We start from the raw sequence: 127,622 nt of genomic DNA on the forward strand, positions 1-127,622 counted from the left end.
TATTTCTCCATGGAGGAGTGGGAGTATTTAGAAGGACACAAGGATCTCTACAAGGACGTCATGATGGACAATCAGCCGCCCCTCACATCACCGGGTAAGAGGAGACTTTATTGTAAAGGAGAGAGCAGTACGGAGGGTCCACATAGATCCCTCATCATCTGATAAACACATAGAAACAATGTATTCAGTCCCGTGTGTTAGATGGAGCACCTCCCTAATGTATCAAACAGCCAGGAAATATAGAGAATAGCCTATGGGACGTTTAAGGTACAAACATAAGATTTTTCAGCCCACTGGACAATAATCTAAGTGCCAACAGACACAATATGGGGATAAGTAAACACCCCTGTTAACCCTTTACATAGATACAAATTTATTTACAAACCTGAAAGATTCTAAAGTTGAAGTAAAGTAGAAGAGCCATATGTGAGGGATGATTAGCAGTCTATGGAGGAGGATAGAAAAACGGGGACATTTATAGAGGAGGACACTCCTACAGAGATCAGAACAGGTGGGTCAATAACATCTGAATACATTCCTCCACCCATACTGCTAACTGAGCAGAAAGTGATGAGGGAGGAATCAATAACCCAATGATGGTCGTCTTCAGGATCAATCCAGTCTTCTTCTTGGTTGTCCCCCCCCCCCCCCCCCATACTCACTCTCTGACCTCTGGTGGGGCTCAGCCCTGCTGTTATTCATGACTAAATCATGGACTAAATAAGGAAGTGCAGGACTTCTTGTGTTGGGAAGATGGCAATGAATGATAGAGGGGGTGGGGACACTCGTCCTATAATCCCCTCATCACTGTCACTCCTATAAAATACAGTTCTCGTAGTTTCCTCACTCTCTGACTAAGGTCCATGAATAAAGAAATTAACTGGTAGGTGATCAGAGGACCCATTTACTAGCTACCTTGAGGGAGAAATTGTAAAACAAAGCTGCCTGATGTGGGCGGAGTCCTGGTTTAGGGGAACCAATCTGCTCATGTCTAGTAATAATCTTTGTATTTCTATTTTAGTAGATGGACGGGAGATGAGGAAAACCTCAGAGGATTGTCTCACTTTGTCTCCAAACTGTAAAGTAGAAGATGAGGACATCACACAGTATAGTCCAGGAGAAAACCCGACTACCTCAAATGTCCATCTGGCACCACACAGTGTAGATGGACCATCGTATTCCTCTTATCCTGAGGAACCTCAGACTGTGCGGGACGGTGCCGGACCATCGTATTCCTCTTATCCTGAGGAACCTCAGACTGTGAGGGACGGTGCCGGACCATCGTATTCCTCTTATCCTGAGGAACCTCAGACTGTGAGGGACGGTGCCGGACCATCGTATTCCTCTTATCCTGAGGAACCTCAGACTGTGCGGGACGGTGCCGGACCATCGTATTCCTCTTATCCTGAGGGACCTCAGACTGTGAGAGATTGTGCCAGACCATCGTATTCCTCTTATCCTGAGGAACCTCAGACTGTGAGGGACAGTGCCGGACCATCGTATTCCTCTTATCCTGAAGAACCTCAGACTGTGAGGGACGGTGCCGGACCATCGTATTCCTCTTATCCTGAGGAACCTCAGACTGTGAGGGACGGTGCCGGACCATCGTATTCATCTAATCCTGAGGAACCTCAGACTGTGAGGGACGGGGCCAATTTTTGTGTGCATAAAAGATCTCACACACGTGAGAAGCCGTATTCCTGCTCTGAATGTGGGAAGTGTTTCATTTTTCAATCAAAACTTAATGTGCATAAAAGATCTCACACAGGAGAGAAACCATATTCCTGCTCTGAGTGCGGGAAGTTTTTCAGATTTCAATCCAGTCTTTATGAACATAAAAGATCTCACACAGGTGAAAAGCCTCATTCCTGTCCTGAGTGCGGGAAACTTTTCAATTTTAAATCCAGACTTATTGTGCATATAAGATCTCACACAGGTGAGAAGCCGTATTCCTGTTCTGAGTGTGGGAAATTGTTTTTAACAAAGTCCCATCTTTCCACACATCAGAGCTCTCACAGGGTTCAGACTGTGAGGGACGGTGCCGTCCTTCCAACAGATAAAAGGTTTTCCTGTAATGAGTGCGGGAAGTGTTTCAATTTTAAATCCAGTCTTCATGTGCATAAAAGAGCTCACACAGGTGAGAAGCCGTATTCCTGCTCTGAGTGTGAGAAAGTTTTTTTAACAAAGTCCCAGCTTTCCACACATCAAAGGTCTCACACGGGGGGGAAGCCCTATTCCTGTTCTGGCTGCGGGAAATGTTTTTCATTGAAGTTCAATCTTTATAGACATCAGAGATCTCACACAGGGGAGAAGCCGTATTCCTGTCCTGAGTGCGGGAAAAGTTTTTCAAGCAAGTCACATCTTTGCAGACATCAGAGTTTGCACACAGGGGAGAAGCCGTATTCCTGTCCTGATTGCGGGAAATGTTTTGTACAAAAAACACAGCTTGTCAGACATCAAGGTTCTCACACGGGGGAAAAGCCGTATTCTTGTTCTGAGTGCGGGAAATGTTTTTCACAGAAGTCACATCTTTGCAGACATCAGAGATCTCACATGGGGGATAAGCCGTATTCCTGTTCTGAGTGCGGGAAATGTTTTGTACAAAAAACACAGCTTGTCAGACATCAAAGTTCTCACATGGGAGAAAAGCCATATTCTTGTTCTGAGTGCGGGAAATGTTTTTCACAGAAGGTCACTCTTTACAAACATCAGAGATTGCACACAGGGGAGAAGCCACTTTCCTGTCCCGAGTGAGGGAATTGTTCCTCACTGAAGTCCTGTCTTCCTGTACATCAGGGGTCCCACACAACCCTTGAGGTGTAACGCTGTACCCAAAAAAAATGTATATCATTTTTTTTTCACACAAATAAAGCTTTCTTTTGGTGGTATTTGATCACCATTGGGGTTTGTTATAATTTTCTAAATAAACTAAAAAAGACCTAAAATCTAATAAAAAAAAAAAAAAAATCAGCGACTTATAGTACGACTGTGAAAGTGTGGCGGGAAATCTGATACTAACTAACACTGAGAGAAACTGACATTGACATCACCAGTAACACTAATAAAGTGATCAGGGATAATACTATACACTGTCACTGTACTAATGACATTGGCTAAGAAGAAAACCTTTATTTTTCTGCAATCGAGGTACATTATTGGTACATAGGGGGGCTGGAATTTAGAAAAAGTGAACAAAAGGTGAACTCAGCCTTTAACCACTTGCCCACTGGGCACTTATACCCTCTTCCAGACCAATTTTCAGTTTTCAGGGCTCTCACATTTTGAATTACTCAGTCATGCAGCACTGTACCCATATAAAAATGTTGTCAATTTTTTCACACAAATAGAGCTTTCTTTTTGTGGTATTAAATCATCACTGGGTTTTTTTTTTTAATTTTCTGCACTGTGAATGAAAAAAGACTGAAAATTTAGTAAAAAAATATGGATTTTTCTTCGTTTCTGTTATAACATTTTGCAAATTAGTCATTTTTGGGCCAAAATTTATAATGCTTAATTTCTTTGGTAAAAATAACCCAAATCAGTGTATATTATTTGGTCTTTGTGAAAGTTGTAGAGTCTACAAGCTATGGTGCCAATCATTGAAAATTGATCAATCCTGATGTACAGACGGCTTATATCATTTCTTGAGGCCCTGAAATGTCAGGACAGTACAAATACCCCCAAATGACCCCTTTTTGTAAAGAAGACAGTCCAAAGTATTTAGTAAGAGGCATAGTGAATTTTTTGCAAGTTGCAATTTTTTTTTCCCACAATGCTTTGGAAAATGAGGAAATATATATTTTTTTCCCACAAAATTGTCATATTTACAAGATTTTTCTCTCACACAGCATAGGCATACTTGTAATTACACACCAAAACACATTCTGCTACTCCTCCTGAGTATGGTGATACCACATGTGTGAGATCCACAGCCTGTCCACATACAGAGAGGCCCAACATCCAAGTATCACCTTCAGGTGTTCTAGGAGCATCAATTACACATGACGACCTATCACACTTTTGAAGGCTTTGAAGCACCAGGACAATGGAAATGCCCAAAAAATGTGCCCATTTTGGAAAGCAAACAGCCCAAGGTATATTCTATGAGGCATAATGAGTGTTTTGAACATGTCATTTTTTTCCACAAGTTTTGGAAAATGTGGAAAGAAAATGAAAACACATTTTTTTTTACACATATGACAGATTTTTTTTTACACACATGACAGATGTTGATCACTGGGACAGATGTACGCAGATGAAGATGTTGATTACTGGGGCAAATGTTGACCACTGGGACAGACGTGCGCAGATGTTGATCACTGGGACAGATGTTAATCACTGGTACAGATGTGCGCAAATAACAGATGTTGATCACTTAGACAGATGTATGCAGATGACAGATGTTGATCACTGGGACAGATGTGCGCAGATGACATACGTTGATCACTGGACCAGATGTTGCTCACTGGGACAGATGTGCGCAGGCAACAGATGTTAACTGGGACAGATGTGCGCAGGCGACATATTGATCACTGGGACAGATGTCGATCACTGGGACAGATGTGTTTTACTGTGTGACTTTGTGAGGACACTGTGTGGGGACACTTGCTGTGTGATCAGTGAGTGTAAAGTGCTCACTGATCCCCTTTGGCAACACAGACCAGCTCTCCTTTGCCTCACTGAAAGGCTCCGTGTGAGGAGAAGCAGAGCTGATCAACTGACAGCCGACTCTGTTTACATCACACGATGGCTGTGATTGGACACAGCCATGATGTGATCAGAAGGGACAATCACAGAGCCCAGAGACGCGCGCACGGCCTTGTTCTGGGTATGTCCACTCAGAACGGCAAAGCACCCACCCGGCCGTTTCTGTACAGTGGACGGGTGGGAAGAAATTAAAGATGGGAAGTATGTATCAGCTCAATGAATAGACCTCCTAGCAATGTTATTACCAGGCTGCAGCTAGGGGGAGCTCTAATGTTTAGAGTGTGATCACAGGAGAGTGATTCCATCTAGCTCACATTATCCCTTTCACTGCCAGAGCTGTTTTTGAATTATTTATACACACATGTTAACATTTTGGGCCTGAAGATTATATATTTTGCCAGCAGAGGCTGTGGAGAACAAAATGGGGGTAGTTCCAACTTTTGATGTCAGATGATATTAGCTCAACGGTTTATCGACAGTAAATATCAGCAGGAAATATAGTAAAGTTAATTTTAGGGCACACAAACGTAATATATTACCCAATTTTTCAGGTAAAATAAAAAACATGAGATTTTACCGAGTAAATACCCAACATGTCAAGCCTTAAAGTGGTTGTAAACCCACGCAAAAAAAAACCCTGCAAGACAAAGGCATAATGAGCTAGTATGCATAGCATACTAGCTCATTATGAATTACTTACCTTAGATTGAAGCCCCCCGCAGTGGTCCTTGTACCGCGCTCCGGCCGGCGACATTACTTCCAGGTATCTCAGGCTCCAGCACTGTGATTGGTCAGAGCCGCGAGGACGTCACTCCCGCGCATGCGCGTGGGAGCCACTGGTAACAATACAATAACTGAAGCGTGCCGTTGCTTCAGTGCGCATGTGCCGATGATGTTGGCACATGCAGATACAGGGGATATCTCCTAAACTGTGCAGGTTTAGGAGATATGCTGGGTTGCTACAGGTAAGCCTTATTATAGGCCACTTTAATATTGTGTGTGCCAGTGCAATGAAGAAGAGCTTCAGTACCCAAATATTGCCCATGGATTGCGCTTCAAAAGCCTTTACAAGTCATCAGTTTAGAGTTAACTGTGAATAATGTGCCTAGAATTATTGCTTTGACTATGGGGTGCAATCAGTATTTTTGTATGTAGGTGCCTGCGATGTGTGCATTATGTTCTTATGTGGGTACTGAAAAATGTGTGTTGGTTTAGCAGGCTTTGTTAGGTCTGGATTGTCGTCTTCATTCTTCAATAGCTCATTAGGTAGATTAGCTATTTTGGCAATTCTCTCGACGAATCTCCTGTAGTAGGAACGGAATCCCAGGAACGTCCTAAGCTTAGTCACATTGGTAGATCTCGGCCAGGAAGTGACGGCTTCCAGCTTCTGGGGGTCAGTGGCCACTCCTTCAGCAGAGACGACATGGCCAAGGTTGTTAATCGAAAGTTGGCAAAAATGACATTTCTCCAGGAACAGCTTAAACCCATCGTCATGGAGTCTCTTTAGGACCTTCTTCAGATGCTCTTCATGTTCTTCTAGGGTCTTTCCAAAAATGATAATATCGTCTAGATACACCAACCCCTGAATCAGGTTCATGCCCCCCACTGTCTTTTCCATCAGTCTCTGAAATGTGGCTGGAGCCCCAGACAGACCTTGGGGCATCCTGTTGAATTTGAAAAACGCCACTGGGGTAATGAAATCTATCTTCACCCGATCTTCAGGGTGCATGGGAATTTGATAGTAACCACTTCGCCCCTGACAAGCTCTGCAGGGCATCTTCTATCCTTGGGGTGGCATATTGGTCGAGGATGGTCCTTCGGTTTAGCATCCGATAGTCAAAGCACAACCTCAGGGAACCATTCTTCCACACCACCACTATTGGGGAAGCATATGGACTCTCGGATGACACCTGCCCTCTTTCTTTCTGCAAGATGTTCACACAGATCTTTCAAGTCCCCTAAGGGAATCCGTCGGACTCTTTCCCTGAATTGCTTGTCTTCCTGAAGCGGATTCGGTGTTGGGCACCTTTTGCACATCCCACATCGAACTCACTCTTGGAGAATGTATTCTGCCATCTCAGGAACTGAATCTTGGCTCTTCCTTTTCAGGTGAGCGGGGGGTGTTCTTCGGGTAGAACTCCTCAGTAGGGATTACATCCTTCACTCCTTCCCACCAAATTGGACAGTGAGACAGGGGTGGCTGGATTCACTTGCCCCAGCAACATTCAAGCCGGCATCCTCACTGCTGAAGCTGTTATGTTGCGGACACTAACTGGGACCCTCCCATGACTTCGCTGCAAATCTCTGGTCAATATCGCTTCTGAGATTATCTCCACCCCGAGTCTTCTCTCTGGCGGTCAGCTTCAAGAACAATAAAAGGGCCTGGTTGCTTCCAATTGAGCTTGACTGATGCTCTTAAACACGCTACTTCACTAGGTTGTAGTACCTTCTCACACCAGCCCAGATGCCATATCTTCCCCACTCCTTCAGCTGGGGCTTTCTGCTCTCGCACCAGGTGCTGGTATGCTTGTCTCAGCATTGGATGCATACCCGTGGTTGGAGTATCAGGCTCCAAGACAAGAGGGGTCAGAAACCTTCTGACAAGATCAGTGTTGGTTCCTAAGATCAGGGTGTTTCTAATGTTTCTATTTTTCCAGCCACGGAGGGGTTGAAGGTTAGCTTAACTGGTAGATAGCTTAAAATTCTGGGTCCCAATGCCCCATATCTCTGACTCCTTCAACTTATGCAAGGGCAAGTGTTTGAGGTGCTTGTTGTAGAAGTCTCGGTAGAGAAGGGTCTCTTGTGCCCCAGTGTCCAGAAAGGGCCTTTGTGTAGATTCCTTCCACTTGGATAGGCACACCGGGAGAAGGTCCCATGAGCTTGGCAGGGAACTTGCACGAAGTGGTAGAATTAGCCTGTCCTGTGGCCTGTATCTGTGCCCCTTCTTGATAGGCTTTGTTTGTGTCTCTGTTGAGCCCCAGAGGACTGTATGCACCAAGTCTCCGTGACTGGGCACTTGAGGTCTATGAGGGCGGGTTATCTTGTTGTTCCAAAACAGCAGGGGGGGGGGCCCTCTGAGACAGTTTAGGCTTCTGCTGTGGCTTCCTTACCTCTCTGCCTTTCGAGCTATCTGCTGTAGGTTGGAATCTTCCTTCACCAGGGCCCTCTGTGGTTTCCTGTTGGCTTCTCGGAACTCGTGGCATATTTTAGTGGACTTGTGCAGACACATCGGTAATGACCCACTCCTTCGCAGTTTAAACAGACTACTTGGCTCATAGTTATCTCTGCAGGAACGACTGTAGGGTTTGAAGTCTGCTTAGGTTCTGAGGCACCCTTGGCAGGCAGTGTGGTGATTTTAGCTGCCAGGAGGTTCATTATTTCCATCATTTGAGACATCTGTGACTTCAGCATGGTTATTTCCAAATTGGCCTTGGTTACCCCCACTGACCCGACATCGACCAGAAATGCTCATACTAGCCTGGCTACAACATCTTTGCCCTCAAACATTGCTTCTTCTTCCCTCACTACCTTAATGAGCTCAGGATACTTTAATGACATGGCATCGGCTAAAGTCTTCAGCTGAATCCAGACTGGATCAGAGCATGGAGCACATCTCAAGATCTGCAGCATTCTAGCTTGATCTATGGCAGAAGGATGAATATTGTTGGTGGCGAGAGTCACCACTCAGTCCACACTGTGATATCTCAGCTAATCAAGCAGAGAGGGGGGTGAGACCAGCCCCCCAAGCAGAGAGGAGGGCTGGTCGAGTGTTCCCTCTCCCTGCTTCCTGGGCCTCCTCATGACTCTCCCCTTGGCTGCCTCATGTGACTCCAATGGTCTCTTGCACACACGTCACCCTGCGCCCTTTCTCCCTAGGCATCTCAGGGGCTGCAGCCCATGGCCCATATTCTACAATGGGGCCACTCATCTTTGGGACTACATGTCTCATGGTGCTCCTCTCCATTGGTCCCTTTCTCCCTGCCAATGAGGAAGCAGAGAAAAGGAGCAGAGCGGTTGGCTGTCCTTGCTCCACTGCCCACGCCTAGGGAGGAGAGCCTACGCCCAGGGAGGAGAGAGAGGGGGAGAAAATCCCCCACAGCTGCTACTGTGTCAGTGTTTCCCTGTCAGCGTCGCTGCCTGTGTGTACTCTCCTGAGAGAGCGGTGGCTGGCTGACAGGGGAGAGTGAGGGGGCGGGAATGGCACTGCTTTATTCATTACCCGAAACCCTAGAAACCTTTGGAGGAACTATATTAGCAAATGTATTGGGATGCCTGCCTTTACACACACATGAACTTTATGGCATTTCAGTTTTAGTCCATAGGGTTCAATATGGAGTTGGCCCACCTTTGGCAGCTATAACAGCTTCAACTCTTCTGGGAAGGCTGTCCACAAGGTTTAGTTCCTCCACCCCAAATTTGCTCATCCATGTCTTTATGGACCTTGCTTTGTGCACTGGTTCATGTTGGAACAGGAAGGAGCCAATAAATGCAGGCTTCCCAATACATTTGGTAATATAGTGTATTTCTATTCCCCTTGGTGGGAGTTAAGATGATCCCATCTACAAAGATATACAATACATACACACACAGCACAAGGGCGTCTTCAGACTACAAGATGTTTCTCAGGGCTGCAGTTCCTCTGAGATCCACAAGATGGTGATCTCACTACTACCCAGACTGGAAGACTCTATGGAAGACAGTAAGTGAGGTCAGTCAAAGACAGGAAGTGATGTCAGGTACAGACAGGAAGTTCCGGGTGAGGAAGTAGAAGTAGAGAGGAGACATTGCTGGAAGTGGCAGCAGAGGAGGTATTAAGATAATAATCAGCAGAGGGCCATAAATGAGTACCTGTGTGAATATGGCCCCAGGACTTGCTCAGGGGAGCTTGGCTTCTTTTCGCCATGCCAGTGGCTACTGATAAAAGGTGCATGCACTGTCTTGTCACCATTTGAGGAGGCCACAAGGATGATAAGCAGTGACAATGCATGCATCAGTGACACTGTCCCTCTAGTCTTCCTGCTGGAGCACATGCTTTGTGGAATCATGGACAGGGCACTTGAGGCAGAACAGCGGGAGGAAGAGGAGAACTTCCTTTCCTCTCAAGGCCTCCTTTATGCAGATATAATTTCCACGTGGCCGCCAAACACACAGGAAGAAGAGGAGGAGGATTGGGTCAGCGGTGATGTCAAAAACATGCAGCAGTCTTCAAGGAATTATTTTCAGTCCCCAGAAACCCAAGGAGTACGTGGCTGGGAGGAGGTAGTTCCTGACAATGTCATCCTTAGTGACCCAGAGGACTCAGAGTTTCATGCCTCAGCAAACTTATGCTGCATGGGCTGCCTGATTCTTCAAAGCCTGCAAAAGGACCCTAGGATTTGTGGTATCAAAGAGAGGAATTATTAAGGCAACCCTTCTTGATCCACGTTACAAGGGTAAAGTTGCAGAGCTCATCCTGCCTTTGCAGAGGGAGCAGAGGATGAAACATCTTCAGGAGGCCTTGAAGAAAAGTTTGTGTAACGCCTTTCCAGACCCTGTGAGGTTACCATTTCCTTGTGCTGGACAACGTGTTACTAAGGCTTTGTTCGGTCAGAGGAAGAGTGGTGGAGAAGGTGACCAGCTGACCGATGCCCGATGCCTTTAAACAATTTTTTTAGTCATCGGTGCCCAGGGCTCAAGTAACCATTGGCAGCATCTGCATTATATTGTGCAAGAATATTTAGGGGCAAAAGCAGACTTGGAGTTCTTTCCAACTGAGCACCCAGTAGGTTATTGGGTCTTGAGAATGGACCACTGGCCAGAACTTGCTCAATATGCAATCGAGCTACTGGCCTGTCCTGCATCCAGCGTGCTTTCTAAACGGACATTCAGTGCTGCTGGAGGGTTTGTAGTGGATCAAAGAGTGCGCCTGTCCACAGACTCCATTGATAGACTCACATTTATAAAAATGAATCAGCTGAATTTGCTATGGATCTGGGATCCCTATGCTGCCTATCCTATTCCTGAATCTTGATAATTCTAGCTTTCAACAATATTTTTGGTTTAGTGCAACACCAACACCCAAGGTCCAATTTTTCTGCCCCTGTTTAACAGGGGCATGTAATTACAATTTTTAAAATAATTTTTAACAGCAGGGCCCGTTCCCGCACCCAACAAGAGTAACTGTGAGGGGTTACAGTGTTCTGGCACCACCAACACCCAAGGCCCAATTTTTCTGCTCCTGTTTAACAGGGGCATGTAATTACAATTTTTAAAATAATATTTAACAGCAGGGCCTGTTTCTGCGCCCATCAAGAGTTACTGTGAGGGGTTACAGTGTTCTGGCACCACCAACACAAAAGGCCCAATTTATAGTGCAGACCATATACTATATATATTGCAGTTCAGAGTATATAGTGCAGTCAGTGTAGTAAATATAATATAGTGCAGAGTATATAATATAGTTTATTGAAGTGGTTAAGGGGAACCCTATGACAGAATTAATAAAAATTCCCCCCCCAATCCATACCAGGCCCTTTGGGTCTGACAGATTTTAAGGGGAACTACACGCCAAAATTAAAAAAAAAAATTGGCGTGGGGCCCCCAGATCCTTATCCGAGCAAGCAGCCTGGCAGGCCAGGAAAGGAGGGGGGGAGAGCGAGCGCCCCCCCCCCCCTCCTGAACTGTACAAGGCCACTTGCCCTCAACATGAGGAGGGTGCTTTGGGGTCCTCCCCAAAGCACCTTGTCCCCAAGTTGATGGGGATAAGGGCCTCTTCCCGACAACCCTGGCCATTGGTTGTTGGGGTCTGCAGGTAGGGGGGCTTATCGGAATCTGGAAGCCCCCTTTAACAAGGGGGCCCCCAGATCCACCCCCCTATGTGAATGGGTATTGGGTACATTGTACCTATATCCATTCACCAAAAAAAAGTGTCAAAAAGTAAAAACCACAATACACAGTTTTTGACAATTCCTTTATTAAAAAAAAAAAGTGTCCCGCGGTGTCCATCCATCTTCAATCACGCCACCCGATGAACCCAAAAAAATAGAAAAAGAAAAAAGCTTTGCCTCGATGGGAGGCCTCCCGACGACTGCTGTCTCTTGGCCGTGACAGCTGTTATATAGGCTAGGGCGGGGAAGACGTAACCGAGTGACCCCGCCCCCTTCTGATGTCATGTGACGTCAGAGGGTGCAGGGTCATCTGTTACGTTAGTGGGTGGCTCCGCCCTTGCCCATATAAGAGCTGTCAAAGGGAAAAGACAGCAGTCGTCGGGAGGCCTGCTATTGAGGCAGAGGTTTTTTTTTCTAATTTTCGGGTCCATCGGGCGGCGTGATTGAAGATGGATGTATATCGCGGGACGCGTTTTTTTTTTCTTTTTTAATAAAGGACAACTGTCTAATGTGGTTTTAACTTTTTTGATACTTTTTTGGTGAATTAGAAGGGGTACAATGTACCTCGATACCGATTCACATAGGGGGGGCCGGGATCTGGGGGCCACCTTGTTAAAGGGGGCTTCCAGATTCCGATAAGCCCCCACCCGCAGACCCCGACAACCACCGGGCAAGGGTTGTCGGGAAGAGGCCCTTGTACCCATCAACATGGGGACAAGGTGCTCTGGGGGGGACTCCAAAGCACCCTCCCCATATTGTGGTTATGGGTTTAAGGGGGGGGGGGCGAGTCTTCCAGGTTGCATGCTCGGATAAGGGTCTGATATGGATTTTGGGGGTGATGCCACGCCAATTTAAAAAAAAAAAATTGGCATGGAGTTCCCCTTAAATGCAAAACCATACCCAAACCCAAAGGGCCTGTTATGGACTGGGGGGACGGGGACGGGGGGTACCCCCCAACCCACCCCTGATTTTTTTCCTTGAGTTTTTAACTATATTGTCAGGAGCCGGCAATACATTACAGCCGCAAGCAATTTTAAATGACATTTTTTCCTTTAGAAATTTAATTTTGCTGCGGCACTGTAATACACATCACACAGATGCGCCTCATTACAGGCAGACTAAGGGGACTGACCAGGCACGATATTTAAAGGAACATTTCATTTTTATTGTTTCACTTTAAGCATTATTAAAATCACTCCTCCTGAAAAAACGTCATGCATTGATACATGTCCCCTGGGGCAGGACCCAGGTCCCCATACACTTTTTATGGCTATAACTTGCATATAAGCCTTTAAAATTAGCACTTTTGAATTTTCATGTTCGTGTCCCATAGACTTTAATAGGGTTCACATGTTCGCACACATTTTTTGCCTGTTTGCATGTTCTGGTGTGAAATAAACTGGGTGGTGTTCGGCCCATCCCTACTGGCTCTCACATCCCTAATCTACATACTAGGAAGTCATGAAGTTTTCTATGAACACAGCAGGGGCTAAGGTAAGGCCTTGTTCTAATAATCAAAGAAAGCTTTTATTTTTCTGCAACCGAGGAACATTAATGGTATATTGGTACATAGGGGGTCTGGAATTTAGAAGAAGTAAATAAAAGGTGAACTCAGCCTTTTAAGATGGGAAGTATGTAGCAGCTCAATGAATAGACCTCCTAGCAATGTTATTACCAGGCCGCAGCTAGGGGGAGCTCTAATGTTTAGAGTGTGATCACAGGCGAGTGATCCCATCTAGCTCACATTATCCTTTTCACTGCCAGAGCTGTTTTTGTTATATTTTTGCATACATGTTAAGATTTTGGGCCTGAAGATTAATTAAAACCTCCAAACATATATTTTCTGCCAGCAGAGGCCCTGGAGAACAAAATGGGGATAGTTCCAATTTTTTATGTCAGATGATATTAATGGTTTATCAACAGTAAATATCAACAAGAAATACACTAAAGTTACTTTTAGGGCACACAAATGCAATATATTACCCAATATTTCAGGTAAAATATAAGACACAAGGTTGTGTCGAGTAAATAGATACCCAACATGTCACGCCTTAATATTGTGTGTGCCGGTGCAATGAAGACGAACTTCGGTACCAAATATTGCCCATAGGTGGCGCTTCAAAAGCCTTTACAGGTCATCAGTTTAGAGTTACCTGGGAATAATGGGCCTAGAATTATTGCTCTGACTGTGGCATGCATGGCGATATGTAACGTGTATCGCGCAATCAGTATTTTCCTATGTAGGTGCCTGCGAGGTGTGTATTATGTTCCTATGTGTGCGTACGTGGGTACTGAAAGATTGGGGGGTGGGGGGTTGGGTAGGTGTGCTCGGGAGTAAATTTAGTATCTTCATTGCACAGTACAGGACACAGGCAATATGTTTCTACACCATGGGTTATATGTAAGTACCTTCAGGTGATTGGACACTGGCAAGCTTTTGAGAAACCGTCTGCCTGGGGTGCCTCCCCTATAACTCTCCCCCATTTAGTGAGTCCTCAGTTGATGGACCTCTTCTTCTTCATGGAGAAATCAACTTCACTGATTTTTAATTTTATTTCAATCCTTCAATGAACATCTCACTGTCCTCTAACACATATATAGAAGCAGTGTATCCGGATTAGTGCAAACTCTGTAAAACCTTGGGAGTCGTACCCAGACCCTACTCTGTGAAGATGGCCTGTGATGTTGCTTTGGACACTGAATTCTGTGTGGGGCGCTCATATTGGCACACGCTGAAACTCGTTGAGGTAGCTGCAGGGTGTTCTACAGTTCCAGGGAGGTGGTGCATCGCTATAGAACCCGGTCCCTGAAGACCACTTCATGGGTTAGCCCACTGTGATGAGGGAAGATTGGACTTTATATACAATCCACCATCATGGACAGGTAAGACAGAGTCACCCTGTACCTTTGACTGTTCCTGTAGCAATGGGGGTGTCTTTGGAATGTATTTCCTTTTCAGATTTGGTACTAAAATTTAACTACTCAGAGCTCAGTCTCAGGTGGATGGACATCACACCACTGGTCACACACTTTAATGCCACTTTCAACAAAAGCCCATATAAGGTACTCAGGTGCTTCCTTCTACCTTTTCGTCACTAGGCTTTTATGAAGGACAGTCTACACCTGGGTTACTGTGTTCTTCCTCCAGACATGCTTTCCCTCTCCTTCACCCTACTCCATGAGTACCCCACAGAGGAATACCCTCACTTGGTGGAGACCAGGAGAAAGGGAGACAATTTTTAATCACAGGAGAATATTCAGTCGGCCGAAGGTCATTTCAATAGTCAGACTCAGAGTGATGATGTGTCCTTTGCACTGGAGCAGGACCACCAACGTCCATACCAGATCCTCAATCAAAACATGAAGGGGGAAAAGATTGCACCCTCCCCCGCCCCCCAAACCAAACCGGGCCACATGCCCTCATTCCCCATGACATCAATAGTTCCAATGGACACTGAGGTGGCTTCCTTAGGAACCAATGACAGCGGGATGCTGGCATAGACAGAAGCAGTAGAAATATTAGTTCTATGCAGCCCCCTGATGTCTAGGCAGGGTTTCTCCTAAATTTACCTGCCAGGTGTATTTGCCTTGGTCAATTGAGTTCACCCTAAGTCTTGAATTGCTGCACTTCTCTCTTCTGCCGCTAGGTGGACGGGTATATATTAACATTGGATAGGACAAGGGCAAAGCAAGGACAGGTTAGGAATATATGGGCTGTCTCAGCCAATGGGCAGGGGTCTTCTTAAATCCCTTGGCCTGCTGGGAGAACCTATATATTTGGGTACAGTCAGGAGATCGATGTTCTGTGCCACCTGGACGGCTGTCTGGGTAGACGTTTTTTGTGCTGCCCGGGCTGCTAGGCCTAATTTTGGTTCTATACCGGGGACATCTGGCTGCTAGGCTGTTTGAGGGCCTATCCAAAAGCAAGAGAGCAGCGTAGGATTGGGATTGCGGCTTGCAGTCCAACCAGAAGTGATGGTTCTGCTGGCCAGAGAACCTGTCATGGTCAGAGGTAGAGGGCTAGCTGTCGCCACTAAGGGACCATCCACCTTAATACCAGGGACCACAGTGAGTAGCTGAAGCAAGTACCAGAGCAGTATTCTCACCGACTGGGGACGGTGAAGAATTGGGAAACTTCAGCAAATGCCAAGCTAGGGACCCAGCCAGTGGGGTGACGCTTGAGGAGTATCTGGAGTGCCAAGCCAGGGAACCAGTCAGTGGGGTGACGCTAGAGGAGTATCTGGAGTGCCAAGCCAGGGACCCAACAGGGAAGCGGGGGTGACACTTGAGGAAGATACTAAAGTAAGAAGATTGGAAGAGCTCACAAGATTCAGTGGCAGTGAATCAGCAAGTCTAGTGACAGAGATTGGGAGCTCAGTGGGCTGAATTTACAAGAAGTGATTGTATAGAAAGTAAAGAAGGTTGTTACAACTTGTTAGGAACTGCTCTAAGACTGTTGCCATAGGAGACAGCGCTCCTACACATGCAGATGTGGTGTCTTGCTGGATGCCTTTCCCTGAATGGCTGTCTACCTGTAGAAGTCTCTGAGTCTGCCAATTAACATTGCAACTACCCAAGGGTGTCCTGGCCCCAACCCTCTCTCCCAAAGTTCTGTTCAAGAGAAAATAAACCTCTTTGCATTCAAGAAGTGTCTGGCGCCCATGAATCTATCTTGCATTACACCCACTATGCCTTGCAACCCACTCTACACAGAAGGATGTCAGCTGTCCCTGACTCTGGGAGTTCTCATTAGGCTAAAGGAGGCCTGGGATCTCACTACATCTATATATGATTTTTGGCTCCCATTGAACAGGGGTCCAAACAGGCTAACGTTCTGGCATTCATCCAAATATCCACAGTTTGGTCCGAAACTAGGTTTAGACTGAGCTATCTGCTCATCCCTAGATGCCAGTTGTTACTGAGAGACAGAAAGTGTTCATTACCTGAAACCCTAGAAACCTGTGCTGGAACCCTGGCTGAGAAAGTCTGGACTAGGCAGTAATATATTTCTCCCTTGGTGGGGGGAAGAGATAGAGATCTACAAGGCCGTGTTCACACTACTAGACGTTTCTTGGGGCTGCAGTTCCTCTGAGCTCCACAAGGTTGTGATCTCACTTCTAGCCAGATAGGAAGTCTCTATGAAAGTCAGGAAGTGATGTCAGTACAGACAGGAAGTGATGTCAGAAAAAGGAAATTCCAGGTGAGAGGTGAGTCAGGAGGAAGTAGAGAGGAGACATTGCTGGAAGTGGCAGTAGAGGAGGTAATAAGATCTTATTTTCTATTTACACACAGTAACCCCCCGTCATGTTCCGTCCTCTTCCTCCATAGTCACTGTGACGTCTTTTATCTCCAGCAGATGATGATACACACATATATAGTGTGGAAACCTAGATTAACCCCTTCAGGATCAGAACATTTCCCCACTTACCGGGCCGGAACATTCTCTTCATTATGGAGATAAATTCTAGTAATATGTTCCTCTAAACAAACAACACTGACAATAAATAGACAAGACAATGACCATCCTGACCATACATGGCCTACAAAGGACAATTATTACACTACACAGGCAGACAATGGGCAATCATTACAATATGCAGCCAACACAATGATGGAGTGCAGGCATAGTTGCCAACATTTAAAAAAAAATATGTGGGACACTTTTTTGGCTGTAGGCGGAGACGTACAATAATTAAGGGGGGGGGGGCATTCGTTTGTAGGCGTGGCTTAGGGGAAATTTATAAGTGCGGCGTGTGAAGCGCGCCGCGACGAAAAATGGGCGTGGCTTGCGTGAAAAGTGGACGTGGCTTATGTGAAAGTGGGCGTGGCTTATGTGAAATCGGCCGTGGCTTAAATGGGCGTGGCTCAAGAGGGTGTGGTTAGAGTCTGAGATGAATGAGGGAAAGGGGGACAAGGAAAGGGGGAGAGGGAAATGACGGGACAGCAGCCCCAGATCCTACACAATAAAAATATGTGTATTCTAGAAAGTTTAACAATCAGCAGATAAAGATACTCTAAACACCTGGTGTTAACGCTTCAATCATCCCGGCCCCATGGTTGTTATGGTGTCAGGATGATTGAAGCGCATTATTTCTATTATTACATTGTAATTGTAATATAAAATTAAATCATTCAACTCACCATAATGCCGAATCAGTGGGATCCCTGAGCGTGTCACTAGCCAACGTCGCCTGCCACCAGCAGAGTCTGTCCTTGCATCAGGTGCCCCTGGCAGAGTCTGTCCTTACATCAGGTGCCCCCGGCAGAGTCTGTCCTTGCATCAGGTGCCACCAGCAGAGTCTGTCCTTGCATCAGGTGCCCCCGCCAGAGTCTGTATAGACCCCCTCAGTGCAGATCTCCTCCATCAGTGCAGACCCCCTCCATCAGTGCAGACCCCCCCTCTATTAGTGCAGACCCCCCCTCAGTGCAAAGCCCCCCTCAGTGCAGACCCCCTCTATTAGTGCAGCCCCCCCTATTAGTGCAAAGCCCCCCTCAGTGCAGCCCCCCTCTATTAGTGCAGCCCCCCTCTATTAGTGCAGCCCCCCCTCTATTAGTGCAGACCCCCCTCATTGCAGCCCCCCTCTATTAGTGCAGCCCCCCTCTATTAGTGCAGACCCCCCCCCCAGTGCAGACCCCCCTCTATTAGTGCAGACCCCCCCTCAGTGCAGCCCCCCTCTATTAGTGCAGCCCCCTCTATTAGTGCAGACCCCCCTCTATTAGTGCAGACCCCCCTCTATTAGTGCAGACCCCCCTCTGTTAGTGCAGACCCCCCTCTGTTAGTGCAGCCCCCCCTCTATTAGTGCAGCCCCCCTCATTGCAGCCCCCCCTCAGTTAGTGCAGCCTCCCCCCTCAATGCAGCCCGGCCCCCGCTCAGTGCAGGAGCGGCCGGTGTTCTGCCAAGAAAGTTCCCCTCGGCAATGGAGGACCCCCTTACTGTGCAGGCGCAGCGCTTGCGCAGTACGGGGCTGGGGAACTTTCAGCAAGACACGGCGACGGCGCCGTGTCTTCTGCTCGCTTCAGTGGAGAGGGGAGGGGCCGTGCAGCTAAAGAAGCCGCTTCATTGGCTGCACGGATCGAGCCCCCTTCCTCTCTCCACTCAACACTAGGGGAAGATAGAGCGGCGGCGCCGGCCGCCATTTTGCTGGAGCCCGCTGCTCCAAAAACAAAAAAAACAACATTCCCGATTTTCCTTATGGAAAATCCCGATTCGGGACAGCCGCCAATCGGGACGAGGGTCCCAAAATCGGGATTGTCCCGGAAAAATCGGGACTGTTGGCAACTATGAGTGCAGGGGTCAGGACAGAGGCGTAACTAGAACCTTCAGGGCTAGGGTGACCACGTGTCCCGGATTGCCCGGGATTGTCCCTGAATTCATATTTGTGTCCCGGGCACCTTCATTCTGGGACAATACAGTGTCCCGGAATGAAATAAGGACACACAGCTACACTAATAAACGGCATGGACGGGGGCGGATCTGCTTGGCTCGGGCTGGGGCCAAGTCGGCTCAGCTTGGGCAGGTCCACTCTGCTCCGACGGGGAGCATGTCTGCTCCGCTCAGACAAGCTACACAAGCCGCCTCCCCCATCCCAGTCATTTCTATGGAGGGCTCCGTGTGCCGCGCTGCATGCTGGGAAGTGTCCATCCCACAGTCCCCCTGTCCATCCCACAGTCCCCCTGTCCATCCCACAGTCCCCCTGTCCATCCCTCTGTCCCCCTGTCCATCCCTCTGTCCATCCCACAGTCCCCCTGTCCATCCCTCTGTCCCCCTGTCCATCCCACAGTCCCCACTGTCCATCCCTCTGTCCCCCTGTCCATCCCCCTGTCCATCCCACTGTCCCCCTGTCCATCCCTCTGTCCCCCTGTCCATCCCTCTGTCCCCCTGTCCATCCCTCTGTCCCCCTGTCCATCCCTCTGTCCCCCTGTCCATCCCACTGTCCATCCCACTGTCCCCCTGTCCATCCCTCTGTCCCCCTGTCCATCCCTCTGTCCATTCCACAGTCCCCCTGTCCATCCCTCTGTCCCCCTGTCCATTCCACAGTCCCCCTGTCCATCCCTCTATCCCCCTGTCCATTCCACAGTCCCCCTCTCCATCCCTCTGTCCATACCACTCCGTCCCCCTGTCCATCCCACAGTCCCCCTGTCCATCCCACAGTCCCCCTGTCCATCCCACAGTCCCCCTGTCCATCCCTCAGTCCCCCTGTCCATCCCTCAGTCCCCCTGTCCATCCCACAGTCCCCCTGTCCATCCCTCTGTCCCCCTGTCCATCCCTCTGTCCCCCTGTCCATCCCTCTGTCCCCCTGTCCATCCCTCTGTCCATCCCATAGTCCCCCTGTCCATCCCACAGTCCCCCTGTCCATCCCTCTGTCCCCCTGTCCATCCCTCTGTCCCCCTGTCCATCCCTCTGTCCCCCTGTCCATCCCACAGTCCCCCTGTCCATCCCTCTGTCCCCCTGTCCATCCCTCTGTCCCCCTGTCCATCCCTCTGTCCCCCTGTCCATCCCTCTGTCCCCCTGTCCATCCCACTGTCCATCCCACTGTCCCCCTGTCCATCCCTCTGTCCATTCCACAGTCCCCCTGTCCATCCCTCTGTCCCCCTGTCCATCCCTCTGTCCCCCTGTCCATTCCACAGTCCCCCTGTCCATCCCTCTATCACCCTGTCCATTCCACAGTCCCCCTCTCCATCCCTCTGTCCATCCCTCTGTCCCCCTGTCCAAACCACTCCGTCCCCCTGTCCATCCCACAGTCCCCCTGTCCATCCCACAGTCCCCCTGTCCATCCCACAGTCCCCCTGTCCATCCCTCAGTCCCCCTGTCCATCCCTCAGTCCCCCTGTCCATCCCTCAGTCCCCCTGTCCATCCCACAGTCCCCCTGTCCGTCCCACTGTCCATCCCATTGTTCTCCTGTGCATCCCACTGTCCTTCTGACTACTCTGCGCCCCCCCCCCCCTCCACCCCACTGCCTCCCCATGTGCATCCCGCTGGTGTGGGGTTCTTTGGGGTGCTGTGGTTAGGGTGGTCCACTTTGGGGTGCCTTAGATATGATGGACTGATTTGGAGTGTTGAGATAGAATGGGCCACTTTGGTGTGGTGTTGATAGTGTGGGTTGCTATAGGTAGGATGGGCTACTTTAAACTGTCAGTGGAAGGGTGCAGTGGATAGAAAGGATTGTGGTAAGGTAGGGTGGGTTTTAAATTTAGGCCCCTTCCACGGTTAACACAATGTGGCTACACCCTCTGTTCGCTACACCCCCTTTAAGCCAATATTTAGCGCAATTTAAGACATGTCCACTGTTCACCACGATCTTTTTTCATACGCCCCTGCCCCAAAAATCAGCAAATAAAATGTCAAAAATCACCTTTTTTTTGGGGGGGGGTCCCTGAATGGCAGTTTAGAAATGTGGTCACCCTATTCAGGGCCCCGGTGCAAGAAACAATGATGCCCCCCCCCCCCTTCCGTCCGAGCTCCAGGCTTCCAATTTTGGGAGGGTATCCATGGACATCCTCCCAAAACCGTGCTTCGCGGATGCCCCCTGGGACGTGCATTCAGCGCAATCACAGTGGCCCTTTACCATGTGATGTCAGCTGATCACATGTAAACAGACTTGCCGGTTATCAGCAGCCCTTTCCTCCTACGCTGTGTCTGTGTGAGGAAAGGACTGCCATTAACTGTCAAGAATGTCAGTAAATTGCTTACACTGATAATCAGTGCCCCAATCATCAGTGCCATGTATCAGTACCCATCAATGCCGCCTATCAGTGCTCATCAATGCCGCCTATCAGTGTTACCTATCAGTGCTCATTAATGCTGCCTATTAGTGCCCATCAAATCTGCCTATCAGCACCACTATCAGTGCTCATTATTGCAGCGTCCATCTATGCCACCTATCGGTACTCTTCGATACTGCCCATCAGTGCCCATCAATACTGCCTTAGTTCTGCCTATCAGTGTTCCTCAGTGCCCATCTGTGCAGCCTATGAGTTCTGCCTATCAGTGCTCATCAATGCCTCCTATCAGTGCAGCCTATCAGTGCCCCCTTTCAGTGCTCATCAGTGCCTCCTATCAGTGCCCCCTATCAGTGCCTCCCTTCAGTGCTCATCAGTAAATCCCATTGGTGCCTCCCATCAGTGCCCCTATCAATGCTCATCAGTAAATCCTATCAGGGCCTCCCATCGGTGTCCCCTATCAGGGCCTCCCATCGGTGTCCCCTATCAGCGCCTCCCATCGGTGTCCCCTATCAGCGCCTCCCATCGGTGTCCCCTATCAGCGCCTCCCATCGGTGTCCCCTATCAGTGCCTCCCCTTCAGTGCTCATCAGTAAATCTTATCAGTGCCCCCTATCGGTGCCCATCAGAGTCCTCTATCAGAGTTCTCTGTCTTCTCAGGACAGCACAGCTCTGAGCTGAGAGCGTGTCTCTCCAGTGGCATCACTAGGGTTGGTGTCACCCGGTGAGGAAAAAATTAGTGTCACCCCCCTCCACCAACTATAGCCCCCCTCAGTACAGACCCCCCTCCACTAACTGCAGACCCCCCTCTCAGTATAGACCCCCCACTAAGTACAGACCCCCCTCTCTCAGTATAGATCCTCCTCACTAAGTACAGACCCCATCCATCAGTATAGCCCCCCTCATTGCAGACCCCTCATCTATCAGTATAGCCCCCCTCTATCAGCATAGACTCCCATCTATCAGTGTAGACCCCCTTAGTGCAGACCCCCATCTATCAGTATAGACCCCCATCTATCAGTATAGGCCCCCCTCTATCACTATAGACCCCAGTGTAGACCCCCCTCCATCAGTGCAGACCTCCCCTCCCTCATTGCAGACCCCCCTCCATCAGGTCACATCCCCCCCTCAGTACAGACCCCCTCCATCAGTGCAGGCCCCCCAGTGCAGGCCCCCCTCAGTGCAGACTCCCCATCAATGCAGACCCCACTCAGTGCAGACCCCCCTCCCTCAATCAATGCAGCCCCCCCTCAGTGCAGACCCCCACCTCATCAATGCAGACCACCCTCAGTGCAGACCCAACCCCCCCTCAGTGCAGACCACCGTCCCTCCATCAGTGCAGACCCCCCTCCCATAGTGTTCCCCCCAGCACATGTCTATTTGAATACAAACTTTACAGACCTCAGAACAGCGCAGGATAGGCACACCGGCATGTGTCCCTCAGACTCCTCCCCCCAGAGAGGGGGAGGCGGCTTCGGTCCGCTCCGCTGTACGCCTGTGTGTCTCATCTAACAGCAGCAGAGACACCGGCATTGTTTGTTTTATTTCCCTCTTCGTGTGTCCTCTCTCGCATGGCATGACAGAGGACACACAGCTGATCTCCCCCCTCCCCTCTCTGTGCTCCGCGGGCAGTCAAGTGTGAAGCTAAGGAGCTCACATTTCCCGCGGAGCACACAAGGAAGGGGGGAGATCAGCTGTGTGTCCTCTGTCATGCCATGCGAGAGAGGACACAGGAAGAGGGAAATAAAACAAACAATGCCGGTGTCTCTGTGCTGTTAGATGAGAGACACGCTCAGCCTCAGAGTGCTGTGAAGAGCAACCCCGCTGGGCCCCCCCCCACAGTGGCGGAATGCCGGGCCCCGTCGCAAGTGCGACTGTTGCGACCCCAGTAATTCCGCCACTGGGTCAGGAGTATGGAGGAAAATACTGAGGGTTCTGAGGGAAGTAGAGGAGCTGAGGGGTCTGTAAGGAGCAATGGATAGATGATGGATTTTAAGGGCCCCTTAATGGGTAGTGAGGAGCTTTGCAGTCAGAGTTCTGGCAATTATCATGATTAGCTGGCAAAACAAACAAGGAGGTTCCCCTTCCCGGACATCATGATGACCCTACATTGACTTACAGCACTGCCCTAGAGCAAAACACGAAGACAGAAAAAAGGATCGTATCATTCCTTATCTGCAGATCTAAAACTAATCAAATCCAGTTCAGAAATAAAACAAACCAAACAGAGAATAGACAATTTATGATCCAGCAGGTCAAGAGGGTCCAGAGACCTTGAAAATGTAACAACATTGAACAGCCCAAATTAAATGTGTTCTCATGGGGGGCAGTATTCCTTAAATGTACAACAATCCTCCTATTACCCCCCCCTCACATCCACATCCACATCCTATTATGTGTGACCAATACCACCCAAATAATTTTTTCTTTCATTTCCCAAAGTTATCCGTCTACAAGGAGAGCTGTATAGATCAATTGATGGCACCAATGAGGATGGAGGAGGACCGGAGTCACATGACTGAGAAAATACTAAACCTCACCTTGGAGATCATCTACCTGCTGACCGGAGAGGTGAGGAGGATTCTGGGAGGTCACATGACATCACTCTTATCTCTATTAATAAAACACAGACCTGACCGGAGAGGTGAGGAGGATTCTGGGAGGTCACATGACATCACTCTTATCTCTATTAATAAAACACAGACCTGACCGGAGAGGTGAGGAGGATTCTGGGAGGTCACATGACATCACTCTTATCTCTATTAATAAAACACAGACCTGACCGGAGAGGTGAGGAGGATTCTGGGAGGTCACATGACATCACTCTTATCTCTAATAATAAAACACAGACCTGACCGGAGAGGTGAGGAGGATTCTGGGATTCTAACATGATATTCCTATTGGTTCCCCAATACAGAGATTTCCTCTTGTGAAGTCAGGTGATCATATGACCATCACAGTGCCTCCATGTGACTCCCTAAAACCTGAGAGACACAACATGGAGAAGATTCTAGAAGTCACCAAGAAGATGATGGAGCTGCTGACAGGAGAGGTGAGGAGGATTCTGGGAATTCTGGGACATTATCCATTAACAGACAAGGGATGTGTCTGGATGGTGACTGTATCATTGTGTGTGTCAGGTTCCTATAAGGTGTCAGGATGTCACTGTCTATTTCTCCATGGAGGAGTGGGAGTATTTAGAAGGACACAAGGATCTCTACAAGGACGTCATGATGGACAACCAGCCGCCCCTCACATCACCGGGTAAGAGGAGACTTTATTGTAAAGGAGAGAGCAGTACGGAGGGTCCACCTAGATCCCCCATCATCTGATAAACACATAGAAACAATGTATTCAGTCATAACTGCTAGAAAACTACTTAGAAACCCCAAAACATATATTTTTTTAAGCTGAAGCCCTAGAGAATAAATGGTGGTTGTTGCCATTGTTTGTGTCACACAGTATTTGCGCAGTGGTTTTTCAAACTTTATTTGAAAAACTGTGTGGTCGCTGCGTGTTTCAGCTCCACACATCACCCTGCTTGGCCAGGCATTCACTTCAGACACACTTTGCCAGTCAATGAACAGTCCTTTAGCTTTTTTTTTTTTTTTGGGGGGGATTAAACTTGATAAATTGAACAATCGTTTTGAATCTATATTGACAGTCTCCTAAGCTCCACACTCCTCCAGCACACTACTTGAGATCACTTTGCTTTCTCTACTACACAATCCAAGGTTCCGGTAACCATTAGCACATGGTTAGGCCTCACTCTGAATAAGTCCGACCAGTTGAATAATAGCCATTCGCTGGCAGGGGACTGCAGTCCCCTTTGGTGTAGCAACCAATAGCGATAAAAAAGGACATTTGTGCTAACTGAAACTTGGTGGACTGCTGATCCCAGAAAGTCCAATGCAAATCCTGCCAACCCTCCTGGCTGCAGCAAATCGACTTCAACAACACCACAGTCTCTTCCTCTGGCTTCAGATCCAATCCTGGCATGTCCCTCCCAGAGCTTCTCACTGTGCTTCTCACCGACCCGGCATGGAACCCTCCTGAATGACTTTCTTGGCAGTGCTCCCCGCTGTCTTCATCCCGCTCCTGTTCCAGGACACCTCTCAATGACTGTATAAAGAGAGGCTCCCTCCCAGCTCCTGTGCTCCAGGCCCGAGGTCAATCCCCCCCAGAAAGGGGGTTCCCTTAAGGGCCACCACAGCCTAACACTCCATCATTCAGCTCTTCCACCCAACAACCCCTCCCACAACAGGCTGACCATGAGTGTATATATAGGAGGCCTGCCCCCTGCCAATCCTAGTTGGGGATTGGTCAGGGCTCCCAGATACACTCCATGTCACTCCAATCCTCTGCCCTGCCTCTTTTCCAGAACCCTCTGGAAACAAAGGAGGCACCAGAGAGATAAAGTACATGTCAGTCATCTGCTGCTACACTAAACCACTCCCCAGCCCCCAGATCAAAACAAAAAGGGCTAAAAAATTTACCTGCACTGGCTGTAAAAACACGAACAACTACCTCTAGCAACCTACCTAAAGGTAGAGGGTGCTACAAGTGCACACAATGATAATAATGTGATAACATCCTCAAACAGAAAGTGATAATGAGGGAGGAGTCAATAACCCAATGATGGTGGTCTTCAGGATCAGTCCAATCTTCATCTTGGTTGTTCTCCCCCCATCCTCACTCTCTGACCTCTGGTGGGGCTCAGCCCCGCTGTTATTCATGACTAAATCATGGCCTAAATAAGGAAGTGCAGGACTTCTTGTGTTGGGAAGATGGCAATGAGTGATAGAGGGGGTGGGGACACTTGTCCTATAATCCCCTCATCACTGTCACTCCTATAAAAGACAGTTCTCGTTGTTTCCTCACTCTCTGACTAAGGTCCATGAATAAAGAAATGATCTGGTAGGAGATCAGAGGACCCATTTACTAGTTATCTTGAGGGGGGGAATTGTAAGATCCTCAGAGACAAAGCTGCCTGATGTGGGCGGAGTCCTGGTTTAGGGGAACCAATCTGCTCATGTCTAGTAATAATCTTTGTATTTCTATTTTAGTAGATGGACGGGAGATGAGGAAAACCTCAGAGGATTGTCTCACTTTGTCTCCAGACTGTAAAGTAGAAGATGAGGACATCACACAGTATAGTCCAGGAGAAAACCCGACTACCTCAAATGTCCATCCGGCACCACACAGTGTAGATGGACCATCGTATTCCTCTTATCCTGAGGAACCTCAGACTGTGAGGGACGGTGCCGGACCATCGTATTCCTCTTATCCTGAGGAACCTCAGACCGTGAGGGACGGTGCCGGACCATCGTATTCCTCTTATCCTGAGGAACCTCAGACTGTGCGGGACGGTGCCGGACCATCATATTCCTCTTATCCTGAGGAACCTCAGACTGTGAGGGACGGTGCCGTCCTTCCAACAGATAAGAGGTTTTCCTGTCCTGAGTGCGGGAAGTGTTTCCGCTCCAAAGCCAGTCTTAATGCGCATAAAAGCTCTCACACAGATGAGAAGCCGTATTCATGTTCTGGATGTGGGAAATGTTTTGTACACAAATCACACCTTGTCAGACATCAAAGTTCTCACACTGGGGAAAAGCCTTATTCTTGTTCTGAGTGCGGGAAATGTTTTTCACGGAAGTCACATCTTTGCAGACATCAGAGATTGCACACGGGTGAGAAGCCGTATTTGTGTCCTGAGTGCGGGAAATGTTTTTCACGGAAGTCACATCTTTTCAGACATCAGAGATTGCACACGGGTGAGAAGGCATATTCCTTTCCTGAGTGTGGGGAACGTTTTTCTAGGGAGTCACAATTTTACAGTCATCAGAGATCGCACACAGGGGAAAAGCCACTTTCCTGTCCTGAGTGCGGGAAATGTTTTCCACAGAAGTCCCAACTTTACATTCATCAGAGATCGCACACAGGGGAGAAGCCGTATTCCTGTCCTGAGTGCGGGAAATGTTTTCCACAGAAGTCCCAACTTTACATTCATCAGAGATCGCACACAGGGGAGAAGCCGTATTCCTGTCCTGAGTGCGGGAAGTGTTTTTCCTATAGGTCCAGTCTTTACAATCATCAGAGATTTCACACGGGGGAGAAGCCGTATTCCTGTCCTGAGTGCGGGAAATGTTTTTCAATGAAGAGTCATCTTAATATACATCAGAGATTGCACACAGGGGAGAAGCCGTATTCCTGTCCTGAGTGTGGGAAATGTTTTTCAGACAAGTCCTCTCATAACAGACATCAAAGATCTCACACGGGAGAGAAGACACTTTCCTGTATTGAGTGCGGGAAACATTTTTCAAGGAATTCACATCTTTCCAGACATCAGAAATTGCACTCAGGGAAAAAGCCGTATCCTTGCCTTGAGTGCGGGAAATGCTTTTCAGAGAAGTTCCATCTTTCCAGACATCAGAGGTCTCACACGGGGAGAAGCCATGTTCCTGTCCTGAGTGAGGGAATTGTTCCTCACTGAAGTCCTGTCTTCCTGTACATCAGGGGTCCCACACAACCCTCGAGGTGTATTAGTGTGGAAAATATCTTGTATATGAATGCTGCTGGACATGTGGAGAAGAAGCACAGCCTGATATACACCTCAGATATACTCCATGGCTGATCTTCATCATGTAAGAAACAGTTGATAAGGAGATCAGAGATCACCAAAGACATGGATGAAGTGTTGTACCGTGTTGGCCATTGATAGCAGGAGAAAAATAAAAATGGAGTCATTACCTCTCATTGGCTGAGTACATTTTGTGGTGTAAACTCTTGCAAGAGGTCTGTTTTCTCACGTCATCTTCCGGGACGAAACACGTTAACCCCGCCACTTAAAAGGCAGTCCTCTAGGCCTTTTAGAATAAAAATGGAGTCATTACCTCTCATTGGCTGATTACATTTTGTGGTGGAAGATTTCACAAACACTTACAGGTCCGTTTAACCATTTAATCTCTGGAAGGTTTTTACCCCCTCTTCATGACCAGCCCATATTTTGCTATTCAGCACTGTGCTTATTCGACTGGTAATTGCGCGGTCATGCAACGCTGTACCCCATGTATATCATTTTCCCCTCACAAATAAAGCTTTCTTTTGGTGGTATTTGATCATCCTTGGGGTTTGTTATATTTTGCCATGTAAAGGAAATAATGCCTAAAAAAAAAAAAAATGGTCTGCTTTCTGTTATAAAACGTAATTTTTAACGTATTTAATAAAAAAATGTAAAAAAATCTAATTTCTTCATAAACTTTGACAAAATGTATTCTGCTACATGTCTTTGATAATATACTCATATTGGGATTTTCTTTTAATTGGTTTGTGTGAAAGTTATACCGTCTACAATAAAAAGTATATATACTGGAATTTTTATTTATTTATTTTTATACTAGTAATGGCGGTGATCAGCGAGTTATAGTGAGACTGTGATAGTGCGGCGGCCAATCTGACACTAACTGACACTAAGGAGTGATCAGGGATAATACTATACACTGTCACTGTACTAATGACACTGGCTGGGAAGGGGTTAACATCTAGGGGCGATCCAAAGGTTAACTGTGAGCCTAACAAGTGGTAATGTGTGCTGCTTTTTACTAAAGATCTCTTTGTTTCATATCCCTGATTTGCAGGGATAAGACACAGAGAGATTGTTCCCTCTGTATAGAGCTCTGTGCTGGTCCCAGCCATTAATCATTGGCCGGGACCTGCTGACAGACTCCCTCAGGTGTGCGCCCTACACCCAGAAACAGGCAGGAATGTACCAGTACATACAAGTATCTCACAGAAGTGAGTACACCCCTCACATGTTTGTAAATCTTTTCTTCTATCTTTTCATGTGACAACACTGAAGAAATGACACTTGTCTACAATGTAAAGTAGTGAGTGTACAGCTTGTATAACAGTGTAAATTTTCTGTCCCCTCAAAATAACTCAACACACAGCCATTAATGTCTAAACCGCTGGCAACAAAAGTCAGTACACCCCTAAGTAAAAATCTCCAAATTGGGCCCAATTAGCCATTTTCCCTCCCCGGTGTCATGTGACTCGTTAGTGTTACAAGGTCTCAGGTGTGAATGGGGAGCAGGTGTGTTAAATTTGGTGTTATCGCTCTCTCATACTAGTCACTGGAAGTACAACATGGCACCTCATGGCAAAGAACTCTCTGAGGATCTGAAAAAAAAGAATTGTTGCTCTACATAAAGATGGCCTAGGCTATAAGAAGATTGCCAAGACCCTGAAACTGAGCTGCAGCACGGTGGCCAAGACCATACAGCGGTATAACAGGACAGGTTCCACTCAGAACAGGCCTCACCATGGTCCACCAAAGAAGTTGAGGTCACGTGCTCAGCGTCATATCCAGAGGTTGTCTTTGGGAAATAGATGTATGAGTGCTGCCAGCATTGCTGCAGAGGTTGTAGGGGTGGGGGGTCAGCCTGTCAATGCTCAGACCATACGCCGCACACTGCATCAAATTGGTCTGCATGGCTATTGTCCCAGAAGGAAGCCTCTTCTAAAGATGATGCACAAGAAAGCCCGTAAACAGTTTGCTGAAGACAAGCAGACTAAAGACATGGATTACTGGAACCATGTCCTGTGGTCTGATGAGACCAAGATAAACTTATTTGGTTCCGATGGTGACAAGCGTGTGTGGGGGCAACCAGGTGAGGAATACAAAGACAAGTGTGTCTTGCCTACAGTCAAGCATGGTGGTGGGAGTGTCATGGTCTGGGCCTGCATGAGTGCTGCCGGCACTGGGGGGCTACAGATCATTGAGGGAACCAACATGTACTGTGACATACTGAAGCAAAGCATGATCCCCTCCCTTCAGAGACTGGACCGCAGGGCAGTATTCCAACATAGCGACCCCAAACACACCTCCAAGATGACCACTGCCTTGCTAAAGAAGCTGAGGGTAAGGGTGATGGACTGGCCAAGCATGTCTCCAGACCTAAACCCTATTGATCATCTGTTGGACATCCTCAAATGGAAGGTGGAGGAGCGCAAGGTCTCTAACATCCACCAGCTCCGCGATGTCGTCATGAAGGAGTGGAAGAGGACTCCAGTGACAACCTGTGAAGCTCTTGTGAACTCCATGCCCAAGAGGGTTAAGGCGGTGCTGGAAAATAATGGTGGCCACACAAAATATTGACACTTTGGGCCCAATTTGGAGATTTTCACTTAGGGGTGTACTCACTTTTGTTGCCAGCGGTTTAGACATTAATGGCTGTGTGTTGAGTTATTTTGAGGGGACAGCAAATTTACACTGTTATACAAGCTGCACACTCACTACTTTACATTGTAGACAAGTGTCATTTCTTCAGTGTTGTCACATGAAAAGTTAGAAGAAAAGATTTACAAAAATGTGAGGGGTGTACTTACTTTTGTGAGATACTGTAGGTTTGTGGGTACGGGCCGCTCGTCTGCAGTACAAAGCCGGCAGGTGGACGACAAGTGGTTAAAAAAAAATGTGACACGCATTTGCTGAGCCGTGATGAATGTATATTTCTTTGAGATTTACTAAAACTATGGAAAAGGAGAGCCCACCTACCTATCCAATCAGACAGGCCCTTGCACTACATCAGAGGTGTGCAACCCATGGCCCGTGGGCCACATGCGGCCCCAGAGAGTTTAGCATCCGGCCCAGACCCGTCTGGAGGGATGCTGGGGGTGCCGTGCAAACATAGCAGCTGTGGCAGCTTACATTGACAAGCCAGGGAAATGCACGTGTGGAGTGATGCCGGGGATGCTGTGCAAACCTAGTTGATGGGTGCAAGGTGTGTGTGCTAATGAGGACAGCTGGTAAACTCCTTCCTGTGTCTTGCTGGCTCTCACATCCCAAATCTACATACCAGGAAGTCATGACGTTTTCTATGAACACAGCAGGGGCTAAGGTAAGGCCTTGTTCTAATAATCTAAGAAAGCTTTTATTTTTCTGCAACCGAGGTACATTAATGGTATATTGGTACATAGGGGGGCTGGAATTTAGAGAAGTCAACAAAGAGTAAACTCAGCCTTTAAAGATGGGAAGTATATAGCAGCTCAATAAATAGACCTCCTAGCAATGTTATTACCAGGCTGCAGCTAGGGGGAGCTCTAATGTATATAGTGTGATCACAGGAGAGTGATCCCATCTAGCTCACATTATCCCTTTCACTGCCAGAGCTGTTTTTGCATTATTTTGGCACACATGTTAACATTTTGGGCCTGAAGATTAGATAAAACCATGAAACATATATTTTCTGCAAGCAGAGGCACTGGGGAACAAAATGGGGGTAGTTCCAAGTTTTAATGTGAGATGATATTAGCTGAACGGTTTATCCACAGTAAATATCACCAAGAAATACACTAAAGTTTATTTTAGGGCACACAAACACAATATATTACACAATTTTCAGGTAGAATATAAAACACGAGGTTGTGCCGAGTAAATAGATACCCAACATGTCAAGCATTAATATTGTGTGTGCCAATGCAATGAAGACGAACTTCAATGCCCAAATATTGCCCATAGGTGGCGCTTCAAAAGTCTTTGCAGGATAACAGTTTAGAGTTACCCATGAATAATGGGCCTAGAATTATTGCTCTGAATGTGGGGTGCATGGCGATATGTAACGTGTGAAGTGTAACCAATTTTTTTCCCATGTAGGTATGTATGTGCCTACAAGGGTGCAGAAATTTTTTTTAGGAGGGAGGGTTGGGTAGGTGTGCCCGGGAGTAACTTTAGTATCTTCATTGTACAGTACAGGACTCAGGCAATAAATTTCTAATCCAAGAGTTATAGGTAAGTACCTTTATGTGATTGAACACTGGCAAGCTTTTAAGGACACGTCTGCTTGGGGCGCCTCCCCTATAACCCTCCCCCACTCAGTGAGTCCTCAGTTGATGGACCTCTTCTTCTTCACAGATAAATCAGCTTCCCTTATTTTTTATATTTTATGTGAATCCTTCAATGAACATCTCACTGTCCTCTAACACTTATACAGAAGCAGTGTATCCGGATTGGTGCAACCTCTGTAAAACCTCAGAGTCGTACCCAGACCCTGCTCTGTGAAGATGGCCTGTGATGATGCTTTGGGCACTGGATTCTGCGTGGGGCGCTTACATTGGCACGCTCTGAAACTCGTTGAGGTAGCTGCAGGGTGTTCTACAGGTCCAGGGTGGTGGTCCAGGGCTATAGAACCCAGCCCCTGAAGATCCCTTCAGGGGTTTGCCCACTGTTATTGGGGGAAGATAGGACTTTATATCCAGTCCACCATCATGGACAGGTAAGACAGAGTTACCCTATACCTTAGACTGTTATTGTATCAACGGGGATGTCTTTGAAATGTATTCCCTTTTCAAATTTGGTGCTAAAATTCAACTACTCAGGTGGATGGTCAGGTGTTACATCACACCACTGGTCACATACTTTAATGCCACTTCCAACTAGAGCCCAAATAAGGTACTCAGGTGCTTCCTTCTACCTTTTTGCCTCTAGGATTCATTGAAGGATGGTCTACACCTGGGTTACTGTGTTCTTCCTCCAGTCATGCTTTCCCTCTTCTTCACCCTACTCCATGGGTACCCCACAGAGGAATCCTCCCACTTGGGGGAGACCAGGAGAAAGAGAGACAATTTTAAATCACAAGAGTACATTCAGTCGGCCGAAGGTGATTTCAACACTCAGATTCAGAGGGATGATGTGTCCCTTCCACCACCAATGTCCATACCAGACCCTCAATCAAAACATGAAGGGGGAAAAGCATGCTCCCTCCCCCCGAACCATACCAGGCCACATGCCCTCATTCCCCATGACATCAATGGTTCCTAGAGAAACCGAGGCGGCTACCTTAGGAAGCAAATAACAGCGGGGTGCTGGCATAGACAGAAGCAATAGAAATATTAGTTCTATATATGAACAGAGGTCCAAACGGGCTAACGTTCTGGCATTGATCCAAACATCCGAATAGCTACAGTTTGGTCCAAAACTAGGTTCAGACTGAGCTATCGGCTCATCCCCAGATGCCAGTTGCTACTGAGAGACAGAAAGTGTTCATTACTTGAAACCCTAGAAACCTTTTCAGGAACCTTGGCTGAAAAAGTCTGGACTAAGGAGTAATATATTTCTCCCATGGTGGTGGAGGAGATAGAGATCTACAAGGCCGTGTTCACACTACTAGACATTTCTTGGGGCTGCAGTTCCTCTGAGCTCCACAAGGTGCTGATCTCACTTCTAACCAGACAGGAAGTCTCTATGAAAGTCAGGAAGTGATGTCAGCTACAGACAGGAAGTGATGTCAGATATAAATAGGAAGTTCCAGGTGAGAGGTGAATCGGGAGGAGCTAGAGAGGAGACGTTGCTGGAAGTGACAGCAGACGAGGTAATAAGATCTTATTTTCTATTTACACCCAGTAACCCCCCGTCATGTTCCGTCCTCTTCCTCCATAGTCACTGTGACGTCTTTTATCTCCAGCAGATGATGATACTCACATATATAGTGTGGAAACCTAGATTAACCTCTTCAGGGGCAGAACATTCCCCCACTTACCAGGCCGGAACATTCTCTTCATTTTGGAGATAAATTCTAGTAATATGTTCCTCTAAACAAACACCACTATCAATAAATAGAAAAGACAATGATCACCCTGACCATACATGTCCTACAAAGTGCAATTATTACACTACATGGGCAGCCAATAGGTAGTCATTACAATTTGCAGCCAACACAATGATGGAGTGCAGGGGTCAGGAGTATGGAGCATAGAGCTCCTTACATTGCTGGTCAGGAGCAAGAGAACATTCCCTGGCCTGCCATGAAGGATATGTTCCATCATAGGTGTCCAGAGGGAGGAAAATACTGAGGGTTCTGAGGGAAGTAGAGCAGCTGAGGGGAGTAATGAAGAGGTGATGGACTTTAAGGGCCCCTTAGTGGGGAGCCATGCAGTCAGAGTTCTGGCAATTATTAGCCAGCAAAACAAACAAGGAGGTTCCCCTTTCTGGACATCGTGATGACCCTACATTGACCTCACAGCACTGCCTCAGAGCAAAACAGGAAGACAGAAGAAGGATCATATTTATCATTCTTTATCTGCAGATCTAAAACGGATCAAAACCAGTTCAGAAATAAAACAAACCTAATAGAGAAAAAACTATTTATGATCCAACAGGTCAAGAGAGTCCCGGGACCTTGAACATTGAACAGTCCAAATGAAATGTGTTCCCATGGGGGGCAGTAGTACTTAAATGTACAGCAACCCTCCTATTACCCCCCCCCCTCACATCCACATCCTAATATTGTGTGACCAATACCATCCAAATAATTCTTACTTTCATTTCCCAAAGTTATCTGTCTACAAGGAGACCTGTATAGATCACATGACGGCACCAATGAGGATGGAGGAGGACCGGAGTCACATGACTGAGAAGATCCTAAACCTCACCCTGGAGATCATCTACCTGCTGACTGGAGAGGTGAGGAGGATTCTGGGAGGTCACATGACATCACTCTTATCTCTATTAATAAAACACAGACCTGACCGGAGAGGTGAGGAGGATTCTGGGAGGTCACATGACATCACTCTTATCTCTATTAATAAAACACAGACCTGACCGGAGAGGTGAGGAGGATTCTGGGAGGTCACATGACATCACTCTTATCTCTATTAATAAAACACAGACCTGACCGGAGAGGTGAGGAGGATTCTGGAAGGTCACATGACATCACTCTTATCTCTATTAATAAAACACAGACCTGACCGTAGAGGTGAGGAGGATTCTGGGAGGTCACATGACATCACTCTTATCTCTATAAATAAAACACAGACCTGACCGGAGAGGTGAGGAGGATTCTGGGAGGTCACATGACATCACTCTTATCTCTATTAATAAAACACAGACCTGACCGGAGAGGTGAGGAGGATTCTGGGAGGTCACATGACATCACTCTTATCTCTATTAATAAAACACAGACCTGACCGGAGAGGTGAGGAGGATTCTGGGATTCTAACATGATATTCCTATTGGTTCCTCAATACAGAGATTTCCTCTTGTGAAGTCAGGTGATCATATGACCATCACAGTGCCTCCATGTGACTCCATAAAACCTGAGAGACACAACATGCAGAAGATTCTAGAAGTCACCAAGAAGATGATGGAGCTGCTGACAGGAGAGGTGAGGAGGATTCTGGGAATTCTGGGACATTATCCAGTAACAGACAAGGGATGTGTCTGGATGGTGACTGTATCATTGTGTGTGTCAGGTTCCTATAAGGTGTCAGGATGTCACTGTCTATTTCTCCATGGAGGACTTGGAGTATTTAGAAGGACACAAGGATCTCTACAAGGACGTCATGGTGGAGAATCATCAGACTTTGAGTTTTGTGAGGCGTGCAAGCAAGGAATTTCCCTGGAATAAGACGATATTGAACCTCACCCTGGAGATCCTCAGCCTGCTGACTGGAGAGGTGAGTGTAATGAAGGCGTTAAATCTGATCCATGGGTAACATTGACTGGTGGGTCAATGAGTCTTACTAGTAAAACATTAGAGACTCTATTATATGTAGCGCTCACCCCCGGAGGGGCCACTGAGAAGAAGGTCTCCCTTAATAGTACGGAGGTCGCCAGTCACTCACAGTCTCATGCACGCAGACAATAATGGCTTCATCTAGGAGATGCGATTTTAGAATTATTGCTGAAAAAAACTGAAACAGGAGACAGGTTTAGGGTCACAAAATACTCCATAACGAGAGTAGCTATCAACTGAGGGATGAATGTTGCGATGGAACCACTTGGCACCACGATTAGGTGCTTCCTTCTGCCAAATAGTGCCCCCTGCCCTCCAAACCGTTCCGAGGAGACCGAGAGCTAATACAAGCCCTTTTTACCCCAAGCATCGTACACAGACAAGATGTGAGGTAAAGTCCAAAGGAATGACTCTTTATTGAAACTCAGACACATACTTTATACCCCACAGGAGGATATTCCCCTCCTGATCATATTATCCTAACAATACAAACTGTAAACAGGAATATAATTAACACAGCTAAGGAACAACCAACATATACTATAAACACTAAGCTAATTAAACAACTAGCCACCTAGGTGACTCAGTGCCCACCCAGAAAATGTAATTAAACAAAGATCCCACTTCAGGTCAGACTGGCCGGCACCGAGCTCACAAAGTACGTTACACATTATCATAAGTATAAACACAACATCTCACAATAGTGTCATAGCAAGTTAAAGTGTTCACAAGATTAATATCATCTACAAGAGCTGATCAGACAGAAACAATAGAACAATGGGAAAGAGCTACTTAAGAATAAACACATAACAAACAGTGATCTCATCCCACCTCAGACTATCCGGCACCAGTATTCAAGAAGACCCAGGGCTGGCCAAATCTCATTAACCAGCTTTCTTTTCACATACATCTGTTCATTGAGTTTCAAGTTGGCAGAGGCCATCATGGCTTCCTTGACTGTTAAATGTAGTAATGTCCTTTTGCGTTATATAACAGAACATCTTCCTAAATGCTTGTAGCTCCCTCAAATGCCAGGGCCCATAGGTAGTGGGTAGAAGGCTTGCCCCTAGTCCTCTTCAAAAGCCTCTGTCCTGGTTGGGTCTGTCACATTTCTCCCCCATCAAAAGTGAACTAACAAGGTCCCAGGCCTCCACCTGGTCTGGACTTGTATTAGGCAGAGTCAACCCACATAGTTGGTCCACATGATCTCGTTTCTGGGCTGCAGAGAAAAGGTTGTCATTAGTAGGTGTGGGACAGAGGTCGTCGACTGTCTGCCATCACTTCAGCTAGGTGGTCTTTACCATTCCGGGGCTCGTCTGCCCTGGTTCCCGGGAGCCATGAAGACACATGAGGTGGTAAGCAGAGGCCAGCGGCACTCTGCCCTGTTGCCAGCGCTTCAGCTGGGAGTAGGAGCTTCATTATGTCAGCTAGTCGCTGGGGAGAGGGGCCACCTACCCCAGCTCCCTGGAACTCTGCAGTTGTTGCCGATGCTGGGCAGAGGATGGTAGCACTCTGCCCTGATGCCAGCGCTTTTGCTGTGGACCCCACATCATTTGCTGCGGCTAACTCCCAGACTGTGTATCTGCCACTGGGGAGCTGTTTGCTCCATCTCCTGTACTCCTGCTGTGGAGTGAGGACAGCTTCTTTCACTCCTGAGTCCCTACACTGCCGTTGGGGAGGGAGTATGACCACCTCCTCTCCCTTCTCCCCCTGGATCCTGACCTGCTGGGAAGGAACTGCCACCTTCTCACCCTGATCCTCTGGAACTGCCACGGGTGTGAGGCAGAGGTCTTGGGCCCTCTGTCCAGTTGCCAACGCTTTAGCTGGAGAAGTTTGTTGTAACTCCACAGATGTTGCTACTGGGAAAACCCATGTCCCAATCAGTGGCGCGGAACAAAAGCCGGCTGCCTCTTCTCTCAGGCAGGCTGAAGTTGGTGTTGGGCAGAGCTCAGTGTTGTTCTGCCCTGATGCCAGCTCTTCCGCTGGGAAGTAAACTAAAAAAGTAGGTGGCCTTGCACAAATTCTCCAGGGTCACAGAATGTTTCAGGCAGAGGTCAGCAGCTAGGTTGTTCCTACTCAGCAAAAAAAATCTATTAAATCCCCGGTCTCTGGAATTGCTGAAAATATAGGGCACGGGCTGGCGGCACTTGGGCCCAGTACCAGCACTTCGGCAGGTGACTCATAATCCATAACGTCCTCCGATGAAAAGTCATTTAAATCCAAGCTTTCTGTGGCTGGGGAGTGAGGACAGCTTCCTCTCCTCTCTGATCCCTAAACTGCAGCTGGGGAGATGAGCCGGCTGCTCCATCTCCCGTACCCTCATCCGGCTGTTGGTCAGACACATTCCTCTATTCAATCTCGTTCTGTGCAGAAACAGGTTTGTCAAGGTGAGTCAACACTTGGTGCATCCACCTCCTCTTCCATAGCTGCGGGTGGTGGTGGGCAAAGCACACTTAGTCTGTCCCATTGCTGACACTTCAGCCAGAATTTCAGAGCTGTTGGCTGTTACTTCCTGATAGTCCCAGGCAAAGGGAGCCCAGACTTGCTGCTGATCAGACAGACAGAAAAAAACAGAACAAAGTTGAAAGACCTACTTAACAATAAACACATAACAAACAGTGATCTCAACCCACCTCAGACTATCCGGCACCAGTATTCGAGAAGACCCAGGGCTGTCCAAATCTCATTAACCTGCTTTCTTTTCACATACAACTGTTCCCTCAGTTTCAAGTTGGCAGTGACCATCATGGCTTCCCTGACTGTTAAATGTAGTAATGTCCTTTTGCATTATATAACAGAACATCTTCCTAAATGCTTGTAGCTCCCCCAAATGCCAGGGCCCATAGGTAGTGGGTAGAAGGCTTGCCCCTAGTCCTCTCCGAAAGCCTCTGTCCTGGTTGGGTCTGTCACAAACGTCACACTAAACCCTTATAGCTGCAGTCACACATGAAAGTCCAAAATCAGGTCCTAATCACAATATCCCAGGAGCTCCTCCTTCCTCCGGGAGGTCCTTAATGAGGGAGATAAAGATCCTTCTCTTCAAAAGGACTTCAGAACAGCGACTTCCAGCAAATAAATCCTTTATAAGTCTTCCCCGGGCCCTCAGCCCAGCTCTTGTTGAGGCCCAGACTGTAGCAAAAGTCCTCTTTTGACGATCCTCTCCAGGCCCTCAGCCCAGCTCTTTCTGAGGCCCGGACCGCAGTTTCTTGTTTCAGTATCAATCTCTCATTGACAGCAGATCCAGGAGATCTGAAACCCTCCCTGGAGAGGAAATAAACCACTGGCAAGGTCTGTCAAAGCTTTATTGCCTCCCCAGCCACCTTCTGGGTACATCCTTCCAGGGATTGGCATGATAAATATTCATACAGGTCATTTGAATCTCCCTGCCCTATACTCTGGAAACTTCTGGTGGGGGAAATAAAACATTCAGCTCAGGAAACCCTGACCAGACAAAAGCAATAGATCACTGATCCACTCAGCACAGTGAAGCCAAAAACAAAATTTAGCCTGATAGCCTAACTAGAGGAGGGCACTACATCCACCCCCTCCCTCCCCTCCAAAAATATGAACATGTCTTCATAGGTCAGGTAACCACAAAATCAAAAATAAATCTTGCTTCCAAGGGCGGAGTATCCTGTTACAATAGTTGGTCAGGGGAGAGTGAAGAAAGACCACTCAGCACAATGAGGCCAAAAACAAGAATAGTCTGATGGCCTAACTATAGGAGGGCACTACATATATTACTTCTAGAAGGAGCTATAAATCTGACCACATTGTAATCATATCATTGGTTTAGGATGTCTGTCCTTTGATGAATTGGGCACATTCTGGCCAATCCCTGAAGAATAAATATAGAACAGGAAGCTTAAGTATTAGTGCCAGGAAGCTAGCTGTTAGGTTATTTGGACAGGGTATAATCCCCAATCCTCACTAAATTTAATAGGTACGATGCCCGGCGGGTGTGGAGAGGCGACTCTTTGTACATCTTGCTGCATGTATGCGTTCCTTGATCATCCGATCAAGGGCGAATACTGCTGTGCAAAATATAAGCACATTGTTTCCCTGGAAGCCCAGGTTCTGAATCTGGGGAAGCAACTGTCAGCACTGAGAAGTCCCTCCATACTAAAGGAGAGCCAGGAACGTACACGGCAGGGGCCGGCAGGGGCCAGCACAGAGGCGGGTGGAGACAAAGAGGTGCTGGCACTAGTAAAGAGTAGATGGGTGACAGTCAGGAGGGGTAGAGGGGGAAGTGCCAAGGAGGCCGATCCAGGACTGGAGCATCCCAATAAGTACGCTCCATTGAGTGTCATTGGTGAAACCAGTCAGGGACCAGCACTGCTGGAGATGAGGGACTCTCCTAGCTGCCGGGGGAAGAACTCCTCCAGTGAGAGTGGGGGGGCAGCGAAGGGAAAGGAAAGATGGATTCTGGTGGTAGGGGACTCAATTCTTAGAAGGACAGAGAGGGCAATCTGTAACCAAGACCTGAAGCGCCGAACAGTATGCTGTCTACCGGGCGCTCGGGTTCGGCACATCACGGATCTGGTGGACAGATTACTGGGAGGGGCTGGGGAAGACCCGGCTGTCATGGTGCACGTTGGCACCAATCACAAAGTCAGAGGCAGATGGAGTGTCCTAAAGAACGATTTCAGGGACTTAGGAGCTAAATTGAGGAAAAGGACCTCCAAGGTAGTATTCTCAGGAATACTACCGGTACATCGAGCCACACCAGAAAGGCAGAGGGAGATTAGGGAAGTAAACAAGTGGCTGAAGAGCTGGTGTAGTAAGGAGGGGGTTGGGTTCTTGGAGGACTGGGCCGACTTCTCAGTCGATAACTGGTACTATAGAAGGGACGGACTGCACCTAAGTGAGGAGGGTGCAGATCTGCTGGGAATGAAGATGGCCAAAAAGTTAGAGGGGTTTTTAAACTAGGCGACGGAGGGGGAGGGTCCAGAGGCAGAGATAGCCAGTGCGGAAGATATTCAAGAGGGTAGTATTGGGGGCATTAGTGGTAGGTTGACCAAAGCACAAAAACACAAGATAAGTATAGTAGCAAGTCCTAGTTGCAATCTCGAAACACCCAATACGAGGACAAAATGCGACCGGTCTAAACTATGTGACATGTTCACCAATGCCAGGAGCATGGCGGACAAGATGGGTGAACTAGAGATACTGTTGTACGAGGAGGATTTGGATTTTGTGGGAATTTCAGAGACCTGGTTCAACAGCTCCCATGATTGGCTGGCAAACATTCAAGGGTATACCCTTTACCGCAAGGATAGAGAGGGTAAAAAAGGGGGAGGAGTATGCCTATATATCAAGAATAATGTACAAGTGATTGTGAGAGATGACATCACTGAGGGAGCTAGGGAGGAGGTGGAAGCCTTATGGGTAGAGCTCCAAAGGGATGAAGCTAAGGGGAAAATAATACTGGGAGTATGCTATAGGCCCCCTAACCTGAGGGAGGAAATGGAGATGGATCTCCTATCACAATTTGGATTAGCAGCAAGGATGGGAAGTGTTATCATAATGGGGGATTTTAATTATCCAGACATAGACTGGGTGGAGGGAACCGCACATTCATTTAAGGCTCGCCAGTTCCTTAATGTCTTGCAGGACAATTTTATGGGTCAGATGGTAGACGCACCAACTAGAAATAAAACATTACTGGATCTACTGATTACCAACAATACAGACCTGATCACGGATGTGGAAATACGAGGCAATTTAGGTAACAGCGATCACAGGTCAATTAGTTTCAGTATAAATCACACAAATAGGAAACATAAAGGGAATACAAAGACACTGAATTTCAAAAGAGCCAACTTCCCTAAACTACAAACCTTGCTAAAAGGCATAAATTGGGATAAAATATTAGGAACAAAGAATACGGAGGAGAGATGGGTTTGCTTTAAGAATATATTAAATAAGGGCATTAGCCAATGAATCCCATTGGGTAATAAATTTAAAAGGGCGAACAAAAGTCCCGGATGGCTTAATTCCAATGTAAAAATGCATATAAAAGCAAAGGAGAAGGCCTTCAAAAAATACAAGGTTGAGGGATCATCATCAGCATTCAGACTTTATAAAGAATGCAACAAGAAATGTAAGGGTGCAATAAGGACGGCTAAGATAGAACATGAAAGACATATAGCGAAGGAGAGCAAAAAAAATCCCAAGAAATTCTTTAAGTATGTACACAGTAAAAAAGGGAGGACTGACCATATTGGCCCCATAAAGAATGAGGAAGGACATCTGGTTACAAAGGATGGGGAGATGGCGAAGGTATTGAATTTATTCTTCTCCTCAGTCTTCACAAGTGAATCGGGGGGCTTCAGTAACCAAAACTGCAGTGTTTATCCTCATGACACGTCACAGGAAGCACCTCCATGGTTAACAGAGGACGGAATTAAAATTAGACTTGAGAAACTTAACATTAATAAATCACCGGGACCTGATGGCTTGCATCCGAGGGTACTTAGGGAACTCAGTCAGGTGATTGCCAGACCGTTGTTCCTAATTTTTACAGACAGTCTACTGACTGGAATGGTACCAGCTGATTGGAAAAAAGCCAATGTAGCACCGATATTTAAAAAGGGCCCAAAATACATCCCTGGGAATTACAGACCAGTTAGCCTAACATCAATAGTATGTAAACTCTTGGAGGGGATGATAAGTGACTATATACAAGATTTTAGTAATGAGAACGGTATCATTAGCAGTAATCAGCATGGATTCATGAAGAATCGTTCTTGCCAAACCAATCTATTAACCTTCTATGAGGGGGTGAGTTGCCATCTAGATAAAGGAAGGCCTGTAGACGTGGTGTATCTGGATTTTGCAAAAGCATTTGACACAGTTCCCCATAAACATTTACTGTACAAAATAAGGTCAGTTGGCATGGACCATAGGGTGAGTACATGGATTGAAAACTGGCTACAAGGGCGTGTTCAGAGGGTGGTGATAAATGGGGAGTACTCAGAATGGTCAGGGGTGGGTAGTGGGGTTCCCCAGGGTTCTGTGCTGGGACCAATCCTATTTAATTTGTTCATAAATGACCTGGAGGATGGGATAAACAGTTCAATCTCTGTATTTGCAGACGATACTAAACTAAGCAGGGCAATAACTTCTCCGCAGGATGTGGAAACCTTGCAAAAAGATCTGAACAAATGAATGGGGTGGGCGACTACATGGCAAATGAGGTTCAATGTAGAAAAATGTAAAATAATGCATTTGGGTGGCAAAAATATGAATACAATCTATACACTGGGGGGAGAACCTCTGGGGGAATCTAGGATGGAAAAGGACCTGGGGGTCCTAGTAGATGATAGGCTCAGCAATGGCATGCAATGCCAAGCTGCTGCTAACAAAGCAAACAGAATATTGGCATTAAAAGGGGGATCAACTCCAGAGATAAAATGATAATTATCCCGCTCTACAAGACTCTGGTCCGGCCGCACCTGGAGTATGCTGTCCAGTTCTGGGCACCAGTCCTCAGGAAGGATGTGCTGGAACTTGAGAGGGTCCAGAGAAGGGCAACAAAGCTAATAAAGGGTCTGAAGGATCTTAGTTATGAGGAAAGGTTGTGAGCACTGAACTTATTCTCTCTGGAGAAGAGACGCTTGAGAGGGGATATGATTTCAATATACAAATACTGTACTGGTGACCCTACAATAGAAATAAAGCTTTTTCTCAGATGAGATTTTAACAAGACTCGTGGCCACTCATTAAAAAAAGAAGAAAAAAGGTTTAACCTTAAACTACGTAGAGGGTTCTTTACTGTAAGAGTGGCAAGGATGTGGAATTCCCTTCCACAGGCGGTGGTCTCAGCGGGGGGCATCAATAGTTTCAAGAAACTATTAGATAAGCACCTAAATGAACGCAACATACAGGGATATACAATGCAATACTGACACATAATCACACACATAGGTTGGACTTGTGTCTCTTTTCAACCTCGCCTATGTAACTATGTAACTGACCATAGAGGTGAGGGATGATGGGAGAGTGATATTTATCTTTCCATAACACAGAACTGTACAGTAGTAATGAAGAAATCTACTGAAAATGACACAAGAAGGATATCTCATAATATGACCACAAGATCCTCGAGAATCCAGAATCTCATCACCATCCCCCCACCTCCATCCCCGATCCCTACAAGACACAACACACAGAAGGTTCTAGAAGTCACCAAGAAGATGATGGAGCTGCTGACAGGAGAGGTGAGCGGTGCCGGGAATTCTGGGACATTATCCAGTAACAGACAAGGGATGTGTCTGGATGGTGACTGTATCATTGTGTGTGTCAGGTTCCTATAAGGTGTCAGGATGTCACTGTCTATTTCTCCATGGAGGAGTGGGAGTATTTAGAAGGACACAAGGATCTCTACAAGGACGTCATGATGGACAATCAGCCGCCCCTCACATCACCGGGTAAGAGGAAACTTTATTGTAAAGGAGAGAGCAGTACGGAGGCTCCACCTAGATCCCCCATCATCTGATAAATGCACAGAAACAATGTATTCAGTCATGGGTGTTATCTAAATTAGGTGGAGCATATCCCTAAAGTATCAAACAGCCAGGAAATATAGAGAATACCATATGGGACTTTTAAGGTACAAACCTAAGATTCTTCAGCCCACAGGACAATAATCTAGGTGTCGACAGACTAGGAGTAAACAATATGGGGGGGGGGGGGGGGGGTCGGTGAATGCCCCATTTAACCCTTTACATAGATACAAATTTATTCAAAGTGGAAACCTGAGAGATTCTAAAGTTGAAGTGCAGCAGAAAAAGAAGAGACGTATGTGAGGGATGATCAGCAGTCTATGGAGGAGGATGGAATAACGGGGACATTTATAGAGGAGGACACTCCTACAGAGATCAGCACAGGTGGGTCATTAACACTAAATACATTCCTCCACCCATACTGCTCAATGAGCAGAAAGTGATAATGAGGGAGGAGTCAATAACCCAATGATGGTGGTCTTCAGGATCAGTCCAGTCTTCATCTTGGTTGTTCTCCCCCCATCCTCACTCTCTGACCTCTGGTGGGGCTCAGCCCCGCTGTTATTCATGACTAAATCATGGACTAGATAAGGAAGTGCAGGACTTCTTGTGTTTGGAAGATGGCAATGAGTGATAGAGGGGGTGGGGACACTCGTCCTATAATCCCCTCATCACTGTCACTCCTATAAAAGACAGTTCTCGTTGTTTCCTCACTCTCTGACTAAGGTCCATGAATAAAGAAATGAACTGGTAGGAGATCAGAGGACCCATTTACTAGTTACCTTGAGGGTGGAATTGTAAGATCCTCAGAGACAAAGCTGCCTGATGTGGGCGGAGTCCTGGTTTAGGGGAACCAATCTGCTCATGTCTAGTAATAATCTTTGTATTTCTATTTTAGTAGATGGACGGGAGATGAGGAAAACCTCAGAGGATTGTCTCACTTTGTCTCCAGACATTGAAGTAGAAGATGAGGACATCACACGGTATAGTCCAGAAGAAAACCCGACTACCTCAAATGTCCATCCGGCACCACACAGTGTAGATGGACCATCGTATTCCTCTTATCCTGAGGAACCTCAGACTGTGAGGGACGGTGCCGGACCATCGTATTCCTCTTATCCTGAGGAACCTCAGACTGTGAGGGACGGTGCCGCACCATCGTATTCCTCTTATCCTGAGGAACCTCAGACTGTGAGGGACGGTGCCGCACCATCGTATTCCTCTTATCCTGAGGAACCTCAGACTGTGAGGGACGGTGCCGGACCATCGTATTCCTCTTATCCTGAGGAACCTCAGACTGTGAGGGACGGTGCCGCACCATCGTATTCCTCTTATCCTGAGGAACCTCAGACTGTGAGGGATGGTGCCGTCCTTTCAACAGATAAGAAGTTTCCCTGTACTGAATGCAGGAAGTGTTTCCCTTTTAAATCTCAACCTAATGTGCATAAAAGATCTCACACAGGGGAGAAACCATATTCCAGTCCTGTGTGTGGGAAAGTATGTTTAACGAAGTCCCCGCTTTCCACACATCTGAAATCTCACAAGGTTCAGACTGTAAGGGACGGTGCCATTGTTCCAACAGTTCCATCAAAGTCACATCTTTCCACACAGAGGTCTCACACAGGTGAGAAGCCATATTCCTGTTCTGAGTGTGGAAATTGTTTTTCACAGTTGTCCATACTTTACGGTCATCAGAGGTCTCACACGGGGGTGAAGCCATATACCTGTTCTGAGAGCGGGAAATGTTCTGTACGAAAACAAAACCTTGTTAAACATCAAATGTTTCACACGGGGGAAAAGCCGTATTCTTGTTCTGAGTGCGAGAAAAGTTTTTCAGATAAATCACATTTTTGCAGACATCAGAGATCGCACACGGGGGAGAAGCCGTATTCTTGTCCTGAGTGCGGGAAATGTTTTTCAAGGAAGTCACATCTTCTCAGACATCAGAGATCGCACACGGGGGAGAAGCCGTATTCTTGTCCTGAGTGCGGGAAATGTTTTTCACAAAAGTCCAATCTTTTCAGGCACCAGAGATCGCACATGGGGGAAAAGCAATATTCCTGTCTTGAGTGTGGGAAATGTTTTTCAGTGAAGTCACATCTTTGCAGACATCAGAGATTGCACACAGGGGAGAAGCCGTATCCCTGTCCTGAGTGCGGGAAATGTTTTTCAAGGAAATCACATCTTCTCAGACATCAGAGATTGCACACAGGGGAGAAGCCGTATTCCTGTCCTGAGTGCGGGAAAAGTTTTTCAAGTAAGTCACATGTTTGCAGACATCAGAGATTGCACACAGGGGAGAAGCGGTATTCCTGTCCTGAGTGCGGGAAATGTTTTTCACAAAAGTTCAATCTTTATAGTCATCAGAGATCTCACATGGGGCATAAGCCTTATTCCTGTTCTGAGTGCGGGAAATGTTTTGTTCAAAAATCACAACTTGTCAGACACCAAAGTTCTCACACGGGGGAAAAGCCATATTCTTGTTCTGAGTGCGGGAAATGTTTTTCAAGGAAGTCACATCTTTACAGACATCGGAGATTGCATACGGGGGAGAAGCCGTATTCCTGTTCTGAGTGCGGGAAATGTTTTGTACAAAAATCACAGCTTGTCACACATCAAAGTTCTCACACGGGGGAAAAGCCTTATTCTTGTTCTGAGTGTGGGAAATGTTTTCCATATAAGTCCCACCTTAACAGACATCAGAGATCTCACACGGGGGAGAAGCCGTATTCCTGTCCTGAGTGAGGGAATTGTTCCTCACTGAAGTCCTGTCTTCCTGTACATCAGGGGGTCCCACACAACCCTTGAGGTGTATTAGTGAGTGCGGGAAATGTCTTGTATGTGAATGTTGCTGGACATGTGGGGAAGAAGCACACCCTGATATACACCTCAGATATACTCCATGGCTGATCTTCATCATGTAAGAAACAGTTGATAAGGAGATCAGAGATCACCAAAGACATGGATGAAGTGTTGTACCGTGTCGGCCATTGATAGCAGGAGAAAAATTAAAATGGAGTCATTACCTCTCATTGGCTGAGTACATTTTGTGGTGTAAACTCTTGCAAGAGGTCTGTTTTCTCAAGTCGTCTTCCAGGACGAAACACGTTAACCCCGCCACTTAAAAGGTGGTCCTTTAGGCCTTTTAGAATAAAAATTGAGTCATTACCTCTCATTGGCTGAGTACATTTTGTGGTGGAAGATTTCACAAACACTTACAGGTCTCTTTAACCGCTTCATCTCTGGAAGGTTTTACCCCCCCTTCATGATCGGGCCATTTTTTGCTGTTAAGCACTGCATTACTTTAACTGGTAATTGTGCGGTCATACAACGCTGTACAGAAATGAAATGTATACCTTTTCTTCACACAAATAAAGCTTTCTTCCGGTGGTATTTGATCACATTGGGGTTTTTTATATTTTTTCTTTATAAACGAAAAAAAAACTAAAATCTAAAAAAAAAAAAAAGAAATACTGTATTTTCTGCTTTCTGTTATAAAACATATCTAATAAAAAAAAGTTGAAAATCGAATTTCTTCATAAACTTTGACAAAATGTATTCTGCTATATGTCTTTAGTAAAAAAAAAAAAAAAAAAATCTCAATATGTGTATAACAATTGGTTTGTGTGAAAGTTATATCGTCCACAATAAAAAGTATATATACTGGAATTTTTAATTATTTATTGTTGTACTGGTAATGGCGGTGATCAGCGACTTATAATGGGACTGTTATAGTGCGACGGGAAATCTGATGCTAACAGACACTGGGGAGTAACTGACACTGACATCACCAGTGACACTAATAAAGTGATCAGGTATAATACTGTACACTGTCACTGTACTAATGACACTGGCTGGGAAGAGGTTAACATCTCGGGGTGATCAAAGGGTTAACTGTGTGCCTTGCAAGTGTTAATGTGTGCTGCTTTTTGCTAAAGATCTTCTTTGTTTCTTATCCCTGCTTTGCAGGGATAAGAAACAGAGAGATTGTTCCCTCTGTGCTGATTGTCAACACAGGGCTCTGGGCTGTGATTGGACACAGCCGATCAGCAGGTCCCAGCCATGAATCATTGGCCGGGTCCAGACTCCCGCATGTGTGCGCCCTACACCCGGAAACAGGCAGTGATACGTCGAATTGCATGTACAGGCCGCTCGTCTGAAGTACAATGCTGGTAGGCAGTCTGTAAGTGGTTAAAAAAACAAATGGGACACGCATTCGCTGAGCCGCGATGAATGTTGGACGTATTTCCCTTAGATATACCAAAACTATGGAATAGGGACGAGCTCGGTGTTCGAGACGAACGTAAGTTCCACTCGAACATTGGGCGTTCGCCCTTACGCCGAATAGCGAACATTATGGGAAGTTTGAGCACCGTGGAACGCCCCATAATGCACTGCGAGATCGCAGTGCATTAGTGTCTGATGATTGGCCAAAGCATGCACCTGACCTGCATGCTTTGGCCAATCACACCACGCTCTGCAGAGAAAGCCATAATAAACATAATATATATGCTCTGCATTTAGCTTAGACTATATATTCCGTGTATACTCTATATTCAGGCGGTGTAACAGTGTCTTGCAAAAGTATTCACCCCCTTGGCATTTTTCATGTTTTGTTGCCTCACAACCTGGAATTAACATGGATTGTTTGAGGATTTGCATCATTTAATTTATAGAACATGCCCACAGCTTTGAAGATTTTTTTTTTTTTTTTTTTTACTGTGAAGCAAACAACAAATAGGACAAAATAACAGAAAAAGTAAATGTGCATAACTATTCACCCCACGAAAGTCAATACTCTGTAGAGCCACCTTTTACGGCTATCACAGCTCCAAGTCTCTGTGGATAAGTCTCTATGAGCTTCCCACATCTTACCACTGGGATTTTCGCCCGTTCCTCCTTGCAAAACTGCTCCAGCTCCTTCAAGTTGGATGGTTTGTGCTTGTGAACAGCAATCTTTAAGTCTGACCACAGATTTTCTATTGGTTTGAGGTCTGGGCTTTGACTAGGCCATTCCAACACATTTACATGTTTCCCCTTAAACCACTCAAGTATTGCTAGCAGTGTGTTTGGGGTCATTGTCCTGCTGGAAGGTGAACCTCCGTCCTAGCCTCAAATCACACACAGAGTGCTACAGGTTTTGCTCAAGAATATCCCTGTATTTAGCACCATCCATCTTTCCCTCAACTCTGAATAGTTTCCCAGTCCCGACTGCTGAAAAACATCCCCATAGCATGATGCTGCCACCACCATGTTTCACAGTGGGGATGGTGTTCTTTGAGTGATGTGATCTGTTGGGTTTGCGCCAGACATAGCGTTTTCTTTGATGGCCAAAAAGTTCAATTTTAGTCTCATCAGACCAGAGCAGCTTCCTCCATACATTTTGGGAGTCTCCCACATGCCATTTCGCAAAATCGAAACGTGCCATTTTGTTTTTTGCTGAAAGTAATGTCTTTCTTCTGGTCACTCTGCCATAAATCCCAACTCTATGGAGCGTACGGCTTATTGTCGTCCTATGTACAGATACTCCAGTCTCTGCTGTGGAACTCTGCAGCTCCTCCAGGGTTACCTTAGGTCTCTGTGCTCCTCTCTGATTAATGCCCTCCTTGCCCAGTCCGTGAGTTTTGGTGTGCGGCCGTCTTTTAGCAGGTTTGCTGTTGTGCCATGTTCTTTCCATTTGGTTATGATAGATTTGATGGTGCTCCTAGGGATCATCAAAGATTTGGATTTTTTTTATAACCTAACCCTGACTTGTACTTCTCAACAACATTGTCCCTTACTTGTTTGGAGAGTTCCTTGGTCTTCATGTCAGTGTTTGGTTAGTGGTGCCTCTTGCTAAGGTGTTGCAGCCTCTGGGGCCTTTCAAAAGGGTGTGTATATGTAATGACAGATCATGTGACACTTAGATTGCACACAGGTGGACATCATTTCACTAATTATGTGACTTCTGAAGGTAATTGGTGGCACCAGAGCTTTTTATGGGCTTCATAACAAAGGGGGTGAATACATACACACATGCAAATTATCAGTTTTTTATTTCTGAAAAATAGTTTTATGTATATATTTTTCTAATTTTACTTCCCCAACTTAGACTATTGTGTTCTGATCCATCACATATAATTCAGATTAAATAACATTGAACTAAAGGCTGTAATGTAACAAAATAGGTAAAAAGCCAAGGGGGGGGGGGTGATTACTTTTTCAAGGCACTGTATATATACAGTCTAGTGTATATATATATATATATATATATATATATATATATATATATATATATATATATATATATATATATATATATATATATATATATATATATAAAATCATTTAGGTTCATTTTTTCCTCATTAATGTACACACAGCACCCCATATTGTACACACAGCCCCCCATATTGTACACACAGCACCCCATATTGTACACACAGCTCCCCATATTGTACACACAGCACCCCATATTGTACACACAGAACCTCATATTGTACACACAGCACCCCATATTGACAGAAAAACACAGAATTGTTGACATTTTTGCAGATTTATTAAAAAAGAAAAACTGAAATATCACATGGTCCTAAGTATTCAGACCCTTTGCTGTGACACTCATATATATAACTCAGGTGCTGTCCATTTCTTCTGATCATCCTTGAGATGGTTCTACACCTTCATTTGAGTCCAGCTGTGTTTGATTATACTGATTGGACTTGATTAGGAAAGCCACACACCTGTCTATATAAGATCTTACAGCTCACAGTGCATGTCAGAGCAAATGAGAATCATGAGGTCAAAGGAACTGCCTGAAGAGCTCAGAGACAGAATTGTGGCAAGGCACAGATCTGGCCAAGGTTACAAAAAAAAATCTGCTGCACTTAAGGTTCCTAAGAGCACAGTGGCCTCCATAATCCTTAAATGGAAGACGTTTGGGACGACCAGAACCCTTCCTAGAGCTGGCCGTCCGGCCAAACTGAGCTATCGGGGGAGAAGAGCCTTGGTGAGAGAGGTAAAGAAGAACCCAAAGATCACTGTGGCTGAGCTCCAGAGATGCAGTCGGGAGATGGGAGAAAGTTGTAGAAAGTCAACCATCACTGCAGCCCTCCACCAGTCGGGGCTTTATGGCAGAGTGGCCCGACGGAAGCCTCTCCTCAGTGCAAGACACATGAAAGCCGCATGGAGTTTGCTAAAAAAACACCTGAAGGACTCCAAGATGGTGAGAAATAAGATTCTCTGGTCTGATGAGACCAAGATAGAACTTTTTGGTCTTAATTCTAAGCGGTGTGTGTGGAGAAAACCAGGCACTGCTCATCACCTGTCCAATACAGTCCCAACAGTGAAGCATGGTGGTGGCAGCATCATGCTGTGGGGGTGTTTTTCAGCTGCAGGGACAGGACGACTGGTTGCAATCGAGGGAAAGATGAATGCGGCCAAGTACAGGGATATCCTGGACGAAAACCTTCTCCAGAGTGCTCAGGACCTCAGACTGGGCCGAAGGTTTACCTTCCAACAAGACAATGACCCTAAGCACACAGCTAAAATAACGAAGGAGTGGCTTCACAACAACTCCACGACTGCTCTTGAATGGCCCAGCCAGAGCCCTGACTTAAACCCAATTGAGCATCTCTGGAGAGACCTAAAAATGGCCGTCCACCAACGTTTACCATCCCCCCTGACAGAACTGGAGAGGGTCTGCAAGGAGGAATGGCAGAGGATCCCCAAATCCAGGTGTGAAAAACTTGTTGCATCTTTCCCAAAAAGACTCATGGCTGTATTAGATCAAAAGGGGCTTCTACTAAATACTGAGCAAAGGGTCTGAATGCTTAGGACCATGTGATATTTCAGTTTTTCTTTTTTTATAAATCTGCAAAAATGTCAACAATTCTGTGTTTTTCTGTCAATATGGGGTGCTGTGTGTACAATATGGGGGGCTGTGTGTACAATATGGGGGGCTGTGTGTATAATATGGGGTGCTGTGTGTACAATATGGGGTGCTGTGTGTACAATATGGGGTGCTGTGTGTACAATATGGGGGGCTGTGTGTACAATATGGGGTGCTCTGTGTACATTAATGAGGAAAAAAATGATCTTAAATGATTTTAGCAAATGGCTGCAATATAACAAAGAGTGAAAAATTTAAGGGGGGTCTGAATACTTTCCGTCCCCACTGTATATATATATATATATTCAGTGTAGAGTATATATACAGTTCATTCGGTGGTGCACATTATATAATACACTTCAGGCGGTGTATTTATATAGATATATATAAATTTACGTTTGAAGCCCATGGCCGAGATGGATTTGAACAACATGGACTTGCCATAAGACTTATGCCCCGTACACACGGTCAGACTTTGATCGGACATTTCGACAACAAAATCCATGGATTTTTTCCGACGGACGTTGGCTCAAACTTGTCTTGCATACACACGGTCACACAAAGTTGTCGGAAAATCCGATCGTTCTGAACACGGTGACGTAAAACACGTACGTCGGGACTATAAACGGGGCAGTAGCCAATAGCTTTCATCTCTTTATTTATTCTGAGCATGCGTGGCACTTTGTGCGTCGGATTTGTGTACACACGATCGGAAATTCCGACAACGGATTTTGTTGTCGGAAAATTTTAGAGGCTGCTTTCAAACTTTGTGTGTCGGAAAATTCGATGGAAAATGTGTGATGGAGCCTACACACGGTCGGAATTTCCGACAACAAGGGCCTATCACACATTTTCCGTCGGAAAATCCGACCGTGTGTACGGGGCATTACAACATGAAATCGACCTGATGTGTGCCTTGGTCTGCTTGTCGGTATACCAAATAAGGGGGCATACCCAATATTAGTAATAGATATTTGTGGAGAGAAATTAATTTGAGAAATGCCCTGAAAAGGGGATGGGAGGGTGGGTATCGTGCACAGGAACCGACAAAGACCACAGGCGAGCGGGCTGCTTAAATACCCCCCCCCCCCCCGGGCTTCTCCCATAAATTCAGGCCACCATACTGGCCTTCTTACTTATGGACGAAGCCCTATGGCCGAGATGGATGTGAACAACGTAGACTTGCCATAAGACTTACAACATGAAATGGACCTGAAGTGTGCCCTGGTCTGCTGGTTGATATACCAAATAAGGGGGCAAAAACATTCATGTAGGGGTGTAGTTTTTATTAGTTTTAGCTTTATTCATTGCGCAAGCTTGGTTAAGGCCACAGTTTGTCCGGTCCAGATATGACCCCAGAGCTGAGCGGCTGCCACGATCGGATACAGTTCAAACAGTGAGGAAGACCGGGTAAACCTGGGGATTAGGAGTATCACTGGAGGCCATGGCCCCCATGAAACAATGGTGGCGAAAAATTGCAGCGAAGCCTGTGGAGGCTGCATCTACCTGCAGTGATAGGGGCGATATTCCTGGTATAAATATGGATATTCCATTCCAGCTAGTAAGGAACTCCTCCCACATTGACAGATCCGCTACTGCCGCGGCGTCTAAGCTAAGGATCTGATCGGGGTGCTGTGTCTGGGAGAGGAAGACCAGGAGGCGTGAAACAAAAGATCAACCCTGGGGAATGATCCTCATTACAAAATTGAGCATTCCCAAGAGGGATTGAAGCTGCTTCTTAGTGCACCCCCATGTACGGGAGAAGTCTTGAAGAACTGACCTGATGCGGATCAGTTTGTCGAGGTGGAGGCTGGCCTGCATGGAGCGAGTGTCTAGGTTGACTCGGAGGAAGGTGATGGAGTGTGCAGGGCCTTCTACATTGTGTTCCACAATGGGTAAAATTGAGATTCCCAAAGATAACTCTTAACTTATCGAGGTCTCCTGGGAGCACACCGGGCTGTTCGATTAGCAAGAAGTCGTCCAAGTAATGAATGACTTTATGACACTGAGCTTGGGGTGACAGTATCCAGGTGAGGGACTGTGCGAAAGTGTCAAAGAGCCAGGGGCTATTCTTAGAGCCAAAGGTCAGTTTGGTAGCGAAGTAGTATGACTCTTTCCATTTAATGCCGTGCCAGCACCAGAGGGACGGGTGGATGGGCAGAAGCTTAAAAGAGTCCAAAATGTCAGCCTTAGAGAGCCAGGCGCCTCTGCCTACTTTGATAATGGCCTGAATTGCCATGTCTACTGAAGTATACTTCAAGGAGAATTCCTCCGAAGGAATTAGGGAATTCATACTCGGAATGTGGGAAGAATGAGGCGCAGACAGGTCGTACACCAAGCAAACTTTATTTGAGAACTTGCCCTTGATCAGCCAAATAGGGCTAACTCTTCAGGTGTTGAAAGGGGGCTTAGCGAAGGGGCCTATGATGAAGCCTCATTCCAGTTCGGTCTGTAACAGCTGATCTATGTTGTGTTCGTCGGTGGCCGCTGAGCGGAGGTTCCCGCATTCGTGAGGGCAGTGAGATGAGGCAGGAATGAAATCCTGCTGTAAATCCTTGGATAAGGAAGGTGGCTAGAGAGGGAGTGGGGTGTGAGGTGAGGTAAAGCCCCAGCCACAGGATGTTTACTCGGCCTAGTCAGGACTTTTTTTGCTGCTTGACCTGGCATAGAGCTTTAGGATGTTTCCTATGAAATATGACACAGACATGGAGCAAGCCGCATTGGCTGAAATTGCACGACCCGTAATTAAAATTATTGCAGATGGCTGCTACCCCTACTGTCTGAATGGAACATCCGAACTTGTCCACCTGGGGCCGATAGGTCCTGAACTACACTGGAGGTGGAGGGGAATTCAAAGGGGTGACTGCCTCATTGGCGCACCAGGTAGTGGTGTGGGTGGAGGACTTGCAGATAGCGCATAGTGGTGAGTGCAAGCTGGCAAAGTAGCGTCAAAACAACTCTGTGTCTATGAGGCTCCAATCCCTGCCTGTTTGTAATTGTGTAAGCCTGGCTGCTGCTTTGGCCGAGAAAGAACGGTGATAATCGTAAAACGAGAACCCTCCGTATTAATAGCCCAGGTCCACCACGGTGTGGAGATACAGGTCCAGCTCTTCCCTCCTTCGGGAACTGGCCGCGCACAGGACATCCCTCAGCATCCAAAAAGCCAACGCAAACTCTGCTACAGATAATTTGCGGTTGAGCCTGGGATCTTTGGCCTTGAGGACCACTGATACGTCTCCCCAGGTATAAGATTTATTTTCTGCCAGGTTGTGGACCGAAATGAGGAGGGAGACAAGGTTGATGTCCTTGCCGTCCAGAATGTCCTTCCTGATGCTGGCTGGGACCAAGTGTGCTGGGAAGATAGTGGGACTTTTCCCCGTGTTACCTGCAGGAGGGGGTGCCAGAACCTGGACTGCGACCGAGTCAGAGATGGCCGTGGCCGGATGACCCTCCAAGAGTGCCACTTTGTGTATTTTTGAAGTGCGTTTGTGCGACTGCAAGGGGAACTAGCGGTGAGGCGAAGGTTTAACAAATGAATCGAGACCATGAGTGAACTTCAAAGGAAAACGGGGGGGGTTTCCTTTTTTCTTTTTTTTACCGTTGCGTTGTAGAGGCGACTGAGATTGAACATCAGTGGAGCCATGCCAAGATAATAGAAGATGCACAAATGACTCGACACGAAGCAACTGCCGGACCTGAGGAAAAAATGACAGGCAACATGCAAATAACAACTGTAAGACTGAAATGATGGGCGTGAATCGGTGCGTTGCTGACGCGAGTGGATCCGAATCGGAGTGACAGGTATGTGAAATGATATGAGTGAAATGATCACCCTGACGGAGGCACGAATCGGTGTGCCGCAATTATGACTGACAACGAACCGGACTGTGGAGTAAGGTACGAAATGAAACAACTGAGACACACCGGAAAGAATTGGTGTGTCGCGGAAGCGACTGGATTCTGAGTGATGGGTACGTGAAATGAAATTAGTGAAATGATTTGCCATTAAAGAGGCACGAACCGGTGTGCCGCTACTGTGACAGACAACGAGCCGGACTGTGGAGTATGGAATGAAATGAGGCCAAAAAAACAACTGGGGCACGCCGGAATGAATCGGTGCATCACGGATGCGACTGGATTCGAATCGGAGTGCGATACGTGACAGTGAAATGATTTGCCATTAAAGAGGCACGAAACGGTGTGCCGCGACTGCAACTGACATCGACCCGGACTGTCGAGCATGGAATGAAATGAGGTAAAAAAACAACTGGGGCACACCGGAATGAATCGGTGCATCACGAATGCGACTGAATTCGAATCAGGGTGTGGTACATGACAGTGAAATGAGTGAAATGATTTGCCATGACAGAGGCACGAATCGGTGTACCGCGACTGCGACTGACAACGAAACGGACTGTGGAGCATGGAATGAAATGAGGTAGAAAAAACAACTTGGACGCGTTGGAATCTCAGGTGGGTGGTCAGGTGTTACATCACACCACTGGTCAGACACTTTAATGCCACTTCCAACTTGAGCTCATATAAGGTACTGAGGGGGCTCCTTCCACCTTTTCGCCACTAGGATTTGTTGCAGGAAAATCTACACCTGGGTTACAACGTACTTCTGGCAGACATGCTTACTCCACCTTCTGCACCCTACCCCCACAGGGGAATACCCTCACTTGTAGCTATGGTGGAGACCAGGAGAAAGGAAGACAATTATAAATCACAGGAGAACATTTCCTGTGACGAAGGTCATTTCAACTTTAATGCCGCGTACACACGACTGGACTTTTCGACCAAACTGGTCCAACGGAACTAATCTGTCGGACAATTCGATCATGTATGGGCTTCATCGGACCCTTTCTGTCTAAAAATCTATCGGACTGTAGAAATAGAACATGTTTCAAATCTTTCCGACGGACTCGAGTCCGATTGAAAAATCAGTTCGTCTGTATGCTAGTCCGACGGACAAAAAACTACGCTAGGGCAGCTATTGGCTACTGGCTATGAACTTCCTTATTCTAGTCCGGTTGTCTGTCATCACGTTCGAAACTATTGGACTTTGGTGTGATCGTGTGTAGGCAAGTCCGTTTCGTTGGAACTCCGTTGGAACGCCGTCGAAAAATCCTTCGGAGTTCAGTCCGACGAAAAGTCCGGTCGTGTGTACGCGGCATCAGTCTCAGAGTGATGATGTGTCCCTTGCATTGGAGCAGGACCACCAATGTCCATACCAGACCCTCAATCCAAACATGAAATGGGAAAAGTATTCACCCCCCCACCCTGAACCATACTGGGCCACATACCCTTATTCCCCATGACATCCATGGTTCCTAGACACTGAGGCGGCCTCCTTAGGAACCAATGACATATAGAATGCTGTATATACACAAGCAGTAGAAATACCGTTCCTATATATAATTTTTAGATCCCATCAAACAGGGGTCCGAATAGGCTAATATTCTGGCTTTCATCCAAACAGCCATAGTTCAGTCTGAAACTAGGTTCAGACCGAGTCATCAGCTCATCTCTAGATGTCAGTTGCTACTGAGAGACATACATTGTTCATTACCAGAACCCCTAGAAACCTTTGGAGGAACCCTGGCTGGGAAAGGTTGGACTAGGCAGTAATATATTTCTCTCTCCCTTGGTGGGAGCGGAGATGACCCCATCTATAAGGATATACAGTACATACACACACAGCACAAGGCCGTGTTCACACTACGAGATGTTCCTCGGGGGCTGCAGTTCCTCTGAGCTCCACAAGGTGGTGATCTCACTTCTCCCCAGACAGGAAGTCTCTATGGAAGACAGGAAGTGATGTCAAGTACAGACAGGAAGTTCCGGGTGAGAGGTGAGTCGGGAGGAATTAAAGAGGACACATTTTTGGAAGTAGCAGGTAATTATTATACAGGATTTATAAGATCTTTCTTTTCTATTTACACCCAGTAACCCCCCCGTCATGTTCCGTCCTCTTCCTCCATAGTCACTGTGACGTCTTTTATCTCCAGCAGATGATAATACACACATATAGTGTGGAGACATAGATTAACCCCTCCAGGGGCAGAACATTTCCCCACTTACAGGGCCGGAACTTTTCCTTAATTTTGGAGATAAATTCTAGTAATATGTTCCTCTAAACAAACAGCACTGACAATAAATAGACAAGACAATGACCATCCTGACCATACATGGCCTACAAAGGACAATTATTACATTACGCAATCATTCCAAAATGATGGAGTGCAGGGGTATGGAGCATAGAGCCCCTTACGTTGTTGGTCAGGAGGAAGAAAACATTCCCCAGCCTGCCATGAAGAATATGTCCCATCATTGGTGTCAGAGGGAGGAAAATACTGAGGGAAATAGAGGAGCCGAGGTGTCTTGTGAGGGACAATGAATAGCTGGTGGATTCTAGGGGCTCCGGAGAGGGTACTGGAGTTGAAGGGCTTTGAGGGGGTAATGTAGCTAAAGGATTCTTGAACCCTTGACAGGGTTGGTGGGCAGCGGGGCTCTGATGGAAGATGCGATTGTTGGGTTCAGGGAGAATCTAATGTAGGGAGTGGGGATCTTGTTTTATGATGGTAGTTTTAACTGCATTTACTTTTCAGAACATCTGCCAGGCAATAAAGGCAACCTGCACCTTCTTGCCATCTCACTGGTCAATTAAAACATTCCTGGATACCAAGTGGACTGTAAAGCAGTCTTTCACCCCTTGGTGGGCACTTTGTCTTGCAGGAAGTCGGTCTGTATTGTGGCCCTGGTCCACTGCTGCACATATAAGGGGGGCAGTCCAATACCTTCCCATGACAAAGGCTCTGGCAGTGTCCGGTGCTGGAATTCAGAACACCAGGAACCCACTGCCACTCTGTACAATGTCCTTGGTACTACACTATACTTTGCCCCCGCTGTCCTCCTCCTACTAACACTGGGCTGCATTGGAGGAAAGAAAACAGAATCCTCCCCTAAGAATCTCTCCTCCACCAGCCCCATCCTCCTGCATTCCAATACAATCCCTTCTCCTACGTGACTTGGGGATTGGTGCCTTGTAGGTGGCGTTCTGGCAATTATCCTGATTAGCCGGCAAATCCAGTCAAAAGCCAGGAGTTTCCCCTTCCTGGACATCACGATGACCTTATATTGATCTCACAGCACTGCCTCAGAGCAAAACAAAAAGACAGAGGAAGGATCGTATTTATCATTCCTTATCTACAGATCTTAAACTAAACAAGACCAACAAACAAATAGCCAAGAGGGTCCCTGGACTTCAAAAATGTAGAAAGCACTAAACAGTCCAAATTAACATCAGAGAAAATCACAGCGAGTCCACAATTCTATGGAGAGGAGGATTAATGAGATCACAGGGGACACAGAAGGACCAGGTTAAACTCTGATACGGACAATGATTATTGCACTGGCTGCAATCACAAATGATTGGTGCTACCAATAAACAACCGCTTTCACCAAAACAAAGCATCACAATGGTCGCCCCCACCTTCCAGCAGTAGGGTCTGGAAGGTGGGGACGACCATTGTGATGCTTTGTTTTGGTGATAGTGGTTGTTTATTGGTAGCACCAATCATTTGTAATTGCAGCCAGTACAATAATCATTATCCATATCAGAGTTTAACCTGGTCCTTCTGTGCCCCCTGTGATCGCATAAAGCCTCCCCTCCATAGAATTGTGGACTCTGTGATATTCTCTGATGTTTCTCTGGAGTTTTGTGGAAAATTGAGGACCTTTAAAAACCCCTGAAGAAGCCACTGCTGGCGAAACATGTTGGGTTCCGAATTCAAGCTCTGATCACTCTCCATATATGGACACTAATGACCACTGATGTGTTATGTATAAATACTTAGATTTTGATTGAGCCAAAAATCTTTTTAGTTTTATATGAATAAACTTTCTGGTTTTACATAAAATGTGTTCTTTTCTAATTGTGGGCACCGGTATAATCCAATTAAAACATCATGTTGCTTTAATTTCTATTTCAATAGGGATGAGGTGCCGGATATCATATTGTCACCCATTTGCTATTTCAAGCTAGTCCAAATTAAATGTAGTCCTTAAATGAACAACAACCCTCCTATTACCCCCCCCCTCCCCCCCCCCCCACACACACACATCCTTATCCTATCATTGTGCGACGAATACCATCCAAATGGTAATTAAAAAATTCTTACTTTCATTTCCAAAAGTTATCCGTCTACATGGAGACCTGTATAGATCAAATGATGGCACGAATGAGGATGGAGGAGGACCGGAGTCACATGACTGAGAAGATACTAAACCTCACCCTGGAGATCATCTACCTGCTGACCGGAGAGGTGAGGAGGATTCTGGGAGGTCACATGACATCACTCTTATCTCTATTAATAAAACACAGACCTGACCGGAGAGGTGAGGAGGATTCTGGGATTCTAACATGATGTTCCTATTGGTTCCTCAATACAGAGATTTCCTCTTGTGAAGTCAGGTGATCAGATGACCATCACAGTGCCTCCATGTGACTCCCTAAAATCTGAGAGACACAACATGCAGAAGATTCTAGAAGTCACCCAGAAGATGATGGAGCTGCTGACAGGAGAGGTGAGGAGGATTCTGGGAATTCTGGGACATTATCCAGTAACAGACAAGGGATGTGTCTGGATGGTGACTGTATCATTGTGTGTGTCAGGTTCCTATAAGGTGTCAGGATGTCACTGTCTATTTCTCCATGGAGGAGTGGGAGTATTTAGAAGGACACAAGGATCTCTACAAGGACGTCATGATGGACAATCAGCCGCCCCTCACATCACCGGGTAAGAGGAGACTTTATTGTAAAGGAGAGAGCAGTACGGAGGCTCCACCTAGATCCCCCATCATCTGATAAACACATAGAAGCAATGTATTCAGTCATAACTGCTAGAAAATTACTTAGAACCCCAAACATTATATATTTTTCTGAGCTAAGTCCTTGGAGAATAAAACGGTGGGTGTTGCCATAATTTATATTGCACGTATGCACAGTGGTTTTTCAAACCTTATTGAATTTTAGTGCACACAAACACAATGATAATAATGTGATAACATCCTCAAATTTTGGAGCCTTAAACAGAAAGTGATAATGAGGGAGGAGTCAATAACCCAATGATGGTGGTCTTCAGGATCAGTCCAGTCTTCATCTTGGTTGTTCTCCCCCCATCCTCACTCTCTGACCTCTGGTGGGGCTCAGCCCCGCTGTTATTCATGACTAAATCATGGACTAAATAAGGAAGTGCAGGACTTCTTGTGTTGGGAAGATGGCAATGAGTGATAGAGGGGGAGGGGACACTCGTCCTATAATCCCCTCATCACTGTCACTCCTATAAAAGACAGTTCTCGTTGTTTCCTCACTCTCTGACTAAGATCCATGAATAAAGAAATCAACTGGTAGGAGATCAGAGGACCCATTTACTGGTTACCTTAAGGGGGGAATTGTAAGATCCTCAGAGACAAAGCTGCCTGATGTGGGCGGAGTCCTGGTTTAGGGGAACCAATCTGCTCATGTCTAGTAATAATCTTTGTATTTCTATTTTAGTAGATGGACGGGAGATGAGGAAAACCTCAGAGGATTGTCTCACTTTGTCTCCAGACTGTAAAGTAGAAGATGAGGACATCACACAGTATAGTCCAGGAGAAAACCCGACTACCTCAAATGTTCATCCGGCACCACACAGTGTAGATGGACCATCGTATTCCTCTTATCCTGAGGAACCTCAGACTGTGAGGGACGGTGCCGGACCATCGTATTCCTCTTATCCTGAGGAACCTCAGACTGTGCGGGACGGTGCCGGACCATCGTATTCCTCTTATCCTGAGGAACCTCAGACTGTGCGGGACGGTGCCGGACCATCGTATTCCTCTTATCCTGAGGAACCTCAGACTGTGCGGGACGGTGTCGTCCTTCCAACAGATAAGAGGCTTTCCTGTATTGAGTGTGGGAAGTGTTTCCATTTTAAATCCAAACTTGATGTGCATAAAAGATCTCACACAGGTGAGAAGCCACATTCCTGTTCTGAGTGCGGGAAATTTTATGTAACAAAATCCAAGCTTTCCGCACATCAGAAATATCACACCGGGGAGAGGCCGCATTCCTGTTCTGAGTGCGGGAAATGTTTCGTAAAAAAATCAGAACTTGCCATACATCAAAGGTCTCACACAGGTGAAAAGCCGTATTTCTGTCCTGAGTGCGGGAAATTTTATGCAACGAAATCCCAGCTTTCTGCACATCAGAAATATCACACGGGAGAGAGGCTGCATTCGTGTTCTGAGTGCGGGAAATGTTTTGTAAGAAGATCAGAACTTGTCACACATCAGAGGTGTCATACGGGGGAGAAGCCGTATTCCTGCTCTGAGTGCGGGAAATGTTTTAGACAAAAATCACAGCTTGTCAGACATCAACATTGTCACACGGGGGAAAAGCTGTATTCTTGTCGTGAGTGCGGGAAAAGCTTTTCAACTAAATCACATCTTGTCAGACACCAAAGTTCTCACACCGGTGAGAAGCCGTATTCCTGTCCTGAGTGTGGGAAACGTTTTTCAGAGAAGTTCTATCTTTACAGACATCAAACATTGCACACGGGTGAAATGCCGTATCCCTGTCCCGATTGCGGGAAGTGTTTCTCAAGGAAGTCACATCTTTGCACACATCAGAGATTGCACACGGGTGAGAAGCCGTTTACCTGTCCTGAGTGCGGGAAATGTTTCTCAAGGAAGTCCCATCTTTACAGACATCAGAGTGTGCACACAGGGGAGAAGCCGTATTCCTGTCCTGAGTGCGGGAAATGTTTTTCATTTAAGTTCCATCTTTACAGACATCAAAGATTGCACACGGGGGAGAAGCCGTATTCTTGTCCCGAGTGCGGGAAATGTTTTTCACAGAAGCCCCATCTTGACAAACATCAGAGATCTCACACGGGGGAGAAGCCACGTTCCTATCCTGAGTGAAGGAATTGTTCCTCACTGAAGTCCTGTCTTCCTGTACATCAGGGGGTCCACACAACCCTTGAGGTGTATTAGTGCCTTGAGTGCGGGAAATGTCTTGTATATGAATGTTGCTGGACATGTGGGGAAGAAGCACACCCTGATATACACCTCAGATATACTACATGGCTGATCTTCATCATGTAAAAAACAGTTAATAAGGAGATCAGAGATCACCAAAGACATGGATGAAGTGTTGTACCGTGTTGGCCATTGATAGCAGGAGAAAAATAAAAATGGAGTCATTACCTCTCATTTGCTGAGTACATTTTGTGGTGTAAACTCTTACAAGAGGTCTGTTTTCTCAAATCGTCTTTCAGGACGAAACACGTTAACCCCACCACTTAAAAGGCGGTCCTCTAGGCCTTTTAAAATAAAAATGGAGTCATTACCTCTCATTGGCTGAGTACATTTTGTGGTGTAAACTCTTGCAAGAGGTCTGTTTTCTCAAGTCGTCTTTCAGGACGAAACACGTTAACCCCACCACTTAAAAGGCGGTCCTCTAGACCTTTTAAAATAAAAATGGAGTCATTACCTCTCATTGGCTGAGTACATTTTGTGGTGTAAACTCTTACAAGAGGTCTGTTTTCTCAAATCGTCTTTCAGGACGAAACACGTTAACCCCACCACTTAAAAGGCGGTCCTCTAGGCCTTTTAAAATAAAAATGGAGTCATTACATCTCATTGGCTGAGTACATTTTGTGGTGGAAGATTTCACAAACACTTACAGGTCCGTTTAAAAAAATAGTTAAGCAAATTTGAGACGCATTCGCTGAGCCGTGATGAATGTTGGTCAAATTTTATTTCATACAATGATTTCCTATGATCATTGGCTCCATCCAGTGGTCATAATGTCCAATTGCAATATTTTTTCTGGTGGAGGTATTTGAGGAAAAAAAATCCTCAATATGGCCACTAGATGGAGCTGACGATCATAGGAAATCACTGTGTTAATTAAATTACAGCCAGAATTTATCACGGCTCGGAAAACAGTTGTCCCATTCATCCAACTAATTTTGTGTAAATAGACCCCTTTGTTTACTATGTCAGACATGGTCTCCTACAAATAACTGAAGTATCATTCTCATGTACTTATGAGTCCAGGAGACATTGAAGGACATAAGTTAATTACACCAACAAAACCAGGCATTGACTGAAACAGAAAATACCAAATTTAGCCACTAGATGGCACTAAGTAGCATAAAGAATTAGTTCCATCTAGTGGCCAAAAGTGGTATATTTCCATTTCAAATCAATGGAAAACATTCAACCAGCAAATTGCCTAATAACATTCATTTTTTGCCCCCGTTCACACAGAAGGAATGCACATGTGCTTTCACTGGGGGAATTGCTATGAATTTATTTTTTTATTTTTATTCCTATGAATAGACACCTAAATGTCAGGAGACGTTTATATAAAGATGGGAAGTATGTAGTAGTGAAATGAATGGACCTCCTAGCAATGTTATTACCAGGTTGCAGCTACCGTGTTTTTCCCTGAAAATAAGACTGGGTCTTGTATTAATTTTGGCTACAAAAAAAAACACACTAGGGCTTATTTTCAGGGGATGTCTTATTTACGGTGTGTACAATAATCTACATTTATTCAAATACAGCCATGTCATCTTCTGGGGGAAAAAAAAATATATATCCTAATCCTTTAAAGCATGGTAGACAGCACAGTGCTTGTGATGTGTCATTTATCCCTCTCTATGTTCTAAAAAACCTGGAATAAAACAATAAAATGTTTTTTAATAAGTTCCTGTGTCCCCTGTCTTCTCTCCTTCTCTCCCCTCAGGAGTCAGCATTAATAAATTCTGTAATCCCAAAACCTTGGTTAAAGTCCTTGTAAAATTAAGTAATCCGTTCTGCACCACCGAGCACTGCAGAGGGAGTGGCCGAGATCCCTGCTGACGTCAGCCCAGCTCCGAGCGCTGTAGAGGGAGGGGCTGAGATCCCTGCTGACGTTAGCCCAACTCAGAATACTGCAAAGGGAGGGGCCAAGATCCCTGCTGACATTAGCCCAGCTCCAAGCGCTGCAGAGGGATGGGGCAGAGATCCCTGCTGAAGTCAGCCCAGCTCAGAACACTGCAGAGGGAGGGGCCGAGATCCCTGCTGACGTCAACCCAGCTCCGAACACTACAGAGGGAGGGGCCGGGATCCCTGCTGACGTCAACCCAGCTCCGAACGCTACAGAGGGAGGGGCCGGGATCCATGCTGAAGTCGACCCAGCTCCGAGCGCTGCAAAGGGAGGGGCCGAGATCCCTGCTGACATCAACCCAGCTCCGAATGCTACAGAGGGAGGGGCCGTGATCTGCTGACGTCAGCCCAGCTCCAAGCGCTGCAGAGAGAGGGGCCGAGATCCCTGCTGACGTCAGCCCAGCTCCTGGCGTTGCAGAGGGAGGGGCGGAGATCCCTGCTGAAGTCAGCCCAGTTCAGAGCACTGCAGAGGGAGGGGCCGAGATCCCTGCTGATGTCAGCCCAGCTCCGAGCGCTGCAAAGGGAGGGGCCAAGATCCCTGCTGACGTCAACCCAGCTCCGAACGCTACAGAGGGAGGGGCCGGGATCCCTGCTGCAGTCAGCCCAGCTCGAAGCACTGCAGAGGGAGGGGCCCAGATCCCTGCTGACGTCAGCCCAGCTCCAAGCGCTGCAGAGAGAGGGGCCGAGATCCCTGCTGACGTCAGCCCAGCTCCAAGCGCTGCAGAGGGAGGGGCCAAGATCCCTGCTGACATTAGCCCTGCTCCAAGCGCTGCAGAGGGAGGGGCAGAGATCCCTGCTGACGTCAGCCCAGCTCTGAGCGCTGCAGAGGGAGGGGCGGAGATCCCTGCTGATGTCAGCCCAGCTCCTAGCGCTGCAGAGGGAGGGGCGGAGATCCCTGCTGAAGTCAGCCCAGCTCGGAGCACTGCAGAGGGAGGGGCCGAGATCCCTGCTGACGTCAACCCAGCTCCGAACGCTACAGAGGGAGGGGCCAGGATCCATGCTGAAGTCGGCCCAGCTCCGAGCGCTGCAAAGGGAGGGGCCGAGATCCCTGCTGACATCAACCCAGCTCCGAATGCTACAGAGGGAGGGGCCATGATCTGCTGACGTCAGCCCAGCTCCAAGCGCTGCAAAGAGAGGGGCCGAGATCCCTGCTGACGTCAGCCCAGCTCCTGGCGTTGCAGAGGGAGGGGCGGAGATCCCTGCTGAAGTCAGCCCAGTTCAGAGCACTGCAGAGGGAGGGGCCGAGATCCCTGCTGACGTCAGCCCAGCTCCGAGCGCTGTAAAGGGAGGGGCCAAGATCCCTGCTGACGTCAGCCCAGCTCCGAACGCTACAGAGGGAGGGGCCGGGATCCCTGCTGCAGTCAGCCCAGCTCCAAGCACTGCAGAGGGAGGGGCCAAGATCCCTGCTGACGTCAGCCAAGCTCCGAGCGCTGCAGAGGGAGGGGCCGAGATCCCTGCTGACGTCAGCCCAGGTCCGAGCGCTGTAAAGGGAGGGGCCGAGATCCCTGCTGACATCAACCCAGCTCCGAATGCTACAGAGGATGGGGCCGAGATCTGCTGACGTCAGCCCAGCTCCAAGCGCTGCAGAGAGAGGGGCCGAGATCCCTGCTGACATCAGCCCAGCTCCTGGCGTTGCAGAGGGAGGGGCGGAGATCCCTGCTGAAGTCAGCCCAGTTCAGAGCACTGCAGAGGGAGGGGCCGAGATCCCTGCTGACGTCAGCCCAGCTCCGAGCGCTGCAAAGGGAGGGGCCAAGATCCCTGCTGACGTCAGCCCAGCTCCAAGCGCTGCAGAGAGAGGGGCCAAGATCCCTGCTGACATCAGCCCAGCTCCAAGCGCTGCAGAGGGAGGGGCAGAGATCCCTGCTGACGTCAGCCCAGCTCTGAGTGCTGCAGAGGGAGGGGCAGAGATCCCTGCTGATGTCAGCCCAGCTCCTAGCGTTGCAGAGGGAGGGGCGGAGATCCCTGCTGAAGTCAGCCCAGCTCGGAGCACTGCAGAGGGAGGGGCCGAGATCCCTGCTGACGTCAACCCAGCTCCGAACGCTACAGAGGGAGGGGCCATGATCCATGCTGAAGTCGGCCCAGCTCCGAGCGCTGCAAAGGGAGGGGCCGAGATCCCTGCTGACATCAACCCAGCTCCGAATGCTACAGAGGGAGGGGCCATGATCTGCTGACGTCAGCCCAGCTCCAAGCGCTGCAGAGAGAGGGGCCGAGATCCCTGCTGACGTCAGCCCAGCTCCTGGCGTTGCAGAGGGAGGGGCAGAGATCACTGCTGAAGTCAGCCCAGTTCAGAGCACTGCAGAGGGAGGGGCCGAGATCCCTGCTGACGTCAGCCCAGCTCCGAGCGCTGCAAAGGGAGGGACCAAGATCCCTGCTGACGTCAGCCCAGCTCCGAATGCTACAGAGGGAGGGTGCCGGGATCCCTGCTGCAGTCAGCCCAGCTCCAAGCACTGCAGAGGCAGGGGCCAAGATCCCTGCTGACGTCAAACCAGCTCCGAACGCTACAGAGGGAGGGGCCGAGATCCCTGCTGGCGTCAGCCAAGCTCCGAGCGCTGCAGAGGGAAGGGCCGAGATCCCTGCTGACGTCAGCCCAGGTCCGAGCGCTGTAAAGGGAGGGGCCGAGATCCCTGCTGACATCAAACCAGCTCCGAATGCTACAGAGGGAGGGGCCGAGATCTGCTGACGTCAGCCCAGCTCCAAGCGCTGCAGAGAGAGGGGCCGAGATCCCTGCTGACGTCAGCCCAGCTCCTGGCGTTGCAGAGGGAGGGGCGGAGATCCCTGCTGAAGTCAGCCCAGTTCAGAGCACTGCAGAGGGAGGAGCCGAGATCCCTGCTGAAGTCAGCCCAGTTCAGAGTACTGCAGAGGGAGGAGCCGGGATCCCTGCTGAAGTCAGCCCAGCTCCGAGCACTGCAGAGGGAGGGGCCAAGATCCCTGCTGACGTCAACCCAGCTCCGAACGCTACAGAGGGAGGGGCTGAGATCCCTGCTGACGTCAGCCAAGCTCTGTGCGCTGCAGAGGGAGGGGCCGAGATCCCTGCTGACGTCAGCCCAGGTCCGAGCGCTGCAAAGGGAGGGGCGGAGATCCCTGCTGAAGTCAGCCCAGCTCTGGGCGCTGCAGAGGGAGGTGCCGAGATCCCTGCTAATGTCAGCCCAGCTCCAGGCACTGCAGAGGGAGGGTCCGAGATCCCTGCTGAAGTCAGCCCAGCTCTGGCGTTGCAGAGGGAGGTGCCGAGATCCCTACTAATGTCAGCCCAGCTCCAGGCACTGCAGAGGGAGGGGCCAAGATCCCTGCTGTTGTCAGACCAGCTCCGGGCGCTGTAGAGGGAGGGGCGGAGATCCCTTCTGACGTCAGCCCAGCTCCGAGCGCTGCAGAGGGAGGGGCCAAGATCCTTGCTGCTGTCAGCCCAGCTCCGAGTGCTGCAGAGGGAGGGGCTGAGATCCCTGCTGACGTTAACCCAGCTCAGAATACTGCAGAGGGAGGGGCCGAGATCCCTGCTGACGTCAGCCCAGCTCCAAGTGCTGCAGAGGGAGGGGCCAAGATCCCTGCTAACATTAGCCCAGCTCCAAGCGCTGCAGAGGGAGGGGCAGAGATCCCTGCTGACGTCAGCCCAGCTTTGAGCGCTGCAGAGGGAGGGACGGAGATCCCTGCTGATGTCAGCCCAGCTCCTGGCGCTGCAGAGGGAGGGGCGGAGATCCCTGCTGAAGTCAGCCCAGCTCGGAGCACTGCAGAGGGAGGGGCCGAGATCCCTGCTGATGTCAACCCAGCTCCGTACGCTACAGAGGGAGGGGCCGGGATCCATGCTGAAGTCGACCCAGCTCCGAGCGCTGCAAAGGAAGGGGCCGAGATCCCTGCTGACATCAACCCAGCTCCGAATGCTACAGAGGGAGGGGCCGTGATCTGCTGACGTCAGCCCAGCTCCAAGCGCTTCAGAGAGAGGGGCCAAGATCCCTGCTGACGTCAGCCCAGCTCCTGGCGTTGCAGAGGGAGGGGCGAAGATCCCTGCTGAAGTCAGCCCAGTTCAGAGCAATGCAGAGGGAGGGGCCGAGATCCCTGCTGACGTCAGCCCAGCTCCGAGCGCTGCAAAGGGAGGGGCCAAGATCCCTGCTGACGTCAACCCAGCTCCGAACGCTACAGAGGGAGGGGCCGGGATCCCTGCTGCAGTCAGCCCAGCTCCAAGCACTGCAGAGGGAGGGGCCAAGATCCCTGCTGACATCAGCCCAGCTCCAAGCGCTGCAGAGGGAGGGGCCAAGATCCCTGCTAACATTAGCCCAGCTCCAAGCGCTGCAGAGGGAGGGGCAGAGATCCCTGCTGACGTCAGCCCAGCTCCGAGCGCTGCAGAGGGAGGGGCGGAGATCCCTGCTGATGTGAGCCCAGCTCCTGGCGCTGCAGAGGGAGGGGCCGAGATCCCTGCTGAAGTCAGCCCAGCTCGGAGCACTGCAGAGGGAGGGGCCGAGATCCCTGCTGACGTCAATCCAGCTCCAAACGCTACAGAGGGAGGGGCCAGGATCCATGCTGAAGTTGGCCCAGCTCCGAGCGCTGCAAAGGGAGGGGCCGAGATCCCTGCTGACATCAACCCAGCTCCGAATGCTACAGAGGGAGGAGCCATGATCTGCTGACGTCAGCCCAGCTCCAAGCGCTGCAGAGAGAGTGGCCGAGATCCCTGCTGACGTCAGCCCAGCTCCTGGCGTTGCAGAGGGAGGGGCGGAGATCCCTGCTGAAGTCAGCCCAGTTCAGAGCGCTGCAAAGGGAGGGGCCAAGATCCCTGCTGACGTCAGCCCAGCTCCGAACACTACAGAGGGAGGGGCAGGGATCCCTGCTGCAGTCAGCCCAGCTCCAAGCACTGCAGAGGGGGGGGGCAAGATCCGACGTCAAACCAGCTCCGAACGCTACAGAGGGAGGGGCCGAGATCCCTGCTGACGCTGTAAATAAGTTACCGTATTTTTCGTTCCATAAGACACACCTGACCATAAGACGCACCTAGATTTATGATCGAAGGTGGCGGGGGGACCTGGATCTTCAACCTGGAGACAAGGTTTGGCTGTCTACCAGGCATTTGAAGTTGGCCTGTCCCTCCAAGAAATTGGGCCCTAAGTTCATTGGGCCCTTCCCTGTCCTGTCCCGATTCAACCCTGTTGTCTACAAACTCAAACTGCCCTCAACTTACCAGATCCACCCTGTCTTCCATGCCTCCCTCCTGAAGCCCGTGGCCCCAAACCCCTTTGGGGAACGCAGGGCCCGTCCCCCGCCTCCCTCTACGATTAAAGGGATTGAGCAGTACGAGGTGAAGGCCATCCTGGACTGCCGTAGAAGGGGCTGCGGACGCCAATTTCTGGTACAGTGGAGTTACGGCCCTGAAGAGAATTCCTGGGAACCCGAGTCGCATATCCATGCTCCAGATCTTCTCCGGTGGTTTTTTCAGTGAGCTTAATCCCAGACAGGCTGCCCCATCGGGGGGGCTCTGTAAGAGTCCAAGGCTTATTCACCAATAGCGCGTTGCCACAAGAGGAAATCCGTGCCAACTGAGCATGCGCTAAAGACGCCTCAGTGCGCCAACCTGCACCTGTGAAGAAGAACTGTTGGAAAAAGGCAGGAAAATGCCCAGGAGGCGCACAGGATGTGACCTCAACTTGATAGAAAAAGGTGGGAAAATGCCCAGGAGATGCACAGGAAGTGACCTCAAACTTCCCTATATAAGCCCACACACTGCCAAATTTCTGGATTATCTTCAGCACCCCCTTTTTTGATCTGTCTGAACTTGTTGTGACCTGGAAACCTATTTGACTACTCTTGATTGCTGCTTGCCATTGACCTCGGATTTGTACTTTGACCATTCTATTTCTTTGCCCCTTTTGTACTCAGCTGCCAGATTGGAACCGACCCCGGCTTGGATCTCGACCATTCTTCTTCTGATTAACCCTTTTATACTTCGTTGCCAAACTGGACTTGACCTCGGCTCGGATCTCGGCATAAGGCTTGCATGGTGCTCCGCACCCCTGGCACCTGTGCCACTCGGTGTCCACCAAGTCTCTGTCTCCATCTCCAGAGGCTTCAAGGACCCGAGGTGCAAGGGAGGCCTCCCCACTACTTCAGTCTAACCTCAGGTACGTGGCCCTCGTGACAGCTAGGCTGATGTGGCCTGGAGGGAGCTCCTCAGTCTGGGGGAGTGACCTTGGGCTCGGGTGCAGGCGAGACCTCCTACATCACACAGAGGTGTCCTGGACAGGTGGCAAGGGAGCAAGGAAAGGACAGCAGAAGAGCACTGCCAGGCAAGCTTTCAGGGTGGAACAAAGGTCGCAGCCAGGAGGGTTGGTAAGTGACACACAGTCGGGATGGACTGGGGAGGCATGCCTGAGAGGACTGGGAAATTGCAGTCTGGGATGGGTGCAGAGTCAGTGGAGTGGACTGTGGTGTCACAGGAAGTGGAAAGAGGCAGCTGCAGCCAGGAGGGCTGGCAGGGCCTGAAGATGTGGTCCTGGGATTAGTAGCCACGTGGACAGCTAGCACTAGGACTACTAGAATTTTTGCTACACCAGAGGGGCCCGCGGTCCCAGTCTGCAAAGGGCATTTGCCTTGGGCCTGGCTGAGCCAGTGTCAGGCCTGCATCTCAGTGCTAGCTGGTCCTGGAAGTGTAATCAAGTGATTTACTGGTCCTGGAAGCAAAGAGGTGTAGCCAAGTGCTGTGCTGGAGCTTGAAGTGAGGAAGTGTAACCAAGTGATGTACTGGAACTGGAAGTGAAGAGGTGTATATACAGAGAGTGTATATAGTTCTGAAGTCCCAAATTCTTTGTTCTTCAATCAAGCTGGCATCCCATATCTCCCCAATCCCCATCCAAGTTTATTCCCCTCAATAAAAAAACAGAAACAAAGTTCAAGGACTGGTTTTCTGCCTGAGGGTGAATGAGAACTGTGTGCCTGGCTGGGTAGGGTGACAGATGGACTACAACACTTAGCAGCCCTTATGGGGGTAACGCTATATAACCCTCCCCCCACTCATTGATTCCTCAGATGATGGACCTCTTCTTCACGGAGGAATCAAGTTTACTAGTTTCTAATTTTTATTTTTATTTTAATTCTTCAATGATCATCTCACGGTCCTCTAACACCTAGAAAGAAAAGAACGGCTGCACACCACAGGAACGTTCCAACGATTTATTTCAAAAATAGAAAATGATAGCCAACAAAGATAGAGTGTGCAAACTCCTGGGTTGGGACACTCTGTCTTTGTTGGCTGTCATTTGCTATTTTTGAAATAAATTGTTGGAACGTTCCTGTGGTTTGCAGGCGTTCTTTTCTTCCTATTGATCATCGGTGGGGAGCCGTGGCTTGCACTCAGTGCATCTGGACTGCGGCGTCTTCTTTGTTTGAATCTTCTGCCTCTAGCAACCTCAATAAAACCTTGTGAGTCGTCTCCAAACCCTACCCTGTGAAGAGGCTTTGGGCACTGGATCATGCATGGGGCACTCACATTGGCACTCATTGAAACTTGTTCAATTAGCTGCAGGGTGCTATACAAGCCCAGAGCAGGGGTTTGCCCACTGTGATGGGGGAAGCTTGGACTTTATATACAGTCCACCATCATGGACAGGTAAGACATGGGGATGTCCTTGGAATGTATTCCCAACAATTCAACTACTCAGAAGTCTCATACCAGGTCACATGCCCTCATTACCCGTGACATCAATGGTTCCTAGAGACACCGAGGCGGCTTCCTTAGGAACCAGTGATAGCGGGATGATGGCTTATACAGATGCAGTAGAAATAAGGCTTCTATATATGATTTTCAGCTTCCTTAAAACAGGGGTCCAAATGTGTTAACATTCTGGCGTTTGTCCAAACATCAGAACAGCCATAGTCCAAACTAGGTTCAGACCGAGCCATTAGCTCATCCCTAGATGTCAGTTACTATTGAGAAACAGAAATTATTCATTACCTGAAACCCTAGAAACCTTTGGAGGAACCCCTTGATGATAAAGGCTGGACTAGACAGTAATGTATTTCTATCCCCCTTGGTGGGAGTGGACTGGAGTTGACCCCATCTATAAGTGTTCACACTACGAGACATTTCTCGGGCTGCAGTCCCTCTGAGCTCCACAAGATGGTGGTCTAACTTCTAGCCAGACAGGCAGTCTCTATGGAAAACAGGAAGTGATGTCAGCCCCAGACAGGAAGTGATGTCATCTACAGACAGGAACTTCCATGTGGCTCGAAGTAGACAAGAGACATTGCTTAAACAGGCAGTAGAGGAGGTAATACGATCTTATTTTCTATTTACACCCGGTAACCCCCCCCCCCCCGTCATGTCTGTCCTCTTCCTCCATAGTCACTGTGATGTCTTTTATCTCCAGAAGATGATGATACACACATATATAGTGTGAAAACGTAGATTATCCCTTTCAGGGGCAGAACATTCCCTCACTTACAGATCAGGAACATTTCATTGAGTTTGAAGATGTCACCTTCTCACCTTAGCAGTCTCTTGTAACGAGTGATGAGATTCAGATTCGGGTTGTACTGACATTCACACTTCTACACCCTTTCGCTGAAGATAATCCACACACACCCGACTACCTCCACCTCCTGCAACCCAATCTACATGTTCCAATTCCCACTGGGGGCAGTTGGCCTATTAACCCCTTATACCCCCATCCTAATATTGTACAACCAATATACATTGCTGGTCAAGAGGAAGAAAACATTCCTCAGCCTACCTTGAAGAATATGTTCCATCATTGGTGTCAGAGGGAGGAAAATACTGAGGGTTCTGAGTAACGTTGAGGAGCTTCGGGGTCTGTGAGGAGTAATGGATAGGTGGCGGATGTTAGGGGATAGTGGGGCTGAACAGATTTGAGGAGGTAGTGTAGCTAAAGGATTCTGGGGCCCTTCACAGGGTTTAGCAGTCACCTGGGCTATGAGGGAAGAGGAGGCTGTAGAGCTCAGGGGGACGCTAAGGTAGGTAGGGGGGCTCTTGGTCTATGATGAACCTCCTTACAGAACTCCTGCCTGGAAATGAAGGCAGCCTTCACCTTCTTACCATCTCACTGGTCAAATAAAATTTTCCAGGAAACCAAGTGGAGTGAAGAAGGACAGTCCTTCACCCCTTGGTGGGCATTCGCTCTTAGAGGAGAAGGTCTGTTTGTGCGGGTGGCCCTGGGTGAGTTCTGTGCATTTGGGGGGGGGAGTCCAATGTGTTCCCATGACACGGGCCCTGGCAGTGCCCGCTGCTGGAATTCAGACTGCTAAAACCCACTGCCACTTTGTACAATGGCCTGGATACTACAATATACTTGGGACCTAAGACAATAAACCCCTCACCCCCTGATGTCCTCCTCCTACCCAGTCCGCAGACTGCTGGAGATTGGAGCCTTGCAGCCAGAGTTCTGGCAATTATCTGGATTAGCTGACAAATCAAGCCATATGCCAGGAGGTTCCCTTTCCTGGACATCATGATGACCCTACAATGACCTCCCAGCACTGCTTCAGAGCAAAATACGAAGACAGAAGAAAGATCGTATTTATCATTCCTTAAAAGTTTATCATTCCTTAATCATTCCTTAAAAGTTTCTGATCCAGCAGGTTAAGAGGGTCCCGGGACCATGAAAATGTAATAACCTGAAACAGTCAAAACGAAATGTGTTACAATGGGGGGCAGTAGTCCTTACATGTACAACAACCTTCCTATTTCCCCCCTCAAATCCACATCCTATTATTGTGTGACCAATACCATCCAAATAATTCTTATTTTTATTTCCCAAAGTTATCCATCTAAAAGGAGACCTGTATATATCACATGACAGCACGGATGAGGATGGAGGAGGACCGGAGTCACATGACTGAGAAGATACTAAACCTCACCCTGGAGATCATCTACCTGCTGACTGGAGAGGTGAGGAGGATTCTGGGAGGTCACATGACATCACTCTTATCTCTACTAATAAAACACAGACCTGACCGGAGAGGTGAGGAGGATTCTGGGAGGTCACATGACATCACTCTTATCTCTATTAATAAAACACAGACCTGACCGGAGAGGTGAGGAGGATTCTGGGAGGTCACATGACATCACTCTTATCTCTATTAATAAAACACAGCCTTGACCGTAGAGGTGAGGAGGATTCTGGGAGGTCACATGACATCACTCTTATCTCTATTAATAAAACACAGACCTGAGTGGAGAGGTGAGGAGAATTTTGGAAATGTATGATGATACTGTTGGTGTTTCAATACAGAGTTTGCCTCCTGTGAAGTTTGGTGATTATATGACCATCACTGTTCCTCCACCTCACTCATTGACTCCTGGGAAACACAACATTCAGAAGATTCTAGAAGTCACCAAGAAGATTGTTGAGCTGCTGACGGTAGAAGTGAATTGGACTGACAAATATGGAACCGTATCTACTAAGGAGAAAATTGAGTATTTAGAAGGACACAAGGATCTCTACAAGGACGTCATGATGGACAATCAGCCGCCCCTCACATCACCGGGTAAGAGGAGACTTTATTGTAAAGGAGAGAGCAGTACGGAGGGTCCACCTAGATCCCCCATCATCTGATAAACACATAGAAACAATGTATTCAGTCAGTGTGTGTGTTTCCTACAGATGGATCCAGTAATGGGAACCCACCAGTGAGATGTCCCCGTCCTCTGTATTCCCGGGATTCCACACAGGAAGGTCACACCATCCCTCACCATCATCAGGTAGATGAGGAACAATCTCTGATAGTATCATTAGGATCTGTACATTATCTGCATTGTTACAATTGATGTCATTTTTATTATATATACAGAGTGGAAACCTGAAAGATTCTAAAGTTGTGGTTAAAGAAGAGATAAAAGAGGAGGATGATGAGGATGGGGTGATGAAGGAATCTGTGAATCTAAAAGGACACAAAGATCTGTACCAGGACATCTGGGTGGAGTCATCCAGCTACAGAAACCCACCAGAGAGATGTCCCCGTCCTCTGTATTCACAATATTCCACACAGGAAGGTCACACCATCCCTCTCTGTTACAAGGTTGGTAGGTCAGAGCATCTAGAACATGGACTCATGGAGACAATCTGTGGCTCTTTTTTACAGTATGTGATAGAAGATCTTTTTTTTATAATATTTTTTTTAGAGTGAAGATCTGATAGATATAAAAGTTGAGGTTAAATCAGAAGAAGAAGAGACGTATGTGAGGGATGATCAGCAGTCTATGGAGGAGGATGGAATAACGGGGACATTTATAGAGGAGGACACTCCTACAGAGATCAGCACAGGTGGGTCATTAACATTAAATCCATTCCTCCACCCATACTGCTCATTTATTGGTCCAGAGTAGGACGGGGACTGAGTAATATCAGCCTGTAATCCCCTGGTCACTTTCCTGAGCTGTGTTCCCGTCCTGTATTCCTATATGTCTCTCGGATAATCTTCCTTCTCTGTGTTGCAGACACAATTTATGTATCTAGACTGGATTTATGGAGATTCTGGGGTTCAGCTGGCAGCAAAATATTGATTTTCACCATAGACATTGCTTGACCTAGACACCTGGAGTATGTGTCTTGGGCCTTCTGCCCCATATCTGGGTATAGCAAGATTCCTGCCTTTGCAATTCTCCCAGGGTTACTTACTCTGTTGTTTGCTGGCTGTGCCGGGTGGAGGGATATGTCTGTATAGTCTCAGACCCAAGTCACTGAGTGCAGTCTCAGGAGATGGGAGGCAGCGGTGTGGGACCTCTGCAACTTTTCTCAAGTAAATATTTAGGCTTCCACTGATTACTGAATACCAATATTATGAGTCCTGACATTTACAGTTTACAATGCAAATTATGTAGTCCAAAGCCCTGCACTATATACTCTATGTTGTGCATTATATACTCCTGACCCCTGCATTATATACTCTTTGTTGTACATTACATACTCCTGACCCCTGCACTATATACTCTATGTTGTACATTACATACTCCTGACCCCTGCACTATATACTCTATGTTGTGCATTATATACTCCTGACCCCTGCATTATATACTCTATGTTGTACATTACATACTCCTGACCCCTGCACTATATACTCTATGTTGTGCATTATATACTCCTGACCCCTGCATTATATACTCTATGTTGTACATTACATACTCCTGACCCCTGCACTATATACTCTATGTTGTACATTACATACTCCTGACCCCTGCACTATATCCTCTATGTTGTACATTACATACTCCTGACCCCTGCACTATATCCTCTATGTTGTACATGACATAATTCGGATATTATATAGTGGGGAAAATAATGATTTGATCCCCTGCAGATTTTTAAGTTTGCCAACTTACAAAGAAATGAAGGGTCTATAATTTTTTTTCATAGGTACATTTTATATGATAGAGACAGAATATCAACCAAAAATCCAGAAAAAAACACACAATACAAATGTTATAAATGGAGTTGCAGTTCAGAGAGTAAAATTAAGTATTTAATCCCCAAGCAAAACATGACTTAGTAGTTGGTGGAGAAACCCTTGTTGGGAAGCACAGAGGTCAGACGTTTCTTGTAGTTGGTGATCAGGTTTGCACACATCTCAGGTGGGATTTTGGTCCACTCTTCTTTACAGATCTTCTCTAAATCCTTAAAGGGTAAGTTCACCTTTACAGAAAAGTCTGTAAGGTGAACTTACACAGGTGCCCCTCCACGCCCCCACCGGGTCCCGCTGACCTGGACCGCCGCTATCTCCGGTTCTAAGCCCCCCGTATATCTACGCTAGGAGCCCGGGGCTTAGAAATTCTTTCTGCTGAATGTCCAAAATGTTCTCCGTCAGGAGGGACGTTTGAAGCATTCTAATTGGTCAGTGCCGTCACATGGGCGGCGCCGACCAATCAGTAGCCGCATAGCCGTCCTGTCAGCTATGGAGAAGACTCAAGGAAGGAGAGAGGATTTCTAAACCCCAGGCTCCTGAGGGAGATATACCGGGGCATTAGAACTGGAGATAGCGATGGTCCAGGTCAGCGGGACCGGAGGAGGCGAGGAGGGGCACCTGTGTAAGTTCACCTTACAGAGTTTTCTGTAAAGGTGAAGTTACACTTTAAGGTTTCTTGGCTGTCGCTTGGCAACTCAAAGTTTCAGCTCCCTCCATAAATTTTCTATAGGATTAAGGTCTGGAGACTGGCTAGGCCACTCCACGACTATAATGTGCTTCTTCTTGAAGGTTCTCATCCAAGATTTTACAATACATGGCCCCTGTCCATTGGCCCCTCAATGCGGCAAAGTTGGCCTGTATCTTTAGCAGAGAAACATCCCCAGAGCATAATGTTTCCACCTCAATGCTTGACTGTAGGGATGGTGTTTTTAGAGTCATAGTCAGCATTTTTCTTCCTCCAAACACGGCGAGTCCCCCTTCTCAAGAAGACACATGTACAGTCATGCCAATGAACATCTAAATGATTCAGAGAAGGATTGGGAGAAAGTGCTGTGGTCAGATGAGACCAAATTTGAGCTCTTTGGCATTAACTCGACTCGGCCTGTTTGGAGGAAGAAAAATTCAGACTATGACCCTAAGGACACCATCCCTACAGTCAATCACGGAGGTGAAAACATGATGCTTTGGGGCTGTTTCTCTGCTAAAGGTACAGGCCGATTTTGCCGCATTGAGGGGCCAAAGGACGGGGCCATGTATTGTGAAATCTTGGAACAAAACCTTCTTCCCTCAGCCAGAACACTGAAGATGGGTCATTGATGGGTCTTCCAGCATGACAATGACCCAAAACATATCACCAAGGCAACAAAGGAGTGGCTCAAGAAAAAGCACATTAAGGTCATGGAGTGGCCTAGCCAGTCTTCAGATTTTAATCCTATAGAAAATTTATGGAGGGAGCTTCGAGTTGCCAAGAGACAGCCAAGAAACCTTAAAGATTTAGAGAAGATCTGTAAAGAAGGGTGGACCAAAATCCCTCCTGAGATGTGTGCAAACCTGGTCACCAACTACAAGAAACGTCTGACCTCTGTGCTGCCAACAAGGGTTTCTCCATCAACTACTAAGTCATGTTTTGCTTGAGGATCAAGTACTTATTTTACTCACTGAACTGCAACTCCATTTATAACATTTGTATCGTGTGTTTTTTCTGAATTTTTGGTTGATTTTCTGTCTCTATCATATAAAATACACCTATGATAAAAATTATAGACCCTTCATTTCTTTGTAAGTGGGCAAAACTTACACAATCTGCAGGGGGAACGATAGTTATTTTCCCCCACTATATAGTCCTATCTGTTGTATCTTATACAATATGTTGTACATTACATAGTCCTGACTTCTGCTCTCTCCCCTCTACCCACTGCTATATATACACATAATATGTATTCTCTTTTTTTACACCCATTTCCTACCAGCTGGACATTTTATATCTGATGATTTGATTGGAGCACAGACTTTTACATGTTGATAATAATGTGATAACATCCTCCAATTTTGGAGCCTTAAACAGAAAGTGATAATGAGGGAGGAGTCAATAACCCAATGATGGTGGTCTTCAGGATCAGTCCAGTCTTCATCTTGGTTGTTCTCCCCCCATCCTCACTCTCTGACCTCTGGTGGGGCTCAGCCCCGCTGTTATTCATGACTAAATCATGGACTAAATAAGGAAGTGCAGGACTTCTTGTGTTGGGAAGATGGCAATGAGTGATAGAGGGGGTGGGGACACTCGTCCTATAATCCCCTCATCACTGTCACTCCTATAAAAGACAGTTCTCGTTGTTTCCTCACTCTCTGACTAAGGTCCATGAATAAAGAAATGAACTGGTAGGAGATCAGAGGACCCATTTACTAGTTACCTTGAGGGGGGAATTGTAAGATCCTCAGAGACAAAGCTGCCTGATGTGGGCGGAGTCCTGGTTTAGGGGAACCAATCTGCTCATGTCTAGTAATAATCTTTGTATTTCTATTTTAGTAGATGGACGGGAGATGAGGAAAACCTCAGAGGATTGTCTAACTTTGTCTCCAGACTGTAAAGTAGAAGATGAGGACATCACACAGTATAGTCCAGGAGAAAACCCGACTACCTCAAATGTCCATCCGGCACCACACAGTGTAGATGGACCATCGTATTCCTCTTATCCTGAGGAACCTCAGACTGTGAGGGACGGTGCCGGACCATCGTATTCCTCTTATCCTGAGGAACCTCAGACTGTGAGGGACGGTGCCGGACCATCGTATTCCTCTTATCCTGAGGAACCTCAGACTGTGAGGGACGGTGCCGGACCATCGTATTCCTCTTATCCTGAGGAACCTCAGACTGTGAGGGACGGTGCCGGACCATCGTATTCCTCTTATCCTGAGGAACCTCAGACTGTGCGGGACGGTGCCGGACCATCGTATTCCGCTTATCCTGAGGAACCTCAGACTGTGAGGGACGGTGCCGGACCATCGTATTCCTCTTATCCTGAGGAACCTCAGACTGTGAGGGACGGTGCCGGACCATCGTATTCCTCTTATCCTGAGGAACCTCAGACTGTGAGGGACGGTGCCGGACCATCGTATTCCTCTTATCCTGAGGAACCTCAGACTGTGAGGGACGGTGCCGGACCATCGTATTCCTCTTATCCTGAGGAACCTCAGACTGTGAGGGACGGTGCCGTTCTTCCAACACATAAGAGGTTTCCCTGTACTGAGTGTGGGAAGTGTTTCCGGTTTAAATTCCATCTTAATGTGCATAAAAGATCTCACACAGGTGGAAAGCTGTATGCCTGTCCTGAGTGCGGGAAATTGCATGTAACGAAATCTCAGCTTTCCGCACATCAGAGATATCACATGGGGGAGAGGCCGTATTCCTGTTCTGAGTGCGGGAAATGTTTTGTAAAAAAATCAGAACTTGTCAAACATCACAGGTCTCACACAGGCGAGAAACCTTATCCCTGTTCTGAGTGCGGAAAATGTTTTTTAGACAAGTACCGTCTTTACAGACATCAGAGAATGCATGCAGGTGAGAAGCCGTATTCTTGTTCTGAGTGTGGGAAATGTTTTGTACAAAAATCAGATCTTGTCACACATCAGATGTCTCACACGGGGGAAAAGCCGTATAACTGTCCTGAGTGCGGGAAATGTTTTGTACGCAAACAAAACCTTGTTAGACATCAAAGGTCTCACACAGGGGAAAAGCCGCATCTTTGTTCTGAATGTGGGAAAAGTTTTTCAGATAAGACACATCTTTGCATTCATCAGAGATTGCACACAGGTGAGAAGCCGTATTCCTGTTCTGAGTGCGGGAAATGTTTTGTAGAAAAATCACAGCTTGTCACACATCAGATATCTCACACGGGGGAAAAGCCGTATTCTTGTCCTGAGTGCAGGAAATGTTTTTCAAGGAAGTCATATCTTTGCGCACATCAGAGATCTCACACAGGTGAGAAGCCATTTCCCTGTCCTGAGTGCGGGAAAGGTTTCTCAAGGAAGGCACATCTTTACAAACATCAGAAAGTGCACACAAGGGAGAAGCCACTTTCCTGTCCTGAGTGAGGGAATTGTTTGTCACTGAAGTCCTGTCTTCCTGTACATAAGGGGTCCCACACAACCCTCGAGGTGTATTAGTGAGTGCGGGAAATGTCTTGTATATGAATGTTGCTGGACATGTGGGGAAGAAGCACACCCTGATATACACCTCAGATATACTCCATGGCTGATCTTCATCATGTAAGAAACAGTTGATAAGGAGATCAGAGATCACCAAAGACATGGATGAAGTGTTGTACCGTGTTGGCCATTGATAGCAGAATAAAAATAAAAAATGGAGTCATTACCTCCATTGGCTGAGTACATTTTGTGGTGGAAGATTTCACAAACACAGGTCTGTTTCTAAAAAAAATAGTTAAAGGGCTGGGGCGTGGTGACCGATTGGCAATATGGTCTTGTGATGCTAGAGCTTGGTCTGGCTCCTGGGCTTATCCACATCGACTGCAGCCTCTGAACCACCTTTTGTTACCTGCTGGCCTCCATCAAGCATCCGAATCCCCGCAATCGAGATGCGGCGGTGTCACCACCAAGACATTGTGCCTGTGAACTTTCTTTCCATCCACCCGTGCTGGGCTCCGCTAAGATAGCGGAGACCAATGTGCCCCTGGATCTCTAGCGGCACATCAGGATTATAATGGGCACAATACAGAACACCCTGGGGACAGTCCAAGCTCTGGCCAGTCCACACCATCACTCCCAAGCCCAGGTGAGACCTGTCTGATGAATGGGAAGAAGAACCCTCCATGGATGTGAGTACTGACCCAGATAAATCACCCCCTGACACCCTGAGGTCTGATCCTTTTGCTGCCTTTCCTACCACAGGCCAGCCAATATCTGACACAACACTAAAAGAAATGTTATGACTGCTCCGGGTTTTACTACAATCTGACATCTTGTCCTCTATCACCCACTGCAAGCTTGAATTACAGGAATTAGGTGGCAGAGTGGACCACATGGAAGATAAAATGCCCTAGTGGACTCACATGCAGATGATCAAGATGAATTAGCCTCCTTGAAAGCATAAGTGGCTGACCTAGAGGATAGGTCATGTTGCAGCAATTAAAAAATTAGGGGAATCCCGGAATCTGTATGTAGCACCTTCCTAGTATAGGTGCAAGGATGTAAATAGTTAAACTAGTGTAATTTGCTCTTCCGCCTAACAGTGGGGCTAGAGGCAAATCTATCTTCAGCAGGTCTGTTTAACAGAATGCTACAATTCATTAGTTAGGGCTGATCCTGTGTTCTGGTGCTGTTGAGCTTGCTTGGATTCCTCCCACTTTTTAGAATCTAGTAGAGTTTTCTGTAACATGGGCGGGAGTTAGGCAAATAGGCAGCATGTGTATGTAGCAGTCCCAGTCAATTACAGGGGAGATGCCCCTGAGTATGCTGGGATTGGCCTATATATTCAAAGAACATGTGGTCTCTGGGGACTTCCCTGCCCTAATGGTGGAGTGCACCAGCCGGGGGTGAGGCAGGCCAGGCATCAGCTGTAGGGTTGCCACCTGTCCGGGATTCACCTGGACAGTCCGGATTTTGAAGCGTGTCCGGGTTTCTGTCTGCCTGAAACCCAAACACATGATTCATACCAGACTGTGGCTCCCCAAGCACACTTGACAACTGTCCCACCACCGCTTTGTCCCAGTATATGTCCTAAAAAGTGCAGGGTAAAGATCACTAAGCCGCTGCTTAATGTACCAAGAACAGCGCTATCCACAACGACTCCCTCCCAGCCTCCAGCGTGTACTGTCATTGTTGCACTCTGTACAGCTGGGGAGCATTCCGCGCTGAAGTGTTCGGGTTTGGCTTGACGAAAAGGTGGCAACCCTAACCAGCTGCCATGCGGCATCAGGTGGTCGACCCGAGGGCCTGAAGCTAAAGTAAAGGAGTGACCCTGGTGCTTCTGAAGAGCTGACTGAGGGGGAGCCGTGCCTGAGAGGATCTGTTTGCGACTCCAGTAAGTACAAACCAATGATCTAGGAGCCTGTTCTTTTTGGTTACCCCTCTGTGTTAGCACAGTCAGCTAAGGGTCCAACTAAATGGATTGCTGGCTAGTTATCTGAAAAGTTTGCCCAATTGTGATTATTGCATGGGACTTTGCTCGGTTCTAGTTTTGGACTGCCGAGCAGTCAGCGGTAACTGACTTCTACCTGGAGAGCTCTGTCTACCAGTCCCTAACTACAAGAGACTTGCTCATGCCATTGATTGCTACATAGGAGAAGTCTGCCCTCTGTAAGGGACTTCACCTACTACCCAATTCTAGATCAGCTAGAGTCCTCAAGTTGTAGAGTCCTCAAGTTGCCTTAGTTTGTCCAGAGAGTATTCAAGGAAGTAGTGCCTAACCTTACGTCTGCTGACCTAACTATTGACAGGATACACCTATCACAAAACCTTCCTTCCTTCCACCAGAAGTGCCCCACGATGTCCTGCTACACTTTTTCCAAACAAATAAAAAATACTAGAGGCCTTCAGCCACACTGATTGGCTTCCAGCACAAGCCGCAAATATTCTGGTCCTTCCAGACTTCTCCTAGCACACACTTCAACTTCGACGCAATCTGAAGTCCATCACTAAGACCCTACGGAACTACAAACTCGTCTATAAATGGAAATATCCGATGAAATTGAGTGTGACCTACAATGGGAAATCTTATCTAATAACTTCACTGGATGAAGGTCTCAAATTCCTCCAAAGCTGGGGAATCATTCAAGATATACAACCACTAGGGATGAGCTTCGAGTTCGAGTCAAACTCGACTCGAACATCGGCTGTTCGCCAGTTCGCCGAACAGCAAACAATTTGGGGTGTTTGCGGCAAATTCGAAAGCCGCGGAACACCCTTTAAAAGTCTATGGGAGAAATCAAAAGTGCTAATTTTAAAGGCTTATATGCATGGTATTGTCATAAAAAGTGTTTGGGGACCCGAGTCCTGCCCCAGGGGACATGGATCAATGCAAAATGCCGTTTTTTCGGAAGCAGTGATTTTACTAATGCTTAAAGTCAAACAATAAAAGTGTAATATCCCTTTAAATTTCGTACCTGGGGGGTGTCTATAGTATGCCTGTAAAGGGGCGTATGTTTCCCGTGTTTAGAACAGTCTGACAGCAAAATGACATTCCAAAGGAAAAAAAGTCATTTAAAACTATTCGCGGCTATAATGAATTGCCGGTCGGACAATACACATGAAAGTTCATTGGTAAAAACTGCATGGGATTTCCCCACAGGGGAACCCCGAACCAAAATTTAAAAAAAAACTGGCGTGGGGGTCCCCCTAAATTCCATTCCAGGCCCTTCAGGTCTGGTATGGATATTTAGGGGAACCCCGCGCCAAAATCTAAAAAAAAAAATGACGTAGGGGCCCCCCTCAAAATTCATACCAGACCTCTGGTATGGATTTTAAGGGGAACCCCGCGCCAAAATAAAAAAAAAATTGGCGTGGGGTCCCCCCAAAAATCCATACCAGACCCTTATCCGAGCACGCAACCTGGCAGGCCGCAGGAAAAGAGGGGAGGCGAGAGAGCGCCCCCCCCCCTCCTGAACCGTACCAGGCCACATGCCCTCAACATTGGGAGGGTGCTTTGGGGTAGCCCACCAAAGCACCTTGTCCCCATGTTGATGAGGATAAGGGCCTCATCCCCACAACCCTTGGCCAGGGGTTGTGGGGGTCTGCGGGCAGGGGGGCTTATCGGAATCTGGAAGCCCCCTTTAACAAGGGGACCCCCAGAACCCACCCCCCCTGTGCGAAATGGTAAGGGGGTACAAAAGTAACCCTACCATTTCACAAAAAAACTGTTAAAAACGACAAGAGACAGTTTTTGACAACTCCTTTATTTAAATGCTTCTTCTTTATTCTATCTTCCTTCGGTTTCTTCCTCCATCTTCTTCTTCTTCTGGTTCTTCCTCCGGTGTTCTCGTCCGGCATCTTCCTCCGCTGCGTCGGCGTCTTCTTCCCTTCTTCTCCTCGGGCCACTCCGCATCCATGATAGCATGGATGGAGGCTCCCGCTGTGTGACGCTTCTTTCTTCATCTTCTTCTCTTCATCTTCTTGTCTTCATCTTCTTTTTGGGCCACTCCGCATCCATGATGGCATGGAGGGAAGCTCCCGCTGTGTGACGCTTCTCCTCTTCTGACGGTTCTTAAATAACGGGGGGCACACAGGGACTTGACGGGGACTTCCCTGTGGCATTCCCCGTGACGTCAGAGGGGGGCCTAGAAATAAAGACACCCAAAGTCCTTTATTAAAATAAATAAACATTCCCCCAAAAATGTCCCTCATTGTAAATCCAATGTCAATCACGTTGCCAGCAACCCGCCCACTCACCAAAAAAGAACTGACAACTAAATACACACGACCTATACGGATGGTATACTAAATTACATCTTCCAGAGCTATGCTCAGCTATATGAGGTAAGTGGTGGGGGTAGTGGTGGCATAATAGACCAAATATGGCTATATTTGGTCAATGTCATTCCCAAAAATGTTCTGACGTTCATCCACACAATCATAGTTCGGTCCCAAACTAGGTTCAGACCGAGATGTCAGCTCATCCCTAGATTCCATGTGCTACTGAGAGACAGAATTTATTTTGTTTTTTTAAGCCCGTGTTGTGTGAAACACACTTAGACTACCACCCGGTGCAAAAAAAAAAAAGGGGGCGCAAGGATCTAGACAGGGACTGAGGTACTCACTGGCTCACCCTGCCAAATCAGGCGGAACCTGTTCTATGGGAGGTCTGCCGAAACAGACCAACCCCAAGTACTAGGTGGGGCTCCCCCGAAGGGAGACCCCATGAGAGAGGTCGAACCAAACCAGGAGGCCACATCCACCCCCTCCCAAGACTTTCAGGGCAGGCCCAAGGACCTACACCCTTCTAATCGTGCAGTGAAAGTATACCATGCAAAAAGACAAACACACATTAAAAGAAGGGAGAAATGAAAGGGGGTAAGAGCTAAAGTGCCATGGTGCAATGCCACAGCAAAAATTCCTCTCAGCCAAAAGGCCCGGCCCTAGGCAAGTGTGAAAAAGTGTGACAAGAGTAGACCCATCCCTACCAGGAAGGCATCAGAACTTGGAGAGCTTAAGAAGAGCCTTGCTAACAACCATGGACAAGCCTTGTGCTCAAGGCCATGATCAACCTAGGAGGAAAAAGGCCCTCCCAGAACCCCCACCATTCCCACCTAATTACAGCAGGGAAGTACTAGCTGACAAATTGGCAAAAGGGTTCAGGGTTCTTTCCCTAACAACTGATAAGAACAGATTCTACACTTGATCTTAGCGAAAAGGCCAAGGAACACCTAGAAACGTTTGGAGGAAACCTGGCTAAGAAAGGCTGAACTGGGCAGTAATATATTTCTATACCCCTGGGTGGGAGTGGTGATGACCCCATCTACTTTATAAGGATATACAGTACATACACACACAGCACAAGGCCGTGTTCACACTACGAGATGTTTCTCGGGGCTACAATTCCTCTGAGCTCCACAAGGTGGTGATCTCACTTCTATCCAGACAATAAGTCTCTATGGAAGACTGGAAGTGATGTCAGATACAGACAGGAAGTTCTGGGTGAGAGGTGATTCAGGTGTCTGTAGAGAGGAGACATTTTTGGAAGAGGCAGCAGAGGAGGTAATAAGATCTTATTTTCTATTTACATCCAGTAACCCCCATCATGTCCGTCCTCTTCCTCCATAGTCACTGTGATGTCTTTTATCTCCAGCAGATGATGATACACACATATATAGTGTGGACCCCTTCAGGGTCAGAATATTTCCCCACTTATGGGGCCAGAATATTCTCTTCATTTTGAAGATAAATTAATATGTTCCTCTAAACAAACAGCACTTACAATAAATAGACAAGACAATGACCATCTTGACCATACATGGCCTACAAAGGCCAAATATTACACCACACAGTCAACCAATGGGCAATCGTTGCAATATGCAGCCAACACAGTTTTGGAGCGCAGGGGTCAGGAGTATGGAGCATTGAACCCCTTATATTGCTGGTCAGGAGGAAGAAAACATTCCCCAGCCTGCCATGAACAATATGCTCCATCATTGGTGTCAGAGGGAGGAAAATATTGAGGGTTCTGATAAGGATGGTGCTCGGGCGTATTCGGGATCCCACCGGCCCGATCCTGCCAGGAAGCCGGGAAACAACTCACACCGCTAATCACAGGCAGTGAGACATTTCGCAAGCCACAGCTGCACAGATCAGGAAATGTCTCAATGCCTGTGATTAGCCATGTGCAGTGTCGGCAGGATCAGGCAGGTGGAATCCAGAGCCCATCTCTAGTTCTGAGGGAAATAGAGGAGCTGAAAGGTGTCTGATGGGGCACTGAGGCTGCAGGGCTTTGGGGCCCCTATGGGGTTAGTGGAGTTTAAGGGCTCTGGGCCCTTGATAGAATTGGTGGGCAGCAGGTCTCCGAGAGATGGGGTTGTAGGGCTCAGGGGTCTCTAAGATACAGGGGGAGCTCTTGGTCTATGATGGTCCTTCCACCAGAAGTGGCGGTTCAGACCTCCTTACAGAACTCCTACCAGAAAAGAAGGCAACCTTCAACTTCTTACCATCTCACTGGTCAAGTAATATATTACAGGAAACCAAGTGGAATGAAGAAGGGAAGTCCTTCACCTCTTGATGTGAGCTCGTTCTTAGAGGAGGTCTGTTTGTGCAGCATTGCCTACTGAGTGGCCAGGGGTCAGTGCATTACCTTACCATAAAATAGGCTTTGGCAGTGACCGTTGTTGGAACGCAGAGCTCCGGGAACCAACTGCCACTCTGTACAATGTCCTGAATACTAAAGTATACTTGGTAACAAAAAGAGAAAATCCCTCACCCCTGCTGTCCTCCTCGTACCCACACTGGGCTTCCATTGGAGGGAAGAGAACAGACTCCTCATCCACTCTAAAAAGTCCAAAATAAAAATGAGCCAGTTCTTAAATGTACAACAACCCTCCTATTACCCCCCACCACCACCACCACATCTTATTGTTGTGTGACCAATACCATCCAAATAATTCTTACTTTCATTTCCCAAAGTTATCCATCTACAGGGAGTCCTGTATAGATCAAATGACACCACCAATGAGGATGGAGGAGGACCGGAGTCACATGACTGAGAAGATACTAAACCTCACCCTGGAGGTCATCTACCTGCTGACCGGAGAGGTGAGAAGGATTCTGGGAGGTCACATGACATCACTTTTATCTTTATTAATTAAACACAGACCTGACCGGAGAGATGAGGAGGATTCTGGGATTCTAACATGATATTCCTATTGGTTCCTCAATACAGAGCTGTCCTCTTGTGAAGTCAGGTGATCATATGACCATCACAGTTCCTCCATGTGACTCCCTTAAACCTGAGAGACACAACATGGAGAAGATTCTAGAAGTCACCAAGAAGATGATGGAGCTGCTGACAGGAGAGGTGAGGAGGATTCTGGGAATTCTGGGACATTATCCAGTAACAGACAAGGGATGTGTCTGGATAGTGACTGTATCATTGTGTGTGTCAGGTTCCTATAAGGTGTCAGGATGTCACTGTCTATTTCTCCATGGAGGAGTGGGAGTATTTAGAAGGACACAAGGATCTCTACAAGGGCGTCATGATGGACAATCAGCCGCCCCTCACATCACCGGGTAAGAGGAGACTTTATTGTAAAGGAGAGAGCAGTACGGAGGGTCCACCTAGATCCCCCATCATCTGATAAACACATAGAAACAATGTATTCAGTCAGTGTGTGTGTTTCCTACAGATGGATCCAGTAATGGGAACCCACCAGAGAGATGTCCCCGTCCTCTGTATTCCCGGGATTCCACACAGGAAGATCACACCATCCCTCACCATCATCAGGTAGATGAGGAACAATCACTGATAGTATCATTAGGATCTGTACATTATCTGCATTGTTACAATTGATGTTATTTTTATTATATATTCAGAGTGGAAACCTGAGAGATTCTAAAGTTGATATTAAAGAAGAGATAAAAGAGGAGGAGGATGAGGATGGGGTGATGGAGGAGTCAGAGTTTCTAAAAGTACACAAAGATCTGTCCCAGGACACCATGGTGGAGTCATCCAGCTACAGAAACCCAGCAGAGAGATGTCCCCGTCCTCTGTATTCAAAATATTCCACACGGGAAGGTCACACCATCCCTCAATATTGCAAGGTTGGTGGGGCGGAGATTATAAAACACAGACTTATGGGGACGATGTGTGGATTTCTTATATGATGTCACAATAATAAAGCTTATATTTTACAGATGATATTCTCTCTCATTTTCTTGGTTTAGAGTGGAGATCCAATTGATATAGAATTTGAGGTTAAAGCAGAAGAAGAAGAGAGGTATGTGAGGGATGATCAGCAGTCTATGGAGGAGGATGGAATAACGGGAACATTTATAGAGGAGGACACTCCTACAGAGATCAGCACAGGTGGGTCATTAACACTAAATACATTCCTCCACCTTTACTGCTCACTGATAATGTGCCTGTAATCCCCTGGTCACTTTCCTGAGCTGTGTTCCCCGTCCTGTATTCCTGTATTTCTCTCTTATAATCTTCCTTCTCTGTGCTGCAGACACAATTTATGTATCTAGACTGGATTTATGGAGATTCTGGGGTTCAGCAAAATGTTGATTTTCACCATAGGCGTTGCTTGACCTAGGCACTTGGGGGTATGTGTCTTGGGTCTTCTGTCCCATGCCGAGGTATAGCAGGATCGCTATCTCTGCCATTCTCCCGGGGTGACTTGTTCTGTTGTCTGCTGGCTGTGCTGGGTGGAGGGATATGTCTGTATAGTCTCAGACCCAAGTCACTGAGTGCAGTCTCAGGAGATGGGAGGCAGCGGTGTGGGACCTCTGCAACTTGTCTCCAGTAAACATTTAATCCACCACTGATTACCGAATTCCAATATTATGAGTCTGGACTTTTACACATAATATGTATTCTCTTTTGTTACACCCATTTCCTACCAGCTGGACATTTTATATCTGATGATTTGATTGGAGCACAGACTTTTACATGTTGATAATAATGTGATAACATCCTCCAACTTTGGAACCTTAAACAGAAAGTGATAATGAGGGAGGAGTCAATAACCCAATGATGGTGGTCTTCAGGATCAGTCCAGTCTTCATCTTGGTTGTTCTCCCCCCATCCTCACTCTCTGACCCCTGGTGGGGCTCAGTCCCGCTGTTATTCATGACTAAATCATGGACTAAATAAGGAAGTGCAGGACTTCTTGTGTTGGGAAGATGGCAATGAGTGATAGAGGGGGTGGGGACACTCGTCCTATAATCCCCTCATCACTGTCACTCCTATAAAAGACAGTTCTCGTTGTTTCCTCACTCTCTGACTAAGGTCCATGAATAAAGAAATGAACTGGTATGAGATCAGAGGACCCATTTACTAGTTACCTTGAGGGGGGAATTGTAAGATCCTCAGAGACAAAGCTGCCTGATGTGGGCGGAGTCCTGGTTTAGGGGAACCAATCTGCTCATGTCTAGTAATAATCTTTGTATTTCTATTTTAGTAGATGGACGGGAGATGAGGAAAACCTCAGAGGATTGTCTCACTTTGTCTCCAGACTGTAAAGTAGAAGATGAGGACATCACACAGTATAGTCCAGGAGAAAACCCGACTACCTCAAATGTCCATCCGGCACCACACAGTGTAGATGGACCATCGTATTCCTCTTATCCTGAGGAACCTCAGACTGTGAGGGACGGTGCCGGACCATCGAATTCCTCTTATCCTGAGGAACCTCAGACTGTGAGGGACGGTGCCGGACCATCGTATTCCTCTTATCCTGAGGAACCTCAGACTGTGAGGGACGGTGCCGGACCATCGTATTCCTCTTATCCTGAGGAACCTCAGACTGTGAGGGACGGTGCCGGACCATCTGTACATCAGAGATCTCACATGGGGGAGGGGCTGCATTCCTGTTCTGAGTGCGGGAAAACTTTTTCAAACAAGTCCGGTCTTTACAGACATCAGAGACTGCATGCAGGTGATAAGCCTTATTCCTGTTCTGAGTGTGGGAAATGTTTTGTTGAAAAATCTAATCTTTTTACACATCAGACATCTCACACAGGGGAAAAGCCGTATACCTGTCCTGAGTGCGGGAAATGTTTTGTATATAAAAAAAACCTTGTTAGACATCAAAGGTCTCATATGGGTGAGAAGCCGTATCTCTGTTCTGAATGTGGGAAAAGGTGTTCAGATAAGACACATCTTTCCATTCATCAGAGATTTCACACGGGGGAGAAGCCGTATTCCTGTCCTGAGTGCGGGAAATGTTTTTCGATAAAGTCACATCTTTCCATCCATCAGAGGTCGCACACGGGGGAGAAGCCGTATTCCTGTCCTGAGTGCGGGAAATGTTTTTCAAGGCAGTTCTTACTTTACAGACATCAGAGATCTCACACGGGGGAGAAGCCGTATTCTTGTCCTGAATGTGGGAATTGTTTTTCAGAGAAGTTACATCTTTCCATCCATCAGAGGTCGCACACAGGTGTGAAGCCGTATTCCTGTTCTGAGTGCGGCAAATGTTTTTCACAGAAGCCCAATCTTTACAAACATCAGAGATCACACACGGGTGAGAAGCCGTATTCTTGTCCTGAGTGCGGGAAATGTTTTTCACAGAAGTCCAATCTTTTTAAACATCAGAGATTGCACACGGGTGAGAAGCCGTATTCTTGCCCTGAGTGCGGGAAATGTTTTCCACAGAAGTCCTATCTTTCCAGACATCAGAGATCTCACACGGGGGAGAAGCCCCTTTCCTGTCCCGAGTGAGGGAAATGTTCTTCACAGAAGTCCTGTCTTCCTTGTACATTAGGGGTCCCACACAACCCTCGAGGTGTATTAGTGCCTTGAGTGTGGGAAATTTCTTGTATATGAATGTTGCTGGACATGTGGGGAAGAAGCACACCCTGATATACACCTCAGATATACTCCATGGCTGATATTCATCATGTAAGAAACAGCTGATAAAGAGATCAGAGATCACCAAAGACATGGATGAAGTGTTGTACTGTGTCGGCCATTGATAGCAGGAGAAAAATAAAAATGGAGTCATTACCTCTCATTGGCTGAGTACATTTTGTGGTGTAAACTCTCGCAAGAGGTCTGTTTACTCAAGTCGTCTTCCAGGACGAAACGCGTTAACCCCGCCACTTGAAAGGCGGTCCTCTAGGCCTTCTATAATCAAAATAGCGTCATTGGCTGAGTACATTTTGTGATGGAAGATTTCACAAACACTTGCAGGTCTGTTTAAAAAAAAAAAAATTCTTAAACAATTGTGACACTCATTCACTGAGCCGTGATGAATGCTGGTCGTGTTTTATATCATACAATGATTTACTATTATCATTGACTCCATCTAGTGGTCATAATGCTGTATTTTACTATTTTTTATAGTGGTATTTCAGAAAAAAAATCCTCAATGTGGCCACTAGATGGAGCTGATGATCATAGGAAATCACTGTGTCAATTAAATTACAGCCAGAATTTATCACGGCTCTGCAAATGGTTGTCCCATTCGTCCAACACATTTTTTGTAAATAGACCCCTTGGTTTACTGTCAGGCATGGTCTCCTACAAATAACTAAGGTATCATTCTCATGTACTTATGAGTACAGTAGACATTGATGGACATAAGTTAAATAAACCAACAATATTAAACCAACCATTGATTGAAACAGAAAATACCAAATTTAGCCATTGGGTGGCACTAAGTATCATAGGGATGTAGCTCCATCTAGTGGCCAAAAGTGGTATTTTCCATTTTAAATCAATGGAAAACATTCGACCAGCAAACAGCCTAATAACATTCATTCTTTGCCCCCTGTTCGCACAGAAGGAATGGACATGCGCTTTCACTGGGGGAATTGCTATGTACATTTTTATGAATAGACCTCCTAGCAATGTTATTACCTGGCTGCAGCTAGGGGGAGCTCTAATGTTTAGAGTGCTTCCATCTAGCTCACATTATCCCTTTCACTGCCAGAGCTGTATTTGCACATGTTAGCATTTTGGGCCCAAAGATTAGTTATAACCCCCAAAAATATATTTTCTGTCAGCAGAGGCCCCAGAGAAGAATATGGGGGCAGTTCCAATTATTAATGTCAGATGATATTAGCTCAATGGTTTATCAATGCTAAATATCAGTACCTAATACACTAAAGTTGATTTTAGGGCACACAAACACAATATATTACCCAATTTTTCGGGCAGAATATAAAACACGAGGTTGTGCCAAGTAAATAGTTAGCCAGCATGTCAAGCCTAAATATTGTGTGTGCCAGTGCAATGAAGACGAGCTTCGGTATCCAAATATTGCCCATAGGTGGCGCTTCAAAATCCTTTACAGGTCATCAGCTTAGAGATAACCGTAAATTCATACTCCATGGGTTATAGACACAAACCTTTAGGTGATTGGACGCAAGCTTTGGAGGACACGCCCCACTGGGGCATCTCTCCTATAAAATAACAAAGACAGAGAGCACCTGCCCAGGGCATTACCATAATACACCATTTATACATAAATAAAAGCTAATATACTCACAAACAAATTAAGTCAACGTGCGTATTTTAAACCCAAGTAACGTCTGTCTCCAGATCAACAACGGATGTCATATGACGCAGGAAGACCCCTTTTATGTCCAATATGACTTACGCGTTTCAACCCCTCTTCTTCAGAGCCAAGACCAACAACGTCTGAAGCCTAATTTATATAGCATACTACTACACTGTATAGGAAACATAAGCCCCTCCAACACCAGGGGGGCAGAGTCACAAAGCAGAAAGCCGCATTCTTTTATTCATCAGACACGTATTCATAATCAAATTTATACATACGTGTAAACTTTATATATGTCCCGTGTCAGGTCAGTCCTGTGTGCAGAAGCAGGCCAGTTATATTAGGTTTCTGAATACGCACAGATTGCCAGCATTTGTGAGCCGCACTTCCGGTTTCGCGGCTCGGCGTGCGTTCCAACAAATTGAACACGCCGCCATCTTGAATTTTCATGGGACCAGTTAATAAGGCAATTGGGGAGTGAAGAATTACATCGGGAGACCCAATTACTTTTTTGGGAAGCACCGATTTGATATGAAGTGGTAAGTTCCTATACAGTGATCTGTGCATATTAGGAAGGGATGACCATGCCCCCCCTACTCCTCACCGGGAGGGGCGAGCATATATCCCCTGAACCATACCAGGACACATGCCATCAACAGGGAGGGACAAGCATGTATCCCCATCCCCCTGATCCATACCAGGCCACATGCCCTCAACAGGCAGGGTCAAGCATGTATCCCCATCCCCCTGAACCATACCAGGACACATGCCCTCAACAGGAAGGGACAAGCATGTGCCCCCGAACCATACCAGGCCACATGCCATCAACAGGGTGGGACAAGCATGTATCCCCATCCCCCTGAACCATACCAGGACACATGCCCTCAACTGGGTGGGACAAGCATGTGCCCCCGAACCATACCAGGCCACATGCCCTCAACAGGGAGGGTCAAGCATGTATCCCCATCCCCCTGAACCATACCAGGACACATGCCCTCAACAGGGAGGGACAAGCATGTGCCCCCGAACCATACCAGGCCACATGCCATCAACAGGGAGGGACAAGCATGTATCCCCATCCCCCTGAACCATACCAGGTCACATGCCTTCAACAGAGAGGGACAAGCATGAGCCCCCCCTGAACCATACCAGGCCACATGCCCTCAACATATGGGGGTGCCTTTTTAGGAGGTCTCTCCTGGCAGACCACCATGACCCCATATCGATGAGGACAAGGACCGACTGTACAGAGCATTAGACTACCACCCAGTGCAAAAAAAAAAGGGGGAGCAAGGCTCCAGACAGGGGCTGAGGTACTCACTGGCCCAGCCAGTCAAACCCTGTTCTATGGGAGGTCTGCCGAAACAGACCAACCCCAAGTACTATTTGGGGCTCCCCCGAAGGGAGATCCCATGAGAGAGGACGAACCAAGCCAGAAGGCACATCCACCCCCTCCATAGACTTTCAGGGCAGGCCCAAGGACCTACACCCTACTAGTCGTGCAGTGAAAGTATACCATGCAAAAAGACAAACACACATAAAAAAAGGGAGAAATGAAAGCAGGTAAGTGTTAAAGTGCCACGGTGCAATGCCACGGCAAAAATTCCAAAAGGCCCGGCCCTAGGCAGGTGCGAAAAATTGTGATATTGTGCAGTGACCTTGGTGCCAATAAACACAGTGAGTATCACGGGACCCCCTGGTCTGCCACCCCAGGGGCTTTTTTTCACAGCCTGGCCCTTGGCCAGACCAGTGTAGCCCCAATCCCTACTAGAAAGGCATCAGAACTTGGAGAGCTTAGGGAGAGCCTTGCTAACAACCATGGACAAGCCTTGTGCTCAAGGCCAGGATCAACCTAGGAGGAAAAAGGCCCTCCCAGAACCCCCACCATTCCCACCTAATTACATCAGGGAAGTACTAACTGAACCACCAAATTGGCAAAGGGGTTCAGGGTTCTTTCCCTAACAACTGATAAGAACAGATTCTACAGTTGATCTTAGCCAAAATGCCAAGGAACACCTAGAAACGTTTGGAGGAACCCTGGCTAGGAAAGGCTGAATTAGGCAGTAATATATTTCTATCCCCCTGGGTGGGAGTGGTGATGACCCGATCTACTTTATAAGGATTTACAGTACATACACACACAGCACAAGGCCTTGTTCACACTACGAGATGTTTCTCGGGGCTACAGTTCCTCTGAGCTCCACAAGGTGGTGATCTCGCTTCTACCCAGACAGGAAGTCTCTATGGAAGACCGGAAGTGATGTCAAGTACAGACAGGAAGTTCCGGGTGAGAGGTGATTCAGGTGGCAGTAGAGAGGAGATGTTGTTGGAAGAGGCAGCAGAGGAGGTAATAAGATCCTATTTTATATTTACACCCAGTAACCCCCCCCGTCATGTTCCGTCCTCTTCCTCCATAGTCACTGTGATGTCTTTTATCTCCAGCAGATGATGATACACACATATATATATATATAGTGTGGGAACCTAGATTAACCCCTTCAGGGTCAGAAAATTCCCCCACTTACGGGGCCGGAACATTCTCTTCATTTTGAAGATAAATTCTAGTAATATGTTCCTCTAAACCAGGGGTCTTCAAACTATGGCCCTCCAGTTGTTCAGAAACTACAATTCACATCATGCCTAGTCATGTCTGTGAATGTCAGAGTTTTACAATGCCTCATGGGACGTGTAGTTCCGCAACAGCTGGAGGGCCGTAGTTTGAGGATCCCTGCTCTAAACAAACAGCACTTACAATAAATAGACAAGACAATGACCATCTTGACCATACATGGCCTACAAAGGCCAAATATTACACCACACAGTCAACCAATGGGCAATTGTTGCAATATGCAGCCAACACAGTTTTGGAGTGCAGGGGTCAGGAGTATGGAGCATTGAGCCCCTTACATTGCTGGTCAGGAGGAAGAAAACATTCCCCAGCCTGCCATGAACAATATGCTCCATCATTGGTGTCAGAGGGAGGAAAATATTGAGGGTTCTGATAAGGATGGTGCTCGGGCGTGTTCGGGATCCCACCGGCCCGATCCCGCCAGGAAGCCGGGAAACAACGCACACCGCTAATCACAGGCAGTGAGACATTTTGCAAGCCACAGCTGCACAGATCAGGAAATGTCTCAATGCCTGTGATTAGCCATGTGCAGTGTCGGCAGGATCAGGCAGGTGGAATCCAGAGCCCATCTCTAGTTCTGAGGGAAATAGAGGAGCTGAAAGGTGTCTGATGGGGCACTGAGGCTGCAGGGCTTTGGGGCCCCTATGGGGTTAGTGGAGTTGAAGGGCTCTGGGCCCTTGATAGAATTGGTGGGCAGCAGGTCTCTGAGGGATGGGGTTGTAGGGCTCAGGGGTCTCTAAGATACAGAGGGAGCTCTTGGTCTATGATGGTCCTTCCACCAGAAGTGACTGTTCAGACCTCCTTACAGAACTCCTACCAGAAAAGAAGGCAACCTTCACCTTCTTACCATCTCACTGGTCAAGTAATATATTACAGGAAACCAAGTGGATGAAGAAGGGAAGTCCTTCACCTCTTGATGTGAGCTCGTTCTTAGAGGAGGTCTGTTTGTGGCTTTGGCGTTGTTGGAACGCAGAGCTCCGGGAACCAACTGCCACTCTGTACAATGTCCTGGATACTAAAGTATACTTGGTAACAAAAAGAGAAAATCCCTCACCCCTGCTGTCCTCCTCGTACCCACACTGGGCTTCCATTGGAGGGAAGAGAACAGACTCCTCCCCCACTCTAAAAAGTTCAAAATAAAAATGAGCCAGTTCTTAAATGTACAACAACCCTCCTATTACCCACCCCCATCTTATTATTGTGTGACCAATACCATCCAAATCATTCTTACTTTCATTTCCCAAAGTTATCCATCTACAGGGAGTCCTGTATAGATCAAATGACGTCACCAATGAGGATAGAGGAGGACCGGAGTCACATGACTGAGAAGATACTAAACCTCACCCTGGAGATCATCTACCTGCTGACCGGAGAGGTGAGGAGGATTCTGGGAGGTCACATGACATCACTCTTATCTCTATTAATAAAACACAGACCTGACTGGAGAGGTGAGGAGGATTCTGGGAGGTCACATGACATCACTCTTATCTCTATTAATAAAACACAGACCTGACCGGAAAGGTGAGGAGGATTCTGGGAGGTCACATGACATCACTCTTATCTCTATTAATAAAACACAGACCTGACTGGAGAGGTGAGGAGGATTCTGGGAGGTCACATCACATCACTCTTATCTCTATTAATAAAACACAGACCTGACCGGAGAGGTGAGGAAGATTCTGGGAGGTCACATGACATCACTCTTATCTCTATTAATAAAACACAGACCTGACCGGAGAGGTGAGGAGGATTCTTGGATTCTAACATGATATTCCTATTGGTTCTCCAATACAGAGATTTCCTCTTGTGAAGTCAGGTGATCATATGACCATCACAGTGCCTCCATGTGACTCCCTAAAACCTGAGAGACACAACATGGAGAAGATTCTAGAAGTCACCAAGAAGATGATGGAGCTGCTGACAGGAGAGGTGAGCGGTGCTGGGAATTCTGGGACATTATCCAGTAACAGACAAGGGATGTGTCTGGATGGTGACTGTATCATTGTGTGTGTCAGGTTCCTATAAGGTGTCAGGATGTCACTGTCTATTTCTCCATGGAGGAGTGGGAGTATTTAGAAGGACACAAGGATCTCTACAAGGACGTCATGATGGACAATCAGCCGCCCCTCACATCACCGGGTAAGAGGAGACTTTATTGTAAAGGAGAGAGCAGTACGGAGGGTCCACCTAGATCCCCCATCATCTGATAAACACATAGAAACAATGTATTCAGTCAGTGTGTGTGTTTCCTACAGATGGATCCAGTAATGGGAACCCACCAGAGAGATGTCCCTGTCCTCTGTATTCCTGGGATTCCACACAGGAAGGTCACACCATCCCTCACCATCATCAGGTAGATGAGGAACAATCACTGATAGTATCATTAGGATCTGTACATTATCTGCATTGATACAATTGATGTCATTTTTATTATATATTCAGAGTGGAAACCTGAGAGATTCTAAAGTTGATGTTAAAGAAGAGATAAAAGAGGAGGATGATGAGGATGGGGTGATGGAGGAGTCAGAGTTTCTAAAAGTCCACAAAGATCTGTACCAGAACACCATGGTGGAGTCATCCAGCTACAGAAACCCACCAGAGAGATGTCCCCGTGCTCTGTATTCACAATATTCCACACAGGAAGATCACACCATCCCTCAATATTGCAAGGTTGGTGGGACGGAGATTATAAAACACAGACTTATGGGGACGATGTGTGGATTTCTTATATGATGTCACAATAATAAAGCTTATATATTACAGATAATATTCTCTCTCATCTTCTTGATTTAGAGTGGAGATCCAATCGATATAGAATTTGAGGTTAAATCAGAAGAAGAAGAGAGGTATGTGAGGGATGATCAGCAGTCTATGGAGGAGGATGGAATAATGGGGACATTTATAGAGGAGGACACTCCTACAGAGATCAGCACAGGTGGGTCATTAACACTAAATACATTCCTCCACCTATACTGCTCACTGATTGGTCCAGAGTAGGGCGGGGACTGGGTGATATCAGCCTGTAATCCCCTGGTCACTTTCCTGAGCTGTGTTCCCCGTCCTGTATTCCTGTATCTCTCTCGGATAGTCTTCTTTCTCTGTGCCGTAGACACAATTTATGTATCTAGACTGGATTTATGGAGATTCTGGGGTTCAGCTGGCTGCAAAATGTTGATTTTCACCATAGGCGTGGCTTGATCTAGGCACTTGGGGTATGTGTCTTGGGTCTTCTGTCCCATTACATTACATAGTCCTGACTTCTGCTCTCTCCCCTCTACCCTCTGCTATATATACACGTAATATGTATTCTCTTTTGTTACACCCATTTCCTACCAGCTGGACATTTTATATCTGATGATTTGATTGAAGCACAGACTTTTACATGTTGATAATAATGTGATAACATCCTCCAACTTTGGAGCCTTAAACAGAAAGGATCAGTCCAGTCTTAATCTTGGTTGTTCTCCCCTCATCCTCACTCTCTGACCTCTGGTGGGGCTCAGCCCCGCTTTTATGTATGACTAAATCATGGACTAAATAAGGAAGGAGAAGACTGGAGGACCTGAAGTGCAGGGGGTGCGGACACTCGTCCTATAATCCCCTCATCACTGTCACTCCTGTAAAAGACAGTTCTCGTTGTTTCCTCACTCTCTGACTAAGGTCCATGAATAAAGAAATGAACTGGTAGGAGATCAGAGGACCCATTTACTAGTTACCTTGAGGGTGGAATTGTAAGATCCTCAGAGACAAAGCTGTCTGATGTGGGCGGAGTCCTGGTTCAGGGGAACCAATCAGCTCATGTCTAGTAATAATCTTTTTATCTCTATTTTAGTAGATGGACGGGAGATGAGGAAAACCTCAGAGGATTGTCTCACTTTGTCTCCAGACTGTAAAGTAGAAGATGAGGACATCACACAGTATAGTCCAGGAGAAAACCCGACTACCTCAAATGTCCATCCGGCACCACACAGTGTAGATGGACCATCGTATTCCTCTTATCCTGAGGAACCTCAGACTGTGAGGGACGGTGCCGGACCATCGTATTCCTCTTATCCTGAGGAACCTCAGACTGTGCGGGACGGTGCCGGACCATCGTATTCCTCTTATCCTGAGGAACCTCAGACTGTGAGGGACGGTGCCGGACCATCGTATTCCTCTTATCCTGAGGAACCTCAGACTGTGAGGGACGGTGCCGGACCATCGTATTCCTCTTATCCCGAGGAACCTCAGACTGTGCGGGACGGTGCCGGACCATCGTATTCCTCTTATCCTGAGGAACCTCAGACTGTGCGGGACGGTGCCGGACCATCGTATTCCTCTTATCCCGAGGAACCTCAGACTGTGCGGGACGGTGCCGGACCATCGTATTCCTCTTATCCTGAGGAACCTCAAACTGCCGGACCATCTGTACATCAGGCATCTCACACGGGGGAAAATCCGTATACCTGTCCTGAGTGCGGGAAATGTTTTGTATATAAAAAAAACCTTGTTAGACATCAAAGGTCTCATATGGGTGAAAAGCCGTACCTCTGTTCTGAATGTGGGAAAAGGTGTTCAGATAAGACACATTTTTCCATTCATCAGAGATTTCACACGGGGGAGAAGCCGTATTCCTGTCCTGAGTGTGGGAAATGTTTTTCGATAAAGTCACATCTTTCCACCCATCAGAGGTCGCACACGGGGGAGAAGCCGTATTCCTGTCCTGAGTGCGGTAAATGTTTTTCAAGGCAGTTCTTACTTTACAGACATCAGAGATCTCACACGGGGGAAAAGCCTTATTCCTGTTCTGATTGTGGGAATCGTTTTTCAGAGAAGTTACATCTTTACAGACATCAGAGATTGCATACGGGTGAGAAGCCTTATTCCTGTCCTGAGTGCGGCAAATGTTTTTCACAGAAGCCCGATCTTTACAAACATCAGAGATCACACACAGGTGAGAAGCCGTTTCCCTGTCCTGAGTGCGGGAAATGTTTTTCACAGAAGTCCAATCTTATTAAACATCAGAGATTGCACACGGGTGAGAAGCCGTATTCTTGCCCTGAGTGTGGGAGATGTTTTTCACAGAAGTCCTATCTTTCCAGACATCAGAGATCTCACACGGGGGAGAAGCCGTATTCCTGTCCTGATTGTGGGAATCGTTTTTCAGAGAAGTTACATCTTTACAGACATCAGAGATTGCATACGGGTGAGAAGCCGTATTCCTGTCCTGAGTGCGGCAAATGTTTTTCACAGAAGCCACATCTTTACAAACATCAGAGATCACACACGGGGGAGAAGCCCCTTTCCAGTCCTGAGTGAGGGAAATGTTCTTCACTGAATTCCTGTCTTCCTGTACATCAGGGGTCCCACACAACCCTCGAGGTGTATTAGTGAGTGCGGGAAATGTCTTGTATATGAATGTTGCTGGACATGTGGGGAAGAAGCACACCCTGATATACACCTCAGATATACTCCATGGCTGATCTTCATCATGTAAGAAACAGTTGATAAGGAGATCAGAGATCACCAAAGACATGGATGAAGTGTTGTACCGTGTTGGCCATTGATAGCAGGTGAAAAATAAAAATGGAGTCATTACCTCTCATTGGCTGAGTACATTTTGTGGTGTAAACTTTTGCAAGAGGTCTGTTTTCTCAAGTCGTCTTCCAGGACGAAACACGTTAACCCCGCCACTTAAAAGGCGGTCCTCTAGGCCTTTGAAAATAAAAATGGAGTCATTACCTCTCATTGGCTGAGTACATTTTGTGATGGAAGATTTCACAAACATTTACAGGGCTGTTTTTAAAAAAAAATTGTTTAACAAATGTGACACTCATTCACTGAGCCGTGATGAATGTTGGTCGTGTTTTATTTCATATAATGATTTCCTATGATCATTGGCTCCATTTAATGGTCATAATTTCACTATTTTTTCTGGTGGAGGTATTTGAGAAAAAAAAAAAATCCTCAGTGTGGCCACTAGATGGAGCTGACGATCATAGGAAATCACTGTGGTAATTAAATTACAGACAGAATTTATCACGGCTCGGTAAATGGTTGTCCCATTCGTTCAACTAATGTTTTGTAAATAGACCCCTTTGTTTACTATGTCAGGCATGGTCTCCTACAAATAACTGAGGTATCATTCTCATGTATATATGAGTCCAGGAGACATTGAAGGACATGACTTAACCACTTGTCTACCGGACACTTTCACCCCTTTCCTGTCCAGGCCAATTTTCAGCGCTGTCACACTTTGAATGACAACTGTGCGGTCATGTAACACTGTACCCATACGACATTTTTATCACACAAATAGAGCTTTCTTTTGGTGGTATTTAATCACCTCGGGGGTTTTATTTTTTGATAAACAAAAGAAGACTGAAAATTTTGAAAAAAAAAGTTTTTTATATTTTGTTATAAAATTTTGCAAACAGGTAATTTTTCTCCTTCACTGATGGGCCTTGATAGTCTACACCAGGGGTATCAAACTGGCGGCCCTCCAGCTGTTGCGAAACTACAAGTCCCATGACGCACTGCAAGGCTGACAGTTACAAGCATGACTCCCACAGGCAGAGGCATGATGGGACTTGTAGTTTTGCAACAGCTGGGGGGCCGCCAGTTTGAGACCCCTGGTCTACACTGATGGGCACTGATAGGCGGCACTGATGGGCCCTGATAGACGACACTGATGGGCACCTGATAGACAGCACTGATGGGCCCTGATAGACGACATTGATGGGCACTGATAGACGACATTGATGGGCACTGATAGACGGCACTGATGGGCACTGATAGTCTACACTGATGGGCACTGATAGACAATACTGATGGGCACTGATAGACCTTAATAGATGGCACTGATATGCAGCACTGATGGGCCCTGATAGGTGGCACTGGGCACTGATAGGCGGCACTAATGGGCACTCATAGACAGCACTGATGGGCCGCGATAGGCGGCACTGATGGGCTTTGATAGGCGGCACTGGTGGGCACTGATTGACCCTGATCGATGGCACTGATATGCAGCACTGATGGGCCCTGGTAGATATCACTGATAGGTGGCACTGGGCACTGATAGGCGGTACTAATGGGCACTCATAGACGGCACTGATGGGCCATGATAGGCGGCACCGATGGGCCCTGATAGACGGCACTGATGAGCCCTGATAGATGGCACTGATGGGCACTCATAGAAGGCACTGATGGGCCCTGATAGACGGCACTGATGGGCACTGATAGGTAGTCCTGATGGGTGTTGATAGGCAGCACTGGTGGGCACTGATAGATGGCACTGGTGGGCCCTGATAGACGACACTGATGGGCACCTGATAGACAGCACTGATGGGCCCTGATAGACGACATTGATGGGCACTGATAGACGGCACTGATGGGCACTGATAGTCTACACTGATGGGCACTGATAGACAATACTGATGGGCACTGATAGATGGCACTGATGGGCCCTGATAGACGACATTGATGGGCACTGATAGTCTACACTGATGGGCACTGATAGACAATACTGATGGGCACTGATAGATGGCACTGATGGGCCCTGATAGACGACATTGATGGGTACTAATAGGCGGGACTGATTGGCCCTGATAGGCGGCACTGATGGGCACTGATTGACCCTGATATGCAGCACTGATGGGCACTGATAGACGGCACTTATGAGCACTAATAGATGGCAATGATGGGCCTTTATAGGCAGCACTGATGGGCATTGATAGACAGCACTGGTGGGCCTTGATAGGCGGCACTGATTGACCCTGATAGACGGCACTGATAGGTGGCACTGATGGGCCCTTATAGGCGGCACTAATGGGCACTCATAGACTGCACTGATGGGCTGTAATAGGCGGCACTGATGGGTGTTGATAGGCGGCACTGGTGGGCACTGATTGACCTTAATAGATGGCACTGATATGCAGCACTGATGGGCCCTGATAGGTGGCACTGGGCACTGATAGGCGGCACTAATGGGCACTCATAGACAGCACTGATGGGCCGCGATAGGCGGCACTGATGGGCTTTGATAGGCGGCACTGGTGGGCACTGATTGACCCTGATCGATGGCACTGATATGCAGCACTGATGGGCCCTGGTAGATATCACTGATAGGTGGCACTGGGCACTGATAGGCGGTACTAATGGGCACTCATAGACGGCACTGATGGGCCATGATAGGCGGCACCGATGGGCCCTGATAGACGGCACTGATGAGCCCTGATAGATGGCACTGATGGGCACTCATAGAAGGCACTGATGGGCCCTGATAGACGGCACTGATGGGCACTGATAGGTAGTCCTGATGGGTGTTGATAGGCAGCACTGGTGGGCACTGATAGATGGCACTGGTGGGCCCTGATAGACGACACTGATGGGCACCTGATAGACAGCACTGATGGGCCCTGATAGACGACATTGATGGGCACTGATAGACGGCACTGATGGGCACTGATAGTCTACACTGATGGGCACTGATAGACAATACTGATGGGCACTGATAGATGGCACTGATGGGCCCTGATAGACGACATTGATGGGCACTGATAGTCTACACTGATGGGCACTGATAGACAATACTGATGGGCACTGATAGATGGCACTGATGGGCCCTGATAGACGACATTGATGGGCACTGATAGTCTACACTGATGGGCACTGATAGACAATACTGATGGGCACTGATAGATGGCACTGATGGGCCCTGATAGACGACATTGATGTGCACTAATAGGCGGGACTGATTGGCCCTGATAGGCGGCACTGATGGGCACTGATTGACCCTGATATGCAGCACTGATGGGCACTGATAGACGGCACTTATGAGCACTAATAGATGGCAATGATGGGCCTTTATAGGCAGCACTGATGGGCATTGATAGACAGCACTGGTGGGCCTTGATAGGCGGCACTGATTGACCCTGATAGACGGCACTGATAGGTGGCACTGATGGGCCCTTATAGGCGGCACTAATGGGCACTCATAGACTGCACTGATGGGCTGTAATAGGCGGCACTGATGGTTGTTGATAGGCGGCACTGGTGGGCACTGATTGACCTTAATAGATGGCACTGATATGCAGCACTGATGGGCCCTGATAGGTGGCACTGGGCACTGATAGGCGGCACTAATGGGCACTCATAGACGGCACTGATGGGCCGCGATAGGCGGCACTGATGGGCTTTGATAGGCGGCACTGGTGGGCACTGATTGACCCTGATCGATGGCACTGATATGCAGCACTGATGGGCCCTGGCAGATATCACTGATAGGTGGCACTGGGCACTGATAGGCGGTACTAATGGGCACTCATAGACGGCACTGATGGGCCATGATAGGTGGCACCGATGGGCCCTGATAGACGGCACTGATGAGCCCTGATAGATGGCACTGATGGGCACTCATAGAAGGCACTGATGGGCCCTGATAGACGGCACTGATGGGCACTGATAGGTAGTCCTGATGGGTGTTGATAGGCAGCACTGGTGGGCACTGATAGATGGCACTGGTGGGCACTGATTAGCAGCCCTGGAGGGCACTTAGGGCACAGATGTCCCCCTAGAATAAGCCGGTTAATTGCTTTCTTCTTTTCTTCACGCTGACAGCCAAGCCCAACCATTGAAAAACAACCCCACACCATAATCCTCCCTCCACCAAATGATTTGCACAATCCACAAAGCAAGATCCATAAAGACATGGATGAGCGAGTTTGGGGTGGAGGAACTTGACTGGCCTGCACAGAGTCCTGACCTCTACCCAATAGAACACCTTTGGGATGAATTAGAGCGGAGACTGCGAGCCAGGCCTTCTCGTCCAACATCAGTGCCTGACCTCAGAAATGCGCTTCTGGGTGAATGGTCAAACATTCCTATAGACACGCTCCTAAACCTTGTGAACGACCTTCCCAGAAGAGTTGAAGTTGTTATAGCTGCAAAGGGCGGAGCCAACTCAATATTGAACCCTACGGACTAAGACTGGGATGTCATTAAAGTTCGTGTGCGTGTAAAGGCAGGCGTCCCAATACTTTTGGTAATATAGTGTAATCTCAGATGCAGTCTCCAGGGCCCTGTTTCTGGCTTGCAGAGTAATTTTTCTCCACTGGAAAAGTGTTTCCCTTCTCGCCCATAGAGAATGTGTAACTCATATGGGCACCACTCTTGGCTATGAACAGGTTATCTACCAACATAGATGAGGCCCATTCAAATTTGAAAAAGTATGGGGTGGATAGTTAGATATTCCTGCAGTGGCCCCCGTGGAACTGGTCATGGATGGATTGCTGGTGTAATGTGTTGCTGGTCTCTGCATGTCATTTATTGTGTCATCCAAGTCAATTAAATTTTGTATGCTAATTTTTGCTGTTGGTTGCTTAGGTGGAGAAGTGAAACATAAAATGGCAGATCTCAACTTTATTCATTTTGGACTGGAATGGAATATCAGCAGAGTGTACTTTTATAATCGTATGCAATGGAGGTATTTGGATATCTGTTTAGCTCTGGAACCTGTATGTTTGTACGTGTCAGAAACCATGAACCAGACCGAGACAGAAGTACAGTAAAATCACACTAGTTTATTAATAAAAATAAAAAGGTAAATAGAGTAAGCGTAGTCAAAGCATAGCCAGAGTCCAGTAACCGGATCGGGTAATCAGCCAAGCCAGAGTTCAGTAACCAGATCGGGTAATCAGCCAGGCCAGAAGTCAGGGATCCAAGTAGAGGAACAGCAAGCAGGATAAGGAGCCAGAAGGGATGTCAGCTAAGCCAGTCTTTAAACAGGAACACAGGAGATGGTTTCTTGTGATGTGACCAAGGTGAAGGCAGGAATGAAGTGAGCTGGAGATCTTTAAGTAGGCGGGACTGACAAGCAGATCCACAACAGCTGGTCAACTGTGGAGAGAGATGAGAGCTGGCAATTAGCCGAAAGCTGAGCGGCCAGCTCAGAGAAGGAAGGGCTGAGCCAGCCCTGACAGTACCCCCCTCCTCAACGACCCCTCCCCCTCTGAGGACCACTGGGCTTGAGGGGAAACCGTCTATGGAAATCATGGAGGAGGGCAGGAGCATGTTCGTCCGAGGATGAGACCCAGGAGCGTTCCTCATGACCGTACCCCTTCCAATGCACCAGGTACTGTATGTGCCCACGGAACCTACGGGAGTCAACAGTGGATTGTACCTCATACTCCTCATGGTTCTCAACCTGTATAGGGTGAGGACGTGGCACCAAGATGGTAAAGTGGTTGCAGACCAACGGTTTCAATAAGGAGACATGAAACACATTTGAGATGCGCATACTAGGAGGATGGTCCAACGCATAAGCCACTGGGTTAATTCTGTGAAGGATACGGAAAGGCCCAATAAACCGAGGTACGAACTTCAGTGAGGGAACACGAAGTCGGTTGTGAGATGACAGCCAGATCCTGTCCCCAACCTGGTAGGAAGGCGCAGGCAGGCGTCTGCGGTCAGCATGGAGTCTGTACCTATCATTAGCATGACGCAAAGCCGCCTGGACTTGCGCCCAAGTGGAATGTAGACCACGGAGATGCTCCTCTAGCGCAGGAATACTCTGTGGAACAAACGAGTCAGGCAACATGGAAGGTTGGAAACCATAATTCGCCATAAACGGAGACAATTGGGAAGCAGAATTCAAGGCACAGCAAACTCTGCCCATGGTAATAGGTCTGACCAATTGTTGTGATGGTCAGAAATATAGCAACCTAGGAATTGCTCCAAGGATTGATTGGCTCGTTCTGCTGCCCCATTAGACTGCGGGTGATATGCAGAGGAGAAAGCAAGCTGAATTCCCAGCTGTGCACAAAAGCTCACTAACTGACTACCCCTGTCCGAGACAGTCACCTTGGGTAGTCCATGTAAGCGAAAGATCTCCCGAGCAAAAATGGAAGCCAGTTCCTTAGAAGTGGGCAACTTCTTAAATGGAATACAATAACACATCTTTGAGAACCGGTCAACCACCATAAGGATAACTGTGTTGCCTTGGGAGTTGGGCAACTCCACAATGAAATCCATAGACAGGTGGGTCCAGGGCCTCTCTCCATTGGGTATGGGTTGTAGGAGGCCCACTGGAAGGTGTCGTGGAGTCTTACTCTGAGCACACACGGAACAGGCAGCTATGAAGGCAGTTACATTAGCACGTAGACTAGGCCACCAGAATTGTTGGGAAATGGCCCAAACGAGTTGATTCTTACCAGGGTGGCCAGCTGCCATGGGAGAATGGTAAGTCTGGAGCACGGCAGTACGGAGACACTCTGGGACAAAGCAGCGGTCACAAGGTTTCTCAGGAGGAGCATCAACCTGAGCAGCAAGAATTTTGTCACCCAAAGGAGAAGTAAGACTGGTGGAGGAATCATAGGAACCGGAACCGACTCCAACTCGGAAGTGGAGTAAAATTGTCGTGATAAGGCGTCAGCCCTTACATTCTTAGTACCGAATGAGACAATGTAAATGAAACTTGACAAAAAAAGAGCCCATCGCGCCCTTCTGGGAGAGAGGCGTTTAGCCTAAGACAAGAATGTGACATTCTTATGGTCAGTAAGAATGAGAACCGCACAGTGGTACCTTCGAGGAGATATCTCCATTCTTTCAGGGCTAAAATGATTGCCAACAGCTCTCTGTCACCAATCTCGTAATTGCACTTGGCAGGTGACAATTTCTTGGAAAAGTAGCCACAAGGATGCATAGCAGTGAGCAAAGAAGAAAATCCGGACAGCCGCACACCAGGAGGATATGATCCAAAAGACTTCCTTTATTGTAAAATCAGGAACATATTGTATACAGGACACCATAGACAGAGCGTACAGGCAGTCAGCTGCATTAGTGCGGGGAAAACATTTGTATTGCATCTGCATTCCGAAGGATGCATAGCACTCTGAGGTAGGACATTGAGACAGAAGGGCGCCAACACCAGTCTCAGAAGCATCAACCTCAAGGATAAAAGGTAACGTAGGATCAGGATGTGCCAACACAGGAGCAGAAACAAAGGCAGCCTTGAGACTTTCAAAGGCCTCAGAAGACCAAATCTGTGGGTTACCGTTCTTTCTGGTCATATCGGTCAGGGGCTTGACCAGAGACGAGAAGTTACGAATAAACTTCCGATAATAATTGGCAAAACCCAGGAAACGCTGCCGAGGATGTAACCCCATGGGTCGAGGCCACTGTAGGACTGCCGAAAGTTTCTCTGGGTCCATCGAAAAACCAGCAGTGGAAATGACATAGCCCAGAAATGTAACCTGTTCCAGATGGAACTCACACTTCTCCAGTTTACAATAGAGATTGTTCTCTCTTAATTTCTGAAGCACACGACAGACATCTGTGTGGTGCCTCTCCAGGGACTTGGAAAATATGAGGATATCATTGAGATAAACCACCACACATAACTGCAACAAAACTCAGGGAACATCGTTAATAAATTCCTGGAAAACTGCCGGGGCGTTACAAAGGTCAAAAGGCCTTACGAGATACTCATAATGGCCTGTTCTGGTATTAAACGCAGTTTTCCACTCGTCGCCCTCCTTAATCCTCACGAGATTGTAAGCCCCTCTCAGATCAAGCTTAGTGAAAACTGTTGCTCCCTTGAGGCGGTCGAATAACTCTGTAATCAACAGGATCGGGTAGGCATTCTTAATCGTGAAACGATAACGATAATCAATACAAGGTCTCAGTTCACCGCTCCTCTTCTTCACAAAGAAGAAACCAGCACCAGCAGGAGATGAGGATTTGCGGATGAAACCCCGAGAAAGTGCGTCAGCAACATACTCCTCCGTGGCTTTATCCTCCAAGACCGACAAAGGGTAAACCCGGCCACGAGGGGGAGTGGCACCAGGTTGAAGGTCAATTGCGCAATCATACGGCCGGTGTGGAGGCAAACTACCGACTTGACCTTTGTCAAAGACATCGCTAAAATCATGGTACTCCTCTGGCAGGGAGGAGAGTGAAGAGGTACACAGGACCTTGGCTACCTTCTGGAAGCATGTTTCACTGCATTGTGGTGACCAGGAGAGAACCTCAGCACGGAGCCAATCAAAAGAGGCGTTGTACTTCTGTAACCAAGGATAACCAATAACCAGCGGAAACTTAGGAGAGGAAATCACTTGGAATTGGATTATCTCATGATGAAGAGCCCCTACGGCCATGGACAACGGAACCATCTCATGAGTCACATGGGCAGGCTGTAGAGGTCTCCCACCAAGAGCCTCAATGGCAAGTGGAGTGTCACGCAGCTGCAGTGGAATTGAGTGCTTTGATACAAAGGCAGCATCAATGAACAGGCCTGCAGCCCTGTCAGAGTAGCTGCGTATTTCAACATCCACACATTTCACACTGCTGGTCAGACATCCATTTTGGCACACTTTCCCAGACAATAAACAGTCTCTTGCTTTTTGTTTTTATTAGGGGATTAAACTTGGATGGGGAAAAGGGACATGGGATGCCCAGATAATGAATACTTTTCAATAAAATCAATGTTGGTTGAGTCTAGATTTGACAGTCTCTTCCTCTGCACATCTCCTCCAGCACACTACTTGAGATCACTTGCTTCATTTCACTGTCCAAATTTAGGTTCCTGTCTCCATTAGTACATGGCTAGGCCTCACTCTTAATAAGTCCTAACGTTTTCCTAATAGCCCATTACAGGCAGGGGTCTGCAGACCCCTTTGAGGTAGCAACCGTTTTAGTAGAGAAGGATAAATGTGCTAACTGACACTTGGTGGACTACTGATCCCAACACGTCCGATGCAAACCCTGCCAGCCCTCGTGGCTGCAACGACTTGACTCCAAAACGCACACTCACTAAAATAAACAGACAACTAAGCACACACAACCTATGCTGATGGTACACTTAGTCGAATGACATCTCCCCAAGCTATCCTAAGCTATATAAGGTAAGGGGTAGGGTAATGGTGACATCATTGACCAAATATGGCCATGTTTGGTCAACGTCATTCCCAAAAATTAGCCAGTGGCCATATTTAGGTAGTGATATTACTGGTATCTCCACCTCTTTGCATAAAAGGGGTGGAGATTCCCTGTGAGGTCAGTGGTATCTAAGGACACTGTGGGTGCTTCCTTGGGAACCAGTGATGGCGGCATGCTGTCGTACATAGAAGCATTGGAAATACCCCTTCTATATATGATTTTCTGCTCTCATTGAACAGCAGTTAAAACAGGATAATGTTCTGGCACTCATTAAAACAGCCATAGTTTGGTCCGAAACTAGGTTCAGACCAAGCCATCAGCTCATCACTAGGTGCAACTTGCTACTGAGAAACGGAAATAGTTCATTACTCAAAACTCTACAAACCTTTGGAGGAACCCTGGCTGAGAAAGGCTGGACTAGGCAGTAATATATTCTTATCCACCTTGTTGGGAGTGGAGATGACCCCATCTATAAGGATATACAGTACATACACACACAGCACAAGGCCGTGTTCACACTACGAGACGTTTCTCGGGGCTGCAGTTCTTCTGACTTCCACAAGGTGTTGATCTCACTTCTACCCGGACAGAAAGTCTCCATCGAAGACAGGAAGTGATGTCAGGTATAAATAAGAAGTTCCAGGTCAGAGGTGAGCCGGGAGGAAATAGGGAGGAGACATTGCTGAAATTGGCAGCAGAGGAGGTAATAAGATCTTATTTTCTATTTACACCCAGTAACCCCCCCCGTCATGTCCGTCCTCTTCCTCCATAGTCACTGTGATGTCTTTTATCTCCAGCAGATGATGATACACACATATATAGTGTGGAAACCTAGATTAACCCCTTCAGGGTCAGAACATTTCCCCACTTACGGGGCCGGAATATTTCCTTCTTTTTGTAGATAATTTCTGGTAATATGTTCCTCTAAACAAACAGCACTGACAATAAATAGACAAGACAATGACCATCCTGACCATACATGGCCTACAAAGGGCAATCATTACAATATGCAGCCAAAACAATTTTGGAGTGCCGGGGTCAGGAGTATGGAGCATTGAACCCCTTACATTGCTGGTCAGGAGGAAGAAAACATTCCCCAGCCTGCCATGAACAATATGCTCCATCATTGGTGTCAGAGGGAGGAAAATACTGAGGGTTCTGATAAGGATGGTGCTCAGGCGTGTTCGGGATCCCACCGGCCCGATCCCGCCAGGAAGCCGGGAAACACCGCTAATCACAGGCAGTGAGACATTTCGCAAGCCACAGCTGCACAGATGGGGAAATGTCTCAATGCCTGTGATTAGCCATGTGCAGTGTCGGCAGGATCAGGCAGGTGGAATCCAGAGCCCATCTCTAGTTCTGAGGGAAATAGAGGAGCTGAAAGGTGTCTGATGGGGCACTGAGGCTGCAGGGCTTTGGGGCCCCTATGGGGTTAGTGGAGTTTAAGGGCTCTGGGCCCTTGATAGAATTGGTGGGCAGCAGGTCTCCGAGGGATGGGATTGTAGGGCTCAGGGGTCTCTAAGATACAGAAGGAGCTCTTGGTCTATGATGGTCCTTCCACCAGAAGTGACTGTTCAGACCTCCTTACATAACTCCTACCAGAAGAAGGCAACCTTCACCTTCTTACCATCTCACTGGTCAAGTAATATATTATAGGAAACCAAGTGGAATGAAGAAGGAAAGTCCTTCACCTCTTGATGTGAGCTCGTTCTTAGAGGAGGTCTGTTTGTGGCTTTGGCGTTGTTGGAACACAGAGCTCCGGGAACCAACTGCCACTCTGTACAATGTCCTGAATACTAAAGTATACTTGGTAACAAAAAGAGAAAATCCCTCACGCCTGCTGTCCTCCTCGTACCCACACTGGGCTTCCATTGGAGGGAAGAGAACAGAATCCTCATCCACTCTAAAAAGTCCAAAATAAAAATGAGCCAATGGGGGCAGTAGTTCTTAAATGTACAACAACCCTCCTATTACCCACCCCCCATCTTATTGTTGTGTGACCAATACCATCCAAATAATTCTTACTTTCATTTCCCAAAGTTATCCATCTACAGGGAGTCCTGTATAGATCAAATGACGCCACCAATGAGGATGGAGGAGGACCGGATTCACATGACTGAGAAGATACTAAACTTCACCCTGGAGATCATCTACCTGCTGACCGGAGAGGTGAGGAGGATTCTGGGAGGTCACATGACATCACTCTTATCTCTATTAATAAAACACAGACCTGACCGGAGAGGTGAGGAGGATTCTGGGAGGTCACATGACATCACTCTTATCTCTATTAATAAAACACAGACCTGACCGGAGAGGTGAGGAGGATTCTGGGAGGTCACATGACATCACTCTTATCTCTATTAATAAAACACAGACCTGACCGGAGAGGTGAGGAGGATTCTGGGATTCTAACATGATATTCCTATTGGTTCTCCAATACAGAGATTTCCTCTTGTGAAATCAGGTGATCATATGACCATCACAGTGCCTCCATGTGACTCCCTAAAACCTGAGAGACACAACATGGAGAAGATTCTAGAAGTCACCAAGAAGATGATGGAGCTGCTGACAGGAGAGGTGAGGAGGATTCTGGGAATTCTGGGACATTATCCAGTAACAGACAAGGGATGTGTCTGGATGGTGACTGTATCATTGTGTGTGTCAGGTTCCTATAAGGTGTCAGGATGTCACTGTCTATTTCTCCATGGAGGAGTGGGAGTATTTAGAAGGACACAAGGATCTCTACAAGGACGTCATGATGGACAATCAGTCGCCCCTCACATCACCGGGTAAGAGGAGACTTTATTGTAAAGGAGAGAACAGTACGGAGGGTCCACCTAGATCCCCCATCATCTGATAAACACATAGAAACAATGTATTCAGTCAGTGTGTGTGTTTCCTACAGATGGATCCAGTAATGGGAACCCACCAGAGAGATGTCCCCGTCCTCTGTATTCCCGGGATTCCACACAGGAAGATCACACCATCCCTCACCATCATCAGGTAGATGAGGAACAATCACTGATAGTATCATTAGGATCTGTACATTATCTGCATTGTTACAATTGATGTCATTTTTATTATATATTCAGAGTGGAAACCTGAGAGATTCTAAAGTTGAGATTAAAGAAGAGATAAAAGAGGAGGATGATGAGGATGGGGTGATGGAGGAGTCAGAGTTTCTAAAAGTACACAAAGATCTGTACCAGGACACCATGGTGGAGTCATCCAGCTACAGAAACCCACCAGAGAGATGTCCCCGTCCTCTGTATTCACAATATTCCACACAGGAAGGTCACACCATCCCTCAATATTGCAAGGTTGGTGGGACGGAGATTATAAAACACAGACTTATGGGGACGAAGTGTGGATTTCTTGTATGATGTCACAATAATAAAGCTTATATATTACAGATAATATTCTCTCTCATTTTCTTGGTTTAGAGTGGAGATCCAATTGATATAGAATTTGAGGTTAAATCAGAAGAAGAAGAGACGTATGTGAGGGATGATCAGCAGTCTATGGAGGAGGATGGAATAACGGGGACATTTATAGAGGAGGACACTCCTACAGAGATCAGCACAGGTGGGTCATTAACACTAAATACATTCCTCCACCCATACTGCTCACTGATTGGTCCAGTGTTGGGCGGGGACTGGATGATATCAGCCTGTAATCCCCTGGTCACTTTCCTGAGCTGTGTTCCCCGTCCTGTATTTCTCTCAGATAATCTTCCTTCTCTGTGCCGTAGACACAATTTATGTATCTAGACTGGATTTATGGAGATTCTGGGGTTCAGCTGGCTGCAAAATGTTGATTTTCACCATAGGCGTTGCTTGACCTAGGCACTTGGGGTATGTGTCTTGGGTCTTCTGTCCCATTACATTACATAGTCCTGACTTCTGCTCTCTCCCCTCTACCCTCTGCTATATATACACATAATATGTATTCTCTTTTGTTACACCCATTTCCTACCAGCTGGACATTTTATATCTGATGATTTGATTGGAGCACAGACTTTTACATGTTGATAATAATGTGATAACATCCTCCAACTTTGGAGCCTTAAACAGAAAGGATCAGTCCAGTCCTGATCTTGGTTGTTCTACCCTCATCCTCACTCTCTGACCTCTGGTGGGGCTCAGCCCCGCTTTTATTTATGACTAAATCATGGACTAAATAAGGAAGTGCAGGACTGGAGGACCTGAAGTGCAGGGGGTGGGGACACTCGTCCTATAATCCCCTCATCACTGTCACTCCTATAAAAGACAGTTCTCGTTGTTTCCTCACTCTCTGACTAAGGTCCATGAATAAAGAAATTAACTGGTAGGAGATCAGAGGACCCATTTACTAGTTACCTTAAGGATGGAATTGTAAGATCCTCAGAGACAAAGCTGCCTGATGTGGGCGGAGTCCTGGTTTAGGGGAACCAATCAGCTCATGTCTAGTAAAAATCTTTGTATTTCTATTTTAGTAGATGGACGGGAGATGAGGAAAACCTCAGAGGATTGTCTCACTTTGTCTCCAGACATTGAAGTAGAAGATGAGGACATCACACAGTATAGTCCAGGAGAAAACCCGACTACCTCAAATGTCCATCCGGCACCACACAGTGTAGATGGACCATCGTATTCCTCTTATCCTGAGGAACCTCAGACTGTGCGGGATGGTGCCGGACCATCGTATTCCTCGTATCCTGAGGAACCTCAGACTGTGCGGGACGGTGCCGGACCATCTGTACATCAGACATCTCACACGGGGGAAAAGCCGTATACCTGTCCTGAGTGCGGGAAATGTTTTGTATATAAAAAAAACCTTGTTAGACATCAAAGGTCTCATGTGGGTGAGAAGCCGTATCTCTGTTCTGAATGTGGGAAAAGGTATTCAGATAAGACACATCTTTCCATTCATCAGAGATTTCACACTGGGGAGAAGCCGTATTCCTGTCCTGAGTGCGGGAAATGTTTTTCGATAAAGGCACATCTTTCCACCCATCAGAGGTCGCACACGGGGGAGAAGCCGTATTCCTGTCCTGAGTGCGGGAAATGTTTTTCAAGGCAGTTCTTACTTTACAGACATCAGAGATCTCACACGGGGGAGAAGCCATATTCCTGTCCTGAATGTGGGAATCATTTTTCAGATAAGTTACTTCTTTACAGACATCAGAGATTGCATACGGGTGAGAAGCCGTATTCCTGTCCTGAGTGCAGCAAATGTTTCCCACAGAAGCCCGATCTTTACAAACATCAGAGATCACACACGGGTGAGAAGCCGTTTCCCTGTCCTGAGTGCGGGAAATGTTTTTCACAGAAGTCCAATCTTATTAAACATCAGAGATTGCACACGGGTGAGAAGCCGTATTCTTGCCCTGAGTGTGGGAGATGTTTTTCACAGAAGTCCTATCTTTCCAGACATCAGAGATCTCACACGGGGGAGAAGCCGTATTCCTGTCCTGATTGTGGGAATCGTTTTTCAGAGAAGTTACATCTTTACAGACATCAGAGATTGCATACGGGTGAGAAGCCGTATTCCTGTCCTGAGTGTGGCAAATGTTTTTTACAGAAGCCCGATCTTTACAAACATCAGAGATCACACACGGGGGAGAAGCCGTTTCCCTGTCCTGAGTGCGGGAAATGTTTTTCACAGAAGTCCAATCTTATTAAACATCAGAGATTGCACACGGGTGAGAAGCCGTATTCTTGCCCTGAGTGTGGGAGATGCTTTTCACAGAAGTTCTATCTTTCCAGACATCAGAGATCTCACACGGGAGAGAAGCCCCTTTCCAGTCCTGAGTGAGGGAAATGTTCTTCACTGAATTCCTGTCTTCCTGTACATCAGGGGGTCCCACACAACCCTCGAGGTGTATTAGTGCCTTGAGTGCGGGAAATGCCTTGTATATGAATGTTGCTGGACATGTGGGGAAGAAGCACACCCTGATATACACCTCAGATATACTCCATGGCTGATCTTCATCATGTAAGAAACAGTTGATAAGGAGATCAGAGATCACCAAAGACATGGATGAAGTGTTGTGCCGTGTTGGCCATTGATAGCAGGAGAAAAATAAAAATGGAGTCATTACCTCTGAGTATATTTTGTGGTGTAAACTCTTGCAAGAGGTCTGTTTTCTCAAGTCGTCTTCCAGGACGAAACACGTTAACCCCGCCACTTAAAAGGCGGTCCTCTAGGCCTTTGAAAATAAAAATGGAGTCATTACCTCTCATTGGCTGAGTACATTTTGTGATGGAAGATTTCACAAACACTTACAGGTCCGTTTTAAAAAAAAAAATTGTTTAACAAATGTGACACTCATTCACTGAGCCGTGATGAATGTTGGTCATGTTTTATTTCATATAATGATTTCCTATGATCATTGGCTCCATTTAGTGGTCATAATTTCACTATTTTTTCTGGTGGAGGTATTGGAGAAAAAAAAAATCCTCAATGTGGCCACTAGATGGAGCTGACGATCATAGGAAATCACTGTGGTAATTAAATTACAGACAGAATTTATCACGGCTCGGTAAATGGTTGTCCCATTCGTTCAACTAATGTTTTGTAAATAGACCCCTTTGTTTACTATGTCAGGCATGGTCTCCTACAAATAACTGAGGTATCATTCTCATGTATATATGAGTCCAGGAGACATTGAAGGACATGACTTAACTACTTGTCTACCAGACACTTTCACCCCTTTCCTGCCCAGGCCAATTTTCAGCGCTGTCACACTTTGAATGACAACTGTGCGGTCATGTAACACTGTACCCATACGACATTTTTATCACACAAATAGAGCTTTCTTTTGGTGGTATTTAATCACCTCGGGGGTTTTATTTTTTGATAAACAAAAAAAGACTGAAAATTTTGAAAAAAAAAAGTTTTTCATATTTTGTTATAAAATTTTGCAAACAGGTAATTTTTCTCCTCCACTGATGGGCACTGATAGGCGGCACTGATGGGCCTTGATAGTCTACACTGATGGGCACTGATAGACGACACTGATGGGCCCTGATAGACGACACTGATGGGCCCTGATAGACGACACTGATGGGCACTGATAGAGGGCACTGATGGGCCCTGAGAGACGACACTGATGGGCACTGATAGGCGGGACCGATTGGCCCTGATAGGCGGCACTGATGGGCATTGATAGACAGCACTGATGGGCACTGATTGACCCTGATATACGGCACTGATATTCAGCACTGATGGGCACTGATAGACGGCACTGATGAGCACTAATAGATGGCACTGATGGGCTTTGATAGGCGGCACTGATGGGCATTGATAGACGGCACTGATGGGCCCTGATAGATGGCACTGGTGGGCCCTGATAGGCGGCACTGATTGACCCTGATAGACAGCACTGATAAGTGGCACTGGGCACTGATAGGTGGCACTGATGGGCCCTTACAGGCGGCACTAATGGGCACTCATAGACGGCACTGATGGGCCATGATAGGCGGCACTGGTGGGCACTGATTGACCCTGATATATGGCACTGATATGCAGCACTGATGGGCCCTGATAGATGGCACTGATAGGTGGCACTGGGCACTGATAGGCGGCACTAATGGGCACTCATAGATGGCACTGATGGGCCGTGATAGGCGGCACTGATGGGCCCTGATAGATGGCACTGATGGGCACTCATAGAAGGCACTGATGGGCCCTGATAGACGGCACTGATGGGCCCTGATAGATGGCACTGATGGGCACTCATAGAAGGCACTGATGGGCCCTGATAGACGGCACTGATGGGCGTTGATAGGCTGCACTGGTGGGCACTGATCAGGAGGCACTGATGATAAGGCACTGATAGGCACTGCTATCTAGCACTGATGGGCCCTGATAGACGGCACTAATGGGCCCTGATAGGTGGCACTGATAGATGGTCTTGATGGGTGTTGATAGGCAGCACTGGTGGGCACTGATGATGAGGCACTGATAGATGGCACTGGTGGGCACTGATTAGCAGCCCTGAAGGGCACAGATTTCCCCCTAGAGGAAGCCGGTTAATGGCTTTCTTCTTTTCTTCACGCTGACAGCCAAGCCCAACCATTGAAAAACAACCCCACACCATAATCCCCCCTACACCAAATGATTTGCACAATCCACAAAGCAAGGTCCATAAAGACATGGATGAGCGAGTTTGGGGTGGAGGAACTTGACTGGCCTGCACAGAGTCCTGACCTCAACCCGATAGAACACCTTTGGGATGAATTAGAGTGGAGACTGTGAGCCAGGCCTTCTCGTCCAACATCAGTGCCTGACCTCAGAAATGCGCTTCTGGATGAATGGTCAAACATTCCCATAGATACGCTCCTAAACCTTGTGGACGGCCTTCCCAGAAGAGTTGAAGCTGTTATAGCTGCAAAGGGCGGAGCCAACTCAATATTGAACCCTACGGACTAAGACTGGGATGTCATTAAAGTTCGTGTGCGTGTAAAGGCAGGCGTCCCAATACTTTTGGTAATATAGTGTAATCTCAGATGCAGTCTTCAGGGCCCTGTTTCTGGCTTGCAAAGTAATTTTGCTCCACTGGAAAAGTGTTTCCCTTCCCACCCATAGAGAATGTGTAACACATATGGGCACCACTCTTGGCTATGAACGGGTTATCTACCAACATAGATGAGGCCCATTCAAATTTGAAAAAGTATGGGGTGGATAGTTAGATATTCCTGCAGTGGCCCCCGTGGAACTGGTCATGGATGGATTGCTGGGGTAATGTGTTGCTGGTCTCTGCATGTCATTTGTTGTGTCATCCAAGTCAATTACATTTTGTATGCTAATTTTTGCTGTTGGTTGCTTAGGGGGGAAGTGAAACGTAAAATGGCAGATCTCAACTTCATTCATTTTGGACTGGAATGGAATATCAGCAGAGTGTACTTTTATAATCATATGCAATGGAGGTATTTGGATATCTGTTTAGCTCTGGAACCTGTATGTTTGTACGTGTCCGAAACCATGAACCAGACCGAGACAGAAGTACAGTAAAATCACACTAGTTTATTAATAAAAATAAAAAGGTAAATAGAGTAAGCGTAGTCAAAGCATAGTCAGAGTCCAGTAACCGGATCGGGTAATCAGCCAGGCCAGAAGTCAGGGATCCAAGTAGAGGAACAGCAAGCAGGATAAGGAGCCAGAAGGGATGTCAGCAAAGCCAGTCTTTAAACAGGAACGGAGGAGATGGTTTCTCGTGATGTGACCAAGGTGAAGGCAGGAATGAAGTGAGCTGGAGATCTTTAAGTAGGCAGGACTGACAAGCAGATCCACAACAGCTGGTTAACTGTGGAGAGAGATGAGAGCTGGCAATTAGCCGAAAGCTGAGCGGCCAGCTCAGAGAAGGAAGGGCTGAGCCAGCCCTGACAGTACCCCCCTCCTCAACGACCCCTCCCCCTCTGAGGACCACTGGGCTTGAGGGGAAACCGTCTATGGAAATCACGGAGGAGGGCAGGAGCATGTACGTCCGAGGATGAGACCCAGGAGCGTTCCTCATGACCGTACCCCTTCCAATGCACCAGGTACTGTATGTGCCCACGGAACCTACAGGAGTCAACAGTGGATTGTACCTCATACTCCTCATGGTTCTCAACCTGTATAGGGTGAGGACGTGGCACCGAGGTGGTAAAGCGGTTGCAGACCAATGGTTTCAATAAGGAGACATGAAACACATTTGAGATGCGCATACTAGGAGGATGGTCCAACGCATAAGCCACTGGGTTAATTCTGTGAAGGATACGGAAAGGCCCAATAAACCGAGGTACGAACTTCAGTGAGGGAACACGAAGTCGGTTGCGAGATGACAGCCAGACCCTGTCCCCAACCTGGTAGGAAGGCGCAGGCAGGCGTCTGCGGTCAGCATGGAGTCTGTACCTATCATTAGCATGACGCAAAGCCTCCTGGACTTGCGCCCAAGTCGAAGACCATGGAGATGCTCCTCTAGCGCAGGAATATTCTGTGGAACAAACGAGTCAGGCAACATGGAAGGTTGGAAACCATAATTCGCCATAAACGGAGACAATTGGGAAGCAGAATTCAAGGCACAGCAAACTCTGCCCATGGTAATAGGTCTGACCAATTGTTGTGATGGTCAGAAATATAGCAACGTAGGAATTGCTCCAAGGACTGATTGGCTCGTTCTGCTGCCCTATTAGACTGCGGGTGATACGCAGAGGAGAAAGCAAGCTGAATTCCCAGCTGTGCACAAAAGCTCACCAGAACTGGGACACAAACTGACTACCCCAGTCCGAGACAATCACATTGGGTAGCCCATGTAAGCGAAAGATCTCCCGAGCAAAAATGGAAGCCAGTTCCTTAGAAGTGGGCAACTTCTTAAGTGGAATACAATAACACATCTTTGAGAACTGGTCAACCACCATAAGGATAACTGTGTTGCCTTGGGAGTTGGGCAACTCCACAATGAAATCCATAGACAGGTGGGTCCAGGGCCTCTCTCCATTGGGTATGGGTTGTAGGAGGCCCACTGGAAGGTGTCGTGGAGTCTTACTCTGAGCACACACGGAACAGGCAGCTATGAAGGCAGTTACATTAGCACGTAGACTAGGCCACCAGAATTGTTGGGAAATGGCCCAAACAAGTTGATCCTTACCAGGGTGGCCAGCTGCCATGGGAGAATGGTAAGCCTGGAGCACGGCAGTACGGAGACACTCTGGGACAAAGCAGCGGTCACAAGGTTTCTCAGTAGGAGCATCGACCTGAGCAGCAAGAATTTTGTCACCCAAAGGAGAAGTAAGACTGGTGGAGGAATCATAAGAACCGGAACCGACTCCAACTCGGAAGTGGAGTAAAATTGGCGTGATAAGGCGTCAGCCCTTACATTCTTAGTACCGGGTAAGAATGAGACAATGTAAATGAAACTTGACAAAAAAAGAGCCCATCGCGCCCTTCTGGGAGAGAGGCGTTTAGCCTCAGACAAGAATGTGACATTCTTATGGTCAGTAAGAATGAGAACCGCACAGTGGTACCTTCGAGGAGATATCTCCATTCTTTCAGGGCTAAAATGATTGCCAACAGCTCTCTGTCACCAATCTCGTAATTGCACTTGGCAGGTGACAATTTCTTGGAAAAGTAGCCACAAGGATGCATAGCAGTGAGCAAAGAAGAAAATCCGGACAGCCGCACACCAGGAGAATATAATCCAAAAGACTTCCTTTATTTTAAAATCAGGAACATATCGTATACAGGACACCATAGACAGAGCGTACAGGCAGTCAGCTGCATTAGTGCGGGGAAAACATTTGTATTGCATCTGCATTCCGAAGGATGCATAGCACTCTGAGGTAGGACGTTGAGACAGAAGGGCGCCAACACCAGTCTCAGAAGCATCAACCTCAAGGATAAAAGGTAAGGTAGGATCAGGATGTGCCAACACAGGAGCAGAAACAAAGGCAGCCTTGAGACTTTCAAAGGCCTCAGAAGGCCAAATCTGTGGGTTACCGTTCTTACTGGTCATATCGGTCAGGGGCTTGACCAGAGACGAGAAGTTACGAATAAACTTCCGATAATAATTGGCAAAACCCAGGAAACGCTGCAGAGGATGTAACCCCATGGGTCGAGGCCACTGTAGGACTGCCGAAAGTTTCTCTGGGTCCATCGAAAAACCAGCAGTGGAAATGACATAGCCCAGAAATGTAACCTGTTCCAGATGGAACTCACACTTCTCCAGTTTACAATAGAGATTGTTCTCTCTTAATTTCTGAAGCACACGACAGACATCTGTGTGGTGGCTCTCCAGGGACTTGGAAAATATGAGGATATCATTGAGATAAACCACCACACATAACTGCAACAAAACTCAGGGAACATCGTTAATAAATTCCTGGAAAACTGCCGGGACGTTACAAAGGCCAAAAGGCCTTACGAGATACTCATAATGGCCTGTTCTGGTATTAAACGCAGTTTTCCACTCGTCGCCCTCCTTAATCCTCACGTGATTGTAAGCCCCTCTCAGATCAAGCTTAGTGAAAACTGTTGCTCCCTTGAGGCGGTCGAATAACTCTGTAATCAACAGGATCGGGTAGGCATTCTTAATCGTGAAACGATAACGATAATCAATATAATCAATAATCACAAGGTCTCAGTTCACCGCTCCTCTTCTTCACAAAGAAGAAACCAGCACCAGCAGGAGATGAGAAGTTGCGGATGAAACCCCGAGAAAGTGCGTCAGCAACATACTCCTCCATGGCTTTATCCTCCAAGACCGACAAAGGGTAAACCCGGCCACGAGGGGGAGTGGCACCAGGTTGAAGGTCAATTGTAATTGCAATCATACGGCCGGTGTGGAGGCAAACTACCGACTTGACCTTTGTCAAAGACATCGCTAAAATCATGGTACTCCTCTGGCAGGGAGGAGAGTGAAGAGGTACACAGGACCTTGGCTACCTTCCGGAAGCATGTTTCACTGCAGTGTGGTGACCAGGAGAGAACCTCAGCACGGAGTCAGTCAAAAGAGGCGTTGTACTTCTGTAACCAAGGATAACCAATAACCAGCGGAAACTTAGGAGAGGAAATCACTTGGAATTGGATTATCTCATGATGAAGAGCCCCTACGGCCATGGACAATGGAACCATCTCATGAGTCACATGGGCAGGCTGTAGAGGTCTCCCATCAAGAGCCTCAATGGCAAGTGGAGTGTCACGCAGCTGCAGTGGAATCGAGTGCTTTGATACAAAGGCAGCATCAATGAACAGGCCTGCAGCCCTGTCAGAGTAGCTGCGTATTTCAACATCCACACATTTCACACTGCTGGTCAGACATCCATTTTGGCACACTTTCCCAGACAATAAACAGTCTCTTGCTTTTTGTTTTTATTAGGGGATTAAACTTCGATGGGGAAAATGGACATGGGATGCCCAGATAATGAATACTTTTCAATGAAATCAATGTTGGTTGAGTCTAGATTTGACAGTCTCTTCCTCTGCACATCTCCTCCAGCACACCACCTGAGACCACTTTCTTCATTTCACTGTCCAAATTTAGGTTCCTGTCTCCATTAGTACATGGCTAGGCCTCACTCTGAATAAGTCCTAACGTTTTCCTAATAGCCCATTACAGGCAGGGGTCTGCAGACCCCTTTGAGGTAGCAACCGTTTTAGTAGAGAAGGATAAATGTGCTAACTGACACTTGGTGGACTACTGATCCCAACACGTCCGATGCAAACCCTGCCAGCCCTCGTGGCTGCAACGACTTGACTCCAAAACGCACACTCACTAAAATAAACAGACAACTAAGCACACACAACCTATGCTGATGGTACACTTAGTCGAATGACATCTCCCCAAGCTATCCTAAGCTATATAAGGTAAGGGGTAGGGTAATGGTGACATCATTGACCAAATATGGCCATGTTTGGTCAACGTCATTCCCAAAAATTAGCCAGTGGCCATATTTAGGTAGTGATATTACTGGTATCTCCACCTCTTTCCATAAAAGGGGTGGAGATTCCCTGTGAGGTCAGTGGTATCTAAGGACACCGTGGGTGCTTCTTTGGGAACCAGTGATGGCGGCATGCTGTCGTACATAGAAGTATTGGAAATACCCCTTCTATATATGATTTTCTGCTCTCATTGAACAGCAGTTAAAATAGGATAATGTTCTGGCACTCATTAAAACAGCCATAGTTTGGTCCGAAACTAGGTTCAGACCGAGCCATCAGCTCATCACTAGGTGCAACTTGCTACTGAGAAACGGAAATAGTTCATTACTCAAAACTCTACAAACCTTTGGAGGAACCCTGGCTGAGAAAGGCTGGACTAGGCAGTAATATATTCTTATCCACCTTGGTGGGAGTGGAGATGACCCCATCTATAAGGATATACAGTACATACACACACAGCACAAGACCGTGTTCACACTACCAGACGTTTCTCGGGGCTGCAGTTCTTCTGACTTCCACAAGGTGGTGATCTCACTTCTACCCGGACAGAAAGTCTCCATTGAAGACAGGAAGTGATGTCAGGTACGGACAGGAAGTGATGTTAGGTATAAATAAGAAGTTCCAGGTCAGAGGTGAGCGAAGGAAGGGAGTGAAGGGAGGAAATAGAGAGGAGACGTTGCTGAAATTGGCAGCAGAGGAGGTAATGAGATTTAATCTTCTATTTACACCCAGTAACCCCCCCCCCCCCCCTGTCATGTCCTCTTTCTCCATAGTCACTGTGATGTCTTTTATCTCCAGCAGATGATGATACACACATATATAGTGAAATCCTAGATTAACCCTTTCAGGGGCAGAACATTCCCTCACTTACGGGCCGGAATATTTCCTTCTTTTTGTAATTTCTAGTAATATCCTCTAAACAAACAGCACTGCCAATAAATAGGCAAGACAATGACCATCCTGACCATACATGGCCTACAAAGGGCAATTATTACACTACACAGGCAGCCAATGGGCAATCATTACAATATGCAGCCAACACAATGATGGAGTGCCGGGGTCAGGAGTATGGAGCATTGAACCCGTTACATTGCTGGTCAGGAGGAAGAAAACATTCCCCAGCCTACCATGAACAATATGCTCCATCATTGGTTTCAGAGGGAGGAAAATACTGAGGGTTCTGATAAGGATGGTGCTCGAGCGTGTTCGGGATCCCACCGGCCCGATCCTGCCAGGAAGCCGGGAAACAACTCACACCGCTAATCACAGGCAGTGAGACATTTCGCAAGCCACAGCTGCACAGATGGGGAAATGTCTCACTGCCTGTGATTAGCCATGTGCAGTGTCGGCAGGATCAGGCAGGTGGAATCCAGAGCCCATCTCTAGTTCTGAGGGAAATAGAGGAGCTGAAAGGTGTCTGATGGGGCACTGAGGCTGCAGGGCTTTGGGGCCCCTATGGGGTTAGTGGAGTTTAAGGGCTCTGGGCCCTTGATAGAATTGGTGGGCAGCAGGTCTCCGAGGGATGGGATTGTAGGGCTCAGGGGTCTCTAAGATACAGAAGGAGCTCTTGGTCTATGATGGTCCTTCCACCAGAAGTGACTGTTCAGACCTCCTTACATAACTCCTACCAGAAAAGAAGGCAACCTTCACCTTCTTACCATCTCACTGGTCAAGTAATATATTATAGGAAACCAAGTGGAATGAAGAAGGAAAGTCCTTCACCTCTTGATGTGAGCTCGTTCTTAGAGGAGGTCTGTTTGTGGCTTTGGCGTTGTTGGAACACAGAGCTCCGGAAACCAACTGCCACTCTGTACAATGTCCTGGATACTAAAGTATACTTGGTAACAAAAAGAGAAAATCCCTCACCCTTGCTGTCCTCCTCGTACCCACACTGGGCTTCCATTGGAGGGAAGAGAACAGAATCCTCATCCACTCTAAAAAGTCCAAAATAAAAATGAGCCAATGGGGGCAGTAGTTCTTAAATGTACAACAACCCTCCTATTACCCACCCCCCATCTTATTGTTGTGTGACCAATACCATCCAAATAATTCTTACTTTCATTTCCCAAAGTTATCCATCTACAGGGAGTCCTGTATAGATCAAATGACGCCACCAATGAGGATGGAGGAGGACCGGAGTCACATGACTGAGAAGATACTAAACTTCACCCTGGAGATCATCTACCTGCTGACCGGAGAGGTGAGGAGGATTCTGGGAGGTCACATGACATCACTCTTATCTCTATTAATAAAACACAGACCTGACCGGAGAGGTGAGGAGGATTCTGGGAGGTCACATGACATCACTCTTATCTCTATTAATAAAACACAGACCTGACCGGAGAGGTGAGGAGGATTCTGGGAGGTCACATGACATCACTCTTATCTCTATTAATAAAACACAGACCTGACCAGAGAGGTGAGGAGGATTCTGGGATTCTAACATGATATTCCTA

General features: G+C 47.3%; 3 protein-coding genes across 4 annotated transcripts; all 3 read left to right on the top strand.

Annotated features, from left to right (window-relative positions):
* Nucleotides 1-1,027: 1,027 nt before the first annotated feature.
* Nucleotides 1,028-2,888, top strand: LOC141104823 (uncharacterized). Its single transcript, XM_073594596.1, has one exon. The coding sequence runs from the start codon at nucleotides 1,036-1,038 to the stop codon at nucleotides 2,752-2,754; it is 1,719 nt and encodes a 572-aa protein (XP_073450697.1). The 5' UTR covers nucleotides 1,028-1,035; the 3' UTR covers nucleotides 2,755-2,888.
* Nucleotides 2,889-24,377: 21,489 nt separating this feature from the next.
* Nucleotides 24,378-64,941, top strand: LOC141104798 (uncharacterized). Of its 2 annotated transcripts, XM_073594554.1 has the most exons (4): nucleotides 24,378-24,556; nucleotides 26,359-27,727; nucleotides 45,923-47,118; nucleotides 63,211-64,941. In XM_073594554.1, the coding sequence occupies exons 1-3, from the start codon at nucleotides 24,472-24,474 to the stop codon at nucleotides 47,052-47,054; spliced, it is 2,586 nt and encodes an 861-aa protein (XP_073450655.1). In that variant the 5' UTR covers nucleotides 24,378-24,471; the 3' UTR covers nucleotides 47,055-47,118; nucleotides 63,211-64,941. The 2 variants fall into 2 exon arrangements, with proteins under 2 accessions (XP_073450655.1, XP_073450654.1); XM_073594553.1 differs by lacking the exons at nucleotides 24,378-24,556; nucleotides 26,359-27,727 and adding an exon at nucleotides 44,508-44,693 and having other exon boundaries at nucleotides 45,208-47,118.
* An 8,372-nt stretch (nucleotides 64,942-73,313) lies between these two features.
* On the top strand, nucleotides 73,314-117,642 carry LOC141106800 (uncharacterized). Its single transcript, XM_073597727.1, is given in 17 exon segments — nucleotides 73,314-73,406; nucleotides 74,915-75,043; nucleotides 75,387-75,642; nucleotides 75,759-75,856; nucleotides 75,946-76,173; nucleotides 76,277-76,418; nucleotides 91,176-92,471; nucleotides 94,531-94,598; nucleotides 99,113-99,205; nucleotides 99,295-99,522; nucleotides 99,646-99,787; nucleotides 100,685-102,183; nucleotides 114,413-114,554; nucleotides 114,671-114,768; nucleotides 114,858-115,085; nucleotides 115,209-115,350; nucleotides 116,240-117,642. Coding segments are annotated over 16 exon segments (6,159 nt in total). The 5' UTR covers nucleotides 73,314-73,406; nucleotides 74,915-74,947.
* Nucleotides 117,643-127,622: the final 9,980 nt, after the last annotated feature.

Source organism: Aquarana catesbeiana, linkage group LG08 (assembly GCF_042186555.1).
Source record: "Aquarana catesbeiana isolate 2022-GZ linkage group LG08, ASM4218655v1, whole genome shotgun sequence".
Classification (NCBI taxonomy): Eukaryota; Metazoa; Chordata; class Amphibia; order Anura; family Ranidae; genus Aquarana; species Aquarana catesbeiana.

Coding starts and splice junctions, on each gene's coding strand:
- LOC141104798 (XM_073594554.1), top strand. CDS start 24,472: ATGGAGGAGTGGGAGTATTTAGAAGGACACAAGGATCTCTACAAGGAC. Junction 24,557..26,358: donor GCCGCCCCTCACATCACCGG/GTAAGAGGAGAC, acceptor TTTCTATTTTAG/TAGATGGACGGGAGATGAGG. Junction 27,728..45,922: donor CATCTTTCCAGACATCAGAG/GTCTCACACGGG, acceptor TTCCACACAGAG/GTCTCACACAGGTGAGAAGC.
- LOC141104823 (XM_073594596.1), top strand. CDS start 1,036: ATGAGGAAAACCTCAGAGGATTGTCTCACTTTGTCTCCAAACTGTAAA.